Here is a 128,600-nt window from a genome sequence, read left to right on the forward strand (position 1 = left end):
ACACGGCTGATTTCCAGGTCAGAAAAGACTACATGCGAAGACCTTGTCTTAAAACACAAACACAAAAATTAAAAGATTTTACTTTTTTTGTTCTATTTTCTGTTTTTGTTTGTTTTGAGACATGTCATACCTAGCTGTGCCGAGAATCTACTAAACAGCCCACACTTGTGGTAATCCTCCTGTTTCAGCTGCGAGCATGTTTAAAAAAAGGAAAAAAGGCACCTATTTTTGTAAACATCTTAGTTTTGGGGGTTTTTCTTTCTTTCTTTCTTTTTTTTCTGAGACAGGATTTTCTCTGTAGCCTTGATTGGTCCTGGACTCGCTTTGTAGACCAGGCTGGCCTTGAACTCTCAGTGATTCACTTGCCTCTCTATGTAAACACCTTTTTATCGTAGGTTGCTCTTTGCCCATTTGAATAGTTTAGCTGAATTTGTTGGTCCTCTTAGCTCAGCCTCTGGGATGCTAAGTTGAAGATGCAGCCACTGTGCTCAGCTCTCAGGCGTCATGTTTTGTATTCTGTCAGATACATAAAGAACTGTAGTGAGGGCTGGAGAGATGACTCAGAGGCCAAGAACGCTGTCTGTTCTTCCAACGGTCCTGAGTTCAATTCCCAGCAACCATATGGTGGCTCACAACCATCTATAATGAGATCTGGTGCCCTCCTGGCCTGTAGGCATACATGCAGGCAGAATACAAGTATAAATTATAAGTAAATAAATCTTAAAAAAGAAAGAACTGTAGTGATACCAGTTTATGCTCAAGCTGTAAGGCATACTATGGTGGGAAGTTATTCTTACAGCCCTTTCTCTTTGCAGGTGGGTCCTTCGTGTATGAGCTCAGCGCGGTCCTCATCCACAGAGGAGTGAGTGCTTATTCTGGCCACTACATTGCCCACGTGAAAGACCCTCAGTCCGGAGAATGGTATAAGTTCAATGATGAGGACATAGAGAAGATGGAAGGGAAGAAATTACAACTAGGGATTGAGGAAGATCTAGGTAAAACCTTTAAGTTGTGAGTGCCCTTTTAAAATATAAATTTTGTTGTTGTTGTTGTTGTTGTTGTTTCTGAGACGAGGTCTCACTATGTAGCCCTGGCTATCCTGGAACTCACTATGTAGAGACCAGGGTGGCCTTGAACTCAGAGATCTACCTGCCTCTGCCTCCTGAGTGATGGATTAAAAGCATGCACCAGCACGCCTGGCTTAAAATATAAATGTATTTACTGGCAATGTTTGATGCTCTCACGGCCTAGATTATTAGGGTTATTGAGGCTATTTAACACTCACAACTAGGCATCTTGCTGACAGTTCTTGGTTCAAGGATAACCAAACATTTTGCCACAGCGCTGGCTGTGCCAGGAAGGCACAATGGCAAAGGGGTTACTTTTAGTTACAGCCGTTTTTCCCTGGCGGAGAAGGAGAGTTGTCTGACAAGGATGGATATTGTTTCTTAGAGGAGGGTCCTCTTCCCGAAGTGAGGAGTTAATAGCTGTAGCAGAGAAACTGCTCTGACCCACGGTCTCATGCCAGCTCCCTCCCATCACCTCAGCTGTCACCCACCAGCTTTGTTCCCCGTGAGTGGCGAGGTCTTCTGAGAGAGCCAGTGATTTTCAACACTTCCCTACTCGGGGTTTGAACTGAGAGTTTCTGTGGTTTGGTGTTTTGAGGCAGGCCCAGGTTGTCCTTGAACTCTCCAGTGGTAATTCTTTTTTGGTTCCATGTTTTGATATGGCTGGATGGCATCTGTGCACCTCCAGCGGAGATGCCAGGTTGTCCAGTGGGGGAGGAGCACTGGGACTTGGGCTGAGTCTTTAAATCCCATTTCTTGTCAGTGCTACAATGCCTGACATACAAAGCTGGAGGGTGGAAAGCTGTAGAGAGGCAAATCTCATGGTTTCAGAGTGTTGTGGTCCTTCCTTCCTGTGGAGAAGGTGTGAATCACCAGCTCTGCTCTTGGGGCCTGGAGTTGTGTGTGGTACCCAGCCAAGGTGAACCATGCAGCAGAGCTCACTAGTAGTGAGGACCAGTCCTAGTGACACTGCCTCCACTAGTCAGCCCTCCATGCCAACTTTCCTTACCCATTGGGAAATAAGTCTTTTAAAACGGATCTGAGGTGGACATTTTATATCAGGCTTGGCTTGAGTTCCAGTTTGACTGTGGTGACCTTTGCCTTCCTAATTTTCACTGTAGTTTCCCTCCCTCCCCGCCTCCCAACAGTGGTTTTTAAAGACAGGGTTTCTCTGTGTAACAGCTCTGGCTCTCCTGGACTTGCTTTGTAGACCAGGCTGGCCCCTCAAACTAACAGAGAGATCCACCTGCCTCTGCTTCCCGAGTGCTGGAATCAAAGGCCTCCACCACCATGCCCCAGTTTTTACTTTTCTTAACATTAAACCTTAGGTGTAAATAATTGTGTTCATCTTGGTTTTTTTTTTTTTGGTTTTTTGAGACAGGGTTTCTCTGTGTAGCCTTGGCTGTCCTGGACTCACTTTGTAGACCAGACTGGCCTTGAACTCACAGCGATCCGCCTGCCTCTGCCTCCTGAGTGCTGGGATTAAAGGCATGCGCCACCACGCCCGGCCATCTTGGGTGTTTCTTACTGAAGTTTATTGCAGTTGTCTATAATGTAGCAGTAGAGTTGTAAGATTTAAAGTCTTTGTTACCCAGTTGTAGTGGCTTAGCTGTTAAGAGTGCTTGTTACTCTCCAAGAGGGTCAGAGTTTGGTTCTCAGCACCCACATCTAGGGGCTCCCTGACACCTGTAACCCAGCTGTGGGTAACTAGATGCTCTCTTAGGGCCTGTGCAGGCACCGCCACCTATACTTATGTTTACATATCTACACACACACACACACACACACACACACACACACACACACACACATAATTGAAAAATAATCTTTAAAAAGAAAGAATTATGGGATCTGCTGTCCATTTTATACATGGGGGTAGTCCTCAACTCTAAAAGAACTTAGAGAATCTGTATGCTTAGCAGTTTCCTATTTTGATATTTTAATAACTTTTTCATTTTGATTTTTGAGATGGTTTTATTATCTGACCCAGGCCGGCCTCAAACTTGTGACAGTCCTTACCTCAGCCTTCCAAGTTTTGATATTATAACTATGTACATATTTCTTTGTCTGCTTTTACCGTGTGGCTGGGGTGGTGCATCAAGATAGGGCTTCTTGTGGTTTAGATTGGCTTGAGACTCACTCTAAAAACAGAGCCCCTCTGTAAAATCTCTGTGCCTCAGGCTTCCTGAGTACATGAGTCACCCAGTTTTGGATTAAGTCTTATAATTTAAGGCTAACGTTTAAGGTCAGGCAAGGCTGCACACACTTTTGCTCCTAGTACTCTGAGAGATTGAGGCCAGGCTGGCTTACTTAGCAAGTTCTAGGCCTACCAATGACTATGTAGTGAGGCATTGTCTCAAGAAAAAAACCAGGGGTCGGGTGGTGACATAACAGGGCACTCAAATCACATGAGCAGGGGCACTGTTTGGTTTTACCCTGGCTGGACTGGGACTTATCTGTGTAGATCATGTTGGCTTCCAGCTTTTGTTAGTTTCCTATCTCAGCCCCTGAGTGTAGGAAGTGTGTGTGTGTGTGTTATTTTGAACATGGAGTGTTAAAGCTGGACATAGTGACACATACCTGTAATTCCAGCTTTCTAGAGGCTGAGGCAGAAGGGCCACAAGTTTTGAGACCAACCTTGGCTAATAGTGTGAGACTGTCTCAAAACATAAATGGAGTGTGACAAACCAGAACGGGCAGCTGTCTTCAAATCTGGGCCAGTGAGATGCCTCTGTAGGTAGAAGTGCCTGCTGCCACGCCTCATTGTCTGAGTTCTGTCCCTGGAACACATGGTAGCAGCTCCTAGAAGTTGTCCTGACTTCTACCAGTGCTCATGCATGCACAGATGCACAGAATAAACTAGTATGAGAAATTATCTAATGGCTGGGCAGTGGTGGCGCACGCCTTTAATCCCAGCATTTAGGAGGCAGAGGTAGGTGAATCGCTGTGAATTCAAGACCGGCATGGTCTACAGAACAAGCTCCAGGACAGCCCAGTCTATCCAGAGAAATCCTGTCTCGAAAAACCAACAAAAAAATAAAAAAGAAAGAAATTATCTAAGGACCTACTACATTTGTATCACTTTTAATGTTTTTGGTCTTGGGATATTTTAGACTGCTTTTGTTTTTTGAGACAGAATTTCTCTGTGTAGCTTTAGACACCTTTAGAAGATTTTTCCCCCCTTAGTGTGTGTGAGTGTTTTGCCTATTAGTGCATCATCTGCTCCCAGTGCCCATGGAGGCCAGAAGCCTGTCAGTGCAAGAGCATAGTTACATGTAGTTGGGAGCAGCCATTTAAGTGCTGGGAACTAAACATTCTGGTCCTTTGCAGCCAGTGCTCTTAACTGCTGAGCCAGTTCTCCAGCTCTTAGAGACCAGGGCCGCGTGCAGAAGTTAGAGGTCAATCTCAGGTCCCCTGGGCACTAACCATTTTGTTTTTCTGAGACAGGGTCTCCAAATAGCTTGGAGCTTGTCATTCAGGGCCAGATCTCTCCAGGGATCTGCCCATCTCTACTGCCTGAGTATAGAGATAGCAAGTATGTGCCACCAGGGCCAGCTTTTTGGTTTTTTGAGACAGAGTTTCTTTGTGTAACAGTTCTGGTTGTCCTGGAACTCTTTTTGTAGACCAGGCTAGCCTCAAACTCACAGAGATCCTCCTGCCTTATGCCCAAATGCTGGGCATTAAAGTCATGTACCACCATGTCTGGCCATGCCCAGCTTTTTAAATGTGGGTTCTGGGGATAGAACTGGGTCTTGTTTGTGCAGTGAGCTCTTTATTAACCAAGTCATATAAGTCATTTTTTATGTTTTCCCCTAGCCCACTAAACCCTGAAGTATAGACCTTCTAGTTAAGTTATCTTTTATTTCTTTTTCCCAGCAGAACCTTCTAAATCTCAGACCCGTAAACCCAAGTGTGGCAAAGGAACTCACTGCTCTCGAAATGCATACATGTTGGTTTATAGACTGCAAACCCAGGAAAAGAACCACACAATGGTTCAAGTCCCAGGTAATCACTTGTCCTGGATTGCTTCTGGGAATGCCTTAGAATTCTGTACTCCCGGGTTAATTAATGACCACCACCATATATATCACCCACCGTGACAGGTTCATTGTGGTAAATGTTAATGAGAGCAAGTGCTGCTCACAAACCTAGCAAGCAGTTACTGAGCTTTCAGAATGCCTGAGCCGTGGGACTGTTCTATTACCCCGACTCCAAAGAAAGGCGGAAGCAATTTTTGATAATGTTAAAGGATAACCCAGATTGATGTTTGGTTTCATTTTGTTTAACTTCTAGAGCAAAAGAAACTGGTGCCCTTGGTGGGTCCCACACACTGTAGTGTAGAACCGTTTGATGCTTATGTATAGTCTGGGTGGGGACCACCTGGCTTCTTTAATCCTGGCTTTAGTCTGGAAGTCTAGCAAAAGGTGAACTCCAATAGGTTTCCATTACTGTATTCACCCACCGTGGGATGATAATGTACACAGCAGTGTAGTCTTTGTCTTTGGAAAAGAGGCTAAGGTTGGTCTCTGTTTTTCTTTTTAATAGCCTTTCTTCAAGAGCTGGTAGATCGGGATAATTCCAAGTTTGAGGAGTGGTGTGTTGAAATGGCCGAGATGCGCAGGCAGAGTGTGGACAAAGGCAAAGCGAAGCACGAGGAGGTGAAGGAGCTGTACCAAAGGTTGCCTGCTGGAGCTGGTCTGTGAGATATTCCAGGACAACAGTATTGCGTTGAATGCCTGGGGCTTTGTTTTGTGTTTTTGTCTTTAAATGTTGCAAAAATGTATATGAAAAACTAGATTTTCTCCTTGAGGCCCACTTATAGATTCTAAAATCATTGTGCAGTAACTAGAGATGAGCATTTTTGTTTTTTCTTCTTATGTCACATTCTTTCCAAAGTGGGAGACTGTTGATGAAACCCTAGGTCAGCACTCTACAGTCATGACTTTCTGTGGGCTGGTGCTGCAGCTCGTGTGCTTGCTGCCAAATCTAACCACCTTGAGTTTGATTCCCAGCACACACATGGTAGGAGAGAAGGACCTCCTGCAGGCTGGTTTCTGACCTTTGCTTGTGTGCTTCCCCCCACCCCTGCCATGCACACACATAATTAATAAAAAGAATTTAAAGGATCTTTTTATTGTCAGGTGTAGTGGTGCATCCTTTTAATCTCAGCACTCGGTGGCAGAGGCTGGAGGATTCTGCCAGATACAGGCCAGCCTGGCTTACATAGCAAGTTCCAGGCTAGCCAAGGCCATGTAGTAGAACCTTGTTCACAATTTTTTTCCCTCTGTCTTCTAAAGCCAGATCTGGTTGGATTGCTATAACCTTCTGTTTTTTAGAAACGCCTGCTCCCTAAGAGTATCAGCTGACACACAGGTGTACAATTTTTAATATGAAATGTTAAGCCAGAATTGGAAATCTTTCTAGCTCATGCTGGCTTAGAATTATCCACACAACCTGCTTATCTTTTTATGTGTCCTTGTTTATCCAAATTTACCTTGTGCCTTCTGTGGCTGTGAATTGTCACATCACAAATACAAATCCCCCAGCCTCATTTCTGCATCTGAGAGAGAACATTGTGTCTGAACTTTTAAAAAAAAGTGTCCAAGCATGATTATGCTGCTGGTTTGCCTTTCTGTATGTATTCCCATTACTGGTGTAGTTTTAAATCAAAGGTAACGTAAGCCACAAAGTCTGTCTGTATGAAAAGCCTCTGGGAGTTCTCTGGTGACTGTAGGAGAGCTCAGGAGCAGCTTCTGCTCACACAGAACTGTGGTGAAGGCCAGAGGAGCCACCCACCTTCACTTAATAGGAAACTCAAGAGTCACGTCACTCTTTTCATGGGCCTCTGTTCAAAGGAGTTGGCCCTAGAAATCTGTTCTCCAAAAAAAAGACTTCTGCCCCAAGCAGAATGGCATGAGGCAGTGAGGGGTGAATCTCTCGGGGGAGGAACCTGTGCTTGGATCTGGAGAGACACTGGGTTATAAACCACTTCTCAAAACAAGTGGTGCCCTGATGTCTTCTAGACCTTGACCCACCAGTGGAAACTCGTTGTTCTAAAGTGACCACTATTTTATATTGCCTCGTTTGCAACTGTCAGCCTGTGAACAGTATTTTGAAAAGCTGCTTGCCCCAAAAATCTAAGTCTCACCAGAAACTCCAAGCCTGGCTGCTGTTATTTATAGTCAAAGATCGCTTGAATTCTAGATAAACGGCTATATTGTTCATGCTGTTATTATTCTGGACTCTTTGTTGTGTTCAAAATCTACTGCTGGTTTTGTTTGTTTGTTTTTCTGTTGTTGTGTTTGGTTTTTTTGTTTTTTTTTTTTAAACGTCATTTAAAACTCACTCATGATAATTGGCTTTTTTCAAAATGGTCTTCCTCTGTAGCTCAGGGTGGCCTCAAATTCATGGCAATGCTCCTGCCTCACCACCTTTGTGCTGGGATTATAGGAGCATTCCCACTGTGACTAGGTCACACAGTTCTTTCCTAGTCCTAGACACTGAAAGGCCTATTACCACCGCTAATGGCTCCTCTCCCAGGACCCTGACACACTAAAGCAAATGCTGGAAACTTGTTGGTGTAATGATAAGTAGTGTGTTAGATCAAAATTATGGGCACACCTTCTGCTTTTTCTTGCTGTTCTTAACTGTAAAGTCAGAAGGGGTCCCCACCCCCCAATTCTTTGGATCTTAGATTAATTTATAATCATTTCAAAGGTGTAAAAGAGCAAATTTCATTTGGGAGTTTTCTAGTAGAGGGTTAGCCAGTCTGCCTGACCCACCCACCTTTCAGTTCCAGCATGTGCCCGTTGTGTAGCTGTAGTCCTCCTAGGACCCCTCCTCAGAGGGTTAGGTTCTTTTTGTCTTTTGGGATAAGGTCTCATCCTAGCTCAAGCTGGTCTGCTGCTTTTCCAGCCTCAGTCCCCTGAGTACTGGGATTACAGATGAGAGCCACACTCCCAGCATCTTAATATGATGTTGTCCTCTCTGTTCAGCTCCTCCTGAGGGCTCGTAAAACATAACGCCTGGAGAATTAGTCCTTTAATGGGTCCCCGTCCCGACCCCTACTACCCACCACCACCTTGAAAAACTTAAATTACTCAAAACTTTTACTCTCAGACTTTGTATGGGAAAGCTCCTTGGAGGCTTATTTGTCTCAGATACGGGTCACCCCTGCATCCCAGTCTTTTGATACCATCCTAAACCTGATAAACAGCACAAAATAAAGGAAGCATTTTAACGTGGGGTACGTGGTGAGATTAGGACTGGGGACAGAACAAGGACAGCACACATTCAAAGCAGTCACTCTACCTCTGAGCTGTGTGCCTCATGAAAGGCACATGTGTGTTCTAATTTTGCTTTTTCATTTATTTACTGGTTGTGCTGGGGGTTTGGCCCAGGCTTCACCAGTGTTTGGCAAGTAGTCTACCATTCAACTACACCCCTAGTCCTTATTTTGCTGATACCTTGTAGGATGCCACGACCATTTTACCATTCTGTGTCTTAAGGTCTCCTCTTATATATATATATATTGTTTGGATGTATAATTAACTTTTCTATATCTCTTTTCTTCCAAAAAGCTCAAAATGCTTCACATATCTTATCTTTTACACTCAGCAACATCTCTGTGAGGTAGGTAGAAGGCAGGTATTATTAACTTCATTTTGCAAATTAAAGATCTGAAGCCTAGAGAGTTTGAGTGACTCGCTCACGCTGAGTTTCTTGAGGCAGGACATGGATTAGACTTCGGTCTCAACTGGCAGTTGTCACCTCCAATGATCAGAGGAGGCCCTTTGCTGCCCAGTTTCAGCACAAAAATGGACCTGACACTTCCAAATTTTGTTTTTGTCAAAACATTGAAATGTTTTACACTAAAATTGAGTGGGCGTTAGATTTCTGGATGTGTGACTCTGGGGAGTGTGAAACTGGTCAAAGCGAACTTTGCGTTAAGTGTCTGCCCCTCAGATCTCGCCAGAAGTAGCACACGGTACAAATACATGAATTCAACCTGTGTATGTTTTCTCCTATGTTTTATGCTGGGACTCACTGGAGACCTTTGTAAGTAATCAAAGCTGTCCCTTTTCTTTTAATTTTGCCTTTTGGGGAACTTTGGGACTCCCTTTCCCCAAATTAAAATTCATTTTGAAATGCCTAGTACTTTTGATTTTTGAACTTCAAAATAAATAATTCTGTTCTGGAGTACTGCATCCTAGAACCTAGCTTAAATATGTTATTTTCTTAAAATAGATAACAATGAGATGAATAGAGCATAAAGATTTTGGGAGAATCATAAATACTTTTTCTTAATCAACACCATTCTCATCTTGGATGCAGGAAAGTTGAGTGTTGAAACGAGCTTGTGAAGTGTGGTTGTAGCTGACAAGGTTCATTTGTAACTCAGAGCTCGATCCTAGCTATTCATTTTAATTCTCAGATGTCTATCACATACTTGTGAAAAGTAAAGAATGTGATGGTGATTTTTCCATCCAGCACGCAGATGTCCTCATGGAAGCTCTGTTCTGCTCTCAAGCAAGGCACATCTCTGTGGGTGCTTCTTGTAGAATGTGGCTAATAATACCCGCCGATCCCAAAGGGCTCTGTGCACACGTGTTTCCATGCACAAATCGAGCTCACAGGAGTGCTAGCTAACTGGAAGTTATAGTCACACATCAGACACTTCCCAGCCATTCTTCTGATCCTGCTGACTTTGGACAAAGTTTGCACTGTCTTTTGAGGAATATGACTTGTATCACTTAGTCCAAAAACTGTAAAAATACATAGTTTTCCCCCATTTCTTTCTTTCTCAGAGCCCTATGAATTTGTCTCTCTTGAATGGCTGCAAAAGTGGTTGGATGAATCAACACCCACCAAACCTATTGATAATCACGCTTGCCTGTGTTCCCATGACAAGCTTCATCCAGATAAAATATCAATAATGAAGAGAATATCTGAATATGCAGCTGACATTTTCTACAGTCGATATGGAGGTGGTCCAAGACTGACTGGTGGGTCTGGTGTCTTCTCTCCTTGCTCAAGAGTAATGCCTGGAGTTTCACTCTGATCTTTTGATATCACTAGAAGTGAACTGATAGAGTAGACTTGCCAAGGATCGCAGAAGTGAAGCTAGGCACCCAACTGATGGAGTGTAGACAAAATAGGTTCCCTTTAAGGAGTGTCGTCTATAGTAGCTTGCCAGCTTGTACAGTACTCTGAGAAGCCTTGACTTTGTTTGGTTCATGCTGGTCTTGTTTCCGTAGGTTCGGGAGATTCTTTCTTAGTTTATAAACATGCTTAATCGTCCCTTGAATATACAGAGCTGTATATACCACAGAGAGCCAGCCTCTCTGGTTCTGCCTCTTTCTTCTCAAGAGGTGTCCTATTCATTTATATTTAAAGTTTTCTGTTTATTTGCTTAATGTGTCTGGCTGTGTGCCATACATGCCCTGCAGTTTTCTTTTTAAAGAGTAACTAGCAACACAGATCCCTTTCTGATCTCCAATGAGGCTAAGGGAATTGAATGACCTCCAGTTCCCCTTTCCCGAAGTTAACGTTATTTTTGGTTATGCTCAGCAATTAATAATATGCTTGTAGGCCTTTCTGTATATGCAGGATTTTGCATTCTAAATTACTCATCATTCAGAATTAATAAACCATACAATGGGAGGCTCTTTTTTTTTTTTTTTTTTAATCTTAGGTTTATGAGTGTTTTGGCTGCATATATGTCTGTGTACCTTGTATGTGCCTGGTGCCAAGGAGGTCAGAAGAAGGCATCAGGTCCTCTGGAACTCAATTTATGGATGTGAGCCACCAGGGGGTGTTGGGAATTGAACCTGGGTCTTTTTCAAGAACATGTGCCCTTAACCACTGAGCCATCTCTTCAGCTCCTGCAAGCTCTTTCAAAGAATCACATTTCAGGACCAGTAAGATGGCTCAGAAAGTGAAAGCACTTGCCTGTTGACCTGAGCAATTCCTGGGACCCCCAGGATGGTAGAAAACTGACTCCATATGGTCCCGAGGTGTGCACATGCACATTGTGACACATGCACTCGCATATGCACTATATACTCACAGTAATAATAAGTGAAATTTAAACACAAAAATGAATTACATTGTGATTCCTAGAGTATCTATGCTCTTGTGTCATGTCCACATAAAGATTATTACATGCGTACAGCTCAGAGGGGCCTACTCTCCCTGCTGCAGTCAGACTCGTTTGATTAACTTTGTCTCAGCTTTGTGGTTCATTCTGCTTTATGCTATAGTTTTTCGAGACAGGGTTTCTCTGTGTATCCTTGGCTGTCCTGGACTCACTTTGTAGACCAGGTTGGCCTTGAACTCACAGACATCTGCCTGCCTAGATTAAAAATTCTTGTGTCGTTTGTACTGAAAACGTTCTCCTTATAGGAAGTCAGTATGAAAATGATGTTTATTTCCAGTGTCTTTCTTGTCTCTAGTGAAAGCCCTGTGTAAGGACTGTGTTGTAGAACGCTGTCGTGTATTGCGTCTGAAGAGCCAATTGAACGAAGATTACAAAGCAGTAAACAATTTGCTGAAAGCAACAATGAAGGGGTATGTTACACAGTGCGTTGTTTCTGAGAGCTTCCAGTGCTGCCAGGCAGTAATCAGGCGGCTGCTTACTCAATCACAGAAAAGAGTTAGCTGTTAGGAAATGAAAGGTGCAAAGAAGACTCAGGGACAGCCTGGGCTACATGAGTGAGTGTCCTTTATACTTTTTTAAACATTTATTTATGTGTGTCTGTGTGTGTGGATGTATACACATCTGTCATGCAGCATGTGTAGACATGAAAGAGGACAGCTCTCAGACGTTGCTCCTCTGCTTCCACCATGGGATTGGACTCAGGTGCCTGCCTGCCATGCTTGGCAGCAAGTGCTTTACTGCAGAGCTCTTTTAACCAAAGAAAGGTGTTTTCTGTGGCAGAGGAGATAGATAGCCTGTGGATAAGGGGCTTGCCTTGCTGACGTGAAGATAAGTTCAGATCCTTAATACTACATGCAAAGTTATGGTAATTCCAGGAGGCAGAGAGGAGCAGGAGCTGCTAAGCTCTAGTTAAAGAGACACTTGCTGAGGAAGACCCGGACTTCAGCTCTGTACCTTCAAGCACACATGGCCACATGTATCTACCCTGTACCCCACTCCACCCCTAGTTACACACATCACATACACACCTTTTTAAAGCTAAATTTAATATTTTAAAATGTAGGTTATGTGTATGTGAAGTGTATTCTGTGCATCACATCAAGCCTGTTGCCCACAAAACAAAACAAAAGACAAGGCAGGTACAGCCTTCACTCTGTTTGTTAGCGTGGAAGAAGAAAGGTCTCGGCCTGACTAGGTGAGTCCCACTTAGGCTTAGAGGTACAGAAAGCTTGTGTGGAGAAAGCATTTAGCAGGCCTGGAAAGGCAGTGTCACCTTCAGCAAGGATGAAGTGATGTTGAGAAGGGGAACTCAGTGGGATGTCCTTAAGAAAAACGTAGAGTGTTAGAGGCACGCCGAACCCCACTCCAGAGCACCTGTCACTCAACCAGATCTAAGCTTGGTCTTCCTTTGGGGCCATTCTGCAAGACCTCCTGTGTGGCTCAAGTGTATATGTGTGTGTGACCTCGATAAGGGTGTGCATACACAAGTGTCTTTGCCTAGGTACACCCTAGCTGGGTGTGCTGTGAGTGTATATGTATGTGTGACCTCGATAAGGGTGTGCATACACAAGTGTCTTTGTGCCTAGGGACACCCTAGCTGGGTGTGCTGTGAGTGTATATGTATGTGTGACCTCGATAAGGGTGTGCATACACAAGTGTCTTGTGCCTAGGTACACCCTAGCTGGGTGTGCTGTGAGTGTATATGTGTGTGTGACCTCCATAAGGGTGTGCACACACAAGTGTCTTTGTGCCTAGGTACACCCTAGCTGGCCTTGAATTCACATCGATCCGCCTGCCTCTGCCTCCCGAGTGCTTTGATTAAAGGCGTGCGCCACCACACCCTTCTTGGATTTTAATTTGATGTATGAGAAAGAGGGCAAGATGTAGAATGGAAACAAAGCAATAGACACCTGCAGTTCAGTAGCGAGGCGTGAAATGGCTCACACCAGGGTGAAATGGCTCACACCCGGAACTGGCATAAAAACAGTTGTGTGCACAGTAGTTGATTTGAATGCTTGTGATTTATTTTAGTTGTGGACTTCGGGAGACCGAAGAAAAGAAGGGAACTCTGGCAATCACCCACTAGGATTTAGCATTCTCTCTTTTCCACAGAAATGATGGCTTTTGGGTGGGAAAATCTTCCTTGCGCAGCTGGCGCCAGCTGGCTCTTGAACAACTAGATGAGCAAGATGGTGAGGCGGAGCAAAGCAACGGGAAGATGAATGGGAGCCCCTTCAGCAAAGGTGACCAGAGCTAGAACCGTGGCGGTGTGGGGGTGTGTGTGGGGGTGTCTTTGTCCACAGATTCCCTCCTGCCACTTTAACTGCTCCTGCTTTTGCTCCTCAGATTTATGTCCCTAGTCTTTTCTGGAACATGGAGATTCATGTCTGCTTGGAGAGTTAGAGGGTCTCTGTGGCAAAGCTGCACTGTGGTCCCCTTCCCCCTAGGCCCTTACCAATTTGGGGTACCTAGTATAAGCCTGCAGCAGCTGCATTGTGCTTAGCTTGCTTGTGTTCTAGGTGGGAAACACTAGACCATCACCCTTCAGTCTTCATTTTCAGTAAAATCGCTTTAATAAAAATTTATGCCCATGTATGTTTAAATTTTTTTTATTAAATCTCAAGGTCTCAGAAACAGCTATGGGCAAAAAGTTCAAGCTTTTGAAATTCCACTCAGACTCAGCAGAGCCCTGAGGTGGCTCCTTTATGGCAGTGAGCTCTGGGCTTAAGTGCTACCTTGTTAGTCACGTGCAAAGTTCATGTCAGTTCTGTTCCAGCCTCAAGGGAGGGCAGCTGGCTGCAAAAGGCTCTGAGGCTGGTGAGCTCCACAGTCTCGCTTTAGGATAGCAGCCATCCAGCTCTGATCTCTGCACCCTGCCTCGAGGAGGGCAGGATTTGGACAGCTTCTCGCTTGCCCATTCTTTACTGAGCCCTGCTTTCAGACAGGAAATCATGTTATATTAAGCCTTCCAATAAACAGATACCAAAGGAAATTAAGGCATTTAGAATGACTGTAGGTCTCAAATGGAGATTACTAATGGTGAGGTTAGTAGTGCTCAGTAGTACCATGTAGTAGTGACTTGTGAACAGTCATGTTCACCCGATTTCCTCCCTTAACCCCTCTTTTCTTTATTTTGTTATTTTATGGTACTGGTCCTGGAACCCAGGGCCTCACACGAGCTAGGCAAGTGCACCATCCCTGTATTAACCCACAGTTCTGTTGACTTTCTTTCAAACATTGACGTTTACATACTTATATGTTTTGGTTTCATGTATGTTTGTGTGAGGGTGTCAGATCTCCTGGAACAGGAGTTACAGACAGCTATGAGCTGCCATGTGGGTGTTGGAATTGAACCTGGGTCCTTTGGAAGAGTAGCCAATGCTATTAACCACCGGGCCATCTCTCCAGCCCCTTTTATTCAACTTTTTAAAGCTTTGTTGAAATTATGTATTTCTACACTTAAAAGGTGGGGGAAGAGGGAGCTGGAGAGATGGCTCAGAGGTTAAGAACACTTATCTGCTCTTCCAAAGGTCCCCAGTTCCCAGCAACCACATGGTGGCTCACAGCCATCTGTAATTAGATCCAGTGCCTTCTTGTGGCATGCAGGCATACATGAGTGCAGAATATTGTATAAACAATAAATAAAAAATTTAAAAAAGAAAAACCAACAGATTAAAGTCTTATGTAGCCATTGCTGCTCTCAAAACTATATAGCTGAGGATGACCTTTAACTTTTGATCTTTCCCGTCTTCCACCTCCTACCTCCCTAGTGCTGGGATTATAGATTTGTCCCACCACACCTAGCTTCATGTGTTAGTCCCAGTCCTGGCTTTTTTGAGGCAGGGTGTCTCACTCATATGGTACAGGCTAGCCTGCCTCACTCTGCTCCTTCAGTTACAAATGTGTGCCATGCCTGCCTAAGTATTACAGCTTGCGTGGCTCTCGTACTTTAACATGGCTTCCTATTCCCATAACATTTCCCCATTTTAGGGTGGGGAGCCACATAGCCCAGGCTGACACTGAACTCCCAGGCTTCCTGCCTCTACCTCCCACATACTGGGGTTATAGGTGTGTGCCACCACACTTAACAAAATGTGTTTATGTAGATTGAGCATGTTAGGACTTCCTTAATCTACAGAGTCCTTAAATAACTAGTCTCGAATGTTCAAGATTTCTTCCTTTGATCTATTTCCAGCATCTAGAACTACATATAGTGACAGTGCAGACAAGCAAGAATGGGACGGTATTGACTGTAACACAGACTTCCTAAACATTACATGTCTATTCCATGTAAGGTTTCTGTTCAACCCTTGTAAGAGCAGGGTGATGAAAATGATGTGTCACCTAGATGACACTTGACTACAGCCGATAGGATATGTAAATTAAGTCAGATCTACTTGCCTCTGTATGTCTCCTCTCACAAGTGCCTTCCCCCATGCTGCCACCACTTTATCATCATCATCATCATCACCATCATCATCATCATCATCATCATCATCATCAAAGACAATGTCTCACAGACGCCGTAAACTCTTGCTCTTCTGCCTTGGTTGTCCCCAGTGCTGGGATTACAGTGTAGGCCACTCACTCCCACAGCAGGCTTATTGTATAACTCTTCAAAACATCAGATGCCACTGAAGTTTTCCCCTTTCTCTTAAGGGAAAGGAAATGCAGCCCTTCTCTGCACAGCTGTAAGGTCTGGTTTTCAGAATTACTTCAGGTTTTCTTTCCCTAAAGTTGTGCTGCTTTGAACTTTGAACTACAACAGCCAGAGCTGTAATTGTCTGTTTCTTTTGAATAGATGAATCAAAGGAAGAGAAAAAAGAAGAGGAGGAGGAACTAAATTTTAATGAAGACATCCTGTGTCCTCATGGTAAGCTGGAAGCTTAAGTCCGTTGTCAGTTTGGCACCAGCTCCTCATGGTTTGTCCTACATTTTCCCTGAGCTTGTCACCCTAAAGGTTTGTCAGGTTGGTTATCAACTCAGAAGTCTTCTGTTTGTACCTCCCAAATGCTGGGAATACAGGTATGTGTCAGGCACCTTTCTGAGAATTATTTATCGGATATTTGAGAGCTTATACTAGCTTTCAGAATGCCACTCCCAGGTCCAAATGCACCTTTTGTCAGGTAGCCTTTATCCCGTCAGTTTTCAGAAGTCAGCATGTGACTATGGGCAGTGTCCCTCAGTCCTCTTGCATTGATGTTCCTGACTCACTGGCAGTGCTTATGCTCTGGACATTAAGCACACTTGCAGGGACTTGGGACTGCTGCCCTGCTCCTTTTTTCCTTGTTTGGACAGTGCAGACCAGTTTCCACTGCTATGGGACTGCATGCAGGAAGAGGGCTCCGCACACCTGTGTTCAGTGTGGAACATACCTGCTCGTCTCTGCTCCATATCAACCTTGTGACTTTGGTTTTCTGTGTGGTTAGAGGGGACAATGTTATAGGACAGAGGCTAAGAACTAACCATTTCTTAGATTAATGATGGTATGTAGTTTTCTGCTCATTTATTTATGAAAAAGGTTCATTCTTTGTAGTCTAAGCTTATATTGAACTTGGAGCATCTGTATCACGGTTTACAGAGCTGCATTTCGGGTGTGGTAGATGGGCTTACACAGGGTGGGGATGCTGTCTTTTGCTGAGTGTGGTGGAGCACCTCTTTAATCCCAGCACTCAGGTAGCAGAGGTAGGTGATCTCTTGTTAGATGTAGACCATCCTGGTCTACATAGCAATTTCTAAGCCAACCAAGGCAGTACCATAGGTTTTTAATTCGATTCTTGATTTTTATTATTTATTTATATTTTATTTTATTTATTCTATATTTTTGAGAAAACTCAATACTTCTGCCTAGATTCAAACTGAAATTAATCCCCTGTCTCGGGCTTCTTAGTGCTGAGATATGAGTGTGCTACACCAGGATAGATTGAGATTTTAAATCCCATCGTAACCTCTTTTGTCTATTACCAATCTGTGGAGGCAGTTCTGTAGTAAAGTATATCTGGTTGCATTTTATTTATCAAGTTAGTTAGTTTTTGTTTGTTTTGTTTTGTTTGAGACAAGGTTTCTCTGTGTATCCTTGGCTGTCCTGGACTCACTTTGTAGACCAGGCTGGCCTCGAACCCACAGCGATCCACCTGCCTCTGCCTCCCTAGTGCTGAGATTAAAGGCGTGCACCACCACCGCCCAGCCCTGGTAGTTAATTTTTAACATACGTCTTTGTATGTGTGAATGAGTGCAGGTGTCTGCCGAGGCTAGAGGCATTGGAGCCCCCGGAACTGCAGTTACTGGTGGTTAAGCTGCCTGATAGGCATGCTGGAAATCAAACTCCAGTCCTCTGCAAGAACATTATGTTTTTGTTTTTAAGATTTATTTATTTATTATTTATACAGTATGCCAAAAGAAGTCACCAGATCTCATTGTAGATGGTTGTGAGCCACCATGCAGTTGCTGGTAACTGAACTCAGGACCTTTGGAAGAACAGACAGTGCTCCTAACCTCTGGGCCATCTCCCCAGCCCAAACATTATGCTCTTAAGCTATTTCTCCAGTTCCTGGTTACTTATAGTATGTTATACATGCTTCTGTGCAAGTGTGAACTCAGAAGGCAGTTTTGTAGAGTTGTTTCTCTCCTTCAGCCTTTGCAGGATTCACACGGATCAAAGTCAGGTTGGCAGGCTTGCACCACAGGTGTCCCCTCTGCTGGGCCATCTTGCTTGTCTCTCTGGTTACTTCTTGATTTTTCCCAACTTAATGTAATTCTTCTTCTGTTGCATATATCCAGTGTATATGTGAGTACATGTGTGATTTTGTGTCTATAAACGGGTCCACATGTAATGAGAACCAGAGGACAACCATAGTCCGTTGTCCCCCGTCCGTTCCCCCGGCTGTCCAGACTCACTTTACAGGCCAGGCTGGCCTTGCTTGAACTCTCCGAAATCCACCTGCCTCTGCCTCTGCCTCATGGGATTAAAGAAGTGCAGCTTTCTTTTTCTTTTTGAAGAGTCTTGGATGCTAGAGAGATGGCTCTGCAGTGTAAGAGGGTTTTTGTTTGTTTGTTTTTAAGATTTATTTATTATTATGCATGTACACCTGCACACCAGAAGAGGGCATGAGATTTCATTATAGATGGTTGTGAGCCACCATGTGGTTGCTGGGAATTGAACTCAGGACCTTTGGAAGAGCAGGCAGTGTTCTTAACCTCTGAGCTATCTCTCCAGTCCAGTTTAAGAGCATTTGCTTTTGCAGAAAGACCCAAGTTTGGTTCCAACCATCCACATGGTTGTTTACAGCTATCTCTAAGTCCTTTTAGAGGACCCAGTGATCTCTTCTGGCTTTCATGGCCACTAAACACACATGTAGTACACATACCTACATGCAGGCAAAACACCTATGCACACAAAATAAGTCTGTCTTAAAAATAGAGTTCTTTTCTCTTTTTAGAAAGGAAGAGTCTAGTGGTGTGCTAGGCTATGTGGCTAGCTAGCTCAAGCAGATTTCTGCCTCTGCCTCCCTGTGCAGGGATTACAGGTGTGTGACATCACACCCAGTCTCTTTGGACATAGGCTCTGGGGATCCATAGGCTCTGGGGATCAGGCTGAGGGCCTTAGGCTAATAAGGCAAACACATGACCAACTGAGCTTTTTTCCTAGCCCCTTTTAAGCTTTACATTTTTTCTGTAGATGTCAATTCTTTGTAGTCTTCATACAGAGAGTTTCAGGTCAGTCAGGGTTACATAATGAGACCCTGTCTCAAAAATTAAGAAGAAAAAATGATGTTGCTTGACCACTGAAAGTGAGTGTAGCTTGAGCTCAGTGGGAGAGGAGCCTCTCAACACGTTGTGCTGTGTGCTGCTGAGCTAGCAGTGATCCCAGCTCTGTTGGAAGTGTTTGGTTAGAATTACCCTTCTTAGTTTTTATTAAGTAGTGTGCTTTGTTTGTCTGTTTAATGTGTATGAATGCTTTGCCTGCATGTATGTCTGCTCACTACATGTGACATCGGTGCCTGCAGAGACTAGAAGGGGACATTGGATGCCCTGGAATTAGTTACAGATGGTTGTGAGCTGCCTTGCGGGTGGTGGGAACTGAACCTGGGTCCTCTGCAAGAGCAGCAAAGGTTCTTATCCATTGATCTATCCCATTGACTTATCCTTTATGGCAGAATTTTTGTTTTTCCAATACTCCATGTATATTTGACTTGTAACTAGTCACTGTTGTGCACTTGAGCTTTGTTTGAGATGTTCTCTTTCATCCTGTATTTTTGGTAAGTGACTACCTTCCTGGTGTCAGTGTTTCAGGGGACAAAAGCAAGAGGCATACCTCCCCATTGTCCCTGAAGAACTGTAGAGTTCTAGACTTGTAAGGACATCAACTCAGGCCAGAATTTTAGGGCTAGTTGGTTTATGAAGCAGAGTTGAGCCTTGTATGTGTTTTTTCTCTATGTATGCATACGTACCCTGTATATACTGGTGCCATGGAGGCCACAAGATGGCTTGCATCCTCTGGTACTGGAGTTGCAGATGACTTTGAGCACTCATGTTGATGCTGGGAACTGGACCCTGCCTTTATATTTAAATTTTTTTCATCAAATATTGTAATGGGTGCACCTGCTTTGGTGGTGGGGGAATGGGGGGCGGGAGGAGGCAATTCATATGCGACAAATCAAAGAATACCTCTGAGGATGTGGTTCTTTCCTGTGTTTACCTGGGTCCCAGATTGAATTTAGGTGTCAATCTAGTATAGCAAATGCCTTATTATCCAAGCCATTTCATCAGCTCTGTAAATGTTCACATTGTGGCCTGATTTCTCTGGTCATAAGTTTATTGAAGCCGATACAGTTGTTTTTGGGATGTGGTCATTGAGCTGCCACTCCACGCAGCATGTGAACGTGCCGTCCTTCTGCCTGAGTCTCCAGAACAGCCAGGCTGAAGTCCATCTCTGCTTACGCATTGTTCTCTACGCGTAAAAGATGTTTTTCTGTTTGTCCCTGTGTCTGACTGTTCTCTGAACCTTTCCCGAGGTCGTCTTGTTCCTGGCGCTCTCAGGTACAGGGGCGGGTGCTTCAGGCTCTGAGGCGGGCACAAGGGAGAAGACTGAGCTAAAGGAGGGTGGACGGCACTTTTCCTCCCGACAGCCCTGCTTTGTACAGCAGGCTGGCTGGAGTTTCCAACCTCCTCAGGCTCCAGCTGCCAGAGCATTCATTCCCCACTACACTGGTTTAAGCTAGCCTTTCCTTAAGATTATCAAAGGACTGGAAGAATTGATAAGTAATATCAACTCAAGAAGATGATATTTTGTGCTATTAGAATTTAGTGGTTATGACAAAGTGTTGGTGAATATTAATAGTTAATATTCAGTCATTATATTTAGCAAAACCTTATTTATTCATTAACCAGTAATTTCCCCAGATAACCACACATTGAGACTATGTCCTTCAAATTAAGCACCAAGATGAACATATCCACTATCAACTTATCTTCCTCTCATCCAAGGACCCAAGTACTTTAGTTATTATCTTCTCTAGAATCCATCCATTTCCTCCTCTCTTGCGTTTTTCTTCTCTTCGTCCCTTGACTTCTGGCCTCCTAACCTCAAAACTCCACCCCCTTCTCTTCTGCCAACATTTTCTTCGTGGGGGTGGGGTGGGATTTTGAGACAGGGTTTCTCTGTGTAGCCTTGGCTGTCCTGTCTCAAACTCACATTAATCCGCCTGTCTCTGCCTCCTGAGAGCTGGGATTAAAGGTGTGCGCCACCACGCCCAGCTCTTCTGCCAACTCTTAAGCTTCAGCATTTTTTATTTTTATTTTTTTAAATTAACCAATCAACTGGGCCTGGAGAGATGGCTCAGTGGTTAAGAGTACTGTCTGCTCTTCCAAAGGACATGGGCTCAATTCCAAGCACCCATATGGCAGCTCACAACTGTTTGTAACTCCATTTCCAAGACATCTGATACCTGAATACCAATGCATATAAAATAAAACTAAATAAAAAATTATTTTAAAAATTAACCAGTCAACTTTAAATTAGGTGGAACAAGGTTTATACAACAAGGACACACATATGTGAGAATGTGCTCTGTCTGAGCAGGGCCCAGATCTTCGGTGTAGGGGTGGTAATTAGCATTAAAGTACATAGCACCAGACCAACCCGCAACAGTAAAGACAGTGATGCTCCATAGGTGCTGTGCTGGCTCTGGTATATTCATTCACCTTTTCACTGTGTGAAAGATGGCTGTGTTGCTTGTTAACACATCTGCAGGTACCTGTCCAGGGGGCACAGAGACAACCTACATCAGTCAGCCTGGTTCCCTCAGGGTTTCCTTTGGACTGTCTGAAGATTTGAACATAACCAGAAACCAGGCAAGGGATGTCCCTGACAAGCTAGCTATGGTTTAACAGTAATCTGAGGTTGCTGTGGTTCTGACCATAGTCCACCTGACATTGGAAACATGACAGAGCAGCCTTGACCAGCATTCTTCTCTTGTCTTATTTCAGGCTGGGTGTGGCGGCCCACACCTGTTTTCCCACACAGGAGGTTACAGGGCCATCCTGAGTTACATGGATATATCCTGCTTCAAGAAAGCCAAGACGAGCTGGAGAGGTGGCTCAGTGTGTACGATTGTTCTTCCAGGGACCACATGCCTCCTTCTGACCTCTGTGGTCAGCAGGCACCTATGTGGTACACAGATAGGCAGACAGGCAAAGCATCCACACACATAAAATAACATGTTTTGTTTTGTTTTTTTTTTAAAGAAAAAAAGAAGCTCAGTGTGATGGCACACGCCTTTAATCCCAGCACTCTGGAGGCAGAGGCAGGCAGATCCTTGTGAGTTCGAGGCCAGCCCAGTCTACAAAGCTAGTCTTGGAAAGCCCAGGCTACACAGAAAAACCCGGTCTTGAAAAATAAGGCAAACAAACAAAACAAAAAACAAAAAGAAGAAGAAAACCAAAACCAATTGCTAATAGGGAACAAATTTGGAGGTTGAATGGCATTGCTTTATTGCTTAAATGGTGATTTAAAGAGAGCCGACTGAGGTCCACACAGTCTTGAATATACTGCTTTATTGCCAGATGCTTTTAGGCGGCGTCAAGCAAAGTCTTTTGGGGGAATTGGGAGTTTTGCGTGTGGGTGAAGACAAAATGCTCTTAACCCCTGCCTGGGCTCAGATCCCCAAAGTACAGTGAAATTAAACATTTAGCATGTGTGGCGACCTCTGTGTGTGCTCATGCTGGCACCCACAAATGAACCAAAGAGGTTCCTGAACAACTGGAAAAGAAAGAACACCTATAGACTCAGTGTCAGGATAGGGACTAGGGACCAATGATGTGGCTCTGGGTAAAAGAGCTTGTGGTTGAACCCCACCCTTCTGAGATTGCTCCCCAGGGTCCACATGGTGCAAGGAAAGAGCTCACTGCATGCATGTTGTCCTCTGACCTGCACACGGGTACCTTGGCATGTATACAGCCACACATACACACATGAATAAATACGTATTTTTTACTCAGGGCCTCTGGAAGAGCAGCCAGTACTCTTAACCTCTGAGCTATCTCTCTAGTCCTAAATACATATTTTTAAAAAAACTTTTAGGAAATAGCTGTTGACTTTTTTAATCCTTGTTTTTAAGTAAATTTTTTTTCTCTTATTTAGGAGGGTTAAGCATATCTGAAAACGAAAGAAGGCTTGTTTCTCAAGAGGCTTGGAGAAAACTGCAGCAGTACTTTCCAAAGGCTCCTGAGTTCCCAAGTTACAAAGAGTGCTGCTCTCAGTGCAAGGTGCACAGCTCCTGATGTTTGTGGGAATGGCATGCCCCTCCTTGGGGACAGGTGTGGGGGCAACACACATGTTATCAGTGAGAGGCAGCTGACTGCTTCAATCTTTTTCAGATACTAGAACGAGAAGGTGAAGAAAATGAAGCCTTGCATAAAATGATTGCAAACGAGCAGAAGACCTCACTTCCGAATTTGTTCCAGGACAAAAACAGACCATGTCTCAGTAATTGGCCAGAGGTACTGTGATTGCCTCAGAGAGGCTTCAGCCAAAGTTCTGTCAGATCAGCCTGGACCTATTCTCATTCTCATCCACTTTGCTTCCTTGTTGGGAGATACACCAGCTCACCATTTCCATCTTATTGCACAACTTGAATGGGGGAAACAAGGGGTTTGTGTTGAAAATAGTGTGGTTCACAGTAGGTAACTCACATCTGCAACCCCAGTTCATAGTGGATATGGTGGCTCACATCCCTGACCCCAATTCACAGTGGATATGGTGGCTCACATCTGTGACCCCGGTTCACAGTGGATATGGTGGCTCACATCTGTGACCCCAATTCACAGTGGATATGGTGACTCACATCCATGACCCCAGCTCACAGTGGATATGGTGGCTCACATCTGTGACCCCAGTTCACAGTGGATATGGTGGCTCACATCTGCGACCCTGGTTCACAGTGGTATGGTGGCTCACATCTGTGACCCCTAGCAGGTGTGGGAGGCTGCAAGAGGATTATGAGTGTGAGGACAACCTGGGTTACATCGTGAGTTCTAAAGTAACTTGAACTTGAAAGAGAAAATAACCTTGAAAATTTAAAGAGGGGTAGTGGGGAAACGAAGCTGACACATTCTGTTTGTGCTTTTTGTTTCCAGGATACGGACGCTCTCTATATTGTGTCACACTTCTTTTTAGAGGAATGGCGGAAATTTGTTAGGTAGGAATTAGAAATTTCTTTACTTACTCTGGGTTGACTGTGTGTTTTTTTGTTATTGTTTTTTAAGTCATGGATTCCCTTAATGGTGCATTCCTAGTTACTTTTCCTTATATACACAGAAGATTTTTTTTTCCTTTTTAAGATCTTATTTTAACTAACTTATACAACTAAACCCAAAACATAAATTAATTAATAATATCTATTTATGTTTATCTCTAGCTTAAAATTATTTAAAGAAAATGTTGTGCAGCCAGGTGTGGTGGTGCATGCTTTTAATCCCAGCTCTCAGGAAACAGAAGCAAGCAGATCTCTGAGAGTTAAAAGACCGTCTGGTCTACACAGCCAGGGCCACACACACAGTAAGACCTTGTATAAAAAACCCAAATAAATAAAATGTTGTGGATTGTGGAGATAGACAGTGTGAGCTTCTGGGTCCTCAGAACCAATGCTAATGGGACCACCTGTACTCAGTACTCAGAACCCATGCTAATGGGGCCACCTGTACTCAGTACTCAGAACCCATGCTAATGGGGCCACCTGGACTCAGTACTTAGAACCCATGCTAATGGGCCCACCTGTACTCAGTACTCAGAACCTATGCTAATGGAGCCTACCTGTACTCATTACTCAGAAAGCAGAGCCTGGTGCTCCAAACCAGCTTACTAGTTGACTGGCTTATATAGGTGGGCTATGGGGTCAATCAAGCGAGAGGCCAGAGGGGAAAATGATGAAGGTTCCTGATACCAACCTGGAGGTCTCACACACGTGTGCCTACACACATGAACATGCATAAATAAACCCCCACACACATATAAAAGCAAACAAACACAAGTAAACATATCTATTCAGGTTTAGTGGCAAACAAATCCCAGTACCTTGGAGACAGGTAGGCAAATCTATGATTTCCAGGCTAGCCAAAATTACATTGTGATACCGTCTCAAAAACAAACACCAAAGTAAGTGAATAAATACAATAGATAGGTAGGTAGGTAGATAGATTTAAAAAAAAGAACACCTCTTCATGCAGCAGTGAGCATTTATTTATCTTGTCTTGTTTGAATAGAAAGCCTGCAAGGTCTACTCCTGTGTCATCAGTCGGAAATGCTGCCCTTCTGTGTCCACACGGAGGACTCATGTTTACATTTCCTTCCCTCACCAAAGAAGACTCAAAACTGTGAGTTTCTTCTCTTCGTGTGTCTGTCCCCAGCAATCAAGTATCATTAGGGGATTCCTTGTCTAGCATGAAACTCCATTAGGAATGGCTGAACAACCTCATTGCATTCTTTCTTCATTCAATGACTGTGGACACTTGTCTTTAAAAAGAGGTGGGTTAGCCAGGTGTGGTGGCACACGCCTTTAATCCCAGCACTCGGGAGGCAGAGGCAGGCGGATCACTGAGTTCGAGGCCAGCCTGGTCTACAAAGCAAGTCCAGGACAGCCAAGGCTACACAGAGAAAAAAAACAGAGGGAGGGGGGAAGAGTTGGTTTAGCTGCTTCTTCAGGCAAAATAAGCAGCCACCCAGGGAAATAGCTGTTTCTTCTCCCACTGTCAACCACTTTCTTTTGCTGGTGTCCATTCTCTAGGTACCAATCACATAGTCAGTGTTGTCTTGGTTACATTAGGTTTGTGCAAAAGGAATTGTAGTTTCAGACTGAATTTTAAATCATAACTATGCTCAAATATCATCATTAATCAAAATAGGAACCATTACAAATAACATTTTGCAAATGAGAAATAAGTTTATTCCTGTAGTTTAAAGCTCTGTGCTATAGGATTAAACATTCTCTGCAATCTCCTGGTAGTGGAAGCCTTTTTTCTGCTATAAAAGTCAAGGTGCTTAAGGAGTGGTAGTTGATTAGCAAAAAGTCAGCCAAAGGTGGTGGATGAGGTAAAGCTTCATAGCCCTGTCCACTCAGCTTCTGTAGTGTTGGCTGTGTGCTTGGGCGTTATTATAGAGAACTGGGCCCTTGCCTGACCCTAGTCCAGTGTTGGAGGATTGCGGGCATCTCATCCATTCGCTGAGGGTTTCTCAGGGGGAAGGGGTCTGTGGGCACTTCAAGGCTGCGGTGGATCAGACCAGCAGCAGATGCAAAGCAATGGCCAGATTCTTTATTGCAGGCTTGGCTTTGGAGTGTCTCAGGCCAGCCACTGAGCTGGTTGTTACAAATTGACAAATATAGTCCATGTTTCATTAGGTATCACAATTGGATTGAGAAAGATTCTTTGTTGCATAAAATAAATAGGACAATAGTTCAAAATCTCTCACACACACTTACCTCACAAGGCACCCAGTTACCCAGCCTTTCCACCTTTCCAATTTGCTTCAAGCAGAATAACAGTCCATACCAAGCAAGTTCATTGGCAACTTTTGACTACTCACATAAGAGGGTCAGCATCAGTGGCAGCTCTTAGGGAGTCACTTACTGTCAACCTCTGATGACCAGCTACTGTACTCTTCCTCTTCAGGGCTCTCATCTCCTTCACAAAGCCTTTTGAACTTCCATTGAACTGCACATTCTTAGCAGTTCCTAGAGCAAATGCTGTGTTTATTGCGAGTTGTCTTTGCTGCTTACTCACAAAAAGAAAATTGCTTGAATTTGGTTTTTGTATAACATCGTTTCCATAGTATAAAATTGATAACAACTATAAAGTGATTGGCAAGAAACAAAATGAGAAATCTGCATTAATTTAGAATATTTTCTCAGTCAGGCTCAGTGGCGCACACCTGTAATCCCAGCACTCAGGGTGCAGAGGCAGGTGGATCCCTGTGAGTTTGAGGCCAGCCTGGTCTACAAGGATAGCCATACCCTAACCCCCAGTCCCATCCCCCACCAAGAATGTCTCCTCATAACATGGCACTTTCAGCAATGCAAAGACTGCAGCTGCTTTTGCACGCGCCTAATAGTTGTCTTTTTCTACAGCTGTCAACCTTTAGAGAGAAGAGGAGGCTGGCCCACTGCAGCACATAATAAGTAAATATAAGAAATTGAAAAATCCTTTGGGATGAAGATGGACTATAGTTTACTTACATTTTAATGTTTTTAGGTCGATTAAAGAAACTCAGTGTAAATAGACCTATTTCCTTCTAGACTTCTCAGTCCTTCCATTCCTGTGTTGCCATTGTGACCATTAGACACTTAGAAACAGTGTGTCTGAGAGCTGGGGACGCAGCTGAGTCACTAGAGAGCTAGCTGATACCCAGCACCATGTCATCCAGGCATGGTGGTGCACGACTGCGCTCCCAGTAGTCAGTCAACTGAAGTACTGTTGAGGGCCTCAAAGTACTTTACTTCTTTCTTATTTCCATTTTCCTTTCTCTCTGTGTCTTGCAGTAACTACTGTCTAAGAATTTGAGTCACCTGTCACAGAAAGTCATCATTTTAAAAGATGCATATTGAAATGTAGGCAGGACAGTCACAAGTTCTGGGTCAACCTCAGCCACATGTTGCCGTGGCTTAAAATCCAAAGCAGAATTAAGATGTACATACAGTTGACTATCTTCTACTTCGACGTTGTGTGGTATAGCTAATATGTTCTCTATAAATGGCCTTATCGATTGCATGTCCTCCTGTTGGCTTACTTTACTGAGCTATGCATTGATTGACATCAGACTTGTTCATAAAGTTTCACTGCTGCTTTGGTTTCATATCTGATGAGTCGTTCTCTTTCCCTTTGCATTAAATTGTTGTTGGTGTTGATTTTGTTGTAGGATGTTGGCTCTTGATCTCCACGTGTCTTAAGGCATGTTTTTTTGTTGTTGTTTGTTTTTTGTTTTTTTGCACAGTATAGCTCTCATATGGCCCAGCGAATGGCAAATGATTCAAAAGCTCTTTGTTGTGGATAAAGTAATTAAAATCACAAGAATTGAAGTGGGAGACGTAAACCCTACTGAAACACAGTATATTTCTGAGCCTAGTAAGTTTTCATACTGCTTTCGGTTTCTTTCATTAAAAGTTAACTGTTAGAGGGGGAAGACAAGGGCCCGTCAGTACTGCTTTGTTTCTGCATAGTGTTAAAGATCAGGGAGCAGTTCAAATCCTTCTGGCAGTCCTATGAGCCGCCATCATCTGAGCATTCAGTTAGAGGGTACACTGAGCGCGCTGTAGCAGGCAATGCAGGGCCTGCAGTGGTTCTTCAGTTGCTTCTGTTCCTGTTTTCTAGATCTCTGTCCAGATTGTAGAGAAGGTCTACTGTGCCAACAGCAGAGGGACCTGCGAGAGTACACCCAAGCTACCATCTACGTCCACAAAGTTGTAGATAACAAAAAGGTACCAATGCTGCTTGTGTGTGGCCATGGATAGGAGAGGTAGGCCATCACATCTGACCAGTAAGAGTTGAACTTGGGCGATTGGAAAAGAGCAGGAGAATTTCTAGTGTTGCCTGACTTCTGGTTTAAAATTTTGCCCTGCTTATTGGGTTTAGACTTGGTGGGAACATAGCAGGATGGGAAAGCCAGGCTGGACCTCAACTTTGATCAGAAGGGTGGGTGAACTAGGAAACTGAATTCTGAGTGACCTTTCTGTTTTTTCTTTTTTTTATTTCTTTCTTTCTTTCTTTTTTCTTTTAGTTTGGTTGGTTTGGTTTTTCTATGTAGTCTTGGCTGTCCTGGACTCATTATGTAGACCAGGCTGGCTTTGAATTCACAGAGATACACCTGCCTCTGCCTCCCAAGTGCTGGGATTATAGTCACGTGCCACTGTGACTTGCCAGAGTGACCTTTCTATTATTAGTATTGTCTTTGGGAGTTAATCTTGTTCTCTGAACCTCTATCAGTTAGATTTCAGAGTGGAGAATTAAAGACAGCTTTTATTGTTTGATGCTAGTTACTAAATACATTGTTTTAGAATGTTACTTTCTCTGCAAAGTGAGTCCAGGACAGTCAAGGCTACACAGAGAAACCCTGTCTCAAAAAACTTAAAAAAAAGTTATTTTCCAAATTATGCATTTCAGATGAAGAATTCTACTTCACAGATTAAAATAAAGGCCTTTATTTCCAAACTTGGTAAGAAAAGGAACATAATATAACCATCTCCACTTCCCCCAGGATTTGACCATTTTACTTTCTCTTGTTAACCTTTAGCCTACTTACTTAGTAGAATGAGTAAAACCCTCAGCCATTGTTGGTTAATTTGAGTTTAGTAGCATTTCCTGTCTCGATATCTGTGTCAAAGGAGTTATAACTTGTAACTCCAGTCCTACGGAATTAGATGTTTTTGGCATCTGAGGCACCTGAGTTCATGTGTGCATATACACCCACATATAGACACAGAATTAAAAATAAAATAGAGCTAAACTGGGCATGGTGACACACTCCTTTACTCCCAGCAGAGGCAGGAACTAAATCCCTTATGAATTCAGAGCCAGCCTGGTCTATATAGTGAGTTTCAGGCCAGTGAGAGCTACAAGAGTCAGGTCTCCTCCCTCCTTCCCCCATAAAAGTAAATAACAAACAAGCTATGGGGTTAGACTACAAAAAGTTAAAAAGAGCAAAGGAGGCGGTCATGGTTCCTGATGCATTGTATCTCACAGGGTCCCAGCCCATGTCCTCTCCTAGGGCCTGACTCACATTTCTCTGTTCTCCTGGTGCTGTCAGGTGATGAAGGACTCAGCTCCAGAGTTGAATGTAAGTAGTTCTGAGACAGAAGAGGACAAGGAAGAAGCTAAGCCAGATGGAGAAAAAGATCCTGACTTTAATCAAGTAAGTATTGGGGCTCTTTCCTTTGTTATGCAATGCCTTCTTCCACAGCAGGCACCTGGCAGGATAGTCTGGGTCCTCTCTCTACTTGTCCAGTTTCTATTCTTTAGTTTTTGTAGCATGTTGTAGCTAATTTCTACCCCCCCCCCCAAAAAAAAGGACTACATATCTTCCAAAGTGAATCTCTTTTAAGGAAGGAAAGTCACTACGGTGTTGCAGCACAAATGGTGCAAGTGGGTATCTGTGGGTCTGAGGCCAGCCTAGTTACCTAGAGAATTCCAGGACAGCCTTGTCTACATAGTGAGACCCTGTCCACAAACAAACAAGCAAACAGTGCTAACTGTGACATCTCATGCCTAAGACTGTTGGGGAAGCTGAGGCAGAATTGTCTACCCACAAGTTTGAGGCCAACTTGGGCCAGACTAAGACTGTCTAGAGAAAATAAGAAAAGAAAGGGAGGCTGTAAAGGTAGGTCGGGTGTCACAAGCACAGCTCTGCTCTCCTGAACTGGAGGCAGGAGGATTAAGCATTTACAGCCACCCTGTCCTACTTAGTAGAATGGTTACTACTCTTACAGAAGACCCGGGTTTGGTCCCCAGCTCCCACATCAGACAGTTTAGAATTGCCTGTAACTCCAGCTCCTGGGGTAAAGGTGGTGCCAGGCAGATCTGATGACCTAAGTTCATTCCCTGGGACTCATTGTAGAGGGAGAGATCCAACTCCTACGAGTTGTCTTCTGAACTACAAATATTGCGCGTACAAAATAAATTTTAAAAATATATAAGTAAGATGTTTGGGTATGGGTTAGTATGTGCACATGAGTTTAGGTGCCTCAGAAGCCTTGCTTATCCCTTCTGTGCACCATCCAATGTTGTTCCTGGGAACTGAAACTGAACCTCTGCAAGCGCTACTCGTCCTTAAATACTAATTAATTTATCTCACTAGCCCCTTTACCTATTTTAAGCATTTAAATTAGAACAGAAGAGATGACCCAAGGATGTGCAGAGAAACCAAGGTGAGTTTCTGTGCAAATCTGACCTGTGAGTCCAGTTGAAGCCTCAGCCTTGTGAGAAGCAAGACTTGCAGCACAATTAGCATAAAGGCCTTGCTTCATTTCTGGCTTTGAACCTATAACTTTCTAGGAATATCACCAAAATTCCATTTATAGTAAACGATTCACTGACCCTCTTGTGCAACTTGGAGGCTCTTGTTTTCATTTTATCCGATTATGACCCCACCTAAGGCACCTCCAGAGTCACCCTATAACTCAGCACTTGGGAGGCAGAGGAAGGCGGATCGCTGTGAGTTTGAGGTCAGCCTGGTCCTCTAAGTCTAGGACACCCAAGGATACACAGAGAAACCTTGTCTGAAAAACTAATCAATCAATCAATGTATATATATAAAAAGGTAAAATATCATTTTAAGCTAGAAAAGAATACTAAAACAAGGTACATGTGTATCTTGGTATGTTCCTTAGTCGTGGGATTTTTAATTATGAAAATATCAGCTCTGAATTCCCCCGTTGTAAGAAACTGGAAGTCTTTTCGAAAAGACACTTCTGGGGCTGGAGAGATGGCCCAGAGGTTAAGAGCACTGACTGCTCTTCCAAAGGTCATGAGTTCAATTCCCAGCAACCACATGGTGGCTCACAACGATCTGTAACAAGATTTGGTGCAGAATGCTGTATACATAATAAATAAATCTTTAAAAAATAAAAAATAAAAAGACACTTCTTCTGTATTGCCATGTCTATCCTGGAACTTACACTGTAGACCAGGCTGGTCTGGAACTCAGAGATTCACCTGCCTCAGTCTCCTGAGAGCTAGTATGAATACTGTGTACCACCATCATCCGGCCTGCAAATTGAGAGTTGTAACAAATGGAGTAAGATGAACTAACTGGTGCAGCCAGGCATGGTGGCACACACCTTTAATCCCAGCACCCGGAAGGCAGAAGTAGGTGGATCACTGCCTGCAAAGTGAGTCCAGGACAGCCAAGGCTACACAGAGGAAACCCTGTTGCGGTGGGGGGGTGGGGGGAAGGAAGACGAACTGATGCATTACTATCCTTCCATTCTCCACTATAATCAAATTTCTATTAAGATTGACTCAGGGGCTAGAGAAGATGGTTCAGTCGTTAGGAGCACTGCATCTTGCAGAAGGCCTGAATCTGAAACCCGCCCCTACACTGGGATGCTCATAATTGACTGTGTCTTCAGCTCTAGGGAGATGCAGTGCCTGATCTCTGACCTCCAGGGGCACCTGACACGCACAGGTGTGCTTGTGTATGCACACATACACAATTTCAAAAAGATAGGATGTGGTAGCATATGTCAGTCCTCTGAAGCTGAGGCAAGAAGATCCTGAGCATGAGTTTGAGCCTAGCCCCCACTACGGTACCAAGACTGTCTTAAAACAAAAACCAAGGAATGATTTCCTCTTCTTCTGTGGAAAAAGTTATTCTAATAGGAAGTATAGGGATGCACTTAATACATGGATATGTAGACAAGCTTCAGCTTCTTGGAAAACAGAGAGACCACTGTTCTGTGCATATTCATAGATCACTTAATACATTTTAAGGCTTAAAAAAAAAGATGTATGTGTCTAAGTGTGTGTATACTGGAACTGGAGTTAGAAATGAACGTGAGCGTCTTGGTAATATGCTGGGGAACCAAATTTGGGTGCTCTGGAAGAGCAGTAAGTGCTCTTTTGTTTTGTTTTTGTTTTTTGAGACAAGGTAAGGCTCCTTGGCTATCCTGGATCTCCTTCTGTAGACCAGGCTGGCCTCAAACTCAAGAGATCCATCTGCCTCTGCTTTCTGAGTGCTGGGATTAAAGGTGTGCGCCACCACCACCATGCTGCAGTAAGTGCTCTTTAACCCTGGAATCATCTCTCAGCTGCCACAGCTCATCTCCAACCCCATACCTTCCACCTCCCTTTTTTAAAAAATAAGGTTTCACCATGTAGCTCTGGCTTAAATGTACTGAGCTGCCTCTGTCTGCCCCCTCCTCCTCCTCTGTCTCTGTGTGTGCTCTCACGTCCAGTATTGCTGATTCTTTGACAACCATGGGAATTCTACTTGGTGTTTTGCTCTAAAAGCTGAAATATCTTTACCCTATGGTAGTTAAATTATGCTTAGCTTCTCCCTGAGTGGTCCTCTGCATCATCCAGTACAGAGCCCAGCCTCTGAACATGTTGCGCTGTCAGTGCAAACTGGCATTGCTGTGGTTCTTGTTTTTGTTGTTGTTGAGTGTTGTTGCTGCTGGAGACAGGGTTTCTCTGTGTAGCTCTGGCTGTCTTGAAAATCTGGATCAGGCTAACCTCAAGCTCAGAGATAGACCTGCCTCTGCCCCAAGAGTGATGGAGTGCTGGAATTAAAGGTGTCTGCCGCTATCTCCTGACTTCTGCTCTTTTTTGGGGGGTGGTGTTCAAGACATGGTTTCTCTGTATAGCCTGGACTCTCTTTGTAGACCAGGCTGGCCTCTGATTTACAGAGAGCTCCTCCTGCCGTTGCCTCCCCAAATACTTGAACTATAAGCAAGTTCCACCGAGTCTGGCTTGCTGCTCTATTTATACTGTCAATTAAGAAAGTCTTAAATTCCCAGATGTGGTGGGCACACCCTTAGTCCCCACACATGTTTAGTTTGGCTGATCCTCCCATCTCTCCCTACACTTGTCTACCACAGCTAGTCTCTCTTGTACTCCCATATCACATGTTTTATTACCCTTCCTACCCCTCTCTCTGAAAGCCGCTTTCCCCAATGGACTCCCTTCTACATTTGCACATAAATGCACATATATTTTTAAAAAATCGTAGCTGGCAGCTACATATGGTGGCCTGTACCTTAAATTTTAGCAATCAGGAAGCAGAGGCAGGCAGATCTCTAAATTCAAGGCCAGCCTGGGTTCCACAACCAGTGGGCTGGTCCAGGCATTCTTTGCCAGAGGAACAGAGGAACCTCAGCATTCAAAGGTTCCATTTCTCTCAAGAAAGATTAGTGTACTTAGGATGGAGTAGGCAAAGCTCCAGAGGCTCTAGTTCTCAGAGAGGTAGAAATGAGTTTTCCACTGGTGTTACAGTTAGCTCTTTTAAAATGAGATTGCTGATACCAGGCAGCATACCGAAAGTCTGTGATGAGACCTCAGTGTTACAGCTCTTTGGTTAAGCTCTATGGCAGGGGTGCAGGCAAAAACCCAAAACTAACTGTAAGGCAGGCCCAATGAAATGCAGTTCTGTAGGGGGATGGGCCAGGCTTCAGTGGTTGCCTGAACACTGGTGAACTTCGGAAGCTCTTGGCTGCCAAACAGGAGGCTGTTTAATTGGCAGCCAAGCTTGGGAGCCCAGAAGCTCAAGGCGGTCTTCAGGGAGAAGGGAAACCCTTCCTTCCCCAAAATAAATTGAGTCTCAGGCGGTGATGGTGGAGGAATGGAGTGAGAGAGAAAGCATTTATTTTATCCTTTATAAGGACATTATAAACCTTGGGCAGTGGGAGGAGTTTCAAGGGTGAATGTGTTTGATTCCCTGGGGATAGGGGTGTCAGGGATACTTGATTTACATGTAACAAAATAGCCCAATCATAAGAGGGAAGAAAGCAGTACCTAATTATCCTTTGGGGGTGGGGGTGGAGGATGGAGAATTCCAGATACAGTTAAAAAGGTCACTGGTTGGAAACTAAGACACCAAGACATCTCATTAGCATGGCAAGGTACACACCAATCAGGAAAGGATTGGGCTTATAATTTCCTTGAGGGCAATGTGACTCTTGTTAGAGGTTCTGGTGTCCCTGAGATCAGGCTGAGAGGGAACCCTATTGAGAAAGAGTGTCTGTCCTCTTATACCAAGTTCAGAGGCCATCCAGAAATGCCAGACTTCGACCTTATTAACCAGGACCTACCAGTTTTATGCCCTGCCCCTTGACAGTGGGCAGGCAGATTTATTTTCCTTGGTTAAGTATGGTGGGTCCTGCCTTTGGTGCATTCTCTGCACTCTCTGGTGATGCAGGGTTTTCTAACCAAGGTGCCCTATTGCCCTGTTCATTTGTTTGTGCCTGCTGTTTGACTCTTGACATCATGGAGTCAAGTTTTCCTTGTTGTCTCCTTTTTCCTTTTTAAGGCATAGGTTTCCTGGCCCTGCATGTGCCACATGACCCAGGTTGGCTTGATCCCATAATCTTTTTGGCTTTTAGAGTTCTGGGCTTGCTGGTGCTCACACTCCCTTGGCTGTAACATGGTCTCTCTAGGAGTTTGCAGATGTGTTTGTCATCGGTCTGTTTCCAGCTTTGCCTTTTAGCCCAAGAATTGTTTAGCAAATTCTATATTTTCATGTGATTCAGACTTTGAAAGGCTGACTATTTCTCTAAACATCCAGTTTTATTCACTGTGGTCATGACCACAGCAATGTTTTCAGGTGGATGTGGGATTCCTGTCCTCAGTTGTGGATGGCAACAAATTTCACATATACAAATACGATGCAGACTGTTGGAGAACATTGCTTTTTACGCCATAATCATTTTGTACATGTTATAATTTTCCTCTGTCTCCTTTGTCCATGTTTGGATGTTGTAATATTCTAAAATGTTTTAAATACTTTTGGTTTGGGGCAGGGCGGGGATCTCAATTCTAACCCTCTGTTTAGAGCATAGTAACTAGTTAGGCCCTGGGGACACCTAGTGTCTTCAGAATGTCACCCTCCTCTCTACTTTCTTTGTTCCAGAACGTGGGTAGTTTGTTGCACTGTAGTAAATCCAATCCACGCCATGAAGCAAGGCATTAGTGCTCCTTAATGGAGTTGAGCAAATCCCCTTCCCTCCTCTCTAAGCCAGATCAACCCAGTTCCTTCCGTGTTATCTACAATTCAGGTTAATGATACACTCAGTGGGTATCACTTAGGCAATTGGAAGCCCTTTAAAACGGGTGGCTGGAAAAAAGACAACAGTGTACTGGTTTTAGTGGGTTGAGATGGGTTAGAGAAAAATAATTCCAGGAAAAGCTTTTAGACCTTTTAAAAATCCATTTGAAAAGATTTTCCTTGATACCTAGGACCTTTTGGGTGGGGCATAAGCTGAAGTGTACCTTCTGTCTGTAGACAACAGTTTAATAAAGAGCTCAACTTGCATGTTGTTTCTGTGCCTCCTAAGTTGACGTTTGCCCCACCCCCCACCCCCACAGGGTTTCTCTGTGTAGCCTTGGCTGTCCTGGACTCACTTTGTAGACCAGGCCGGCCTCGAACTCACAGCCATCTGCCTGCCTCTGCCTCCCAAGTGCTGGGACTAAAGGCATGCGCCACCACCGCCTGGCTTACTAAATTGACTTTTTCTTATGAATCTTAGAGTCACATGCGTGGGCTTGGAAAGCCGTGGCTAGATTGGGTAGAGCCTTGCCGATGGCCAGAGCCCTGATAACTAGGCTCTTTCTGAGGCTGTGCCCTGCTAGCTGCTTTGGGAATTGCAAAAACACATTAATAATACGAATGGGATACATGTGACCACAGGGACTTCTGTACCCCCTGTCACCTCAACTCAGTGACAGCTGGGAAATGAGAGAAGATGGTGCATTTATTTTATCTAGCTATAATTAGTCTAGAGGGAAAATCCCACTTTGGTTCCCTGGCCTGGGTAACAGGAGAATCTTGACTTGTTAGCCTCACGCTGAGAGGTTTGTAAGTAGAGAGCCACGCACACATTAATCCCAGCATACTGGGAAGGCAGGATCACCCACTGCCTAGAGTACATAGCAAGTTCAAGGCAGACCTACATAATGAGGCACTTTCAAAACAGACCAAAAGATGTTCTGGAACATTTGGCACCCTTTTTTCTCTTTTTCTAAAGACTAGTACAGCCTGTCTCATATACCTATATATAGTTGCTGCTTTCTTGCTGAGCGCTTAGGTCAGTGAAGTGATCATGATGTTCTAAAGACTTGATCCCGTGTATCCCAGGAGTAAACACAGCCCGGGCAGTGCTTACTGTGTGCTTGAGGGAAGTCGCAGGCATGATTGTTGTCACCAGGTCCTTCTCAAACCCAGCTGGTGTGGTCTGCGTAGCTCTGAGTGGTTCCCAGGTAGACGGGGCCCTGGAGAGCACCTCCACCATTGTGGTCTGCACTGTATGTTGACACTTCTGCAAATTGCAAGTTGGACCTTAGCATTCACTTATGTTTATATTTTAACAGTTTTTACACCATAGGACAAAAAGCAGTGTCTCATTTTTAATAAAACTATGTTTGATTTCTTCAGTAAAGTCTAACCTTTCATTTTACAATAGGTATCATTCTCAAAAGGAGTCAAGGCCAGAGGTATGGCTTGGTTGGTGGAGTGCTTGCCTAGCATGCACCATAACCTGACAGGATTACACACTGTGGAGGTGTAGGATTAAAAGTCCAAGGTCAAGGTCATCCAGTGAGACATAAGGAGTTGGAGACCTTCCTGTGGTACATGAACTCTCCACCTCCAAGAAGAAAATGTATAAAACAAGCAAATTAGAATTTATTTATGTTCTGTAATCTTGAAATTTCAATTTATTGCCTTCTGTTTTTAAAATTAACTTTAATGTATCTGGTGTGTGTGTGTGTGTATACAATGGAGATCAGAAGTTCACAGGAGTTGGTCCTCACCTTGCACTGTGTGGTTTCTGGTGAACAAAATTAGGTTGTCAGGCTTAGCAGCAAGAGCTGTCTATCTCAAGAGCCCTGGGCACTGTTGTACAGCACAGGGCTGATCTTGAATTCAGAATCCCTGCCTTACCTCTCAAGTGCTAGGATTAGAAAGCCACCACAACTGGTATTTTGCTGTTACTAGTTGAAGGTGAAACTTGCTTTTCTTTTAAATTTTTCTTATACCAAACATTTAGATTATGTACATTCAGTTACAGGTTCATTTTTATTCTCCTCCCCTCCCCCCACTATGTGAGCCTACTGATCTCTGTAGAAGGTTGGGCTCATTGTGTTGGATTCACAGGGTTTCGAGAGCAGTTTTATCCAGCTTCTGTTTGCCTGAAGAACCTCCCGAACAGTGTAACTCAGAGCCTTCTATTTTCCTTCTTGTTTAAGAGCAATGGAGGCACCAAGCGGCAGAAGACGTCCCAACAGGGTTATGTTGCCTACCAGAAGCAGGTCATCCGGCGGAGTACGCGGCACAGGAAGGTGCGAGGAGAGAAGGCGCTGCTGGTGTCTGCTAACCAGACACTAAAAGAACTGAAGATTCAGGTGAGGGAAACTAATGTCTGCTCGTGTCTGCCTGGACTGTCAGGGCCTCTATGGATTCCTCTCTGTTGTATATATATGGCTGTCCATTCCTGAAGCTGAGCTTTTACTAGTCTGCCTGTTCATGATAGTAAGCTAATAGGAAAGGGCTTTGAGGCGGGAGGGTAGTGCGTGTAGGACCCTCAGTTAAAATCACACACTTGGGCTGGAGAGATGGCTCAGAAGTTAAGAGCATTGCCTGCCCTTCCAAAGGTCCTGAGTTCAATTCCCAGTAATCATATGGTGGCTCACAACCATCTGTAATTAGATCTAGTGCCCTCTTCTGGCAGACAAGCATACACGTATACACAATAAATAAAAATAAAATAAAATCACACGCTCCCATTAAAGTTTTTTGTTTTGTTTTATTTCTTGAGGCAGGGTTTCTCTGTTTTAGCCCTGGCTATCCTGGAATCGCTTTGTAGACCAGGCTGCCCTAAAACTCACAGCAATCTGGCTGCCTCTGCCTCCTGAGCACTGGAATTAAAGGTGTGGGCCACCACTGACCGGCTTCCATTTAAGTTTTTATTTATGTGGTTTGTTTATTTGCTTTTTCTTTTTTTATAGGGTTTGTGGCCCTAGTTTTCCAGGAACTCCCCCTGTAGACCAGGCTGGCCTCAGACTCAGACCCACCTGCCTCTGCCTCTGCCTCTGCCTCCCAAGTGCTGGGATTCAAAGCGTGCGCCACTGTACCAGGCTATTCATGTGAATTGTTTAAGAAGAGCATCCAATGGCGAGAATATTTAGCTGTGTACACACATGCTTACCTTCAAGTAAGAGGCGGCAAGAGAGCTGGTTAATCTCTTGAAGCAATCTGGTTTGTTCCAGGATAATTGTCCTCTCACTTCATGGCTGGCATGTTGTTTTTGACCACTTAATAGGTCTGTGAGTCTTTTGCCAGGATCTGCTGTGAAATGTGAGGGAGAAACACAGCATTGGGAGAAACTCACTTAGGATGAGTCAGAAGCTCCCACCCACTTAAGTTTTGTTGTTTTGTTTTGTTTTCTGCTTGGTTTTCATGTGTGCGTGTCCCTATGAGTGTGTGTGTATACACTCGTGCATGTGGAGACCAGAAGTCAGGAACTAGCTACCTTGGGCTCCTCCCATGTCTTATTTTAAATTTTTATTATAACATTTTTAGATTAATTTATTATGAGTGTTTGGCTTGCGTGTGGACCACATGGATGCCTGGTGCCTGTAGAAGAGAAAACCAAGTTTGCAGTTCCCTGCAGACAGATGGCAGCGGATAGCCGTGTGGGTGCTAGGAATTGGTCCTGGGTCTTCTGCAAGAACATCGAGCTCTCTTAGTCTCTGAGCTTTCTTTCTAGCCCCTAAAACTGGCAATTTGCACACAGCTCATGTGGAGATTAGAAGACATTTTTACATGGGTTCCAGTTGGGCTTCTTGGGTTTGATTTGTGTTTGTTTTGTTTTTGAGGCAGTGAGTCACTACCTTGCTCTGGCTGGCCTAGAGCTTATAGTGCAGACCAGACTAGCCTCAGACTCTCTAAGATCTGCCTGCCTCCACCTCCTGAAAGCTAGGACTGAACAAGCAAATGTCTTTAGCTACTGAGCCATCTCACTGGCCTACCTTGATTTTTGAGACAGAGTCTCCTTCCTATTCTTGGAGCTTGCCAAGTAAGGCATGGCCAGCAACCCAGCATCCTGTCTCTGCTTCCTCAGCACCAGGATTGCAAGTACACTCTGCCATACCTAGTTTTTAAAATATGTTTTAATTTGTGTGTGAGAGAGACCAGGGTGGGGGCGGGAAAGGGAACATATATATATATACATTTGAGTATATATATGTAGAGTCCAGAAGATGCAGTCATGAGCTGCCTGACATAGGTGCTGGGTACCAAACTCACGTCCTTTGCAAGAGCAGCACATACTATTAACTGCTAAGGCTTTTGTCTCATTGCTATTTATTTCTATTTATTTTATATAAAGTCTTAAATATATATGCCTGTCTAAATGTGTTTATGTACACTGAGTACATGCAAGAACCCATTGAAGTGAGAGAGCATTGGATCCCTAGAGCTGGAGTTGCTGGCAGTTGTGAGCCACTGTGGGCCCTGGGGATTCGAGGCCAGCCTAGTCTACAAAGTGAGTCCAGGGCAGCTAGGGCTACACAGAGAAGCCTTGTCTCAAACAAACAAACAAACAAACAAAAACCAGAGGCCATGAAGGGCTGGTTGTTCTCCGAGCCTTGCTCAGCCTACTTTCTTATAGCACCCAGGACTACCAGCCCAGTAATGACTCCACACCCATAATGGGCTGGGCCTCCCTCATGACTAAGAAAGCGCCTTGCTACCAGGTCTTGTGGGGGCATTTTCTCATTTGAGGTTACCTCTTTTCTGATGATTCTAGCTTGTGTCAACTTGATATAAAACTGGCCGGCACACCAGCTTCAATTAAATGTCTTCTATTATTTGCGTGCATATCTACTGTGCCTAAGAAAATCGAGAGGTGTGGGATCCCTCAGAGCTGGATTGAAAGGCGTCTGTGAGCCTCTGCAAGAACTGTGCTCTCTTAACCACTGAGCTGCCCCTCCAGCTCCTACTCTTTGTTTTGTTTTGTTTTGTTTGTTTTTGAGACAGCCTTGCTGTTTGCTCCTGACTTGGAACTAACTGATCGCCAGACTGACTGAAATCAACTTAGAACAGTGTTCTGCCTCTACTTCTCATTTTGTAGTATTTTTGGTGACATTTGCTAGAATACTTTTACACTTGTCTATTTACTTACTTGTCTTATGCATTTGTATGCTTATTTTGTAGTTGGATATGTGTATGGGGCATGTGTGCTATGGTGCACTGTGGCAGTCAAAGGACAACTGATAAGATTTGGTTCTCTCCTACCATGTGTATCTCGGATCAAATTTAGGTCATCAGGCTTGGCAGAAGTTGCCTTCAACTACTAGCCCCCATTTGCTATGCTCTAAAGTCATCTTTACCTCGTATACAGTAGTCTTTCAAATAGTTGATTAATGCCCCCCCAAAAAAAACCCCACTTGCATATCAATACGGTGATTGTAACACAGGCAATTACCCCAGTGCTTTGATGGTATCAGTAAAAGCTCTATACATGTGTGTTCCAATGGCATGTCTCTAAACCTTGGCAGCAAGAGCTGATAAACTCAAGATGTCCATGAAAAGCAATCTCGCCCCTGCGGTTTGAGTCACTGTTGGATCTCCAAAAGCTAACCATGCTTCCCTGTTTACTGCCTTTATGTGGCGGCGCTCACTGGCTATGCATTTTTCTTGTTGGTGATATTTATCATTGTAATTGAGGCAAAAGTACAGGCTTCCTTTGAGGGTGTTATGTATTCCAGATTGTCCTGAGAACAGCATTTCCTTGGTTGAACCCACGGCTCCGAAAATAAATGTGTTGGCATAATATCTTCCCTCTGTTGTTATGCCCTTTACATCTGAGAAGGCTTGTTTCCATCACCGGCTTTCTGCCTGTCAGTGGTAAACCTCGAGCATTCAAAACCTTTAAATTACAAGAAGAGCCCCTGTGGACAAGGACGTTTCTAAAAGCCTGTGCTGTTCTTATTATGGATCACTGTTTTTTGAAGAATAAATCAGAAGACAGCAGAAATAACCTCTCTACCCGGGAGCATGTTACCTGCACGGCTGAACTGCTTCACAGCAACAGCTGTTGAAATGAAACCCTCATACATGCTTTTCTTGGGTGAATTTCCCCCCGGTGTGTTTCCTCTCATCTCCCACTCTTGCTTCAAAGAGTATTGTGAATCAAACAGGACTGAAAGAAAGGGCGGTAGGATGGAATTTCCCCTCGCTGCTCAGTGGCTTTAAGAGTATCAGCTAGCCGTGACCCTTTTCAGCTGCAGCTGTGTGGGCATCCATGCGATTCTTGGTGCTTTTTTAAAGGGCTGTACTTCCTTTTCTAGTGTAGGATGGAACCTTTTCTTTGGGCACACTTCTCTACTGGGTGAATAGGGTAACACCCTGTGCCACAATGTAGCCATATACTATTGCTCAGGACCTTACAGTTGCTTTGAGGCTGGAGAGATGGCTAAGTAAATCTTAAAAACAAATTTTTAAAGAAGAAAATTGTTTTGCATAGTTGTTAGTTCATCCAGTAATCCAGTAATACTTCTGTTGGTTTGGTTTCACACGTCCACATGCCATCTTTAGTCCCAAGTGTTGTTTCCCCAGAGTTGTGTGTTGTTGGCTCCTCAGAAAGGGTAGCGTTCCGACACAGGGTGAAGTGGCTGAAGCCCCTGAGTTTCCTTGCCTCAGTTCTGGTGTGCTGACATTCGGGCCCTGTGCTGGCCACACAGCTGGGGAGTTAGTGTGCGTGGACCCCTGTCCTGATTTGTCTCTCTTCTCCCAGCACCTCCTCTGTGACACCTTGTCTCAGCTCCTGTTGTCCTCTGTGTTCTAGGAAATGCTGCACCATCTGCCCTGCAGGCTTTGTGGCGGGCTTATTCTAGTGTACATTCCCAATATCTAGCCAGTACTTGTCATGTGCTGACTTAATGAATGCCACATTCACTGTTGAACACACTTACATGTCTTTGTCTGTACCAGGAGCACAGTGTGTCAGCCCCTCAGAGTGGTACTGCTGTCCCAAGGGATTTGGTTCTTGTCCTATCTCGTGGTGTGAGTATTTCAAGGGTGAAAAAGTAGTCCTATCTCAAGGGGAGTGATTGTGACCTTCCCTGTGTCCAGTCAGCATTATTCATCTCCATCAAAGCATCTGCTCCATGTTGGTGTGCTGGTCTGGGGTTGGCAGAACCAGCCTTGTCAGTTCCTCCTGCACAGTAAGAAGTGTAGGAAAGAGACTTACTGCCTCAGGAAGATCACTGGCAGTGTTGAGTCCTTGGCACCACTGGTCACAGGCCTCTGTTTAGTCAGCCCCTGTTCTATCTCTGGGTGTCCGTGTCTTTCTGAGAAGTCCAGGTAGCATTCTTGCCTGGCCAACGTTCTTACTGTAGGCCACATTAAGATCACTGCTGTGCTAAGCATCTCTCCAGCCCTTACATAGGTAGCTGAGGACTGATTCCTACACCCAGCCTGTCTTTCTGCTTCCGAGGAGAAGAAAGCATGAAATGTGGATGACTCCTTTAGCATCAGGGATAACGGTGTAAGATTGGGTGCTTCAGAATACATTGGAAGAGCGTGTTGTGGCTGAGTGTAGTAAATGCATACCTTTCCTCACAACAGAGGTTGGGCAGATCTCTGACAGTTGGAGGCCAACATATCTACTAAGTAGTAATTTCTGGGACACCCACTGCTACATAGTAAGCCCTTATGTCAAACTAAATGATTTGATTAAGTAAAAAAAATTTTGTTGTTGTTGTTGTTGTTTCGTTTTCGAGACAGGGTCTCTCTGTGTAGCCTTGACTGTCCTGAACTCTCTTTGTAGACCAGGCTGGCCAAGAACTCACAGTGATCTGCCTGCCTCTGCTTCCTGAGTGCTGGGATTAAAGGCGTGCGCCACCACGTCTGGCTTAAGTAAAAAAATTTTTAAGTAACTATCATTAAATTTATCTTTTCTATTAAGAATAGAAAAGTGAGCTGGGTGTGGTGGCGCACACCTTTAATCCCAGCACTCAGGAGGCAGAGGCAGGCGGATCGCTGTGAGTTCAAGGCCAGCCTGGTCTACAAAGTGAGTCCAAGACAGCCAAGGCTACACAGAGAAACCCTGTCTCAAAAAAAAAAAAGAAAGAAAGAAAGGAAGGAAGGAAAACTGCCGCTGTTGGTACCTTTTCAGGGTCACCCTCTGATGTAATCACTATCCAGAAATGCTTGAAATCATTATTGTTGTTGCTGCCACCACCTGTTTCATGATCCCAAGCACTGAGCCCAGGGCCTTGTGCATACTAGATGGACTACCACAGACAGCATCTCACTAAGTTACACTACCTGGTCTTCACCTTGATCCTCCTGCCTCAGCCTCACAAGTGGTTGGGGATACAGGTCCACTCCACCAAGCCTGGCTTAGATTTTTTTTTTAACTTTTTGAATATGAAAAGACTTTGAAGGAATTATGCATCACAATGTTTTGGAATGCCAGCCTTGGAGTAAGGTGTGCGGCCCTTCTCCTAAAGTCACACGCCAGACACTCTGCACTATGTCTAAGAGTATATGAGGATTCTGAGGTCTGAACAACACAGCCCAGGCTGTTTGCTAAAGAGGAAAAATGTCCAGAAAAAAGTCCAAATGTCTGTTAATTCAAACATAGTTGTTTTGTGTCTGTATCTACGTGTGTCTTGTTGTTTTCTGAGTTTTGAGGGGTGGGGGCTCAGCCCAGCCTGGAATTCCTAGATTCAGGGAGTCCTCGTGCTTAACGCCCCACAGGTGGGACTGTAGGTACAGACAACTCAAGCAAAAGTGGTTTTGAATGAGATTGTGTACTTGCTTATGGAAAGACATGGGGCACTCTAGGAATGGGGTGGTCTTGATGGACTAACTGTAGGGGCTAAGCAACACGCTTGAACACCACATGATAGACTCAGACAAGCAGCAGGACACTGAGAGCGCCAACCTGAGCTCCTGAGCTTCAGCCTCCTAGGACACTCTCTAGCAACATAGCAGTGGGCTGGCTGCTTTTGTGCTGGAGCCTTTTGCCTTTTTTTTTTTTTAAATCTGTTTTATGTTTTCAAGAGAATGTAGGTCTCAGTGTTTTCCTTGGTGTAGACTTTGTTTCTTTTATATTGCCACAGATCATGCATGCATTTTCAGTCGCTCCCTTTGACCAGAATTTGTCAATTGATGGAAAAATTTTAAATGATGACGGTGCCACCCTTGGTACCCTCGGCGTTGTTCCTGAATCTGTCATTTTACTAAAGGTGAGTTGTAGCTGTTCATCTGTGGTCTCTAGGTTTCAGTGCTGCACCTCTGGCTAAAGGATGCACAGTGATGGTCTAGGTGCATGGGTCCCTGAAGGGCAGGGGTTCCCAGTGGGTGGGAGCTTTTGCTCCCTCTTGGTTATATCCAGCTCTATTAAGAGACTGAGAGGAGGCCATTATACCACTGGGTCTGATGGCAGAATATCAACCACTGCCTGTGCCCTACAAAGACAAAAAGAGACACCTCCTTTTGGTTCTCTCTGAGTTTTTATGTGGCTCCATGTGTGAGCTATAGACAGGATAAATAGCACTGCCAAGAAAATCCCCATCTCCACCTGATTTCTCCTGGTTGATATTCCCCCCTGACAAGGGGTCAGCTAGCTGCTCCAGACCGTAGATCTGTCTCTCATTCTATTCAGAGAGGGGGGCCAGGCTCCTTGGTCAGCACCCAAGATTTAACCACCAGCCCAGGAGCCACCACCTGGCTTCACCTCAGTGCCCTGGTTTTAGTTTCTGTGTTAATGTCTCCTCCTCTTCTCTCATTTTCATTTTTGCTTGCTGTGTGTGCATGCGCTAGGATTACAGCCTTGCACACTGTGCCTGGGTTGTTTTGTTTGGGACTAGCTGGAAAGTCTACCCTTTAAAACAAAACTAACCTGGGTACAGATACGTGGCTTTTCTGCAATGAAAGAGCAGAGGACAGCTGTAAAGGAATTGCTGCCTCTGTTGATACTCAAAATGTATATCTATAATTTTAATAAAATGTCCTAGTTAGGATTTTATTGCAAAGGCAGCCTGTGAAGAAAGGTTGTTTCAGCTTACAGTTGGCGCAGAACAGTGGCTTGGCCTCCACTTCTGGTATTGCTTCATGGTACCTGCTGAAGCTCCCCTGTCTGAAATGCGCAGGGCCAGAGGGCTGGAGTCTTGAAATATTTGCGTATGTGTAATGAGATGTATTTCATATATGCCCCATATTACAGCTTGGAGGCAATTTCATACAGTATTTTTAGTGTTGTAACTGTGACCCATCAAAGGAGTTTGGATATGGAAATTTTGTACTTCAGATAATCCTATTAGAAATTCAGAAAGAAAATTAAACATTTTGGATTTAGTGATACCGGGCACCTGCTGTTAAGGAAGGAAGGAGGCTTAAGACGTGATTCAGACAGGCAAAACCCCAATGGAATAAGAAGACTCTTGGCCAGAATGGAAATTGGCTTTGGGTTTAGCAGGTGTTCGGTGTATTTTAGAGAGAAGAGTCTTCTAAGAGCTTACTTTGTGGCTTCCCTCCTTCTTTCCTTTGTTTGTTTCTTTTTTTCTAGAAAAGGCTCTTTCTAGAAGGACCCTGCTGTGCCAAACAATAGTGAATTGTGCAGTAGAATAATTCCAAAGCTGTCTGACCTGCGGTAGCCATGTATTTCCAACTCATTCCCCCAGTTTTGATTCAGTGAGCCAAGATGGCACAACAAAGCAGGCACATGCCTGTGTCTAGTGTGCCCGGCCCTCCCAGAACTGTAGTCTGCAGAATGAGCTAGGCTCTACACTGGTCACCAACTGCTTTTTCTTTGCAGATATCTCCCCTTAAACAAGGCTACTGCACACCTTTCCCATTTAAAGATGTTTTTAGGAGGAAGAAAGCAGGGCTCTGCCATATACAGCATGCCCTTTCTTTGTGTTAAGGAGTTGGCAGGGCATCTGCTAAGTCTGAACAAGGCCCTTGTCCAGTACCAGCTGTTTCTACAAAGCTAGGCTGCACTGAACGGATGAGGCACCTTGTTTCTCAGCCACCTGTAAATCAGACTCCTGCTGATGGAGCAGCCCCAGCTGCTGGCCCTGAGGGACTGTTCAAAACAGGTCTCTCTTTTCCAACTAGAAAACCTTTTGTAGACTGGGAGTGCCGCTGCTACCCCGAGGCTAGGACTTAGGAGGAGGTAAACTGATCAGGCGTTGTAGGCAGTGCTAGTATTGGAACCACAGGTCAGGCTTCTGGATGATGTGTAACTAGCCTGCTCATCCCTCAGCCTCTCCTTCATGTGCTCTGAATCATCTCCATTTGTTTTCTAGGCTGATGAACCAATTGCAGACTACGCTGCAATGGATGATGTCATGCAAGGTAAAGACCAGTTTGGTTTCAGGGCCTGGTGATGAAATTAGGATATGGAGTAGTAGATGGAAGCCGAAATGCCCTGGGCTTTACTTTTAACCTTTATAAAATACTACTGCATGTTCTTAAGGTAGAACCTCCCATTATTAGTCACAGTGTGGGGTCAAGATTTAGGAAGTAGGAAGCAGGGAGAACAGTCATTGTTTATTAACATGAGGAAATGAGAAGAAGGTAAGCCTGGGGGTGAAAGGTCAAAAGGAAGTGTGACCTACACAGGAACAGGAAGCTCTACAGCGCCGAGGGCGAGCACACTTCATCCCTGTTCATGGAGGCCTTCGAGACCCAGTCAGACACCTGTGTCAGTCAGCACTTGTCCACTGGCTACCTCAGGGTAGCTGTAGTTGGTATTTCAGCACTTGGAAAGAACTACGGGAAGAGTGCCTGCCCCCTTGGCCCTCCGCTTACTCCACTGCCAGGGGAATCCCTTTCCAGGGAAACAGGCCAACACGAGAGTAAGGCACTGCTGGGAAGAAGCCAGTTCAAGGCTGATGTGACCCCACAGGTGCCCAGTGACAAGCTCTAAGAAGCTTTGTGGTAGTTTTATACTTCATAGGATCAATAGGCAGCCAGAGTCATAACGACAGTTCAGGACCAAACTGAGAACATGAAAACAGGGGATGTCTTGAAAAAATTAAGGAATATTGTAGGAAGGACCAAAAAGCTTAAAAATGGCCTACAAATAACTGGGTGTAGTAGCCCTTGCCTGCAGCCCCAGCACGTGGAAAGAGAAGGCGGGAGGATTGTGAGCTCAAAGCCAGTCCAAGCTATATATATATAACCAGCCTTTTCCTATAAAACTAAACAAAATGACAGAGAAGCTAGATACATGACAGTCAGGCCAGATATAAAAGGGACATTTCTAGGAATAAAAGAAAAATTTATAGAAATAAAAACTGACTTGGGCGGGGGAGCTGCATACACCTTTAATCTCAGCAGCACTCGGGAGGCAGGCAAAATGATGTGAGTTCAAGGCCAGCCTGGTCTCCAAAGTGAGTCCAAAACAGCCAAGGCTACACAGAAACTCTGTCTCGAAAAACAAAAAAACTGACTCGGGGTACACCACAGTCAGTGAAGAAGTAGGGATGCTCTCTTAGGACAGAAGTGAGAGGTGCAGGTGACAGACACCCTTAGGTAGTGAGGGTTCGGTCCTCACTTCCAGAGACCGATTCTGCTCACATGTCTGATGGCTGTTAAGCCCATAGAGAGCCTCCAGAGTTACCAGCCAGCATGCTGTGTAGGGGTGCACTCTTAAACAAAGGGTTGATAGATGGAGAAGGAAGTTATTGGTGACATGATTAGGAAGGGTCCAGCATGGGGCTGGAAGTGCTAGGAGATGGGGAGGGGCGTTTCATAGGCTGGGCTGTGTGGCAAACAGTGTAGACACTGCCCAGGTTTGGAGTTGGATGTGGGCTGTAGGACTAGCTTTTTGCACAGGATGACAACAGCATCCTTGAACAGGTTACTAGAGCTAGATGCAGAAGAGACAAAAGCACACGGTTATTGCAGGAGTTGCTGCGCTCCTGCAAAAAGAGCACATGAGCAGTGGAACTGGAAGCACCAGTGGCAGCTTGGGCGCAGGCTTGGTTGGTATTGGCAAGGTGGGGCAGATGGAAGTTAATCAGAGGCTAAGGTATGGAAAGCAATAGAAACAGTTTATTTAGAACGAATACAAAGCCAGGTGTGGTGGCTCATGCCTCTCTAATTTAGCTCTTGTACATCTGAGACAGGAGAATTGCCCAAGCTCTAGGCCAGCCTGGCTTACATAGTGTGAGATCCTTTCTCAAAAGTAAAATGTAGGACAGCCAGGGCTACACAGAGAAGCCCTGTCTCAAGGGGGGGGGGGGCGGCACAATTAAAATAGAGCCAGAGAGCTGGTTAAGAGCACTTGGGTTTTTGGTAGGGGATCCAGGCTGCTTTCCAGCACAGCATTCTTGTTCCCAACCATGTGTAGCTCCAGTTCAAGGGGCCTGACTCCCTCTTGACTTATGCAGGCACCGGGCATGAATGAGGGTCACAAAATACAAGCAGAGAAAACACTCAAACACATAAAAATTAAATCTTCAAAAAATAAAGAAACTCAGAAGAGACTGCTGCAGAGCCTCATGGTGGCTTCTATCATGTGGGGGTGGCAGTTAGACCCAGGTCAGTCACGAGGTCTTCTCCAGGTGCTCGACAAGCCTTTCTAAATGGTATATGTGTGCTTTGAGGAGAAAAAAGCTCACCAGCAGTTGATTGCTACCATAGGTTCAGAAGGAGCCAGCTAGGTGACTAAGGCAATTAAAAGTTATTTTCAACTTCTCATCTTGAAATGTTGACATGCTCCCGCTAACTGACAGGCTGTCTTTCACTCTGGAATTTTTTCTTTCTGCAGTTTGTATGCCGGAAGAGGGCTTTAAAGGTAAGGCATTTGTCATCCTTTCTCCATGCCAGAGCCACACTGTGCCTGTTACAGTGAAGGCTGCAATTTCATTTTACAGTTTAATCCAATCATAGTCCCATGATTGAAATTAATTTCAGCTGAAAGCATTTTTATTCCAGCTTCTCTGTATCATTTTCAGCACTCAGGCCTCAGATTCTTCCTCACTTTCATTTCAGGGAGGTTGGGATTTAGTGAGTGGCACTACTGGATCCATATCTAACCTTCTGCCCTGTGTCCTGTCAGCTCCGTCTCAGCGGGCAGCTAGTGCGTAGCTGGTAAGGATTAGTGGAGGAGGGCTGCTGGAGACAGCGCTGCCCTGACTCCTCAGCCCCTGCGCCTATGTAGACCTTGACACGTGCAGGTGCAGGAGCAAGAGGTGCGGTGGTGACTCTTTATACCACTCGAGGTCTGTGGTGAGTTGTGATTCTGCCCCAGTGAAATTGAGTCAAAGGCCAGCATTTCCTCATTGGGCAGTGACAAAGCCGCTGGCCTAAGTACCACCTTCCTCCCTGTGTGGCTCTGTGAGAGAGCCACACAGGAACTCCTGGCAGGATCTAAACAAAATAAAGCAAGAAATTGCTTTATGGGTGTGGCTGTGAAATGACAGCATCTGTCAACCCTGGTTAACTTGTGTGAATTGCATAGGAAACATGGCTGTCAACCAAATGGGATGTCACTAAGAGCTTTGAGTCTTCTGGATCTTCAGTGCCAAGGGTCCCTGTGTTCGTTTACTATGTGGATATTCTCTGTTAATGCCTTCTTTCCAAACGATACACAGACTCATAATTTTCCCATCCTCCACTTGTGCTCTATTTCAGGTACGGGTCTGCTTGGACATTAGTCTTTGACCACTTGCTGACTGCCAAGGAATGACCAGAAAGGAAGAGGAATTTGACATGTTAGGGCATTAAAGAAAATGTGGATTTAAGAATTAAACTATTACCTGGCTCTTCCAAAAGACAAATATCCATTCAAAAGAGACTGTCCCAATTGCCTTATGTCAAATAAAGCAGATTGCACTGATGGACATCAGACTTGAAGGAAATGTTTCAGATTTTCTATTTAAGCAGTGGTGGGAGGGAGAGGGCGAGTAAGGACCGAGCAAGCAGAGTAGCAGTAAGAGTAAATCATGTTTACACACGATTTAGAGCCACAGGAGGGGACAAAGTCCTGGTCAGTAGTGGATTTGTATTGCAATACATGAGATAGCATCCTGCTCCAAACACCATGTGACTGTAGAGGTGCGACCTGTTAACCAATACCTGTCCTTGACCCATGCTCATCTTTCAATTAAGCACGAAAGTGAAGAACTTGCCAACATGGAACGTGTCTTCAGAGCTCCACTCCTGCAGGTGGGCCACAGCCCTGCCACCTGCTTGCTGTCTGTCAGTGCTGGATAGAAGGCACCTGTATGTTTTCCTTGCCAAGCTAGGGACTGTCTCAGTTTTCCTCCATCATTTCAGAGATGGTGGGAAATGTTCAGTGTGTCATGGCAGCAAAGCAAGTATTCCCTGAACATCTGAAGAACAGGACGGAAGAGTGCAAGCTGGACCGAAACTGTAGGACAACACGGGGTTTTATAGACTCGGCCATTTCATCCTCCAGCTCCACTCGGACCTTGCTTCTCTTTCTGAAAACCGTTCTTATGACACACCCTAGGGGGGCATTTTGGAAAGAGAGGCAGAAGAGTTTCCAGGGTGTGCTGTCTCCTCCAACTCAGGACTACTGTGGGTAATAGTCTAAGCAGCATCTGTATCTGCAGAAACAGAAGGGTTTTAATGAGCATGGGGTTGGGTTGGGTTGGGTTGGTTGGCTTTTTGTGTTTTCTCTATTGAGTGGATATGTTTGTGGCCCAGATGCTGACACAGGCCTTTTTGATACCTTTTTTTTTTTTCTTTTTTCTTTTTAAATCTCTAGTTTGTTCACATTCTTTTAACTAATGTATAAGAGCTGATCTCAACATTAGTAGCATCTTTTGACAGCTTTCTGCCAGTGCTTATGGCTGCTGGGTAAAACTCCCAACGTGGTGTTTGTATTTGCAATGAGGAGTGTTCCAGAGGAGGTGAAAAACCTGGGGCAGAGCCAGGAGAGTGCACACCTCCCTGGAAGACTACCCTAGGAGCTCCTGCCTTGGGGACACAGAGACTCAAGTGACCCTGTTTTCCACAGCTGTCCTTTCGAGCATCACAGAAGTGGGACCAAGCCTCGCCCGAAAGAGCTCACTCTTTCCCAAGGCCAAGACAATTAAAAGGTCACCAAGTATTTGACAAGTGACCTTTACTGTCAGTTCAAAGAAGCCTAGAGCTTGTGGCGTGTGGCAAAGCACTGGCAGAGCCTCAGCACCCCCAAAAGTGCTGGGATTTGATGTGTACAAGCCAGTAGTTCTAACACTTGTAAGGTTTGTCACATAGGCATCCTTTGTTTATTTTACATAATGTTAACAAAGTAATAGCCATTAACTCTAGACAGACAGGTGCGGGTGGGGCAGACCCAGTTTCAGCGTGCTGGAATGTGCTGCTTCTGCCCCAGCAACCTGCGCCCCTCCGCAGCTCAGGGCCCAGACCCACTGAACAAGACCACTCCTGAGAAGCTTGGGATCCCTGAGCTGCAGCTTCTTCACAGCTTGAAGTAGACAAATTTCAGAGAATGCGCACTTGTATTCAACCGCTGCCGTGATCCTGCTTACTAGTACATGCTGTTCGGTTGTCTTCTGGGCTGGGATGGCCTTAAACACAGGCTGGCTGTTGTACTGGGTTCCAAGGCTGTGCTCAGAAACGGCAGTAAACCAGATGACTCTCCAGGTCTCTCCTTTGTTTCCTCCTCTCCCAATCAGGATCTCCTGTAACCAGAGCTGGCCTTGGAGCCACTCCATAACCAGGACAACCTTAACTTCTGATCTTCCTGCTTCCTCCTCCCAGGTGCTGGGATTGCAGGCATGTGGCCACTGTGACGGGTTTCATGTGGTGTGCTGGGGCCCAAGCTCCGGGCTTCATCATACTAGACAAGCATTCTGCGTACTGACCTACGTCCCCAGCTCTGTATATTTCTAATCATTCTTAATCCCAAGCACATGTGTAGAGTCTCCTATGCTGAAATGGTTATTGCCATTACCAGACGTGTAGGCTATCATTTGATGTCGTTATTCCCTGAGAGAAAACCTTTTCTGTATTTATGAACTTTATTGTTGAGAATCACTGTTAACCTTTCTGCCAAATTAAAGACACCTGTGTCTCTGTTTCCACCAACCTTTAGTCCAGAGTGAGTTCTTTGTCTTTTTGCCTGTTAGGTGGTGTTCTGTCCCAGGTCTGATCAGATCCTGGTCAACAGCAGGCACAGACTGCTTGCATAGCCCGTTTTTTTTGATACCTAGGGGATGGTTTTTGTCTGTACAGAGCAGGGAAGCCTGTCTTTCCTGTTGAGACTAGCCGAGCAGGTCACCAAGTACCTCGGGGTGCAGGGCAGTAGGACGAAATGCAGCTGTGTGAAGAGTATTGGCCAGGTATCACATTGTACATTAAGTTCCAGACCCCTAGCATGAGAGTAGACAACACTCTGAACAGCCGTTCGTTCTTAGTGGCGGAGGTGGTTCCTACCCGATGTGACTGGTGCTAGCGTGTAGTTTCAGCCTTTACTTTGCTAACATGGAAAGCTGCTGTGTGTGGCCTTGCCTTCCTTCTCAATCCCTACTGCCATTTTCACCCCAGCATCCGTAGGGTTGGGTGTTCCTCCATAGCGTTGGGAACTTTGACTTGTCTGAAAGTACAGAGGCATCCAGAAGCCTCCCAGCTGAGCTGCTGCTCAGGCTTCGTGCAGAACTTCAGTATGCCTGTGCCAGGAGCCCTGTAGGCTGCAGTGATGACTGGGCAGCTGTTCTGTTGGCCTTTTTCGTAGATCTTCCCCTTTCTGCCCATAAGTATCACCAGAGCCCATGGCTATGCAAGGCGCTGCTTGAAAGACATTTCAAAACATGGCTAGACTAGGAAATTATGCATTTCTGATGGACAGTTCTTGCCCCAGAAGGGCAGCTTCAGTTGTTCTGATTACTGTTGCCAAGAACATCAAAATACGCATGTCTGGGACAACAGGCAAGGTGTGCAGGCGCCAGGATGCCTGTTGATGCCTCATGGGTACTCAACCAGCCTGAGAGTGGAGTGTTTTTCTTTGTGAATTGTTGGAGGAGTCCTCAAGAGTTGAGGACTGGAAACCGGTTTTCTTGTGTTACTCAACACAATCCAAAACCATTTGTGCTGAGCCAGTTACTTCTTGAGACTCGCTGGGTTGTAGGAGTAAGAGAGATGGAGTCATTCTTATTTCTGGGAGTGACACTGGTCTGCCTTCAGGATTGAGGCCTGTGCCAGCTTGTCACTGGCTGACCCTTTGCTGTATCCTGTCCAGGTGAAGCAAGATCAAGGTTGATCCTCAAGTGGGTACTTACGCAGGAGAGCTAGTTGAGCATAGCTTTTGGATTTTTGAGACACTTTCTCTGTGTATCCCTGGCTGTCCTGGCTCTGTAGACTAGGCCTTCCCCTGGAGATCTGCCTGCCTATGCCTTTTTGAGTCCTGCCATTAAAGTGAGGCACCACTCCCGGCCTTTGTTTTTATTTTTATTTTTTTTAAGATTTATTATGTATACAATGTTCTGCCTACATGTGTGCATGCCAGAAGAGGGCACCAGATCTCATTATAGATGGCTGTGAGCCACCATGTGGTTGCTGGGAATTGAACTCAGGACCTTTGGAAGAACATCCAGTGCTCTTAACCTCTGAGCCATCTCTCCAACCCTCCTGTTCGTTTTGTTTTTAACACAGGCTACTAGGTAGCCTAGCCTAGCCTAGTCTTGGAAGTTGTGACCAAGGTTTCCAGTCTCCACAGTGTTGGGACTATGTTTTTTGTTTTTGCAGGGGTGGGGGGAGGTTGAGACAGGGTTTCTCTGTGTAGCACTGGCTGTCTTGGACTCACTTTGTAAACCAGGCTGGCCTTGAACTCACAGAGATCCACCTGCCTCTGTCTCCCAAGTGCTGAGATTAAAGGCGTGAGCCACCACGGCCCGCTTGAGACATGATCTTATATAGCCTATGCTGACCTAAAACTTCTGATCTTCCTGCCTGAAGGAGTCCAGGTATTGCATCAGGCCAGCACTCTAACCACTGACCTGCATGTATCCCTTAGAACGCCATCTGCTATCCACTCCCCCATCATGTACGGTGAAAGAAACTTCCTGCCCCTTAGGCAGCCAGGGCCTGTCATTGAAATTGCCGTTGGACACAGAGGATCCAGCCCTGTAGCAGCTTCTATTATGGCTGCTGGGTTCTAGATCTAGGCTAGTGCTGCCAGACCACAGGAAATGGGGACATATTCCAGGGAAGCCACTGCCTGGGTTGGACCATGGCCGGCTGGCATACTGGCCTCTGCACACTGTGTATCTGGGTGTTCCTGCCCCTGCCATTCCTGTTTTGTAACCAAGGGCAACCAAGCTCCTTTTATGATCCTGGACAAGTGTGTTCCTGGTTGAACATCCAGAAGTTTGCTGTGTAGATTTTTGTTAAACATGCTCCCTGCTGGGTGGAAGGAGAAAGTGGAGCCTCCTGGCAGATACAGCCCTGTTCCCACACTCACTCACTCCCTGGAGGATGTTCCAGGTGTGTGTTTAAAAGTTGCCAAATAGCTGCCTCTGAGGACCAGTCAAATCAACCAGAGCCTGTCACTGCTTCTTCAGATGAAAGGGTGTCAAGTTGTGCTGGGTTGCCAGGTTCTGGAGCTAGAGTGTGCTATTTCTTTAACTGGGAGCCAGAGTTCAGCCGAAATGTGCATATGTAACACCATCAGAGGGAAAGCATCCTGGTTAGTTCTTGTCTGACCTACATCCCTGCCACCAGAGCCTGGTCACCTTAATTGCCAGCCCTTGGCCATAGCGTTCTTAGGGTCCACCAGAGGTTCTCCAATGAGCACATCTGAGAAGAAAGCTCTTGGGTTGGGCCAACATTCCCTTTCTTAAGACTCTTGTAACTTTGGCCCTAGGCTTCTTTGCACAGCATGCCTCTTTTTTAGATGCAGGCCCTGTGGGAAGTCCCTGCCTTGCTTTTCTTCCCTTTGTCAGAACTGGTGGAGCTAAGTGTCTTTCCCAAGGGGCATCATTCTGTCTTGGGACACGCAACTGCGCATGCCATATATGTTTCCATTCTCCAGCCTTAGATGTCAAGGCATTTGATTTAAAGCCAGCTTTTTTTTTTTTTAAGTGATTGTGAGGGCAAGGTGGTGGCTGGGTTGGAACATATTAAGGAGCGAAGGGGAAAAAAAAAAAGCCTGTGCCTAGAGGCAGTCATGCGTGAGTGGTCAGTGCTGAGTGGTTTGGATTGAAATAGGCCAGAGAAAGCAAAGCTCCAGGGCCTTTGTCCAACCTTCCCTCCATCCCATGCCAGGCTGTGCACCCAGCCCCCTTCATAGGCACACATTGCCTCCTCCCCAGGGACTCTGGCCGGCTAAGAATGGCGCCCTCCAGGACCCACAAGAGATTATAAACCTCTCATCGAAGAGGCTTTCTACAAAGAGGAAAAGGCTGTAATTGAAAAGCTCCTTGGTTCTAAAGAAGAAACAGACCTGGAACAGAGAAGCCTTCGTTCTTTACTCAGCCAGCGTCAGGCATGTTCAGTTCCCACATGCAAATAAGCCCCACTCCCTCCCTCCAGGAGCTTTGGCTCTATGGGTCCAGAGCGCGGAAGGACAAAGGCCCAAGACAGTACAGCTGGGCCTTTTGAGACAGGCTCTCCATATATGCCCGAGGGATGACCTTGAGTCATACCTCCTGAGTGCTGGCATCACAGGCCTGCACTGCCGTAACTGGTGTATGCGGTGATGGGGGTTGAACGTAAAGTCTTATGATGCGAGGCAAGAACTCTACCAACGGAGGCATACCCTCGCCTAATGATTATTTGTTCATTGTGTAAGAAAGGCTAAGCCGGGGCCTGGAGAGATGGCTCAGAGGTTAAGAGCACTGTGCTTCCAGAGGTCCTGAGTTCAATTCCCAGCAACCACATGGTGGCTCACAACCATCTGTAATGTGATATGATGCCCTCTTCTGCCTACACCTGCAGGTAAAGCACCGTATACATAATAATAAACAAATAAAATCTTTAAAAAGAAAGAAAGGCTAAACCCCAGACCTTTTGCACACTAGACAAGCACTCTACCATCAACTACATTTTAGGTCCTGGTTGGTTGGTTGGTTGGTTCGTTGGTTGGTTGGTTGGTTGGTTTTGTTTTGTCTTTAAGCTAGGCACAGTGGTTCATACATTTAATCCCAGCCCTAAAGAGACAGATGGGATATCTCTTGAGTTCAAAACCAGCCTGGTCTACACAGAGGATTCCAGGACAGCCCTGTCCAAAAAAGAAGGGGAGGGGGCACGGGGAGTCTTGCTGAGTTGTCCAGGGAATTCTTGAATTCCGAGTAGCTCAGGCAGGCTTTGAACTTGGGATCTCTCTATCTACCAGGGAGCTAGGATTACAGGTCTGAGTCTTCAGATCCAATTCCTCTGTGTATTTCTACTTTCTTCCTCTTTCTTCCTCTCCCTTGGGACCAGAGGGGACATTTCAGTCTAATAAGAGCGGCCTGGAGCAGGCTGTTGTCCGTCTGTCTGCAGGCCCTCTTGTCAAACGACCTATCACGTCACATAGCTAGGAGGGAAGACCCCTCTGCTGGGAGAGGAGGGAGAGGCACTGGGGTTGTGCTTGGAACTGAATTCAAGGTTCTGCCCTGCTGTGTACAAAAAGCCAAAGGATGCCTAGTTGAACCCTGGCCATCACACACTGGCCAGAAGATAGGTTTGGGCATTTGGTTGGCATTTCCCAGTTAGGACTGGTCCCACCAAGCATCGCCAAGATCCAAGGTTCTGCAGATCATCCCTGCCAGAGACCATTGCCACCACACCACAGGGTCCCCAGCCTTATGATCCCCCAAAAGAGCCTTGGACAACCTTACTCAATTTCCTCTTTCTACAGTTCTGACTCCTGGAGTGTTCGTCTGTGGCAGAATGTCAAGAGTATTCTCCAGCAGCCTCCTAAGTGCCTCAGCCAGCTTCGGCGTGCACAGTGCATTGGCCAGGGCCACCACATCAGCAGCACTGACTGACAGAACAGCTGGCGCTCAGGCTCCAGGTGTGCTTCGGTGGTTCCATTCTTGTGTGTTTCTGGCCTGTGGCCTCTACCCGACCCACCCTGCCAGGAGAGCTTGCTAGGGGAGAGCATGCCCCACTGCTCAGCCTTTTCCCATGAGTGGGGCGGGGGTGGGTGGGTGGGGGTAGCATGAAGGATTTTTTTCTCTCTCTAATCTCCCTTGAGGTGAGTGGTGGTCCCTGGGGGGTCTGAAATCTGGCCAAGTCCTGCGCAAGCAGCTGGTATAAGGGTTGCCAAAGACCCAGATCATTTCCTTAATGGAATGCAGTCCCTGTGGCTCAGGAAATCAGAGTGGGAGTGGAGTGTGCTCAGAAAACATTAAATTCATGAATTGAGTTGTTTCTCCTAAGTCCTACCTTGACCTTGGACAGCCCCAAATAGACTGGGAGGAAACGTTCCAGCTACTGCTCTTGCAGCCCTAGTTTCCCCAGTTAAAACAATGAGTGAGACCCAGAGACAGTAAAGGTCTACTCTGATGTTCTGTGGCTCGGGGGCAGGATCTGGTACCTCCCAGGAAGGCCCTGGCACAGGTCTGCACCTATGCAGGCAGCTCCTGTCCCTGGCCTCAGGAACAGCGGTGTGTGGGAGCCTTGCATTCTGTTGGCAATCAGTAGTGGGAATCGGTGGGCCCAAGAGCCCATGCTGCCAGTTTGCTAGGTGACCTTGGGCAGGTGTCTTCTCTTCCAGGGTCCTCCGAGGAGGTCACTCTAACTAGATGTGGGCTTCGCTCTTGATCCTCTTGCTGATTTCCTCTCACTCCTGTAGCCTAGGGCGGGGCAGGGAAGAACCTAAAGAGAAGCAAGGAGCCACTAACTAGGAGGCCTTTCCCAGTTCCCGCCCCAGTGCCCCCCACAACTCTCCAGGAGCCCCACTCGCCCCAGAAGTTGTCCTCCACAGCCTAGGCTGTCGGCTAGAGCCCTCAGCACTGCCACTGTCGGCCTGTGCAGTCCTGAGTGAGTCCCTACGTTTCTCTGTGCCTTAGTTTCCCTACCTGTTAGATAGGGGTTTGTGGCAGGGGTGGCTTCCTTGCCGTTCCGCGCCTGGGGCTCAGGCTCCGCAGTGAGGGGGGGAGCGGCGGCGGCGCCGGGAAGGAGCGCTAGGCGGTCACGTGACGTCCCCCTCCCCGAACTGCGGCGGCGGTGGCGGCGGCGGCGGTGAGCGAGTCCCGGCAGAGCTGCAGTAGCAGCCGGCGGGCACCGGAGTGCCAAGCCCAGGACGCCCCAGCCCAGGCCCGCGGTGAGTGCCGGCTCCATGCAGGGGTTCCGGGCGGGGAGGGGCGCGGCCAGACTAGATGGCGGCGCAGCGGGGCGGGGGACTCCTGCAGGCACCAGCCACGCCGCTGGGCAGGCTCGGGTTCCACCCTTAGGTGCCCTGAGTCCTAGGCTCCGTCACCCTTGTCATCCTCCGGAGGGGACTGCGTAGAAGTGGTCGCGTTGGGGAGAGGGCAGCCTGGCATCCCCCAAGGGGAGGCACTCCGCTCCTCTGAGCAAGGAAGTGGGAGTCCTCTGGCCATCGCCCTGAGCCGCGATGCGAGGGCCTTGATGTCCTCTCATCTCCAGGTACAGAATGCATCCCTGCCTGTCCCAAGCCACCGCAGAGCCGGACACTGGCGTCATGCAGTCCTTGTGGCCACCCCTGGCTCTGCTGGATCTCAGGGTTGGTGGCAAAATCACCACTATGCCCTGCAGGCCTTTTGGGAGCCTTGCTGATGTGCCAGCTTGGTGAAGAAACCTTGCTCCCCGTGCCCCACCCCGTGCGTGTGTGTGTGTGTGCGTGTGTGCGTGTGTGCGTGTGTGTGTGTGTGTGTGTGTGCGCGCGCGCGTGCGTGCCCATCTCTTGTATCCATCCTTCTCCAATGTTTGACCTTGTAGGTGGCTGTCACAGCACAGGCCTGAGATGGGGTTAGGACAGGCATCCTACCCTATCCTCACACGGTATATTGGCATTTGTCCCTGTCCTTCAGTTCCCTCCCTGCCAAAGGCAGAGGACCAGACACCTAGTGGCTGCAGGAAAGATAGAAAGACAAATCCTGCCAGGTATGAAGCAGAAGAAAAGCCAAGAGGAGATGGGGGGTGAGGTGATAGACCTCTTTCTCTCCAAGGGAGCCAACTGGATGTGGGGTGCCCCGCCAATGCAGGACCTTACCTCTTTTTCCTAAGGTTGTTTTGAGGTTGTTCTGAGCGCCTAGATAAGCTCGGCCGGCCGAGGGCAGCAGGACTAGGTAGTGTTCAGACCCCTGCTCCGTGGGGTTCCCTTGTGGGACCTCAGCCTGACTGCAGAGCTCCCTGGCTGTGGAAAGATCTGGGCAATGAGTGGGTGTGCCTTTTGGCCTTCAGGAAGATTCCAGGGCCATGCTTAAGCGGCAGAGAGAACACCTTTCCTAGCCACAGCTTAGGTGCCTGCCCTGAGGCCTGACACAGGTAAGGAAACTGAGGCCTGGCCAGGATAAATAGATTGTGTGTGACCCTGAGTTACTCTGGTGCTGGGGCTACAATCGGGTTTGTTTTTGTTTTTTGTTTTTTCTTTTTTTCTGAGGTAATATCTCACTATGTAGTCTCAGACGGCCTAGAACTTGATACGCTAGGGCAGAGATCTGTCTAGTTCCGTCTCCTTTACACTAGTAGCAAAAGTGTCCTCTAGCCGGGCGTGGTGGCGCACACCTTTAATCCCAGCACTCGGGAAGCACAGGCAGTCGGATCTCTGTGAGTTCAAGGCCAACCTGGTCTACAAAGCAAGTTCAGGACAGCCAGGACTACAAGAGAAACCCTGTCTCAAAAAGCCCTCTGCGCCATCCCCCCCCTCAAAAAAGCATGCACTAACACACCAGACTACAGTCAGAATTCTCCTGATCCAAAGCGGAGATTTTGCCAGGTGAAGGGTTTAATCGTGGACTCTGGCCATTTGCTACCCCTGGGGGGACAGGGGGTGGAGAGGTGCCTCTGGGTGGAGATAGGTGAGGTGGTGAGAGTCTTGAGTCTATATTTGCAGTGACGCCCTTTCTTATGGCTGTGATGTTCCTCCACCCAAGGCTTTTGCCAGCTTTTTAACTTCATTTGAGTAAAGCACCCCATACCCCTTCTCCCCAAGATATTTGCCTGGCCTGGTCTCAGGAGGCCCTTTGCTGCTCTAACCATCCAGAACAGGTCATAACAGGGTCTTTTCTCTGGCCTGTTTTGGGGGGGGGGGAGCAACAGGACTCCTCTTTGCCTTGACTTTCTCTTCTTGGACCTCAGGGAACACCCCAACCTCCACAGCAGGGTCTATCTACAAAGGTAGAAGGTGAGGGAGGCCTGAGCGCCTTTGCCCACTGCTCCCACACCCGCTGTGCTGTCATGTTTCAGATCAGAAAGCCTTTCCAAGGACTCCCGGGGCAGGTCTGTCTTCCGTGCCACCTGTCTGTCTTCAGGGCCTTTGTTCCAGCTGTCAGAGACTGCTGAGCAGCCACGCTAGGCAAACAACTGCGACCCCTGCACAGCCAGACACAAACACAAACATGCCTTGACTCACAAGTACTGAGACCCAGACTCAGGACCGCTCAGGGATTCTGTACCCTGTCTGACCCCACCCCACAAGAGATATGGTGCCCCAACAGATGCCTCTGTGGCTGAAAGGAAGGGCTTGAAGCCTTCATGCTGGGGGGGAGGGGGAGGGGGGCGGCTTCTCTACCTCAGTGGCCTCCAGTGTGCTGGCAGAATACACAAACAGGCAGAGAACACGTGGAGGCCCCATGTCCTTAAAAATGAACCTGGCAGACATGCTCAAGCGCCCACATGGATACACGCTTCCACGCGTGCCTGGCATCAGCTTCCTGCGCGTGGGATTTAACTGCCTTGTCACCCTTTGGGGGTGACAGAGTTCCCTCTGAACCCCCCCCACCTTCCCCAGCAAACTCGTTCCTTATTCCCTCTTTCTGCTGCTTCCTAACATCCCAGCTAGGACTGAAACAGCAGCGTTTGAAACAGCCTCGACTTTCTCCCTTCATCTCCTGCTCCTGCTCCTAGCTAACACTCACCCAAAGGGCTATTTCAGAGCCTTTCCCCACTCCTGACACCACAAAGGACCTAGCGCGGCCTTCCCTTTCCTCAGCTGCCTTGTCAGGAGCTGACCAAGTTGTGTTTTCTGTTTTACCCTCCCAGCAGGGCTGGGGCCAGCTGCTGTCAATGCAGGAGGATCCTTGGAGATCTCTGCTTGCTTTCCCCAAGGTAGAGCTGGTGCCAGGCTGGGCCCTGGCACCCTGGCTGTGCCTCTGAGAGGTTGACATCCCTGCAAAGCTGCATCCTGATGGTGTTTGGGTAGGCTGTGGAAGGCCTCTTGGGAGGCCCCCTGGCCAGGTTGGGGGCAGTAAGGGGGCTCTGGGTTCCAGTCTGCTCATTTGGGCCCCCACCCTAGACAGCTTGAGAGTGCCGATCCTCAGCCCAAGGTTGGCCCTTCCTCTGGCTGGGTGTGCAACCAGGCAAATCAGTTTTCCTCTCTGGGCCCAGCTGGGTGGTGAGGAGGGTCAGAGATGTGAAGAGGTTAGCCCCTTGCCAATGAGAAAGGGAAGTTTGGCTCAGCTTAGCAGTGTGATCATAAGAGGGCCCAGGCTGGGGACTTTCTATAGGCTAGAAGCTCTAGGTATAGCCTAGGCTACCATTGGCTATCCTAGACTAGCCAGGGGTTTCAGGCTGTGGACTTTCAGAGACAGCCCACCTGGGAGCAGCCCAAGGAAGAGGGGGATCCGTGGGTAGGAGGCTGCGGTTGTAGTGTCCGTTTGTAGCGTGGATGTTCTTAGCTTTCAAGACCGGCTCGGCTAATTTTAGGGCTGAAGACTGACACTTGGCAAGCAGGTGATTCAGAAAACAAAAAGAAAGAAAGAAAGAAAGAAAGAAAGAAAGAAAGAAAGAAAGAAAGAAGAAAAAAAAAAGACAAAGAAAGGAATCTGAGAGATACTGGTAAGGAGGCACCCCAAAACAGAAAGGATCCCAGCTGTTTACATTGGAAAACAGGAATCAGGGCATCCAGTGTGCCTACTGTGTGCCAGCACAGGGTAGAAAGCCCTGCTACGACCTCAGCAAGCGCTCAGTAAGCATCTAGTATACACGGACTGGCAGGACTGGGGACAGAGGTGAGCTTGGTGTGGCGGTTGCTGTGATATATGTTACTAAGATCACCTGCAAAGAGGTGAGGATCAGAGTGCCTTGACTGCTCTGCCAATACGAGGCCACCCTCCTGTCAGGGTGAGCAGACCTGAGTTTGCACTTTGACCAGTTGCATGGTTGAGCCCACGTTCTTTCATCTTCCCGAGGCTCCATTTCTTTAACTGTATGGCAGGGACTGTGGATTTTTTTTGTTTGTTTTGTGTTTTACTTATTAAAAAGATTAACATAGGAACACATATTTAATCCCTGCACTTTGGAAGCAGAGGCAGGCAAATCTCCATGATTTTGAGGCTAGCCTGGTCTACAAAGCAAGTTCTGGTACACACACGGAAACCTTGTCTTGAAAAAACAGAGGGGGAAGAAGATTAACATAGGGGACTGGAGAGGTGGCCCAGTAGTTAAGAGCACTGGCTGATCTTCCAGAGGACCTGGGTTCAATTCCCAGTACCCACATGGTAGCTGTAACCATCCGTAACTTCTGTTCCAGGGGATCTGACACCCTCACACAGACATACATGCAGTCAAAACACCAATACACATAAATGAAAATAAATAATTATTTTTATTTATATATTTATTTATTTTTTTCGAGACAGGGTTTCTCTGTGGAGCTTTGGCTGTCCTGGACTCACTTTGTAGACCAGGCCGGCCTCGAACTCACAGTGATCCACCTGCCTCTGCCTCCCGAGTGCTGGGATTAAAGGCGTGCGCCACCACACCCGGCCTTAAATAATTATTTTTAAAAAGATTAACATAGGTGTTGTTGTGCACCTTTAATACCAGCACTTGAAAAACCAAGAAAGGTGGATTTCTGGGAGTTCAAGGCCAGCCAGAACTTTGTAGAGAGACCATATCCAAAAAACAAAACCCAAATAAGTAAGTAAGTAAATAAATAAAGACACAAGATAGGAGTTTATCAAGAATCTAAATCCAATATAAGCTGGCATGGTAGCAAACATGGTAGCTAAGTCAGGAGGGTCTTGAGTCAAGGCCAATCTGGGCTACATGTGGAGACCATACCTAAAATAATTAAATGAAGAAAAACTCTGGACCTGGTGGAACAACGAAGGTTCAAGACCTGTCTGGGGTACAGAATGAATTAAAGGGCAGGCTGGGCAACTTAGTGAGACCCTGTCTCAAAATAAAAAGCAAGAAGGCTGGATGGTGGCTCAGTGGTAGAGCATGTGCCTAGCAGAGCTCAGCCCCGCAGCTGAGAGACCATCACAAACCACAGCATGCAAGTCTGACCTCTGCTGTGTGACTCTGGACCTTTCTTGGCTCAGAGTTGTCCACAGAGCAGGTGTGCTGGGCGTCTCCTATCTTTTCTCCTCTTGGGCAGTGTAAGGATGGAGGCACACTCACGGGGAGCTGCTTTGGATGAATAGGGCTGGGGTCCGAGGAAAATGCACAAGTACAGAGGATTGGTAAACACCGGGGAAGCCTGGAGAAAAGTCTGTTTTGAAAACTTTGCAGTATTGGCAGGCAATGGTGGCACATGCACGCCTTTATCCCAGCACTTGGGAGGCAGATGCAAGTGGATCTCTGTGAGTTTGGGGCCAGCCTGGTCTACAAGGTGAGTCCAGGACAGCCAAGGCTACACAGAGAAACCCTGTCTCAAAAAAATCAAAATAAAATAAAATAAAATAAAATAAATAAGCCGGGTGGTGGTGATGCACACCTTTAATGCCAGAAGCAGAGGCAGATGGATCTCTGTAAGTTTGAGGCCAGACTGATCTACAGAGTGATTTTTAGGACAGCCAGGGGTACATACAGAGACCCTGTCTTGGCAACCAAAACCCCTCGGGAAAACCAACCAACTAACCAAACAAACAAAAACCAAAAGCAAACAACCACTTTGGTGTGTTTACTTTCCTCTCCTGCCTTATCCCCTCTTTCCTATTTAAAAAGATTTGTATTTATTATCGTGTGTGTGTGTGTGTGTGTGTGTGTGTGTGTGTGTGTGTGTGTGCACGCGTGCGCTTGTGCATGATACAGCATACATGTGGAGATAAGAGTCAGTTACCTCCATCTACCATGTGGGTCCCAGGAATCGAACTCAGATTGCCAGTCTTGGCAGCAAGCACCTTTACCCTCTGAGCCATCTCACCTACCCCTTTATCTTTTTTTTTTTTCAAGTTCTCACTATGTAGCCCAGGCTGGCCTTGAGGTCATGGTAACCCTCCTCTCACAGTTTCTCAAGTGCAAGGGATTTCAGACATGTATCACCACACCTAGCCTAAACTTTACAGTTTAAAACCAAAAACCAAAAAACAACAAAAAAGCTTCCCTTCGGTGTTTGGGAGTAGCAATATTTTTTTTTTCCTCCCATGACATCACATTGTCAAGACAATTGGGCAATTTTCTCTCCTGAGGAGTCAGAGCCAGGCACATAGTAGGTGTTAGTGCGTGATAACGTGGGTGTCCGCAGAATCCTGAGTTGCACGGTTAGAGGGGTGAAGGCAGTCCTGGTGGTGTACCAGCTACATCGTCGGCCCATTTGGGCCACTTTGGCTTCTGGGAAGGGTGATGAGATTAAACTGGTTATCAATGGCTTGAATGCCAGCTTGACGACTCTGCAGTACCACAGAGTCACTAAGGAGCCCACGGGCTTTCTGCACACAGCCTCTGGTTACACGGCCAGACTCAGTAGCCAAGGAAGAGAACGCCACCTGGCCCAGGTGCACTTCTCTGCCTGGCTGTGTGCTGGGGTGAGTGCTGCCCAGTGCCTTTCTCCCCGGATTCTCATCTCCCTTGAGCGTGCAGACGAAAGGCCACTGTGTTTTCCATCTCTGGAACAGGTGAGGAGATCAAGACAGCAGCCTGCCAGAGAGCTGGGTAGCCAAGAGTGCAGGAAACCAGACTGTCATCCACACAGGAGGTCAGCACTTTGTCCCCTGGCTCTGCCTTGTCATCCGGGGGCCAGTGGGGTAGGTCCTGAACAGCCTGTGACTGTTGCTAGGCTTCCGGGAGTTGATGTGCTGTGTGAGCCCCAGCAGGGCTACTCTCTCAGGGAGTGGAGGTGTTTCTGTAACTGCCTGTTCTTCAGGCACCCCTGGGAATTTGGGGCTGTTGGCAAGATGCACAGGGGACAGCGGGTGAAGATCAGACACCTGTGCCACCTCCTCCTCCAGCCAATAGGAGCCACACACTTGCAGAGAGAAAAGTGGAGGCCAGACTGTGGCGTTCAGCCCTGTGCCTGGCTCCTGAGATCCGACTTGAGTCTCTGAGACACAGATGCTCTTGTCCATGGCCCCTTCCATGAGTCGGGACTCCAGGGGCAGGTGAAAGTAGCTACTGGAAAGTTGACCTTGGGAGTGTCCCTGCCTGGCCACATGGGACATCTCTGACTTCTCATTCTCTAAGTGGGCCAAACGACTGACCCCGGAGGGTGCTGCTACCCTTTCTGTGACCTTGGAAATGAAAAGAGAGGCCACGCACCCTCTGGTAGGCTACTGCAGGCCCTGTGCCAGCCTTGGTTGAAGACTAACGAAGTCACACTTTCTATAGCTGGGTATGAGTGGGCCTTGTCCTTGTCCACTCACAATACCTCCCACCTTGTAGCCTGTCACTGAGCTCTAAGTACCACTGGGAACAAAACTGGGCAGATCTCTAGGGCTGAAGCCTCACCCATGCCTGCCACCAGGCTTCCACTAGAAAGGCGTAGAAAGTTATGGTCCCTAAGGTAGAGATGCCTGGAACTTGACTGCCCCATTGCCCCAAATGGGAACTGCCCAGCTGCCTTTGGGATTCTGGGAGAATAAGCCAAATGTGAGCTGAGTGGCAGAACCAGGGCACGGGGGTGGGGGGTGGGGGGTGGGGGGAGGCATTAATTGAGCACTTACAGTATACTTAGTCCCATGCTAAGTGCTTTCCACAGACCCATCTCATTGACTTCTCGGCAACTGTTATCAGCCATAAGGGCCTCAGAGAGGTTAAATGGCCTCTGGAGCTCACTCAGTGGGGTTGAGATTTTAATTAGGACTGTGTTAGCCTCTGTTAACCACTGAGGTGTGCGGAGTAAGATGGGTAGGGAGAGGCTGCTATTGAGAGAGGGCTGGGCTAGTCCTCAGCAGCTCTAGGAAGTTGGCTCTGGCTACGGAGGCAAGGCTGCCTCCAGGTCAGGGCCTTTTCCTATCAGTTCTAACCATCAATCAGCCTGCCCGTGCCAACATGGAGAAAGTAGATGTCTCACGACAGGGAGGAAGGCAGGCCTCACTGGCTGCCTAAGAGCCTTCCCTCATTCTTGCCCTGTGTCATGTGGGCCTCTCAGAACCGAGCCTGTGCCAGCGCAGGATGCCTTGTTGCGGGATGCGACCCGGTGTGTTCAGGGAAACCAATGGACCCAGATGTGAGGGCTGTGTGCACACTCCCGAGGTCCCTCTCTCGCCTCTCTGAATCTCGCTTTCAACATGAGGTGAAATAGTAAATGTCACACGAGTCAAGCTGCCTCTCAGGGAATGGGGGGCAGGGGGAAAGAGGGCCAGGGAGACCCAGATGTGAAGCCCTGGGTGACTCACCCCTACTTAAGGAGATCCATCATCGTCATCTGTGAAATGAGGCATTTGGACCAGCTCATCACGGCCTTCTCTCTAGCTCTTAGGCTGAGGACATTTTTGGATTCCAGGCTAGAGGGTCCTACAGAGAGAGAGGGGCTAGGGTAGCCAGAGAGCACCCCTCACTCCCTGCTCCATTCTATCCTGAGGCACTGAGCCTCAGAGGTACTAGACGCTAGAGGGGTCTAGGGGCTTCAGGGCCAGGTCCTGTGGGTGGAGAAGAGAGTCCCTAGAGTCGGAGCCTCGCCTCTGTCCCTGCCCAAGAGGCGTCACTACCTGCCTTGCCCATGGGGATGGGCTGCCTTGGAAACCAGAGTGAGAAGAGCCCTTGGAGAGCCCTTGTTACAGACAGAGGGAGGGTCCCAGAGCGGGGACGGGACCTGTCCCAAGTTACTGTGTGCTAATGTGGAGCCTGGCTCAAGACCTGGGTCTCTTGGGTTCATGGCTGTCCCAGGACATGTCCAGTAGCCATCGCAAACACCCACCTCACTTTTGCTTACTTGGCCTTTTGTGTTTAAAGGGTCTCACGTTGACTGAGGTGGTCTCACACTCATGGCAAGTCTCTTGTCTCGGCCTCTCAAGTGCTGAGGTTACATGCATTAGACACACACTTATGCTTCGGGGTTTGTTGTTGTTGTTGTTGTTGTGTTGTGTTTTGTTTGTTTTTGAGGCAGAATCTTGCTATATAGCCCAAGCTGGGCTGGAATTTATAATCCTCCTGCCTCAGCTCCCTCAGTGCTGGGATTATAGGCATGTATACCACGCCTGGCTATGAGTCCCTATTATTGGTGCCTCCCGGGTTGGGGTTGAGAGCTTTTGAGTTCTAAAAACGACCCTATGAGGAGATAAGTACAGTTGCCATCATCCTCATTACCTGTTTTTAAAACATCATGAAAAAGGACCCAAAGTCACCAGCCAGGAAGAGAGGAGCAGAAGATTCAAACATAGGCTCGACCGATTCCAAGCTCATGCCAGCACTAGACCATGTGGCCTCTCCTTTCTTTCTGTTCCTAACTGGCCTCGGACATCATTTATGCATCCTTTGAACACCTCTCAAGGGCTTAGTATGGCGAGGCTGAGCCAGAGACTAGGTGGTGAGGTGCGGGATCTCCAGACACCCCTCCACCCTCTACCTCGTCCATGATGGCTGCCTCTCTCCTGTTCTCAGTCAGCTACCGACAGCTTATACCCTATTCAATGCCCATGGTGTACCTGACCTCCTCTTGAGAGAAATGGGGCAAGACCCAGCGGGTGCACCTGCTGCTATTGGTAAAAATATATTACTTGGTGCAAGCCCTGTGTGAGGGCCAAGCATCACCTCCACTCAGTACCGCCCTCCAGACATGGGGCCCTGCTCCTGTGCCTTTAAAAAAAAAAGTTTTATTTATTTATTTTGCATATAGTGCTCTGTCTGCATGTACACCTGCAGGCCAGAAGAGGGCATCATATCACATTACAGATGGTTGTGAGCCACCATGTGGTTGCTGGGAATTGAACTCAGGACCTTTGGAAGAGCAGCCAGTGCTCTTAACCTCTGAGTCATCTCTCCAGCTCCTCCTCTCCCCCGCCCCCCTATTTTTGTTGTTGTTGTTGTTGTTTTTGTTTTTGTGTTTTTGGAGACAGGGTTTTCTCTAGGTAACAGCCCTGGACTCACTTGGTAGACCAGGCTGGCCTCGAACTCACAGCGATCCGCCTGCCTCTGCCTCCCAAGTGCTGGGATTAAAGGTGTGCGCCACCACGCCCGGCTCATGTGCTTCTTGTGTTCTGTACTCCTACCCACAGTGGACTTTGCCCTGCCCTGTGTCCAGGGTTTGTGCCCTGGCTGTGTGGCTGTGCTTAGAGAACTCTGTCTGGAAAGTGGGGTGTCTACCAGGCAGCATGCATCTATTAAGCACTTACTGTGTGTCCTGCAAGGCTAAAGTTTGGCCAAATGGCGAGACCATGTTCCTTGTGAAGGATGTGGGGCTCCAGCCCCATCCACTCCAGCTTGTGAGTACCGGAGCCAAATGGCTGCTTTCTTTTTGGAAGGCAGAATGAATGAATGCCTCATGGGGTGTTTACAGCCATTTCCACGCCCCAACCATAGGTAGGCCCTTCAGGCCCTGGGTTTCCTGGCCTGTGGCATGGGGACAGCAATCTGACCTAGTTTATGGGATGGCAGGAGATGTGCTTGACACAGGGCCTCGGTAGTGGGTAGCTACGGCTATTCTGGGCTGGAGCATGAGTGACGGGGACTGAAGTCTTGAGGAACCCTTGGGAGAGTCGTCGCCAGCCTCAGTTTCCCCATCAGTTATGGCAGATACACAGTTCTTGCATGATCTAGCTCCCGGGGCTGTTTTGAGGATCACAGAGGCTCCAGGGTGCGTAGGTGCAGCTCAGCAATCCTCTCAGAGGAATGAAAAGCAGAAGGAACAAGGTAGGCGGCGAAGCAGGTGCCGCCATTGTGGCGCGCAGGTGTGCCATTGTGGCCTGGAGAGGCACAGCTTAGAAGGAAGGGCGAGCACAGGCTGTGGGGCCGCCTCCGCATCGGGGAAGTAGGGAGTGTAGCACAGCGGGGTCTGGGGCGCTTTCTCTGGAGACTCAGGGTCTTCACCCTGCTGGTGAGCCGCTGGGGGGGCTGGGGCTGGGGCGCTGTCCCTGGTCCTGGAGAGCTGCCTGCTCTATCCTGCAGTTCCATCGACTGCCAGATGAGGGCGCCAGGGACCGCCTCTGACTCCCTAGCTTCGTTCAGAAGAGCAGTATTCATTTCCAGATTTAACATTCCTAGATAATAGGCCTGCTCGGCTCATTTCAAAAGCCAATGACATATCACCATAAGGGGACCAGACAGTGCTCCACTTGCCTGGGTGAATGCCCTGGCATGACCACCCGTAAGAATCACAGAAGTAACCAAACCCTTGATATTTATGACAGAGACACTTTGCCATTTAACAGTGGAAAATCTTACTGCTGCACCTGACCTCTAGCTCAGGATGTCTCCAGTAATTGAACCTCAGAGAAATTCATTATGGATTAAAGCCACATCAAAAAGACACTCACAGGGTTAGGGCTGTGGCTCAGTGGTAGACCCGTTGCCTGGCTTGCTCAAGGGCATGGGTTCCATCCAGCCACAGCCCCGCAACAAAACACAACAAAACGGAAAAAAAAAAAGCACAGAAAAATACTGATGTGTAAAGCACTTAGGGGCTAGGCTGCCTTACCAGGCTGTGCCCACATGCGAGGCGGGGCACCATGTGTGCAAGAGTCTGCCTTGAGTGGGACTCTCCCTAAATAGCCTCTCTGGCTGCCACACTCTCAATGGCTGTGGTGAGTCTCAGTAATTGCTAAATTAGAACCACCCTCCTGTATTTCCCTAATGCTTCTCGGGGGGTGGAGTTCTCCTCATTGAGAACCACAACCAAGGTGGGAGCTCTGCTGGAGCTCACTGGGCCCCAGACTGGCTGGCTAACGGTTAGGAGCCTGGCGTGGTGGCACACCCTTTTAATCCCAGCACTCGGGAGGCAGAGGCAGATGGGTCACTGTGATTTCGAGGCCAACCTGGTCTATAAAGTGAGTCCAGAACAGCCAAGGCTACACAGAGAAACCCTGTCTCGGGAGGAAAAAACCCACCAAAAAGAGAGAAAGAAAGAAATGGTAAGGCACCAGGAAAGGACTTGTCCTGGGTAACAACAGGTGATTCACAGACCTGGGGAGCCAGATCCAGATCTCCTGACCCAGAGAACAGGGCTCAGTCAGCCTGCTGCCGTGTGGCAGGTGCTGTGGGTATCTGTCTGAGTTTGACCAGCTGCCCTGAAAATGAAAAGTGCCTGCCCAGAAAGGCCAGGCACTTAGCAGAGATGGTAGGATGGAGGCTGACTGGGTCCCTGCTGTGCCACAGGACAGTGGCCTTGACCTCTCTCTCCTCTGTCTTCTCCTCAGGGGTGCCATGGTTGGTTTCCCACATCTCTGACCCACAACACCTCACTCCTTCCCAACAGTTGCCTGGGTACCACGTAAGATGCGCATGTGTGTGTATATACCCGTCTGTATGCACGCCGTATAAATGTAGGACAATCGTAGTTAGAAGGTGTGGTTTCTGTGCACAGATGTGTGGCCTTGTGTGTCTTGTGGGCGTGTAAACCTAGCCACGGTGGGAGTAGGTGAGCACACTTAAATCTGGGACCCAGGCACGTAAACTTCATCTGACTTTTGCACGTGTGTGTGCAGGTGAGCCGACAGCATGGTAGGGGGGTGGGGTGGGGCTGACTTTTACGGCAGTGTCCAGGCACAAGGTAGACATCTGCATGTGTGCTCTGTACAAGTTCAAGTGTGTGTGTGGACTTGGGAAAGCTTGTGTACAGGTGTTCTCAGGTCCTCTGGGGAATATAGCGTGTCAATACCGTGCCACCAGAACCTGGAAAGCAGATGCCTCTCAGGCAGCTGCTCCGGGAGGGTGTGAGGTGAGCCAGGCCTCCTTCCCCAGGCCCTAGGTTAGGGGATACCCACCCCCAACATATACCCAGGACACCTTAGAGCTTAGAATCAGCTGCTCCTGGGACCGGATGCATGTAGCTGGGCTACAAAGACGTAAGTGCTTCCGTGGCTGGTGGAATTCTTTCTAGGCAAGTGTTCTTTGCCAGGCTTGGGCCTTTAGCCTCGAGAGAAAGAGATCAGTGTGCAGTGTGTGAGGGAGATTGATTAACACATGAGCAAACCTAAGCCGAGGGAGGAAACAGATTCCAGCCGAGCCACGCCGGAGCTGCCAAGGCCAGGGCAGGAAGCCCAGGCCTGCCATGTCTCCTGCCCAGGAGCTCTTGAGCATAATATCCCTGCATGGGAATAACTTGTTGGGGACCCTGGCATGACCCCACGAATAACATGAGGGGCCCAGCCTGGGATCTCCCCAGGCCTTGCCCTTCCTTCTCCAGTTTCTTGCTGGGAAAGGAACTCTACCGGCAGGTGAGGAAGACACCCAGAGTTCAGCCTGGGGTGAGGCTGGGGAAGGAACCGCTCCCTACCCCTGCACCTTGCCTTCTTCACCAGGTCTGCCGTGCAGTCAGTTAACTTGGGCCCAGGTTCAGGAGGCCTAGAAGAGGAGGGTTCTTCCCAGAAGCGGGGCTAACCCTGAGGAGCAGCCTGGCTCCGTTTTCCTTTTGAGAAAGGGCCACGGATTGCTGAGGATGGACCTTGAATTTCTGATTCTCTTGCCTCCATCTCACTCTGGCACTGAATTTAGAGCTGTGCACCACCATGCCTGCCTCTATTATTTTATTATTTTATTTGTTTATTAAGACAGGGTCTGCCGGGCGTGGTGGCGCACGCCTTTCATCCCAGCACTCTAGAGGCAGAGGCAGACAGATCGATGTGAGTTCGAGGCCAGCCTGGTCTACAAAGTGAGTCCAGGACAGCCAAGGCTAATACAGAGAGACCCTGTCTTGAAACAAAACAAAACAAAACAAAACAAAACAAAACCACACAGGGTCTATCTATGTAGTGTTGGTTAGCCTGGAATTGACCATGTAGACAAGGCTGGCCTCAAACTGATGGAAACCTGCTTGCCTCTGGCTCTTGAGTACTGGGACTAAAGGTGTAGGCCACATGTATGCCTTATTCCTGGTTTTATTCTGTACAGGAGATTTATTTATTTATTTATTTATTTATTTATTTATTTTTGAGACAGGGTTTCTTTGTATAGCCCTGGCTGTCCCAGACTCAATTTGTAGATCAGGCTGGCCTTGAACTCGTAGAGATCCTCCTGCCTCTGCCTCCCTATTGCTGGGATTAAATGCATGTGCCACCACACCTGGCTACCTGTACAGGAAATTGAACCCAGGGTTTCGTGTATGCTAGGCAAGCACTCTGCCAGCGGAGCCCCGCCTCCTCCAGCCTGTGGCTTCATTTTTATTTTTTATTTTTTTAGATGAGAGACCAAAAAGAGGGGACTCCTACAAGTGTGGCCAGGATTCTCCGTTGCCAGCTCGCAAGCGCCCACTTTGTGCTGACTGGGGGTAGTGAGGTCCCTGTCACAGTGGTCTGTGGCAGCCTGCCCCGGGATGGGTTCCTCCTCATGCCGCCGTTCTATATGTCTGGCTTGGACTCTATTCTGTGTGCTCACACAGATCTGCCTCATTCCTTCTTCAACATTATTTTAAGGTGTGTGAGTATTTTGCCTGCGTGTATGTATGTATGTATGTATGTATGTATGTATACATGCACATGTACTATATGCATCCTGGTACCCAAGAAGGCCAGAGGAGGGCTTTGTATCCCCTGGAACTGGAGTTATAAATGGTTGTGAGCCACCATGTGGGGCCTGGGAACAGAACCAAGGCCCTCTGCAAGAGCAGCCTGTGCTCTAACCGCTGATCAATTTCTCCAGCAGCACCCCTCCCCCTTTTTTTTAAAGACACATGGAAGTGTGCACCACCAAGCCTGGTTCTATTCTTTTATTTATCTATTTATTTATTGAGACAGAGTCTCACTATGTAGTGTTGGCTGGCCTGGAACTGATTATGTAGACCAGGCTAACCTCGGACTCACAGAGATCCGCCTCCCTCTGCCTCCTGAATGCTAGGTTTACAGGCATGGCTAACACACCCGGCCCGTTCTTTCTCATAGCTGTGTGGCCCTGCGTCTTCGTCTGGGTGTCCAGTTAATCTGTTTACTTAGTAAATCTTTGCTACCCGTGTAAAATGGCAAACTCATCTAGCTAAGTCTCCTCCAAATGATGCTTCAGTGAAGGTCTTGCTTAACACGCACACACACACACACACACACACACACACACACACACACACACACTGTGCTGGCCAGGATCCCCGGTGCTTTATGATGGGCAGCTTAATTATTGTGCAGTTAAACCGTTTGAATAATTAGCACCTTCATTACCAGCTCCATTTTGCAGATGAAAAAAACCTGAGGCACAGAAAGGTTAAGCGCCTTGCCCTAGGTCACACAGCTGACAGATGAGAGAGCTGGGTTGGAGCCCTAGGAGAGCCCGCAGGCCGTAGTGCAGGCCTCTCCATCCCTCGTCCTCAGCCCTTCGTCTTCAGCATCCATTCTATGAGGTAGAGTGATGCTTATAGGTGGCCTTGCCGGCTAAGAGGGCGCATTTAATAGTCGCTGGCCATAGAGTGTCGGCCACATGTGTGGCTGAGAGAACATGACCTCGCTGCCTGTCCCACCCCCATCTCTTGCCAGCCAGGCAGCTGCAGTTGGGCAGAGCGCAGAGGCTGGAGCCCACACTAGGCTCTTTGTCCTTGGTGGGAACCCTGCAGCCCCCGTGGCCCGTCTCAAGGGCCCTCTGTCCCAGCACCCAGGGGGCGGGGGGAGCTCCTTGGGGCCAGGCCCAGCTGGGAAACTTGGCATGTTGGCGGGTCCTTGGCTACCCTGCCAACTGGGCATTCAGGACCCACTCAGGAGCTGAGAGAGCCTGAGGCCCATGCTTCAGGGGCTAATACAGTCCACATAGGCCTGCTGTCCTGAGTGAGTCCATGGCTGGGCAGCCCCTACCACACATGTTGTCCAGGCCGGATCCAGGTTCCTCTTTCCTTCTCCTGCTCCTCCTGGGAACCTCTGCTGCTGCACAGAACAGGGAGGACCTTGTCTGCTCCTCCGCGGATGACTGTGGTGCTCCCAGACTCACCCCCCCCCCCCCCCGGGGATCTAGCCCCACCTGACCGCCCTATACACAGTGGGCTTTTAACATTGCCCTGCAGTGGAGGCCCCCTCCTCGGGGCGGGGTGTGTGTGTGTTTGTGTGTCAGCAACTGGCATCCAGTGCAGTCACATCAACCCCCAAGCCCATTCTGAGCGCCCTGCCAAGAGGTCAACAAGGAACCAGAGCCTCCCCCAAAGCTGAAAACCAAGGTGGGAGTTCTCAGTGACCTCAAACCAGCTCTGAACCCCTACAGGGCCCTCCATAGGGCTCCTCAACTCATCGGAGCAAAGGGGCCGGGGTGGAGTGGGGCTGAGGAGCAGCAGCTGGCTCAACAACGGCTGTGAGCCCTGCCCAGCCCTGTCTGAGGGAAGCAAATTGGAGTCTAGACCCTTGTCAGTCGTAGCAGACATTTCCCAAGAGATGAAGGCGCTAACCTCACCCCTACCTCATTATAAAAAACAAAACAAAACAACAACAACAAAAAAAACCCAACCAACCAAACAAACAACAAAACAAAACAAAAAAAAACTTTTGAGAATCCTTGCCACCTGGCCTCGGTCTCTTGATGGGCCCTCCTACCTCTTCCCTCACAGCCTGTCCCTAAGTTCCCCTAAGCAGAAGGCTCCATAAAATGCTCAAAGCTTCTGGGGCTCCCTAGACAGTGGTGAGGGGGTCAGGCGGCAAGTCCTGAGAACTGGGACTATGTCCCACTGTCAGCTGGTATCTCTAGACGCTTCAGAACGGTGCTCTAGGCCAGCTGGGCGTACAGGGCAGAGCTACTGTGTCGAGTGAATGTGTAACAGGGTTTTAGGGTTCAACCCTGTTTATCTCCAAAGGTGATTGCGTGAGGGATCCTGGGCTAGATGTATTTCCAGACCTCCCTTCTCTTTGCTGCTCCTCACACGGGAGTTGTGGAGGGAATTGAGGGGGGTCTCAGCAGGGACAACAGTAGGGTCCCCCCATTTTCTGGCCGGCCTGCAGAACAGTGTTGGCTGGGACGCAGGGTAATCAGCTCCGAGGCTGAGTTGTGCATGTCTCCGCATTAACTCAGCTTCTCACCGCCCTGGAGGCCCGGCGATCCAACTTTCCCTGTGGGACACCCTTGGCGTCTCTCCCTGGGGAGGGCTGGAGGTGGCTCTGTGCATGGGTCTGGGTAGCGACGTGGGGGTGGCGCTCTCAGAAAGCCCCGCAGGAGCCGGAGCGAACAAGCGGCCCTTTCTGCGCCTCAGCTGGCTAGCAGCCCGGGGCGCACACGGGTCCGGGCTGGGGCGGCGTTGCCAAGGTGACCCCGGGCTGGGCAGGCAGCGGGCAGCGGCGACGAGACCATGAGCGGCCGGAAGCGCAGCTTCACCTTCGGCGCCTATGGAGGGTAGGTGCGCCCCTCATGTGCGAGTGCATGTGCGCACCAGGGGTCTTGCTTGGGTGCGGTGGCCCCATGTGGTGGGGAGGGGTGCGGAGGCTGTGAGGCAAGCATTCACCCAAGTCATGCTCCAGACTCGTGAGCTCCCTAGTGCTCTCTTGGATGTTCACGTGCACATGTGGGGGTGACAGTAAGTGTGGATGGCAGTGTCTATGAACATGTGCGTGAGAGTGGAGGATGCCTGGACGTGAGGGAGAGAGAGAGACAGAGAGAGACAGAGACAGACAGAGAGACAGAGAGAGGGGAGAGAGAGAGAGGGAGAGAGAGAGAGAGAGCGCAACTGTGGTGGGGTAGACAGTCTCAGAAGGCCCTTGGGACCTCCACTCTGCCCCTCTCATCCCTTAGAGCCATCAATAGCCGCCCTCCTACCCGACACTCTGACCAACCTCACCTTATGGAAGCGCACTACTCTTCCTGCTTGGGGCCGAGTGGTAGCTGGTCCATCTTAGGGTGGCTCACCTCCTTGACCATAAGCACCCCTCCCCGAGGGATGTGGAGATGGGATGGGATTGTTGCCAGTAGCAGAGATTTGGCAAACCAGAGGGAGATGAGCTACAAAGACTGGGGCCAGCAGCCTTTCCTGGGCCAGCCAGGGGCCCTGTGACCTTCACCTATGTGGCCTCATAACTGTCAGAGGAACACAGTTTGGGCTTGGTGTGGTGCTCTGGGGGAACAGCCGGTCCCCGTGAGCTGTGTAGGGGAGGTCTTCTCCGGGGTGCCCTCTGCTTCTCTTCTGCCTGTTCACCCTCAGAGGAGACCCACGGAGGGACAGGGTAGGCATATACAGAAGCACCTTTTGGGGGTAAGGTCCTGGTTGTCAAGTGAAGCCAGGAGCCTAGGCTGGGTGGGGGTTCTTGGTCACGACATCCAGGGGGCAGCCCAGAAGGTGAGAGCAGGGTTCGCTTTGTGACCCTGGGTGAGTCTTGGCCTTCTCAGTCTCATTTTCTCCCCAGCAGTTTCCGCCATGCACCCCAGCTCGTGCCCCCTCCCCCCTCTGCCCCTCTCCCCCTCCCCCTTCCCCTCCTCTTCCCACCATTGCAGCCCAGCCTTTTCCTTGCTCTATGCTCCCTGCTTGCCTCAGGCAAAAAGGCAAGAGTTGTTTGTTTTCCCAACAGCTGCCCAGTTCTGTGGTCCCTTACTAGGAAGGGGGGGGGGGGTTGCTCCCTCACCCCAAGGTGCCCTCTCAGAGAACAGGGCGAGAAGCCAGGCAGGGCCCTGCCCACCCACTCTCTTCTAGGCTGGGCCTACAGGGCGTGGGGAATGCAGTCTGGGGGCGCCCATAAACTCAGGGAAGGTCAGGGATGTGTGCTGGGGTGAGGGTAGGATCACCCAGGTCTCCAGGCGATTGGCTCCTGGGTGGATATGAGCTGGAACAGGCTGTGCGAGTTGGAAAGGGGATGGGATTCCGTCATAAGCCGTAGGCACCGAACACATCTTCTGTACACCTGTCTGTACGCCTATAGCTTTGCTCTGACCCTAAATATAGTCACACTGTCCTCTGCTTGGCTCAGAACTGCTTCTGACTCTACCCCTGCCAACATCCGTATTTCCTGCTTCCCCAAGCCCCAGGCCCCCAGTCTTACTTTATCCCAGCCTCAGCCCATCTTCTCAGGTGTCTAAACTAACCCTAGGGCCTGGTCACCCGTGGGATTTTGAGGCCATCAGGCCCCTTTATACGCAGGCCACAAAGGGCAGGATGAAACAGAATGGGTCTTACAGTGCCATGTGTTAAGGCCATAATGGAAGTCCCCCCTCATGGGCTGTCCACTTGCTGTGTTTCAGGGTGGACAAATCCTTCTCCCTTCGACAGAGTGTGTGGTGAGTACCGAGGACCTTCAGGGGCATCTGGGCTGCCTTGGCTGCTCCCTGGGGGCCACCCCTAGCCGAGTCCCACCCTCTACATGACAAATCAGACCTGCAGCCCCCTCTAGGAACCCCCTCCACAGGTCTTTCTGGGCCTCAGCCTCGGAGTCAGATCTCAGCTCATGGCGGGTGGGTGATCATCAACTCTTTGGCGTTTCTCTGAACCTCAGGGTTTTTTTTTTTTTCATCTGGGAAACGGGGCTATAGATGGCCTAGTTAGTGTGGGACTGAGGAAGCCAGGCGTGCACACCTGGCCTAGTGTCTGAGAGGCCCTCATCCAAATATTTTCTTCCTTTCCCGTTCTTCAGTTGTTGCCCTAGTGTGCTTCCCAGCTGGGTAGGCGGTATCTTGCCTTCTCACTGACCGCTCCCCAACCCCCACCCAAACCTTCTCGGCCCATTCATACCCAGCCCTGAAGCTGTTTCCTGTGTCTGAAGCCGCCCTCTCTTTGGAGGAGGTGACATCAGCAGCTTCCCCAACACCAAGAGGTGCCAGGCGGTGGGTGGAGGTGTAGCCTCACCTCGAGATTCACACAGCACTGGGCACCTGATGCCCCACAGGCGGGCGCAACGCCCCCCCCCCCAGCCCCGGCTTCCCTGGCACCAGCATCACATGGCCCCACCGGCTGTTCCTGCAGTTGCCTCACCTCCTGTGGGAGGGAGCTCCCCTGGTGGCTCCAGCGCCCCGTTCTAGGTTCCTGCTCCTGCTGGGGGGCTTCCTGGAGTCTCCGTACCCCACAGTGCTCCAGCTGCTCCACGATTCCCAACCAGCACCAATGGGCTCAGGGCAGGAGGCACACACGTGTCCAGGCTGAGCCCCAGGACCTCTTTCTCTCTTCCTTTTGTTGTTCGCTGTGCAGTTGGGGGCCAGTGACTCTCCATTTCTGGGCCTCACTTTTTTTAAAGATTATATATATATATATATATATATATATATATATATATATATATATATATATATACATACACACACACACACAAATACACACACACACACACACACACACACACACACACACATATATATATATACAATGTTCTGCCTGCATGTGTGCCTGCCTGTCAGAAGAGGGCACCAGATCTCATTACAGATGGTTGTGAGCCACCATGTGGTTGCTGGGTGTTGAACTCAGGACCTTTGGAAGAGCAGACAGTGCTCTTAACCTCTGAGCCATCTCTCCAGCCCCTGAGCTTTACTTTCAATGCCATATTGATCAGACTGGTTCACTGTGCCCAGAGCAGGGGAGGGGTGGGGAGGTGCAAACAGAGGTGAGGAGGGCGTCTCTCTTGCAAGGCTTCAGTCACCAATAACTGCCATTAGTCAGGTAGCTGCTGTGTCTGTCATGCATTTGGTATGTATTAACTGGAGTCACCCCTGATTTTAGGACTGTTATCTCTAATTATGTGTGGATGAGACATAGAGGGGACAAGCGACTTGCCCAGGGTCACACAGAGTTGGGATTTGAACTTTGACCTGATGCAGAGCCCACATGGGGACCTGGTGGGAACCAGCAGCTGCCTCCAGGCCCAGATCTGCCTCCAGCTCTGAGCAGGCATCTCCAGGCCCCAGGGAGGTTCTCACAGGGGCAGGTGTGCAAAGTTGACACAGACAAGCAGGTATACAAGGCTGTCACAGACAAGTGCTCTGGACCAAGACCTAGAGACAGGGTCTCATGGCTGAGAGAAAGTGACCAGTTGTGTGATTTTGACCCTTTCTGGGATGCACTCCTTACCCACAATTCCTTGCCCTCCTCACGCCGCCCCCCCCCTCAGGTGCTTAAGCTGCTCTCCAAGGTGCTAAGTCCCGCCATCAACCCTGTCCTAGCCTACACCTGGTACATGACAGCCTTCCCACAAGTCATGATCTCCTGGTACCTGTGGCCTGTCTCTGCTTTCCTCTCTAACAGGAGTTTATTTCTCAGAGGGCCTGAATCTCTGGTCAACAGGTGCACTTAGTTAGAACCACCGTGATGTTTTGCTTATGTGTCTCCCTTGCCATCCCAGCACGCTTTCCTTCAGACGCCTTGCCTTCCTGAGCTGCTAGGCGGCGGGGGAGTTCTTTTCTGATCCCACATCACGCCTTCCTCTCCCTAGAACGCCTTGCCTGTTTATCTCACACACGTTACTGATTGTTCCCCGGGGTAGCGGAAAGAGCAAGGATTGGGAAGGCTGACAGGTGTGGGAGGAATCCGCCTCTGCCATGTTCTAGTTGGGGGACCTTGGGCAGGTCAGTCCCCTCTCAGAACCTTGCATGAAGCTCAACACATTTGTGGAGTTGGAAGTTGCTGCAAAGCAACGGCTGTGGCGTTGGATGCATCCATGTGACTCTGAAGCATGAGGCAGGCCCTGCGCTCCTCCAAGTGGGTTTGCCAAAGTCCCTCTAGGGCTTGACTTCATGTACTTGTGAGTTCCAGAGCAGCAGGGTTCTGTCCCCCCAACAGAGCTACTGCACCCAGCCAAGTGCCTGGGTGGATTTCATGGAGTGGAGGCGTGGTTCCACCTCTGCAGCCCCCAAGGACCCACTATCCTGGTGTAGGGGGTTGGGCATTTAACGTGGGTCCAGACAGAGGCAGGAGGACAAGAGGTAAGGGGGCAGCTGGTGGGCTTGCTCAAGGCAGGGGCTTTGGCAAAGAACTGTGGGAAAAGCAGTTGACTTGGTAGGAAAACTAGGGGCCTCCGAGGCAGAGGCAGAAGGCCAGCCAGCAGGGTGCCTTCATTAGGCATGAAGCCAGGCTTGAGCGTAGACCCTCCGTTTCGCAGGCTACAGTTTAGCCAAAGGATGGTAAAGGTCCTGCAGCTGGTGGGGGCTGGATTTCAGTCTGGCTTGCTGGAAAGGGGACCTTGGTCAAGCATGGAAGCTATAGAAACGGGAGTAGCTAGGTACCTCCCGAATGGGAGTCAGTGACTAGTGTCCCACAGGATTGACTGACCTGCCTCCAAGATGTGTCCCCTTGACAGTGTGGCCAAGCCTTGTGCCAGGTGTTTCACTTTGATGATGGTGATGATGATGATGATGATGACGACGACGACAATGATAAAGATGATAGATTTTTCAAGACAGGATTTCTCTGTGTAGCCTTGGCTGTCTTGGACTTACTTTGTAGACCAGGCTGGTCTCAAACTCACAGAGATCTACCTGCCTCTGCCTCCTGAGTGCTGGGATTACAGGCGTGCACCTGTAATCCCTTGGATTATTTTATTCCACAGTAGACTTCCATTCCCACGCTATAGATCAGGAAACAGATTCAGAGAGCAAGGCAGGTAGTGATTGGTGATTGGGGCCTGCCAGCTCCATTAGCCTTCCAGATGCAACAGCGGAAAGGTGGGCTTAGGTAGTGGCCCCTGTCCTCAGTGGCTCCTCTCAGCCGTCACTCAGCCAGAGGTCTTCGGGCCTGGCACTGCTGTAGGGGAGGCACAGGGCTGGCCTCATTAGCGGTTCTGAAATGCCAAGCAGGCACAGCCCGCTGGGCCACCTCATCCATTATGCATCTGGCGGGTAGGCCCCTGGCGGGCAGCTGGCAGAGCTCAGGCCAGGAGCCAGCAGCTGCCTCCTGAGTCCACACCTGCTCCCAGCTCTGGGCAGGGACCTGGTGGGGCAAACACCAAGGCTAGGCTGGCCAAGGCAGTGCCACTGTCTCTTCTAGCTCAGCTAGAGTGAGGGCACAAGGGTGAAAAAACACTCCAGTAGCCACTTCTGAGAGGACCTAAGTTCCTATCCCTAGACAGACAGAGGTGGCTGACATAGTGTGAGGTACACACACACACACACACACACACACACACACACACACACACACACACACAAGAGGAGTGGAGCTGGGGGTCATTATTTGCCACGTATCCACTTGGCCTCAAGCAACTATTGTGCATCAACTGTGTGTGGACAGGTTTCTAAGAACTGAGAATCAGCAGCAACCATTGGCCACCTACTATGTGTGAGGAGTTTGCAATGACTACTAAGTACCTACTACGTGCAGGCAGGGTTCCAGGTACTGGAATCAGCAAAACATGAGGCAGGTCGGCCCCTCTTTTGACACATCTCTGTTTGGCCAGGACTGGCTGTACTTCTCCGGGCCTTATGAAAGGGAAGAGAGATTATAAGCTGACAGAACTTCCGCCTCTGCCTCGCACTGAACTCACAAGCAGGCTTACAAGTAAAGGAGGAGGCTAACTGCTCTGGGCTGTGCCCCGCTGCCCTTCACACAGATAGACGAACTGTTTTGCCCCAGTGACTCAGTGAGCCAAGTATTGTTCCTGGCCCAGGAGGAAGCTGAGGCGGGGAAGTCCTGAAAGAAGATCTAGTGTTTAGACTTGAGGAAAGGGTGGAGCCTGCCCCCTGAGAAGAGCTGAGGTATCCAGAGAGTTGTAGGTACAAAGGTCCTGAGGCAGGAATAAGCTCAACACATCCTGTGAACAGTGAGGAGCCAGGCAGCTGGAGGGCTGAGGGAGCGCGAGGGTGGGGTCTGAGGTTTGGGGGGTGGGGGTGGGTAAGACAGAGTGTGGGTTCTGCAGGGAAGATAGGGGGGTTCGGGGACGGCAATTCTAACCCGTGCAGGCACCGAGTCTCAGCTGTCTGGCTTTGCGGCATCTTCGAGGCTCCAGACCTCCTGGAGTCTTCTGAGGTGGAAGAGCCTTCGAGGACCTCTTGTAGCCTCGCACTCGGCCAGGAACCGCTTCATTTACTCGTGACCCCTTTGGGTGCTAGAAGCTTTGCGGGGCCTCGTGAGAAAAGCACGCCTCTACTCTCGGGGACTTGGTGGACCTTTTGAGCCCCTTGGTTCTCAGCTGAACAACCACCTCTTCTTCTTTTTTTATTTTTTTATTTTTATTTTTTTGAGACAGGGTTTCTCTGTGTAGCCTTGGCTGTCCTGGACTCGCTTTGTAGACCAGGCTGGCCTCGAACTCACAGCGATCCGCCTGCCTCTGCCTCCCGAGTGCTGGGATTAAAGGCGTGCGCCACCACGCCCGGCTCACCTCTTCTTTTTAAAAAAAATTTTTAAAAAATCATATTTATTTATTTATTTGAGTGAGGGCAAGATACAAAGTGCCTGCGTGCAGAAGTCAGAGGGCAACTTTCAGAAAGCGGTTCTGCCCTCCCACCAGATGGGTCCTGGGCACGGAACTCAGGTTGCCATCCTGGCCACCAGGCACCCTTAACTGCTGAGCGATCTCATTGGCCCACCCATCACACCTTCTTCTTGCACCTTCCCAGTGACAGGAATGTCACTCTCTGCTCTTGAAGTGGCCCCTTGCATTGTTAAGCATCTTAGGTGGGTTTCAGACAGTCATCTGTTCTGAGCTCCCTGAGCCTGTGTGTGTTCCTGGATTTGTTTGTTTGGTTGGTTTTTTGAGACAAGGTCTCTCTGTGTAGCCTTGGCTGTCCTGGACTCATTTTGTAGACCAGGCTGGCCTCGAACTCACCAGTGATCCACCTGCCTCTGCCTCCCAAGTGCTGGGATTAAAGGCGTGCGCCACCACGCCCGGCTGTGTTCCTGGGCCTTACGCCCGGCTGTGTTCCTGGGCCTTACCCCCAACAAACAGACAGCCCTTCAAGTGAAAAAAGGGAGCTCGCTGAGGCCCCACCTCCTGAACAGTGTTGTATGTTTGCATCCCAGCTCCCCATTTACCCTCCAGGACTGCCACCCACAGTAAGTGGCTCTTCCCGACCATCTTACTACAGTGACCTAACACGGAAGTGGACTGCATGGCAATTGTGCATGTGTGCGGCAGAAGGGTAGGGAGACAGGGTGTGGGGAGTGTGTCTGGTGGGGAGTGAGCCATCCCCAGTCCCCCTGTGTGAATGACCACATTGCTGACTGGTGCCCTGGCACTGGCCCACACACGGCTTAGCTGTCTCAGCTGATGACCTTGCAGAGTCCCTCACCTGAGTCCTGCTGTCCTCCTCTGTGTTGTAGAATAGTAGATGGATGTATGGGATTCCCCATTTCAGGGCCAGTGAGGTGGGGAGCACATGCTGGACGGATGTGCCTGCCTGGTAATCCAAGGGACCCGCAGATAACCCCTTCTCAGAGACTCTTTCTGTTTGTTTGTTTGTTTATTTGTTTGTTTGTTGAGACAGGATTTCTCTGTGTACCCTGGCTGTCCTGGACTCTCTGTGTAGACCGGGCTGGCCTCGAACTCATAGAGCTCTGCCTGCCTTTTTCTCCCGAGTGCTGGGATTACAGGCCCGGCTCTCAGGGGTTCTTTTTCCCTTCTTACAACAAAGGTCATCCTGATAGATTCTTGGGCACTGAGGTGACGGCAGGGCTAGCCTGTTTGCTGTGTGAGTTGGGGCCAGAGGCGTGCCTTGTCTGAGCCTGTATATGCCCATAAATAGAGAACTAGGAATTCAGTCATCACATAGGGAATCCTTCAAGGCTTTCCTTTCGTTTCCTTTCTTTCTTTCATTCCATTGCTGCTGTTGTTGTTTTGGTTGTTTTGAGACAGGGTCTCTCTATTTAGCTCTGGCTGTCGTAGGACTCTATTAAGACCTGTCACAGAAATCCTCCTGCTTCTGTCTCCTGAGTGCTGGGATTAAAGCCCTGTAAGGCTTTTCACTAGTCATTTGTTTATTTAGCAAATACTGCCCCAGGTTCATATCCCAGGCCAGCCAGTTGTTCATCTGACCTGCAGGGAGTTGGACAAATAAGGTCCTTGACCTCGAACAGTCTTCCTTCCAGGTGAGGAAACAGACGTAAGAGGAGCTGATGGGCCAATGAGGTGATTTCAAATGAGTAGCGTGGCCTATAGCAGGCATACAAAGGAGCCTTCGCCTTGGAAGGATGCTGGGGTGGTTCCAAGGACTGATGGGAAAGTCTGTTGTGGCAAGGGTGGTCCAGGCGGCAGACAATCTGTCTTAGGAGTGTGTTTTCGTCTCTTACCTCAGCCAGCTTGGTGACAGTCCTCTCCTTCCCCCAGCCAGCTGCTTGCCAGGCCAGAGGTCCTTTGAGGCCTCTTACGTGGGTGCCCATGTACGTGGGTGCCCATGTGCCCATGCAGCCCCAAGTTCACCGTCAGAGGCTGGTCTAGCAGACAGCTGCATGGTGAACATAGGATCACATGAATATATCCCTTTAACTGAGCTGTAGGGCTACGCCCTAACAAGCTGGGCATCCAGTGGGTTACACTATACACTGAGCAAATCCCGGCAATAAGGCTCTGTGGGCCTGGCCCGGGCTTTTTGAGACAGACTGGTCATTGGGGCACATCTCCTGGTTTGGTAGAGGTTGAAGAAGAGCAGAGCATGCTACTGTGAGGGCAGGGACAGGGTGTGTGCAAAGGCCTGGAGTTGTCAAGTGTCCCAGGGGCTTGGGAGCTTCAGGGGCTGGGGAAGGAGGCCCAGACTGGAGGGAAGATGGGGGCCACGTGAGGCTCCATTTCTTCATCCTCACACGGAGCAGAGCCATTAGGCAGGTGGGTAGCACAATCTCATCTGAGCACACTGGCACGCAAACCCACGCACGCCCCAGACACAAGAGCTTTCTCTGCCACCCCCACTTCCTGTCATGTATACCTGCCGCACACTCCCCGCCCCCCCACTCCCCGCCTTGCTCTGCTGCAAGGAACCCAGAGCTCAGAAGGAACAGACACGCCCACTGCAAACAGCCTGGTTCCTGGGGCCCAGCCCCTTGCTTGAGGTGGCTGGCTGCCTGAGAATTTTCCCATGAACCTGCAAGGTGGAGCTGCTACCACCCCTGCACAGTGAAGGAAAACCGAGGCTCAGAGGCACAGGTGACACATACAGAACTTGACACATCCATGAACTAAACTCAGGGCCCCCAGACCTCCAGTTCTGTTCTCAACCCTCTGGGGGCCCTCTGACTCTGGCACATGCAGGTATGGCTGGCCTGCCATTCTCCCTGAGACAGGGACAGGTAACCTTCAAGGCCAAAGTCTTCCACAAACAAGTTGATTGACACAAAGTTATTCAGAGCTCAGCGAGGGAGGGAGGCTGGGCCAGCCAGTACCCACCTGCCAGGTGATCAGGAGGACCCACCTGGGGCGGGTCTAGGGTACAGTCTGGCAAACCTGCAGCTGGTAGCCATCTGGGAACAGGGCCTGTGTTTGCATTTACAAATCAGATAGGCAGTGTTGTCTTCCTGGACACTGGTGTGACACCAGGTATATCCTTCAGCCCTCAGGGAAAGAGTCTAGAGTGCCAGGGAGGCAAGTACCTGGCTCTTCTCTCCTGGCTCTGGGCTCTGATCTCCCTGGGCCAGCTTCTCCCTCTCCACATGACTGGAGAAAGCAAAGGTACTAACGGTCTAGTTGTGTGTTTCATTTCACTTTGTCTTTATTAATTTATTTTTATTATTTGCCGAACACTTTCTTCACATCTTTTTTATCTGCAGTGTAATAATCTGCAGTTTCCTGTGGACTCATTAACTCTTCCACATCTGTATCTGCAATTCCAATCCCACATCTGTCTTTTGAGGCTGTGATAACCTCTCCTCGGTCCAAACAGTGTAAGCCCAGGTCTTGTCAATTTACTGATCCTTTTCTGGGGGGTCAATCGTGTCCCAGAATTTCAAGAATACAGAGGCTGAGCCTTGATTCTGTCGAACATCAGAGCCTGTGCATTGATACAGTGCGCACGTGGGATCTGCATGAGGATCAAAACTCACTGCAGGGGGCTAGAGAGATGGCTCAGAGGTTAAGGCCACTGACTGCTCTTCCAGAGGACCTGGGTTCAAATTCTAGCACATGGCAGCTCATGGCTGTTGGTAACTCCAAGATGTGACATACATGCAGGCAAAACACCAAGGCACAGAAAATAAAGGTAAATAAATTTGAAAAAGAAAAAAAGAACCTCGCTGAATAGCCTCGGGCCTTACCCATCCCTAGAGGTGCAAGGTGGTGCTTAGAGCCTGGGCCAGCTAGCATGGGAACCCCAGGCTGGGGGGTGGGGTGGACACAAAGGACACAAAGGACTGGAGTCAGCAAGGCTGTTGGAGCCCTGGAGATGGCTCACTGGTGAAGGTGTCTGCCCCCAGGCTGATGACCTAAGGTTGAACCCTAGTACCCGCACGGTGGAAGGAGAGAACCAAATCCTACCAGTTATCCTCTGACTGCCACAAATGCATGGTGGCACGTGCTCCCTCACGTAAACAATGGTGCTGGGTGATGCGTCTTTAATTCCAGCACTTGGGAGGCAGAAGCAGGTGGATCCTTGCGAGGTCCAGGCCAGCCAGGTTGTCGTGTGAAACCCTGTCAATCAGTATAAAAAGGCGGGGTCTAACTGCCTCCCAGCCAGTGAAGAACTGCACTGATCAGCCTCCCAAAGAGCTGAGGCTACATATGGGCTGTCAAGGTTTTCTATTTAAAAAAAAAAAGTTTTTTTGTTTTTTTGTTTTGTTCTTTTTTTTTTTGAGACAGTTTCACACGGCCCAGGCTGGCCTTGAATTCACTATGGAGTCAACAATGAGTCTGAACTTTCAATCCTCCTGCTTCTACCTCTCAAGTGCTGGGATTGTGCACACCCCTATTCCCGATTTGTCTCCTTTTTAAAAAAGAAAATCACAACACGAAGTCCTCACAAAGGGCTGAGGCTATTGCTCAGCGAGAGAGTGGTTTTCTAGCATGTGCAAACCTGCATGGAGGTTCATCCTTACAGCACACATGGCTCTCATCAACACTGAAAGTGCACAGACGTGTCACAGAAAAAGGTGACGCTTCTGCCATCCTGCTTCTTAGACACGAGCTGTGGAGACGTTCACACGTAGTTCTCTCTCTCTCTCTCTCTCTCTCTCTCTCTCTCTCTCTCTCTCTCTCTCTCTCATCTATGTAGTCCTTGAACTCACTATATAAACCAACTTGGCCTTGCACTTGGCCTCCCAAGTACTGGGATTTAAAGGTGTATACCATCATGGTGGAGCCAGCTTGCTTTATTTACTTAATGTGTCCCAAACCACTGGGACTAGTGGCTTCCCTTATACTTGCTGCCTAGAGTCTCACATTTTCTATGTACCTTGAAATATTTTCCAGTGTTTATTTTATTATAGTGGGGAGGACCAAACCCAAAGCCGTGTATGTTCTAAGCAAGTACTCTATCGCTGAGCTATATCCTGGCCCTTATACATTTATTTTTGTTTGCTTGGTTGGTTTGGGGTTTTCAATACAGGCTTTCTCTGTGTAGCCTTGGCTGTCCTGGACTCACTTTGTAGACCAGGTGGGCCTCGAACTCACAGCGATCTGCCTGCCTCGGCCTCCTGAGCATTGGGATCACAGGCGTTGCTACCACACCCAGCGCCTTTTCACATTTATTTGGGGGACATTGTCTCACTAAGTTGCCCAGGCTAGCCCAAAACTTTCTATCCTGTCTCAGCCTTTAGAATGTTGGCTATAGGCCTGGGCCATCACAGCTGGCAACGGTGTTAGCTTTTGCATTGCTGTGGGTGACCTTAAAGTCATCTCAGTGGGCCTCCCTTAATGGGCACTGAGGAACCTTCCAGAATTCAGCTTCTGCAAACACTGCTGCCCTCGAGTTGCCTGATCTCTGTGCATCCTTGCATGTGTTCACAGAGGAGAGAGTAGAAATGTGGTCTTCAGGCAAAAGCATGTTCTGTTTGCTCTCGACTGGGGCATGGACACCAGTGCCTAAAATACCGTGGTGCCCTGGTGTATCTGGAAAATCCTGGAAGTCATGGGAATTTATCCCAGCCCTCCTGGGGGGTCCTAGTGTGTGTGTGTGTGTGTGTGTGTGTGTGTGTGTGTGTGTGTGTGTGTGTGTGTGTGTTAGGCATCCTAAAAGCCCCGCCCAGGCTTCTGTCTCAGCTCCTCTGGTCTCCAGCTGCAGTCCAGTGCTATCCTGCCTTGGTTTCCAGGGGACCAATCCTCCTCACAGCTGGCTGTCTCACTGCTCATGTCTATCTTCTGGAACAGATCCCGGCCTGTTGACAGCAAAGAAGGAAGACTGGCAGAGAAGGGGGAGGTTTGAGGTTAGCGTTTATTACCACAAATATTCTGTGTGTAAACTTACAAGTCCTCATAGGAGAACATGCTATCTCTTCTTATAAATCTGTGTGTGTGTGTGTGTGTGTGTGTATGTGTCCAGAAGTCCATAACTTATAAAGCACCTACTGTATACTCAGTTCTAGGCTAGTCAGGGATATACATATGGTACCTAATTTAGCACATGGAGCAACCTTGCCAAGTAGGTGTTTATTATCCCATTTTGCAGACAAAAATAAATACACGCAAAGCAAGCAAACAAACAAACAAACAAACACCCTGAGGCCTGGAGCAAAGAAGAACCTCTGATGGGTTTAAGGTCTCTCCTCAGGGAAAGGTTTTTTCCCAGGCTTTGGTTCCAGACGATCCTCGGCTAACCTCCCTGCTCCTGTCCTTGTCCTCCCCTTCACTTTCTGTGGGATCTCACAGATGAACTTCAGAATTGTCCAGCCTGAGACCCAATGCCCAATGTCAAAGCCGAGGCCTGGAGAGATGGGAGTTACACACCTACATACAGAATCAGGGCTTGCCGGGCAGTAATGGCACGCACCTTTAATCCCAGCACACAGGAGGCAGAGGCAGGTGAATTGTTGTGAGTTTGAGGCTAGCCTGGTCTACAAAGTGAGTCCAGGACAGCCAAGGCTACACAGAGAAACCCTGTCTTGAAAAACCAAGGGAAACAACAACAACAAAACAAAAACAAAAAACCAGGGCTTGCCCTTGTCATCTTCAGTCAGGAGATGGTGACCTTGTCCTAGGGTTTCTGTCCCAGCTTGGTGCTCTCAAGGTGATAAATCAGATAACTAGTAAGGCTGGTGCAGGCCTGGGAGGGGTCATGGAGGTTTGAGCATCTTGCTGATAAGATTGGAGAATCTTGAGCACAGCTAGAGAATCTGGGGATCACTGGGGATCTGTTTGTTGGGGTGGCTCACTCACCTTCAACCTCCGTCAACATCCAGCACCATGGTCTGGCTCAGGGAAGGTGGCAAAACATGTGCTATGGATAAATGACCAGGCATAGGAATGAAGGGTGTGTGTGGGGGAGGGTGGGCACTGATGGAGTGAGTGAGCACAGGAATGCTAGGAGCTTGGAAGGGGGACCCCCTGGGCTGCAGAGGCTGGCTAGGACAATAGGTCAAGGGTAGGGTGGGGTGACACACACAGAGGCTGTAGGCAACTATGGAACTCCATGGCCTGTGGGTGCTGGAAAGGGCACCCTGGCCACCCTTGTTCTGTGTCTAGCGTGGGGGCGGCAGGCCATCTGAGAGAGCTGGCACATAGTACTCTGCCCTCTGGCAGTGTGGGGGAGAAATATAAGGTATGAGCTTCGGATGTCACTGTGGGCAAGTCCCTGTCTATCTGTTGGGGCTGCGGTTTTTCTTCCAGGTACAGCGAGGGTTGTGTTACCTGCTGGTGGATTTCTGGGTAGCTGCTACAGAGGACCTTGGGGAAGGCTGGTGGTGTGTGGATTGGAAGGTGCCGAGCTGCATTAGCAGATGTTGTCCCCAGCAGGAAAAGGTCCCCATGCCCTGGCCCTCTCACATGTCTCTTTCTTCCTATTCTGTGAGGGCCAGAGACCAGGTCTCAGGACCAGAGGAGCTGGGAGGGTCAGGTCACCTGAGCTGGGCAGGCTAGCACCCCAGGTTGGGGCCAGCCCATGACCTCCTCTCTGGCCTGCCAACCTGTTGTTTGCTCAGGAGGCCGCTGCCTGGCCCAGCTCCGGGATCCGGGTATCTGGGCTCTCAGCCAGGACATGGTGAGGGCCCCATGTGCCACCTTCCTGCCCACTGCTGACCCCAGCCTGGAGTGCAAGGCTGCTCATCTGCAAGCTCTGTGGGGGCCCTGGCTGTAGCCCCAAGCCTATCTTAAGACTTTTGGGGGAGGGACCCTGAGCTTATCTCAGAAATGGGTGGTGGCCACAGCAGCCTCTTCAGGGGTGTTGTTTTAAGGATAAAAAGACATCACAGTCAACAATGTCTCTTAGCTCACCAGATCCCCAGCCTCATGTTCCCTTCCAGTTGCCATGAGGTCAGAGGTACCTAAGGAGGGCACCCAGGAGTGGACTAACTCAGGCCTCTGTCTGGCTGCCTAGGCTCCTGCTTCTGTCTGGACGGAAGCCCCCTACCTCCACCCCCTCCCAAACACACCTTGCTTTAAAACCTGTTCACCTGGCTGTGCCTAGCCACATTTTCTGGCACCTGGGCATAGGCAGGGATGGGCAGGCAGGGCATGGGGCACAGAGGAGGAGGGCTGTGCCAGATGGCTGAGCCTTGAAAACAATGGGCCTCTGTACCCCCTGGGTGGGGGCAGCTCTCGGGCAGCCATTCGGCTTCCGTTTTGTGACAGATTCCTCTTAGACCCAAAGCCTCAGGTCTGTGCTGGGCGACTGGGGCTCTAGAAGGCAGGTTCCTCCCCCCCCCCCCCGCAAAACCTGTTTCTTAGTGGGAAATCTGTGCCCCTTTCCCACCCACCAAGTAGAGAGAAGCACTTGGCTAGCCACCCCCAGTCTCTGCTGCCAGGCACCCCTTGGGCCTCTGTCCCTGCCTAGCTCTGTCTGCCCAAGCCTTCATTAGCTGGCCAGTTCTCCAGATGACTGTATCTGGTTGCCTGTGTGACAGGTGGGGTGTCCTTGGGATAGGATGAGGAGACGGGCATCAGCCGTGGAGGCTGGCAGGGAGAGTCAGCAGGGCCCAGACGCACTGGGGCCTCCATGTTTGGAACACCTGGATCAGCTTGGTTACCCTTCTGGTGCCTGGCATCAGTGCTTGCCTCAGGCTTCCAGGCAGCCCTTCGCAGATGGTCTCTCAGCTCTCACTTTGTAGATTCAAGAAAAGGCAGGGCTTTCCCATCACCCTCGTTTTGGGTCACGGGGAGGTGAGCCATCGCTTGTCCTCAGCCTGCCCTGGTATTTCCAGCACCGGTCATGTCCAAACCTGGCTCGGACTCTGCTGTTTGGCAAGGCAAGACCTCCCAAGGTCCTCCTACCCTCACGGGGCATCCAGAGTCCTGAGGGGGTGTGTTGTTGAAGAGCTTGAGTTTTCATCTCCGATCTGCTGTCAAATGCTGGGCCACTGTCTTGACCTCCCCAAGCCTCAGTTTGCTGTTCTGGGCTTGAGGAGCCTAGACCGGGTACCTTATCTGCCAGCTCAGTTGCTCCGTTCCAGTGAGAGTCCTAGGAGAACCGATAAATCAAAGGATAAGAAAAGAAGCTTTTGAAAAGCTCAGAGGCTGCCTCCCATACCCTCCCCCCCCCACAGGTGTGATTACTATTGTTGCTTTGATGCGATGATAAAGCGAGAGGCTGAACAGTTGCCAAGAAACCGGGAGCTTTCTGCAGCATCTTCTAGCTGGCCCACTCAGGAACTGGGCCCGGTCCCCTAGACCCCCCCCCTGCCTTACTCTCTTTCTTAAGGAAAGATAGACACCACCAAGAGGTAAGGCAACTGAGCCAACTGGCTGGCAACCAGTTATCCACAGGAGCTGAAGGTCACTCTAGCATGTGCCTGGCCAAGACTTCAGGTTGGCTTTCCCTGTGACATTGGACAAGCCACCTCCTCTGTGGCTGCAACCTGTTCATGTGTCCGAGGATGTGCCCAGTGCAGACAAGACAAGACTGGAGACAGGGAAAGCCATGACTATGTCCGTAGGGGCCCGGGCCTGGGCTAGACAGTCGCATGGGCAGAAAGCTAGTTGACAGGAGGAGGGAGAGACCTGTGTGGTGGGCAGCCGGGACATCTGTAACAGTCAGACCCCAGCCTTGTCCTTTCCCTGATGGGTGATGTTGGACTGTTAGAGAAAGTCTTGGTGCTTCTGTTTTTTTGTTTTTTGTTTTTGTTTTTTGTTTTGTTTTGTTTTTTGTTTTTTCACCTGGATGAGAGTTTAATAGGGTCACATCTCAAAAAGCCATTGTTGGAGGCCCATCAAGACAGCTCAGGAGGTAAAGGCACTTGTCACCAAGTCTGACTACCTGAGTTTGATTCCCAGACCCACATGGTGAAGGAGGAAACCAAGTCTTGTGAATTGTCCCCCTGCATACACTGTAGCACAACAATGCCCATGCACACATATCCACGTAGTACCGGAAGGAGACTGCCTGCGCGAACTGAAGGAGCCCAGTGGGGTATCTGGCAGCGCAGGGCCCCTTACCTCTGCTGCTGGTATTGAAAGAATGGGAGATATTTTAGCTGAATTAGGCCTGAGGGGCAGGAAGAGTTTTGGAAAAGTGGGAAGGGGAGAAGATTTAGGGGACTTCCCCCCATGTAAACAGAATGACAGAGACAAGGGTGGGATCGATGAGACAGGAGGGACCTAGACAGTCAACCTCCTGAAGATGGCGGGGAGGCGTGTAGATGCTGGAGGGTGCAGGGAATGCAGACTAGAGACAGGGAGCAGGAATGTCTGAGCAGAAGGCAGAATCCAGGGGAGGAGGCGGAGGGGGAGGAGCTAAGGAGAGGGAGAAGAGGCTAAGTCTGTTCTTTGCTTCAAAGTGTTCAGTGAGCAGCTACTATTCACTAAGAGGCTCTGTCATGTGCAGTCAAAGGAATAACTCCTATACCCAGCCTGTCACGAGTTTCATGGCCTTGGACTCACTGAATATGACCTTGGGCAAACCACTCAATCTTGTGGTGTTTTAGTTTCTTCTCTTAAAAAAAATAAATAAATAAAAATAAGGACCCCAGCGTTTCAGATGGCCCAGTGGATAAACCATCTTGCCACCAAGCCTGAGGACCCGAGTTTGGTCCCGGGGACCGTGGCGGAGGGAGAAAAACCCACTTCCTACAAATTGAGTCGTCCTCTTATCTTCTTCGTTCACGTGCGGTCGGCCCTGCTCCTGGTGCTGACACCTCTCCAGCTGTTGACAGGGTGGAGTGAGCGACGGACGCTCAGCCCCTCAGGCTCGGAAGGCTCTGTCAGCCTTGGGCCCTCGGGATTGGCCACACAGTACAGAGCTCGGATCTTGCCTTCGGAAATTACAAACTTGGGTTCAGTTCCCCGTTCTGCAGGTGGGTGTCCTTTCTGAGCCTCAGTTTCCCTGTGTAGGAAGTAGGTGGTTTGGGAGCACTACCTTCTAAGGCGGTAAGGGTTTCATTAGGTTGTCCTTCTATCCAGAATGTCCTCTACCCTAGTCCCACCTCTCCCTTCCCCAGCCCTTAGGACCCAGTGGTGGCCTATTAGACTAGTTGCTAAGGCAGATGAGGGAGGGACAGGACTCTGGCCAGTAGAGAGGACAGAGCCTAGAGCAGGGAGGTGAGAGGTGGAGGTGGGGACTAAGTAGAGGAAGGGTAAGCTGGAGTATCCCCGCACCCACAGTGAAAGGTCCCATTCCCGCTGGATGCTGGGTGGCTGGGTGGGGTGGGGTAATCTGGGAAGCAGGCTAAGAGGAGTTGTTTTACTAGGGGTTGCCACCAAACTGACCTGCAGCAGGGGGGGGGCCAAGAAGTGGGGTCAGCAGAGGGTGCCACTTACTGAGCCTGGCTGTGGAAATGATCCTCACATGCAGCCAGGGGGTCCCAGGACAGTGGTCCTCATTAAGAACACCCAGCTTTGCTCCAGTCTCAACAGTGCTTTCTGACCACGAAGCACGTTCTTCTTTACAGTTTGTGGGTACCAGCCATGCTTGGCCAACGCTATGAACTTTGGAGTCCAGCTGTCACACACTTGCTGGGGCCTTAGTTCCTTCCTCTGCAAAATATGGGGTCGGCAGGGGGCCTGGGAGCTTGCTCAGTAGGTGAGGAGCTTGCAGTGCAAGTATGAGGACCTGAGTTCAAATCCCCAGGACCCAGGTAAAAAAGCTGGCACAATGGCACGGGTCTTTAACCCAAGTTCTGAGGAGATAAAGACAAGAGGATGCCTGCGCCTTGCTGGCCAACCAGGATAGCCAAGTCAGTGAGCTCAGGGTCACAAACAAACAAACAAACAAAAACAAAACAACAACAAAACCTCCAAGATGGAAATCAATTAAGGAAGACACATGGCATTGACCTCTGGCTTCCAGTGCATGCACAGCTACACACACACACACACACAATGCACAAACACACACACACACACACAGTAAGAATAAGGTAACTCTGAACTTCAATACAGTTAAGGCAGAGTGATCTTCACAGAATCTACCTGAACTTCTTCGGACCTTTGCCTAATCTTCTACCCTAATCTGTCACCTCCCTTCCCCACTGTCAGTGCCTCTTGTGTCAACAGAAGCTGTGCTTAGCACATTCCCTCACTCGCCAAGGTTCCATGGTTTCCTACTGCCCCCCTTCAGTCAGGCAATCAGTCAGCAAGTACTCTATGAGGCCCGACTTGGGAGACAGTTGGTAGCGTAATACCTATGACTGCCTAGTCATGGTGATGACTTGGAGACTGAGGCTACTGTGACCTAGACCCGAGCTATATTAGCCAATGGTTATCTGATGCTATGGCCTTAAAAGGCTGCTACCACCAAGTCTCTGTCCTTTTGAATCAACCAATGCCAGGGTATAAACCTTGTAAGAAGTTGATACTCCAGGGGCATAGGGTAGGGACCACCTCTGCTAAGCAGGGTTGACATTCCTGGGGCCTAGGGGGCGACCTCCCTGTGCTAAGCAGGGCTGAGATTGGTTCCTCTGACCCAGGGAGAGGCAAAGGAGCTTAGGACTTGCCAGGGTCTGCTTCTGGGCCAGGATTCTTTGGGTCCTCCCTTTCCTGGGTGTGTCTGAGTAGCTCTGCCTGACTCAAGCCTGCCACAGGCCACTGGAGCTCCTCTGAAAGGTGACTCACCCTCTCTGGACCAGCCTGCCGTTGGTGGAACTGGGGCAGGAGTGCAGCCATGTCAGGTTGGCCCCGGGGCAGCGACAGAAGCCAGGCCTGCTTCACCAAGCCAAGGGGTTCCCCGGATCTGGGAACCACTGGGCACGTCTTCTCCTTGACCTGGGAGGTGGACTCAGCAGGCTTGTGTGGGAGACAGGCGCTGACTTCACTCTCCTTAGACCTGTTCCCTGTCCATGAAGGGCTGTGGGTGGTGACATCGTCTAGGCTTAGCGTCAGATGGATCATGAACAGAGGCCTCTTGTGGGATGGCCGTGTGACCTCTGTGTACATTCTGGTCCATGTCCTGATGTGGAATTGAGGAGTCGTGCCTGCAAGGCCTGGAGAGAGAGAGAGGCTCACACAGGCCTGGCCACAGTGTGCCCACTGTATGACACTTACAGGCATCAGTAATAGCCATCCTAAGGCTGCTGCCCTCTAAAGACTCTGGGAGGAACCCAAAGAGCAAGGGTCCCTAATACCTCTCGCTTCTACAACCCTTGCTGTGCCTAGCCCAGCTCTTCCATGTTTAGAATGGGCTGGAGAAGTGGTAAAGAAATTGAGGCTCTGACCAGGAGGAAGAGAAGCCTGCTTGACAGTCCTGCTCAGGCGGCCCCTCCCCCCTTTACTCTAGAGAGTTCAGAGCCCTTCTTCCTACTGCCTCGCTCACTCCCCCAGCTCTCAAAAGGACTCCTCTTCCCCCCCCCCCAAGATCCCAAACCTCCCAACTCCAGGCTCTCTCTGACCTCATACTCTTTCTTCTCTTTCAGGAGGAGTGATGGAGCCAAGCAGAACTTCCCTCACGCACTAGACCTGTTACTAGTGGACTCAGTTCCCTCATACCCTGCTTCACCCTACCCTAAGGTAAGTACCCCCAACCTATGGCCCTGGTCTGCACCCCACTTTACCAGGGCCAGGAGATGCCTAAACATGACTATAGGGAAGGTGTAAAATGTTCAGGTCACATCCAATGGGGCTTAGCGATACTCCCAAAAAAGGACACCACTCCTGACCATTGGTTGGTTGGCCTGTGTGGTCTGCAGAGGTGGAACCAGGCTCTGCAGAGGTGGAACCAGGCTCTGCAGAGGTTGAGCCAGGCTCTGCAGAGGTGCTAGGCGTGGGGCTTAGAGATTAAATTATTGATGCAGATGGTTACTTTGTTTCTTCTTCTCCACTATCACCATGGTCACAGCTGTCCGCACTATAGGCCAGATGTGATAGCCCCTGCTTCCGGGAACACACGCACTAGGATTGGATGAAAGGTGTCTCTCCAGCAGCTAAGGTTTGCCTGGTGCCTGCTTAGTGCCAAGCATAAAGGTTCCTGGCATACCAGGACGCAGACTCTCTCCCCAGAATCCCTGCTCTGGCCTCTGCAGAATGTCAGGGGCTAGGGGGAGCTGGTGTTTCAGGAGGTTTGGTTGGTACTCCATAGTACGTAGTGTCTTGCCTGTAGGGTTGCTCACTCTGTCCCTCGGTGAGTCACTCTGTGCTGTGGCCACCATCAGACATGATGTTATTTGCCCAAAGGGCTGCAGACTGGATGCTGGGGGGTGGGGCCAGGACTGGCTGATGCTTTCTGATGAGAGTGTGGCTCATGGACTCTCCAATGCAGGGGACTGAACCCTTGCAGGATGTCGTGCAGTGACCAAAGCCCACCCACAGCCACCTTGCCACTCGGCCCTTTCATCAACCACAAGCAGGAAGCCATGCTCCCAATTAGGATCCAAATGCACAGACAGGCAAAGAGGTCTCCCTCAGGGTCGCACAGGCAAGAGGGGTCTGCCTGGCATCTCCTCCAGAGTTCTGGATAAGGATTGGCCCCCCCTTTCCTAGCCTGGAGGACAAAGGACCAGGGAGATTTATCTATGTGTGGAATACCTCTCTCCATTGCAGTCCCAAACAGGGGTAACTACCAGTAGCACATGGGCCTCCTGAGACCCTCTCCTGCCTTCCCGGGTGGGCAGCAGGCCCAAACAGGGCCACAGTGGTCCTCAGGAAACAGCAGCTCAATGGCAGCCACGTGCTTGAGCAGCTGGCTTTGAGAGCGAAGTCTTCCCCTGGGCATAGGACTGCTGGTTGTCCTGCCTCAGCCTTGGCGTTTCCATGGAGGAAGGAAGGCTAACGTACCATATCCTTGGAACCTTGCACCTCAGACAGCTCCAGGTGGGCTCTTCTATTACCACTGAGCCAGTTTCCCTTCAGCCTCCTTCTTGGCCTCTACCCAGTTGGGCGGCCACTTTCCAATTGTGCTAACAATGCCCAGACAATGAGCTTCAGATCACCGCATGCCCACAGTTCACCCCTTCTCCATATTAAGACCCAGAAACTAGCTCCCAGAGGGGTTCATCTGGGGTTTCCAGCAGACTATTGGAGGGCTGAGGGAACCTGCCTAGGATGCTCTCCAGTTTTCCTCAGCACCATATATTGATATATATTTATAATGATACTGGAACCAGTTTGAGGGGAATGTGACCTACCTGTGGCCAAGTCCCACCTATAACACAGAGCGGGCAGTGTCTTTGTCTTCTTCTTCTTCTTCTTCTTCTTCTTCTTCTTCTTCTTCTTCTTCTTCTTCTTCTTCTTCTTCTTGAGACAGGGTTTCTCTGTGTAACCTTGGCTGCCCCGGAACTTGTTCTGTAGACCAGGCTGGCCTCGAATTCACAGAGATCCACCTACCTTTGCCTCCCAAGGCACGTACCACCACCACTTGGCTGGCAGTGTCTTCTCTATTGACCTTGCCAGCTTGCCACTGGGCAATGCTTGCGGACGTGCTTTGGGAATAATCAGTCTTACTGTGTTCCCAGGGTTGGGAAGGGGTGTTTTCTTCTCTTTGGGGAGCCACATTTAAATAGACACTGAGCTACCCTCTGCAGGACCCAGGAACTGTAAACTCTGCACACATGTGCATGCTTGGCCTACCTATACCCAGATACTGTCAGCCAGGCCACAGACAGACAGACAGACAGACAGACTGACTGACTGACAGACACAAGCATAGATCTATAGTGTATTCAGACTTGCACACGAACACATGAAGGAGAAGGAAAGTAAACACCCCAACCCACTCCACATTTCTATGCTACAGAAACGCAGCCCATCACGTACAGCCGCAGCCAGCCTCGGGAGTCGCACACGTACACAGATAAGGACCTACACACGCGCACAGCATCCACTCTACCTGGCCTACATATCGCTGGTGATATGAGCAGGCTCGGCCTCCCCCAGGGCCGGTGTGGGAAAGGATGTTCCTCTGGCTGCATTGTGATGGGTACCCGGAAGTATGCAGGCCTGGAAGTGGTTGTGTAAATCAATATTTGCTGCTGTTAATTATTAAAGCCAAAGCTACTTGGTGTCTGGAATGCACATCTCTGGTGTTCCCGCTGGCTCTCTGGGCCAGGTCTGGGAGGGAAGGGAAAAGTGTTGCTTGCCTTTCTTTCGGGAGCTTCCCGGCCCTGGGGACGGAGGGTAGTGGGCAGCGCTTCTGGGAAGCTGCAGCAGGAAGTCTGGCCCTGAGCTGGAGGACAGCCCTTAGCCCTGTAGCATCCATATTTCTCCAGCATTTGTCTGGGGGGGGGTCTGTCCCCGCTGCACCAGGCAGGCCAAGACACAAGGCTAGCAGTGTCAAGTGGGAGGACTTGTAATTTACAGATGGCGAATTGGGCCAAGAGAGGCGCTAGAGGCTCTGCAAGTTTTAGCAAGGCCAGAACTAGACGCTGAACCATCTAGACCATAGAACATGTGTCCTAAAACCCATGTGTGCCTTTCTGCACACCAAGCTGCAAGACAGTGGGGCTTTCCCCCAGGGTTGGGTGGGGCAAATACAGGTCTTTGGGCACTGTGGAGAAGTGAGGGCGAGGCAGCTCCAGGCTCTTCCAGGGACCCCTGGTTTTCCTAGCAGTGTGGTCTCAGATACACTTTTGCACTTCTTAGTACATGGTTTTCTTATCTGTCTAGTAAGGACATTTGTACCTCCTTGGTTATGGTGAGACACTGAGGCACGCGAAGGGTCCAGCTAAGGACTTGCTCAAGTAAAACACTATCTCCAGGGCTAGTGCAGACCCTGGGCACAGCTGTCCCGAGAACCTTGTCCTTGAAGCCCCCAGGCAGGGTCTTCAGTCCAGTAAGACACAGCTGCTAACCTAAGTGCCTAATGCTTCCTGCGCGCAGGCGCACAGTCCCGGGCCGCTAGCCCGGCCGCCCCACGAGGGGGCGCGGCCTAGACATCCCGCCCTCCTCCCGCTCCTCCCGCACCTGGCGCCCCGCCCCCTCGGGCCCGACTGCTGGGTGAGCCCAGTGAAGGTTGAGCCGCGGCGGGACCGGAGTGCGGAGCTCGGGCTACGGGGCCCCGGGCCGGGCCGCCTTACAGCGCCGCCGGGGCTGGGGCTCGGGATGGCGCAGCCGCGGCCCCCAGCGCCCCAAGGCCGTCCACGGAGGGGCTCGCTGCCGGCTGGGGCCGGCTGGCAGGTGAGGACCATGGCAAGGGCGGCCTGGCCGAACTGGGGACCCAGGGCCACCACTCAGCCTCACTATCCGGAGTCCAGCAGACTATTCCAGAGACCCATCACTGTGGGTGTGTGCCTTTTAGGGCTGATACCCGGACTACACGGATCACCCCAGTTCTATGGGGCAGTTTTTCACAGTGCCCGTGGGACAGACTTGGGGACACTGTGGCCGTGGGCTTCAGTGACACTGATGTTAGAGGGTGACTTTGTGGTGGCTCTTCTCAGGTGGGATGCCCAGCTTCTGGCCACACCACTCCCAGCCTTCCTGTGCCATGTGTCAGGGCGTCTGCTGCCGCCTGTGGGGCTGTAACTGTGGGTGTTACTTGTTGCCTTGTGTGCACACTCTGGGTGACAGTACCATGTGTCAGTGTTTATGTGGTTGCGATCCTAGTGTAGCAGTGTGTGGTGGCTCATTGTGCCTGGCTGTGTGGTCACCTCCAGTGAGACTCCTCTCCCCACTCAGCCCATTGCTAGGTCTATTTAGAAGGGGTAGGTCGGAGGCTGTCTGGCTGACCCTGAACAGATGGCGGCAGTGTGATAACATTGTGTCAAGTTGACAGGTGTGTTTGTCTTCCAGGACTATTAGGTGTACGTCTGTGTTATCTGCCAAACTGCCAGTGGGCTCTGCTCTTCCAGACTCAGAGGTGTTTGGGTGTGGCCACAGGTGACCATGGCTCAGGGACTCCCGGGTACTGCTGAAGTAGACTTTATAGGCTGGGTCTTGCTCTGTAGGTAGGTAGGCTTTAGAGTGTGCACACGAAGGCTTAGGTCCTGTGACCTTCGTGCTGTGTGGTGGTTATACTCAGGACTCCATGGGGTTTAACAACCCTGGCAGTTGTCTGATTTCTCTTGCTTTGCTCAGAACTCTTGTGTTCAATGTAAGACGCTGTCTTGGGTCTGTTGTACAGCATGCCTTAATCCTGGCAGTGATGCCTCGAGTCTGTGTCTGTTTCCCTGAGCGCATGGCTGATCCTGCCCGTGCCAGTGTGTCTCCTGGTTTCAGCCAGGAGATTGACTGCGTGTGCGGTTACTGCACTGGTGTGGGTTTGCATATGTGTGAACTCAGGTAGGTGGACCTGAGAATGTGTTGTGTGTAACTCCAACATGTGTAACACCAACATGTGTGTGTGTGTGTGTGTGTGTGTTTGTGTCTTGATACACAAAAAGTGTGCCTGGTGCAGTGAAACTGTTTAAATCATGGTGTGTAGGCCTGTGTTTGTGTCCCACAGATGGAAAGTGTGTGTTTCCTGGTATACAACCTTAGCTCATGTGTGTGAGCTCAGCTGGCTCCTCCTGGACATCAGGCACCACCTGAATTAAACCGTGGAAGGGTTGGGGGAAAGGCTATCCTAGAGACTCTGGGGGCTTCCCAAGCCCAGCCCCCAATCTGCCAGCTTCCATCCGGTAGGGACACTGCTGCCTTCCAGGAAGACTCAGGAGGGAGTTGACGATGGAGAGGCCTATGCTGCCAAGCAGCTGCCAGACGCTGCATTAACCCTGTGTGTGACCTGATTTGCCTTGGACAGGCTGGTTTGTGCATGTGGGGGTGCATGAGGACTCATGCACAAGTGAGGGGACAATGGAGGTCCAGCATCTCTCCCCAAGGAGTCGGTAGTCCACAGTGCTTATGAGGAGGTCTGTCTAGCCTGGGTATCAGTGGACTAGCCCTCTTCTTGGGTGATGGTGGGACCACAGACTACCCCTCCCCCCATTCCTGGTGGAGCTTGGCTCTAAGACTTGGTCCTGGGGGTTCTCAGGGGTACATACGCCAGTCCCAGAACTGACATCTTTGCACTGGCAGAGGGGAAGGTAGCTATTCCCCTTAGACTAACAACTGCCTCCTCCCTCAGGAAAGCAAACTGAGTGGGGCCGGAGATCCAGGACCCGGATTCTCGGCTCACCTCACTAGGCAACTGGCCAAACTCTGGAGGGTCAGTTGTACAAAGCCCCTCCCACAAAGTCCTGGTTGCTCCCTCGTGATACCCCATGAGAGGTCCAGGCAAGCTGGGCTGGTTAGAGACTGTTCCAGGCTTGTCGGTATCAGCCGGGCTTTCTTCAGGACTGACCTCTCTGTTCTCCCATCTCTGTTGCAGAACACAGATCTGTTTGAGATGATTGAAAAGATGCAGGTAAGGATGAGCAGGGGAGCCCCAGAGCTGGCTGGCCTAAAGGTAGGGGGCCTTCTCTGCAGTAGCCTGAAGGACAAGTGTTAGGTCCTGACTGTGAATTCTGGGTCCCAGCTCCCATCCCTCCCTCGGGGGTCCCCAGCAGGGCACCCTCACATGTACATACCAGGCCAGCTCATTGAGTCCTGGCAGGCTCCCCTGCAGTCACCCCCTCCCCCCACCACAGAGGGGATAGATGCAGGTGGGGAGGCATTAATGAACCAGGCAGCCTAGGGTACAGTCCTGTTCCATCAACCCTTCCCAACCTCCACCTCCCAGCCCTGGTCCATTTGTGGCATATGAGTGAGTGTCTGGAGTGAGGGGCGGGTTAATGGGGGGGGTGGGGTAGGGTGGGAGGTGGCTTAAGGAAGCTCAAGAGCTTCTCTCCTGTCAACTCTCTGGCTTGGCTCCCATCCCTCCAGTCCCTTTGCTTCTCAGCCTTCCCTCTCCATCTCCTTCCCCTCCATGTATCTCTTGATGCACTAGCCACCCCCCACCCCCATCCCCCGCTCCACACATCACATGCCTGCACACACCACCCTGCCCCCACTCCCAGCAGCACGTGCATTCCTGCACAGAGCCCCCAGCTCCTCCCTCAGCACATTACAGCGGGGTGGGGGTGGGGGTGGGGGTGGGGATGCCAGAAGCCTGGGGACCGATCTGGCTAGCACCCTGCTCTGCAAGTGCCCCTACATACATGAGCATCTCTCTCAGGGCTTTCCCCCCTCAAGCCAGGGAGGGCTCCTGGTGGCAGGCACGGCAGAAAGGGGGCTAGCTTACCTTCTCTTGCAGGGCAGCAGGATGGACGAACAGCGATGCTCCTTCCCGCCACCCCTCAAAGTAAGTGGGCCACCCCTCAAAGTAAGTGGGCCAGCCTAGACTCTGGGACAGACACCCTAGCTGGGCTGGGTAGGGTCTAGGAAGGGTGTCCCAGTTGCCACTGCGTGCCAGGATCGGGCCCTGAGTGAACAGGGCAACTGGCTCTGGGAATTTAGCAGCATGAAGATTGTTTGCCCTGACCCTGGCTAGAGCCTTCGAAGCTAGCTCTTGCTACCTTTCTGCACCACTCCAGGCACCTGCCCCTCCAGGCCACCTCATGCTAAAGTTGAAGCCCTTGTGGCTGCAAAGCTGACTGTCATCACACGGTTGTGTTCACTCACGCACAGGCTCTCATTGATTCCACTCAGCTCTTGTCTGAGGCAAGGATGCGCACAGGTCCTCAGACAGGCAGGCATGCACTTCCGGTGAATTGGGATTTCCCCCTAGAAGGTGTGGCTGGGCCGGCCCAGGGGAAGGTCCCAGGGCTGCAAGGGAGATGCTTGGCTATGAGCCTGAAGCTTCATTCAAGGCTGGGGGTCCCAGAGCGGTCCTCAGACTGATGTCACCCAGGAGCTCGGTAGGAACATCAGTTGTGAGGTCCTACCTGGTCTACTGCCTCTGTGCTTTCCTCTGAGGAGGCAGGAGCCTCTCTTGTCCCTGGCAGACAGCTTCTGAAGATAGATATCAGATGCCGGGAGCCTCAGGGCAAACTATGTGTGTGTGAGTGTATGTGTGTGCTTGTGCTTGTGTGTGTGTGTGTGTGTGTGTGCACATGACAAGCATATCTGTGTGTGTGTGTGTGTGTGTGTGTGTGTGTGTGTGTAAGCCCTACCTCAGCTGGCCCTTGGCTTGTTTGTATTTTGCAGACGGAGGAGGACTACATTCCCTACCCAAGTGTTCATGAGGTACCGGCCTCAGCCCCACACCGCCCACCCTTACCACGACCCATGACCCTGGGATACCCTCACGCAAGGCTGTCCCATTGGAGACCCACTTTCTGATTCTGAGAGCTCCAAGGAGGTTATCTTACTCTGAGGCCTTTGGGCCACACTCTCTTCCACCCCTCCCCCAACCTTTGCATGGTGCTGAGAGGTAAGGAGCCAAGCAGGTTCCCCAGAGAGGTGGAAGACAGTCTAGGGTCTCACAGCCCTGGCCTGCTCCATAGTACCTGGTACTACGGCTCTGAGTTGGGAGGCTGGTCTGGGGCCCTTAGTGGGTACTGTGTGGAGTAGCTCTCAGCTGAGTTCCCCTCCAGGTTTTGGGGCGAGAAGGGCCTTTCCCCCTCATCCTACTGCCCCAGTTTGGGGGCTACTGGATTGAAGGCACCAACCATGAAATCACCAGCATCCCTGAGACAGAGCCGCTGCAGTCTCCCACCACCAAGGTCAAGCTGGAGTGCAACCCCACAGCCCGGATCTACCGGAAACACTTTCTTGGCAAGGTGAGTAGGAGGCTGGGCCCCAGGAGAGGGGAAGTGGCATTAAGGTGAAGTTAAGTTAGCGGCCCAGAATTCTGAGTGCCAGGGAGCATTTGGACTCGTTTATTCACTCGACAAACTTTGCAAAAGGTGGCCGGGCATGGTTGTCAAGAGAAGAGACCCCCACCGTGGTTTGCACCTTAGTTAGATTACCTATTATGTGCCTCCGTTTCCCCATCTCTAAAGATGGCGGTTTTGACATCCATCTTATGTGGTTTCTGGGAAGCTTTTAATGAGAAGATGCTAGTAGGCGGTTTGAGTGGCCTCAGAACCCGAGTGCTTTTTGGCAGGAGCAAATAATGAGCTCCAGCTGGATGCCTGGTCTCGCTCTGGCCACCAGCTATGGAGCAGAAAACAAAATGGATCCAGATCTGGCCCTCAGAAGCCAGGGTAGGCTGGGAAGACGCGGGGTGCCATGGTTTGACCAGGCCTGGTGTCACCATGGCCTCAGAGCAGGGGCTCTGCCCAATAACTGCTCAGTAGTCCGACACCCACGGTGACACTCTGTTGAATGGTTACAACGCAAAGTGATAGCTCTCCAAAGTTATCAGGTGTGAGCTGTAGTCGCAGCACTTGGGAATCTGAGGCAGGAGGATCACCAGAAGTTCAAGGCTTACCAAGAGGATAGAAACAAAATGTCTCACAGAAACAAAATGAAGGAAGTTACTGGGTGGGAGTTGAGGGAAACCCCGTGCTGGGACCCCAGATAGGCTAGGTTCTACCCCGGGGTGCTGCCAGTGCGCTGTGAAAACAGGAGAGTTACACTGTGGGCACTACAGCCTCAGGGCCTGGGTGCCAATGGTGGCTCCGCCTTCTATTGATTTGGTCATGTTGCCGTGGGCGTTTTATTTAACCTTCTTGAGCTGTTTCCTTATCTGTAAAAATAAGAGCAAGACAAGTGCACGTGAGACATAAAATGAACATATGGTTGATGGCAGCTGCCACCACACCTGCCTGCTTGTCCCGTGAGAGCAAGGCTGTCCTGTTCTTACGGAAGAGGAAACTGAAACTACGGTGAGGTGACTTGGTCAAGATCCATTGTTGAGCCTGGTATTGAACCCACTCTCACTGACCTTCCACTAAGATGCACCAGAAGATGGGATGGAGGGGGTAATGTGTGTGTGTGTGTGTGTGTGTGTGTGTGTGTGTGTGTGTGTGTGTACAGGAGCATATAATGGAAGAAGGGGTGCCTTTGTAGAATCGGGAGGCTATGTGGCCTCAGAGTAGATCCAGGATACTGGCATGCCTCTAGGAAATGCTGGTGCTGTCTGGGTTGGAGGTGGGTGGGGCAGTTCACTGTGCTGGTGACTAACCCAGCAGACCCAAGCTCTAGTCTTTGCCTTGGATTCTACATCCTGCCTGAGCCTGTGGTGGAGAAGGGAGACCTTCCCCCATCTGCTCACTGTCCAGTGCCCTCAGCTGTGTCTAGGATTGGGGACTTGTAAGCCTGGTACATGGTTGGCACTCTTTTTTTTTTAATTTATTTACCTTTATTTTATGTGCATTGGTGTTTTGCCAGTATGTATGTCTATGAGAGAGTGTCAGAATCTTGGAGTTACTGACAGTTGTGAGCTGCCATGTAGGTGCTGGGATTTGAACCTGGGTCCATCTGGAAGAGAAGTCAGTGCCCTTAACCACCGAGCTATTTCTCCGGCCCCCATAGTTGGCACTCTTAAGCTTACTAAAGGAGTTTTGGTGCTAGGTGGAGGTGGGGCTCTTCGGCACAATAGATACCAAGGTACAGGTGGGGGAGGTGGGGGTTGAGAGAGCGTGTAGTGACCAGGGACAGAGGAGAGGAGGTGGGGTGGCTGGGAAGGAAACAGGGACCACATGGTGGCAGTAAGAGGCAAAGCAGGTGACCTTAAGTACAGATTTCCTGTGAGCCTGGGCCCACCTTCCACTGTACCCCTGGGGCTCTGCTGGCCTTGTGGGGAAGTCTCAGCCCCTGGACTTCCTAGCCAAGTACCTGCCACAATGGACAGTGTCAGGTGTTTGGGGTTTTTCTTTATCCTGTGCCCAGGCAAGGGCCCAGGGGGCTCTGGTCTAGGTCCCCTATTGGCCCCTGAACTGCAGATTTGAGGGCAACCCCCCCCCCAGCCCCACCTCTTTTTTCACCCAGCCTCCAAACGCAGTGTTCATGTTTAAACAAGGTTCATTTCCAGGATGACTCTCAAGATGGGTGTGGCTAAACACCTCCATACCCAGGCCTGGGCCAGCAGGGGGAGCCCAGGGCCAGGCTGCGGCTGGGGTTCCTCACTTGTGGATTTAGGGATTCCCCCCCCCTCCCGCCACACCCACCAAAGGTGCTGGGCCTGGGTTCCCATAGAGGGGATGCCATTGGCATCCCTTGTGCCCTCTGGGCTGTCTTCCCAGCCTTGTACCCTCTTCTGTAGGTGAGGCAGGATGGCAGGAACCTGCCTGGTCAGTTGAGATGCTTCACTTCCTGTTTCTCACGGGCCCTGGCTTCAGGGGCCACTGAGCCACAGATTGGGCAATCTACCATTCGGCTTCTTTTCCTTTTAGCTGGCTGGCCTCTCCTTTCCCTTCCCTCTCCACTCTGTGGAGGGCAGAACACTGGGTCCCCTGACCCTAGAGTTCCAGGCAGTTGTGGGTCACCCGACACCGCACGGGTGGGTGCCGGAAACAGAATTCAGGTCCTCTACGAGAGAACAATGCATACTTTAACCTGCTGAAGCATCCAGCCCCATCCTACTGTTCTTTTTCTTTAAGGCAGTGTCTCGCTGTGTAGCTCAGGCTGGCCTTGAACTCACGTTCACCTGCCTTAGCCTCCCTAGGCCGGAATGCCAGGCGTTCACCACCTCATCTGGCTAGTTAGCTTTTCTTATTGATCACTGGCTGGGTACTCAGGGATGAAGACATATGTATGTATGTACATACACACATGCATACATACATACATACATACATACATACATACATACATACACGACAGAGAGGTATGCAGATATGCTTGCGGCTCTGACTTTGATAAGGAGCCAGAGGCAAGGGTCCAGCAGGCATGCTTGAACACGGTGCCAGGTACTTTAACCTCACTCACCTGCTCCATCCAGGTAGGTGTCCACCCCTCCCCTCTAATAGACTAGGAAAGTGAGGCATGGAGAAACAGACTGCCCAGCTGGGAAGGGGCGGGTTGATCTGATGCAGAGTTGGCTGTTCCTCACGGCTTGGTGAGGGATGTCAGTTGGGACCGAGGTGGCTTTCTGATTTCCAGAAGCCCAAACGTCATCTTCGCGCTTCCTCTGCCCCTCTCACCACAGGAACACTTCAATTACTATTCACTGGACACTGCGCTTGGCCACCTGGTCTTCTCCCTCAAGTATGATGTCATCGGGGATCAGGAGCACCTGCGGCTGCTGCTTAGGTAAGGGCAGTGGGGGGGGGGGGGGCGGAGCCCCAAGACAGTAGGGAGGACTGAGGTCTAGAATTCAAGTGCCTGGCTCATGGTGCCTGCCTACCTGATGGAGGCCCAGAGGGGAGGCAGAATTTGCCTGAAGTCACACGGCAAGGTTGTGCCTTAGCCAGGCTTGGTGCTCCATGGTCACCTTTGGTCTCCCTGCGGTCTTTCCACTGTTCAGTCTCTCACCTGTATTGCTTTCTCCTCCCAGGACCAAGTGTCGGACCTACCATGATGTCATCCCCATCTCCTGCCTCACCGAGTTCCCCAACGTGGTCCAGATGGCAAAGGTAATACCATGAGCTTCCTGGGTCTGGTGCTTCCAGGAGTCCTGCACCTGTGAAGGGCAGCTGCTTCTGTGGGCAGCCTTCTGTGGCAACCTGGTCCCACCATGTGTGCGTGCTGCCCTGTGTGTGTGCTGCCCTGCGTGGTCCTGGGTGCCGGCTCCCTTTACAGCACCCACAGATCCCGGGTAGCCCCAGTTCTCTGAGTCCCATTCTGAGCAGTAGCAAGGGATCTTCGTCTCTCTCGAACCTCTGCTGCTTCCAGCACAGCCTGTGCCCCTGCCTCCTTTCTGCTGCTGCCTTCCCTAGACTTGCCCACCAAGACGCAGGACATCTCTCCCTTTCTCTCTGACCCCAACTCACGCCCCTCCCTGTCATCTCTTGCAGTTGGTATGTGAAGATGTCAACGTGGATCGATTCTACCCTGTGCTCTACCCCAAGGTACCTGACCTGGCTTATTTTCCAAGGGTGGGTGACGGATGGAGAAGGAGCACCACCTTAGGGCTCTGACATCTTAGGGCTCGGCATCTCCCGCAGGTCCTCTTGCCTGCCCCTGACAACCCTGTCACCCAAAGGAGGGTTTTGTGTTTACCTAAGGATGCACAGCAGATCGGGGGCGGGGGGCGGGGGCTGCCGGGAGCCTTGCTCATGCCTGGAATGTCTCAGGGCTATCTGGGAGAGCTTGCTAGGATGCTCTGTGCTCTGGATTTCCTTTCCATGGCCCTTGCCTTCTAGGGGGTGCAGGGAGACAGAACAACACCAACAGCCCCATAAGTGTCTCCTCCATAGCATAATGTACTTATAGCCCATCCTCCTGACTCCATGGCTGTGGTGCTGCTGGCAAAGTACAGTGGCTTCTTTCTTCCTTGAATGATCCTGGCGGTGGGGGGAGGGAGGTCCTGCCTGGATTTTTGATCAGCCTTAGGTCCTGAAAGGTGAAGGAAGAGAGCCTCAGAAGTCAAGCCCCGCATGTTGGTTTCAGTGGGAGACATAGGCTCAAAGTGTGAGGAGGGGTACCTGTTCAAGGCCCCACTGCAAGCTGGTTGGACTTGGGGTGTCTAGGGGCATGAGGAGGTTTACTGAAGGGTCGAGGAGTAAGGCTGGGCATCTCAGAGTAGATTGAGGTGGCCTTGGCCATAATAGGCAAGGCTGCGGTAGAACCTGGAAATCAAACAGAATCAGAGCCAAGTTCCAGGCCGGCACAGGCCCGCAGGCTGCTGACCTAAGGCAAATGGCTGAAGCTCTCTGAAAGCAAGGGGTAGTGGTAGGGGAAAGATGGGGTCTCTCCTCCTGACCGTGTTCTGAGTATGGCGTGTGGTGCCTGGCACAGGGAGGGGGGCACTGTGATGCTCCCAGCAAACACTGCTCCCCGCTCTCCACAGGCCTCCAGGCTCATCGTCACCTTTGATGAACATGTTATCAGCAATAACTTCAAGTTTGGAGTCATTTATCAGAAGCTAGGGCAGGTGTGTTTACCCTCCTCCTCCCCTAGCTTAGCCTTGCGGGCCCACCCCACCTCACCCTCAACTGTCACCTGCCAGGGCCACTCAGTTTCCCAGGAGCTTGGGGACTCGCTCATGGCCACCTGGGAGGCAGTAGGGCTGAGGGAGGGCCACTCAGGAGCTGCAGCTTTATGTCCTTGCTCCTCTGTGTGGTCTCCAGACGTCTGAGGAAGAACTCTTCAGCACCAATGAGGAGAGTCCTGCCTTCGTGGAGTTCCTTGAGTTTCTGGGCCAGAAAGTCAAATTGCAGGACTTCAAGGGGTAAGCCCCAGATGAACGGAGATGGTATGACCGTGCCCCTGAGCAGGGAGGGAGCCCCATCCTGGCCCCATGGAGGCCTGACGGGAGCTGGAGACTGAGGCATGGCCTTGGCCTGGGGACAGGTTCCGAGGAGGCCTGGACGTGACTCACGGGCAGACGGGGACCGAGTCCGTATACTGCAACTTCCGCAACAAGGAGATCATGTTTCACGTGTCCACCAAGCTGCCATACACAGAAGGGGACGCCCAGCAGGTAGCCTGGGCACCCATCTACCTGTCTCCTACAGTCACCCGTCCACTCGTCTGTTTAGCATCCATCACACCAGGCTCAATGCTGGCCCCGTGGCGCAGATGCGGGATGACCCGTTCCCCCGCAAGGCGGGCTGTCGGTGGAACAGGGGAGGTGGGAGAGACCTGGTGTCTGCCTCTGTGAAGCGATGATAATGACATCTACAGGGTAGATGACTTAAGAGAGAGGGAACGTGACTAGGGTAGATTATACACAGCAGGGGCCCTGCCAGGGTAAGCTTGGTTTTTTTTTTTTTTTAAGTGGGGGAGCAAGAGACATGGTGGGGTCATGTGGGGGTCCTGAGACTTAGCCGGGCCAGGAGTTAGGAAGCGCTTTTAAGATGAAATGACAGGCTGTCACGTTGCAAAGAGAAGGAAGTGCGGAGTCGCACGCACGCACGCACGCACGCACGCAGAAAGAGGGCGTTCAGGCATGTTCTTAGGCCTGAACTCACAATTTGGTTCCCCTCGCCTGGAGATCTCTCATCAGGCCATCTGCTTGACTCCACTCCCCGCCCCCCCCCCCAGCCTAGGGTGCTAAAAAGGTACTATAACAGATGATGAAAATGTATTATTCTTCTTGGCTTTTTCCTTTGATTTTTTTCCTTTTAGCAACAGTAACCTCATTGTTCAGTGATGGTCTGTGGTTTGGGGGAGCTGAGATAGGGCTGAGATAGGGGAAAGGCTGAGAGGTGGGACCTGGGTTCAAGTCCCTAAGGGCATCAGGAGACCTTGGAATCACACTTCTCTTAGCTTCCATTTTCTCTTCTGCCAGAGGCTTCTAAGGAAATTGGGGGGGGCAGTAATTTTAAGACAAGTTTTGCCATTTTGGGGGGTGGGCAGGGAACACACATCCCTAGATGTGCTCTCTGCCTGCTCCATCCCCACCTCCAGCCCCACACCTTCTGGGCACCCCTGCCCCTGCTCCCTGCATGGCCAGGCTGTGAAGGCCTGTGGCCCTGTGCTCAGTTGCAGCGGAAGAGACATATTGGGAACGACATCGTTGCTGTGGTCTTCCAGGACGAAAACACGCCCTTCGTGCCAGACATGATTGCCTCCAACTTCCTGCATGCCTATGTGGTGGTGCAGGCAGAGGGGGGTGGCCCCGATGGCCCCCTGTACAAGGTGGGTGAATTTGGGAGGGAGGGCTCCTTGGGGGGGGGGCCTTACCTCCTGTTCTGGTCTCATCTTACACTCCCTCCTCAGCCTTCCCCTACGAGCCTGCAAACTCAGGGCAGTGGCTGGAGGAGCCTGCGTTAAGCAGCAGCCCCAAAGCCTCCCCAACCCCCCCCCTGCAGGGCATAGGAGCTGATTTAGGGGTTTCTGACCCCAAGACACAGCTTTTTCTCCTTCCAGGTCTCCGTCACCGCGAGAGACGATGTGCCCTTCTTTGGGCCTCCCCTCCCGGACCCTGCTGTGTTCAGGAAGGTTAGAAGCGGACCCTGCTCCTCCATCACCAGGGCAGGACTAAAGTGGGAGGGGGCTGAGGGGGCCACCATCTTGCCCCAGGAAGACTGACTCCACCATGTGCTGGCGAACTAGGCTCCCCTTCACCCTTCAGCTGTGCGGCCTCTCTTCGTCTTGATAAACAAAAGCTGTGACTTATTCTACAAGGTCTCGGAGTACACTACAGGGCTGGTTTACATTTTTGTTTAGCTGGCTGTAGCCTTTTATTTCTTCTCTCTTTGACAGTCTTTCCTCTAAAATGTTTGGGGTTGGGTGGAGGGCGGCACATGTCCCTGTCAACCTCTCAGTAGATGAATGCCAAACCCTGGTCTGATCCCTCCCTCTGCTTGCATCTTCTGCTGGGCCCTCCTGAGTTAGGGGGTCTCCATCAGGAGTACAGGGTCCTCAACAGGTTGCCTGGCTAGAGAGATGAGGCTAAGGAGACGAGGCTCCCTCTGGGAGCGAAGAGGGTGACCCCAGGCCACAGAACGGCGCAGCTCGCAGCTCGCACAGTCCGGGAGCTCCTGTTGACTCACCTAGCTCAACCCCTTCCTCTAGTGTTCATGTGATCCTCTTCTCGTTTCCTCCACTCTGGGGGCTCCCAGGGGCCCGAGTTCCAGGAATTTCTGCTGACAAAGTTGATCAACGCCGAGTACGCTTGCTACAAAGCAGAGAAATTTGCCAAACTGGAGGTAAGCGTGGACTGGAGGGATCGACACCCTCCCTGGAGGGGAAAAAGGCATGTTCAAGTCCTTGGCTTTTGGGGGATGGCGTGGCGGGGGGTTGGGGGGGTGTCGGGCGTGGCGGGTTAATGCAGAGGATAGAGCTATAGGTCAAGCGACCGGCATCAGAGGGCAGCGTCCAGCATGGGGTGGGAGGTGAAGATGCCACGCAGGAGCAGGCAGCTAGAGAACCGGGCAAGCCAGTGCAGGTACCTAAGGACGCCCCCAATGCTTCGCACAGGGTAGGTGAAGCCAGGATTGGAATTGCCAGGCCAGGGGTTGATCTCTGGGGTCTCTCGTGGCTGGCCCACAGGAGCGGACACGTGCTGCCCTTCTGGAGACACTCTATGAAGAACTCCACATCCATAGCCAGTCCATGATGGGCCTGGGTGGCGACGATGATAAGATGGAGAACGGCAGCGGTGGGGGCGGCTTCTTTGAGTCTTTCAAGGTGAAGGACCCCTGGGCTCTACCCTGGCAAGATGGGGCTCGGGTAACAGAGGAGGAGTGGGGTAGGATAGTTAGAGGGAGCTCAGTTGTGGGTGGGGCCTGGGGAGGGGGGGGTCTGATGTGGGGCTTGTGGTTCTGTGAGCGGTGTGTGGCTTGAGGGGTGGGGTCCAGTTGAGGGCTCGTGTCTCTGCTTGGAAGTGGACTTAGCTTGGTGGACCTAAGCTTTCTGATGCATTGTGATTTGGAGATGTGCTCTGTGCCTTGCGTAGTCTGGGCCAGAGAGAAGAGTATAAGCTGGGATTTGGTTTTAGGATGGAGTTAATGGCTGCAGGGGCTCAGGCGAGGCTCTGTGTGGGAGTCCTCCAGACCAGCAAGGAGCCACTCGTGCCCTGGGCTGCGGCTGCCAGGGCTGAGGGGAGGAGGTCTGTCTTGTCTGGGTGATGTCCCATGGTACTTTGTGGTTTATCTAAGAGCACAGATTCCCTGGGGTTTACCTCTCAGTTCTGCCGCTTATCAGCCTGGGCATCCTCCAAACCTCGGTTTATCTGTTGAGTAAGGAAATGGGGTTCATACACGCTGTCTGGCTCCAGAGGACGCACGTGGTTGGTTCAGCATGATGTGGACCCTAAGAGGCTCCTGGAGGGCTCCTGGTGAGCACAACCAGCCATGTACACACTCAGGATTGCCTGCCATCCTTGTGACGTCCACATGACTGGCACTCCGTGTGCCAGTGACACAGCCAAAGCCTACTGACCTCCTTTTTTTTTTTGGTTTTTCGAGACAGGGTTTCTCTGTATAGCCTTGGCTGTCCTAGACTCACTTTGTAGACCAGGCTGGCCTCGAACTCACAGTGATCCACCTGCCTCTGCCTCCCGAGTGCTGGGATTTAAAGGTGTGCGTCACCACACCCAGCCATGCCTATGGACTCTTAAGCTCTCTGTATGCCTGCCTCTTGTGTGGCATACAGGGAAACTGATGCTTCACCAAGGGGTGGGGCTCCCTGGGGTCACCCAGAGTGGCATTGGTTGGGAGGGACTAGATGCCTGTGTCCCTGAGGTTTCCCAAGGGTAAGGGGCTCCAGGAAGCCCATGCCTCCTGATGCCCATCCCTGCTCCCACAGAGAGTCATCCGGAGCCGCAGCCAGTCCATGGATGCCATGGGACTGACCAACAAGAAGGCCAACACCGTGACTACTAGCCACAGTGGGAGCTTCACCCCCAACAACCCTGACCTGGCCAAGGCAGCTGGAATAGTGAGTGTCCCCCAACTTTGCCTGAACACCCCACCCCACCCCACCCCCAGGGCCCTTGGTGCTCCCTGCCTCCTGAGGCCTGGCCTTGCCTCTTTCTACTGCCCTACTGTTTATGTGCCCCTCCCTGGGCACTGGACTTGGTGTAAATGCTGTACCCCATGGCCAAGTGCCTCAATCAGGGCACTGGGACACTGTCCCCAACCCCCTGGCCTTCTTCTCCTGGCCCTTTGTTTATTTGGGTGTGACTTTCTGTAGCCTCTGTGTCCCAGTCCTTAATGAACACCTGCTGTCTGTTGTGAGCTGGGAACTGGGCTGCTTTGTGGGCATCTACTGTCAAGCCTTAGGTCTCTAGAAGCACCTCTGTAAGTCAGGCTGTGGGCATCCACTGTGTGTCAGGACCTGGGCTGCTATGTGGACATGTACTTTGTGAGCACCTACTGTGAGCCCAGCCCTGAGTTCTTGTGAACACCTACTTTGTGCCCCACCATGAGCTGCTGTTCAGGCACCTACTGTGTGTTGGGAAGTGGGCTGCTATGTGGGCATCATCTCTGTAAGCACCTACTGTGTGCCCTGACCCTAAGTTGCTGTGTGAGCACCGTCCGTCAGGACGTACGCTGCTGTATGGGTGTTTCTTGTGTGGCACTGTGTCTGCAGCAGCCAGGGCGTCAATGGCTGTGACCGCCTTTTGTGTGTCTGAAACTGGGCTACCATGTGAGCTTGCCTATGTGAACCCCTTCACTATGATTACTGTCTGCCTGGCTCTGTGGGAATCTGCCTCCACCCCTCAGTGAATTCAACAAATCAACACCATGACTTAGCTGCTTCGCGCCACCTGGTGGCCACCTCAGACACTGCACCCATTGCCCTGCCCGCCCCCATTTGCCCCTTTCCGCATCCACCCACTAACCTACCCACACATCCATCTACCCATCCATCTATCCATTCATCTGCCCACCCAACTATCCATTCACCCATTGTGCCCACCTGTTCCACCTGTCCAACCATCCATCCACACACTGCACATGCACACCCACCCATTCTCCCGGCTTCTCTTCTGTCCGCCTACCCAGCTGCCCCGTCTTCCTCTTACTGTCTGCTGCATGCCCGAGCCCTGTGCTTTTGCACTGTGAGGCTGTGCCATGTGGCGGGAGTCCCCTCCCCCTCCCATCTCCCACGTGGTCTGGTCTGGCCAGGGGGTGGGGAGCAAGGTGAGGCCTCTGCCTGCCCAGTGGTCACCAAGTCCACTGTCATCTGGGAACTGGCCCAACTTCTCCCCAGCCCAGGATCTCAGCCCCTCTTCCCTTCCTGCCTGTGGAGTGGCCTGGCCTCCTCTCTGTGGGTGGCTGTGGAGGGGCCCCGGGGTTCGGGTCAGGCCAGCAGCACCCACCATGGCAGTAACCAGACCCATTTCTGTTTTTGTTTTTTGCACAACTCCTCCCTCTCTTCGTGTGGTTTCCTTTTCTTACTCTTCCTCTTTGCTCATCTTTTTCTCCCGTGACCATCTGTCCTTCCTCCTCTTACCCTGTCCGCTTGCGCCCCTCTTCCAACGCCCCCTTTCTTTCACCTATCTTTGTCCCCCTGTGTCCATCTGTGTCCCACTGTCCCTCCCTACCGGTTTGTTTCTCTCTTCCCCGTGCCTTGTACTCTTGCCCTGCCCACCTGCCGCTGCCTCTTGTGTCTTTCTCTCCTTCCCTTCCTGCTCTCTTCCTCTCCACCACTGCCACTCTGTACCTCTCTGCCCCACCCTCCGCCCCTCGCCAGTCATTGCTTATTCCCGGGAAAAGCGCGAGTAGATTCGGACGCCGGGGCAGCGCCTTAGGCATAGGAGCCGTGGAAGAGGTTGTCATCCATCCAGGGGCCGCGGCTCCGGGAGCTGCCTGCACGCGCTGTTCTCAGCTCGCTCTCAGGACGGAGGCCATATTGGGGACGTTGCCCCCTTCCCGGGACAGGCCCAAGGGCGTGCGGGGCAGAGTGCCACGGCTCTGGTGATACTGGGACCTGGGCCGGAGTCCCCAGGCCCTCACTAGGAGACTCTGGCCCTGGCTTGGTCCCTAGAACCCTGACTAGGTCCTTCCTGGGATCTGGTACTCAAAGACCCTCTGCCCAGCTGCACGTCTCCCAATATTGCCGGTTCTGCATGAAGCATCATCCCTTCCTATTCCCTGTGTCCCCTCCTTATCATGAGCTGCTTGCAGATCCCGTCCCTCCCTTCATGCCTCCAGGGGCCCACTTCCTACCTACCCACGCTTCTAACGCCGGGCATCCCACCATAGTGTCTGTAATAGGGGATGTCCCCCCTGCTGGGGGCACAGAGGCTCCCCAAGTAGTCTGAAGTCTGAGGGTGGAGACGCCCCCCCCAGCAAGGGCTGCGGTTGCACCACTGCTTTCTCGCTACTACTTTTAGGCTGCAGTTCCCATGAGGCCCAGGGGCAAGAGGCGAGGCCGTCTCAGGATTTGTCCTCCGGTCCTCCTGAGCCCAGTGGCTGCCCTCTGCCCTTTTCGGACTAAGGACTAAGGTCCGGCACAGCCTTGCTGTGTGTTCTCCGGAGCAGCAGTGGCCCTCTCTGGGTCTGCCCGTCTCTCAGGCAGCCCTCTGGAAAGCACATTTTCTCTCCTTTCTTGCTCTTAACCTTTTGGCTTCAGGGCGCGGTGGCAGGGCCCCAGTGGGAGGCGGGGCCACTGGCATTCCAAGGCAGGTAGGCACTGAGTCGGAAGTCTCTCCCCGCAGTCCCTGATTGTCCCTGGGAAGAGCCCCACAAGGAAGAAGTCTGGTCCTTTTGGCTCACGCCGCAGCAGTGCCATCGGCATCGAGAACATCCAGGAGGTGCAGGAGAAGAGGTGGGTGAACCGGGGCCTGACCCACTACACTAGGTCGCCTGGAGCGCTTCCCACCTTGGCCTGCAGGGGGCGCCAGCGCACCTCCCACCTTGACCCTGAAGGGGCGCCAGCCCGTCGTCCTCCCTGACCCGCCAAGATGCCCAGCCCCCGCGGGTGCATCCTGACCCGTACCTGCCCTCTGCCTCATACCCCTTCAGTGACAGCTATCACTCAGGAGGAAATGCTTCCATCTGACACTCAGCCGTCCCATCGGATCCCTGGGGCCAGCACCTTACAGATCAAGAAACAGCTTGCCCAGTTCATACTCCCCCGGCAAGGGCAGAGCAGGGAGAGGGGCTGGCGACATCCGTGAATGCTTTTGGGGTCCCTACGCTATTGCAGCCAAGGGCACGCCACTGTACTTCTCTTAGATTCATCTCCGCAATGTGAAAAGTGAGACTGGAAAACAGCCAACTGCTTGGGGCTGTGCAGGTTCCTTATCATGAACACAAAGCAGCGGCCATTAGACTCTCACCCCACCTGCACTCAGAATATAAGTCCTGGGTTCAAGCCCGGGTGTAACTAAGTCCTGGCTGGGCATTCTTTAAGATAAGAGACTGTTTTGGCTCAGAGGTTAAGAGCCCTGGCTGCTTTTCCAAAGGTCCCGAGTTCAATTCCCAGCATCCACGTGGTGGCTTACAACCATCTACAATGAGATCTGGTGCCCTCTTCTTGGCCTGCAGTAGTTACATGCAGATAGAGCATTGTATATATAATGAATAATAAATCTTTTTTTTAAGAGACTATTTTTTTTAAAAGATTTATTTATTTATGATGTATACAATGCTCTGTCTGCGTGTAACTACTTCAGGCCAGAAGAGGGTACCAGATCTCATTGTAGATGGTTGTGAGCCACCATGTGGTTGCTGGGAATTGAACTCAGGACCTCTGGAAGAGCAGACAGGTGCTCTTAACCGCTGAGCCATCTCTCCAGCCCCAAAAGAGACTATTATATATAGAGGAAGGGCCAGCTAGCTAAAAAGCACATGGGGACTGTGCCAGGGTTGGCCTCTAAAGCGTCACCGTGCCCATGCCCACCCCCTCAAAGCCTGGCTGCCAGGCTGGTACTGAGTCTCTGACCACTTCCTCCATGTGCCCTGCAGGGAGAGCCCACCAGCTGGCCAGAAGACCCCAGACAGTGGGCACGTCTCACAGGAGCCCAAGTCAGAGAACTCTTCCACACAGAGCTCTCCGGAGATGCCCACGACCAAGAACAGGTAGGGCTTTGGGTGTGCTGGCCTTCAGGGGAAGGGCCCCTCCTTCATTTTGTTCCCTGATGTACCATTGAGGACTTTGTGCATGCCGTGCCCTGCCCGCCCCTCCCCACCCCAGCCCCCCCACTCTGCGCTCTGGAGCGCAGCTGCACACTGTGTGCACGTCAGCCAGGGTGCGGCTGGCCTGGATGATATACCTAACAAACCACAGCTGCTAAGAGCAGAGGGCGCTAGCAGGGGTGCAAGAGAGAATGAGGCATCCTTAGTGGGTCTTCAGGGAGGACAGAAAGCTGAGAGCGGAACCAACCCTGATAGGCCTGAGGAGGGTACTGGGGAGGAGTCAGCAAGTGCAAAGGCCCTGAGGCACGGATGGATGGAAAGAAAGACCACAGGCGGTTGGAGCAGTGTGAGGGGCTGGGCCCATTGGGTGATGGTGGGCACGAGGTCAGAGAGGCGGGCAGAGAGACCTGCTCATAGCTTTGGAGGCTATGTGAGAGCTCGGAGTTTAATCTTAAACGGAATTAAAAAAAAAAAAAGAATTAGGAAAAGAGCAATGTTTTTAAACATGCTTCTAAGAGAGGTGGGCAGTGGGCGGGGCCAGAGGCAGGGAGGTCTGAGGAGGCTGCTTATTCTGTTGGGCTGGTCTTGGCCAGGATGGTGGGGTGGGGCCAAGAGGACTCATTATGAGTTGGACTGCTGAACGGAGACAGGAAAGTGTGACAGGGATAAACTTGGCTGTGGAGTTTTTGGAATAGGCGAGACTTTGGGCAGGTGGCACGAAGGCCCTGGGTGCGAGGGTTCCAATCCCTGTTCTACCTTGAGCTAAGTGACCTGAGTCTGAGTGCCACCTTCCTTAGGCTTCTATGCCAGTGAGGTGGGTCCCCCAAGAATAAGAGAATATCTCAGGGGACCTATAAATGCCGACTAGATGAAGCCGTTAAGTATCACAGTTACTGAGTACCAAGAAAAAGCGGTCAGACTTCCCCTGGGGGCAGCGAGGAGCCCCGAGAGGGTGTTAAGCACAGAGAGACCTACCTAGCTCCACAGAATAGTCCACAGAGGCCGAGAGAGCTGCAGTGGCCACCGTGGGGTGCTTGGTTGGTTCCAGGCTGAGCCGCCCTGGGGTGGGGGTGGGGCTGGGAGCGGGGGGGGGGGGGGGGGCGGACAAGGGAGAGAGGCGCAGCGCCGGTTGCTGCTGGCTGACTGGCACTGTGTGGCAGAGTGGAGACGGCCGCTCAGAGAGCAGAAGCGCTGCAGGGCTTCTCCAGGTCCTCGTCCAGCGCCAGCAGCTTCGCCAGCGTGGTGGAGGAGACGGAGGGCGTAGACGGGGATGACACAGGCCTGGTGAGATGCCTGAGGGGTTAGGGCCCTGCACTGGGTGGGATGGGGGGGGGGTCTCTTAGGCCTCTGGAGGTGCTTTTTGGGCAGAGGAATAAGCCTGGCTGTGGTTGAGATGAGCGAGGGTGTCCCAGCTCCTAGGAGATGGAGACAAACCTTACCCTTCCATGGCTCTCCAGTGCTGTCCACAGACCACCCCTGAGGGCCCAGGTGCTCCTTGTGCCCCCCCCCATCTCTTACCTCTTCAGACATTCATTCTAAGGTTCTCTGCAGTCCACAGTCCCTGTCTGTCACTGAGCTGGCCCCACCCTGACACCTTTGCACCTGCTGTTCTGCATCTTCCTACCTTCTCCTTCCCCCTTCGCCAGGCCGACTCATACCCTGCTGCCCATCCCCCACCCCCACCCCCACCCCCCAGCCTGGGCCTCCTCTTCAGCACCTTGGCCATTTTTCTTCAAACATACTTCCAACGGGCACCTGCCGCTGGCCTGGCCTGTGTGCCCTGACGGACACAGGCCCCGCCCGCTGGCCTTCTAGAGAGGAGTTACAGGGCTTTTCACAGCCCGTTGGCCTCTGAGACTTCAAGCTCCCTGAGGTCAGGGACCAGGTCTGTTCCATCCCTGAGACCCAGACCAGGAGAGTGAGCAAGGGATGGGGGTGGGGTGGGGCTGTGGGTGGGGCTGACCTTCCCCCCCTCCCCAGGAGAGCGTGTCGTCCTCAGGAACTCCCCATAAGCGGGACTCCTTCCTCTACAGCACATGGCTGGACGACAGCGTGAGCACTACGAGCGGGGGCAGCTCCCCAGGTACCAGGCTGTGCTGGGTGGGAGGGGGCAGGGCAGAGCATGGGGACGCAATGTGACAGCCACTCATATGGGCCCTTAGTCCAGGCTGGTGGACTGGTCTCAGAGGACAATACAAGGTAGCTGGGAGGTGATTTAAGGGTGAGGGTCCCTAATGGAGGAACCTGGCAGGGTTGGGGAAGCCCAGTGCCAAAGCATCCGTCCATGCCTGCATCTCCTTGGTGCCTCCTCTTGGCCAGTGAGGTGGCTCCCTCCTGCCCCCCTTCCCAGGCCTCACACGGTCACCCCACCCAGACGCCGGCAAGTCGGGGGACCCTGCGTGTCCAGAGATCAAGATCCAACTGGAAACATCTGAGCAGCACACACCCCAGATGGTATGAGGGGACCCCTCCTGGGAGAAGGTAGAGCTAGTGGGACACAGGGACCCAAGGACCCAATGGCTGGGACACCCCTCCAGGCCAGAAGGACTTGGGCTCATCCAATGACTTCTGCTTCCCTGTGTCTCCTGCCCCACCTCTGGCTGCATCTGTCCCCACAGGGCTGCTAGCTGCCACCTCATCAGAAGGCAGGACTGAGCAGGTCAGTCAGTACTTACCTGGATCCTGTGGGGGGGGAAGGGGAGGGGATGAGGGCCCTCAAGCTGGGTGGGAATCTAGTGCCTCAGTGCCTGGGGACCTGGGCTAGTCTTGGCACCCGTTGGCCTGTACAGTGGGGCACATAGTGCTGCCTCTGGGAGGGGTGGGGATGCCCGTGGGGTGGGAGGAGCCCCTGCCCTGCCTTCCCGAGAGTCTCTTAGCTCCCTTTCCCTGCAGATGAGGCCTCAGAAGCACAAGGAGAAGATGCTGCAACACATCCAGGCAGCTGGCCCTCTGCCCCACAGCCTCCTCAGCCCCTGGGAGCCCCTGCCTCCAAGCCCCGGGCCCACCTATCTGGGCTGTCTCTGCAGGGCGGAGCCATCCAGAGCTGGGAGTGGATGCTGCTGGCATCACCCTGCCCCCCCCCCCAAATCCAGGCTGGGGCTCTGGGTGTGGGCAGGCAGGCACTGTGGCCCTGGATTGTCCCCACCTGGGCCTCTTGTCACCCCTGGGTTCCCCCTCTGGAGCCATGGGGAACAGGGTAGGACAGGGAAAAGGAGCACTGCATACGCGCGCACCCCACCGGTGTACAGACTGAGCACTGGGCAACGGGTCCTGTGGGGCTTCTGCTGTGGGTCCTGGGCAAGGCACCCTCATTCTCTGGGCATCTCTGCTGCAAGTGGACAAGATTGTATTCAGAGGTCACTAAAGACTGATCCGTGCACATGCCCCAGAAGAGGGGGGAGGGGGGGAGTCATTGTCCTGGGGATCTCCTATCACACTGACTGCTTCCTGAGGCCCCAGGTGGGCTAAGGGGCCCGGGGCCGCTGTACCCATCACCCTACCTGAGCCCCCCCCCAGCTTTGCCACAGACCTGCCGATGCCCTTTCACTGCCTCCATGACGGTCAAGTATCCCCTGTTGGGGATAGGGTCCTCCCTGGCTCCTCATCCAGCACCCAGCTTAATTCTGCCACCCCACACTCCTGGGCGTTCTGGGCTGAGGGGAGGGGGTGTCTCAGCTGGTCTGGAGTCCAGGCCTCACAATCCCCTGCCCACCATTGCTGTGGAGGGGGCTGCCAGGCACAGCTGCTGTGAGCCATGTCTTCGTGTGTATCTGTTCACTCTTAGGAGCCACGCCCAAGGCGAGGCTTCCAGCCCCAACACCCACTTTGGAAGCCCTGTGGCCACATGTATGTCAGTAACGGTTGTACAAAATAAATTCTATTTATCGCTATTGTACCCAGAGTCCGGCATAGCTTTGCATAAACCTAGACACACTCCAGAGGACCCAAAGTGGAGGGAATAAACCTGTCCCCCTTGATGCTTCCGAGTCTAGGGGTACCTCCAAGGCCAGCAAGCCACAGGGTCCATGCATACCAGCCGAGGCCTCCTCTACATGGCCCCACTCTTCCCACACCGTGAACCCTTCTCCATGGAGGAAGTGTGGCTTTGGAGTCTGCCCTGGTACCGCCTCTCCTTAGCTTGCTGGTGAGGAAGTCAGTGTCCTCTCACAGGAACAGGAAGAGCCTGTGACCTCCTCCTCGGGGGCCTGTCTTTGAGCATCCAGTGAGTTGGTGTACACACACAGTCACCAGACAGAGTGGCCCAGTGCTCGACTGGGATTGTCTGCTTTCCTAGCTCATGTCCTGCAAATCCCAAGGGTTTCCCATACGTGGCCACTAGGGGGCACCAAAGGATCACCAGCAGGGACAGAGAGAGCAGAGGTCAAAAGTCCTCACCTCAGGAGCTGCCGGCCATACCACCGGCTAAAGGGTAGAGTGCTGGAATGAGTGGGCCGAAGCGGTGGAGGAGGAAGAGGGTCCCAGGGCGAGGGACCTGTGTGTGTAGAGGGTGAGGAGGGGGCCCAAAGTGAGGGCATCCATAGAGGGGACAGGGAGATAGGCTGGGGTGAGGGCAGAGACCGCACAGTCTTGAATGCCAAGCCCAGGGCCTGGACTTCATGCAGATAACAGTGGAGAGGCTGCTTAGAGCTGTGGTGGCTGCTACTGGAGTTTTGGTGGGCCTGGCTGGCTGGAGCAGTCATGGAGGCTGGGTTCCTTTAGGGACAGAGCCACAGGAGATGCATGGGTGGGACAACGGCCTTGGGGCTGGATATCCAGTTGAGCTCTGAGGTAGAAGCCACATTTAGCTTCCCTAGAATCTTGGGACCCCCTACCTCACTCTCACCTTCCCAGGAAGATGCTGGGGGGCACACTGAGGTTCTCTCTGATGCACCATGCCTTTCTTGACAGGGCCCTTCTATGACCCTCAGATACTTCTTCAGGCCACCCAAGAACCGTGACTCATGCCCAAACTCCAGGCCTGACCAGCAGGGTTTGGCTCCAAGCTGCCAGGGCTCAGTGGTTCCCCTCCCAAGTCACTCCATCTCCCACCGGCTCAGCTCTGCCGCACATTCTGACCCAGCCTAAGGCCTGCAGCCATGGCATCCAACGCAGAGCTTCCTGGACACTGGCTGACTTCATTCTCCTAGTGATCTTGGCCCTCTGGCCCTCCACTCTGTCTTCTGTGGTCCCTGGTATGAGGCTCAGTGAATGAGGCCTCATCATGGTGGTCTTGGTATAGCTGGAGCAATGGGAGTCCAGCTAATAGTGTAGGGGGGGGTTGGGGGGACAGGAACAGATATGACATGGGCGTGGGACAAAAATAACCATTGGGCATCCTTCCTGCTGAGCCTTCAGATGGTGCAGTCAAGTCTGCATCCAGAAGACATTGTCCCAGGGGCTGGCTCCACACAGAAGTGTAGCTCAAGCGGGGTGGTGGCGGCCCATGGTCTTTAATCCTAGCACTTGGGAGGCAGAGTCAGGATCTCTGTGAGTTCGAGGCCAGCCTGGTCTACAGAGTAAGTTCCAAGGCTATACAGAGAAACCCTGTCTCAAAAAAAAATTTAAATTAAAAGAGGATAACGGTGATGGAGATGATGATGAGGATGATGATGATGATTAGGAGGAGGAGGAGGAGTTGAGAGCCTTTGGGAATGCTTCCCTTGGTCTCAGTACCATAGGCATTGGGGCTGATCATCTATCCCTTCATGGGGATCCAGTTAATTGTGTAGCCATTCCTCTGGATCTATCCCAGGGCTGAGCTGGAGCAGCAGAGCACTAGAACAAAACCAGTGAGTAGTTAGGAGAGCAAGCCCTGGCCAGCCCCTCTCAAAACACACACACACACACACACACACACACACACACACACACACACACACACACGCCTGCACCAGCCTTGCTGCAGGAAGAAGCCTCCAGGCCGCAGCACAGCCCCAAGCCATTTACTCTCAAGCTCCAAGGTGGGGCTCAGGGAGGATGGGGACGCATCTGGCTTCTGGGATCAAAGTGGACAGTGCTGTTTCTCTTGTCCCCATGCCAGTTCTGTGCCTACCCGGGGTTCTGAGGTGGGGAGGGCAAGCCAGGACACCAACCCGAGGCTGGAATTAGGGCTAGGGCGGGGGGCACCAACTCCGGGAAGCAACTGGCTCTGTTAGAAATAACCCAGGTTCTGGAAACAGCAACACTTCTCCAAGAGACAGTGGGGGCACCTCACACCCCTGGCATCCCCAGCTCCCTGTGAGCAAGACTCTCCAAGTGTCACCTTGACACAGGACAAACCTACCTATGATCCCAGATACTGTTGTACCTCTAAGGAGCCATGCATGAAGCCTGGCACAGAATCCATGTCCAAAATTAGGGTCCTCCCATACCAGCCCCTCATCCCCATAGCAAAGGTGTCCCTGGACATCTATGGGCAACTTTGGGACAACTTTGCCAAAGAGGTGGCTGCAGGCCCAAGCTGGTGCCAAGGGACCAGGACTTGGATGTTATGAGGCACAAGGCACGCAGCCAGGGACCCTGAGATATAGAGGTCTGCCCTTCCCCCTTCCCTCTCTCCCTGAGCCTGCCTCACTGAGGGGACAGCCCAGGACGGAGCCTCCTGAAATAACTGGATCTGGTGAGTGAGGCTAATTTTAAAAGCCACTCTGGCTACCCCATGGGCCCTTCTGGGAAGCCATGAATGTTCCTATGTGTGCCCCTGGGAGGGGCTCCTATTCCACACCCCATGTGGCCTGTGAACGCAGGCCTGATCCTGGGGTTCAGAGGTCCAGGCTCCCCTCTGCCTGTAGACCCTCCCTGATTGCAGCACTGCATCTTCAGTTTTCTGTCCTGGTCCCTGGACTGTCCATCCTCCACACACTCCCCATTCCCCACTCCTCACCCCGTCTTCTCCTTCCAGGTCTCATGAGCCTCCATCCCTGTGTCTCTTCTGCCTTTTACCCCTGCTCTATTCTCTACAGCTGTGACTCCATGCTTTCCCAGGCCCATGCCCAGGAAGCCGGATGCAGCACACCTGACAGTCCACAGCCTGTTCTGTCTGTGCACGCTGGTGGAGGAGGGTATCCACCTGGGATTGAGGACAGGAGTCCTAGGGCTGACAAAAACTAGGACCGGCATGCAGAGGCCAAGTCCAGACACGACCTGGACCATCTGGCCAGGACAGGTGCCAGCAGAGGGTGGGGTGGGGGGTTGGGGGGGGTGAGCTTCAGGCTGGCAGGCGGCACACATGCGGTGCCCAGTTAAATTTGAATGTCAGATAAACACAGACTCACTCATTTTTAGCCTAAGTATACCTCATACAATATTTGGGACATACTTATAGCAAAAAAAAAAAAAAAAGATTCCTGTTTACCTGACATCCACAGTGAACTAGGCGCCCAGTGTTTTATCTGGCAGTCCTTGCCTGGTGGCCCTAGGATTGAGAGGAGGCCTCTCAGGGACAGCCAGTTCTGCACACTGGTTTGAGGGTAGAGGCACAGTTCCTGCCCAAGAGGGAGGGCTCAGTTTCCAAATGGGGTGAGAACTTGGAGGGGACGCGTGACACACAACCACAGCACCGGATAGCAGAAGAGAGGGTCCTGTGTGCTCTGCTGAGCCCCAGGAACAGGCACACAGTGGGGCCTCCATAAACTCTGAGTGAGTAAGACTCCTTGTAACACTTCCTGGCCAGGAGAGGGCTCTAGCACTTTGCTCCTGAGGTCCTGGGAGCCAGTGCAGGGTATGCTGGCTCCTGCCCCAGGCTCTCCAGAGGCAGCCGCAGCGTGGGAAGAGACAGTAGGCTTGAGGGTTCCTCTTTCCCCAGCCCACTCTGCTCTAGGCCAGTACTGGAGCTCAGCTCTGGTCACTGATGCAGGAGAGGAACGTGAAGCAGGGGAACTCTGCCTTCTAAAGTGAAGAAACGGACCTGAGCAGACCTGAGCACTGTTTGTGTTCCCCAGGGGAGCACAGCCATGGGGCACCTAAGACCCAGAATACTGGAGATCCTTGTGCCTGGGCAGGGGTGGTGGTGATGGTTTAACCATGATACCATAGTCCATTTATCTCAGGGGTCTCCCTGGAAGAGGCAACTGGGGGAAAGTCTGTGTCCCTCTTATACCTCTCAAGACAGAGCCTCTTAATCAGCTTATCTATCCACCTATCCACTGGTCCATCCATTCACCCATCTGTTCATATACAAACCCATCCACCCACTCAACTATCCATCCCTCTACCCACACACCTCCCCACATATGCTCCCACCCATTCAACCAGACATTCACCCACCCATCCATCCACCCACCCACTCATCCACAAATCCATCCACCCATCCATCCATCCACAAACCCATCCACCCACCCATCCATCCACAAACCCATCCACCCACCCATCCATCCACCCACCCACCCACTCATCCACAAATCCATCCACCCATCCATCCATCCACAAACCCATCCACCCATCCATCCATCCACAAACCCATCCATCCATCCATCCATCCACTCATCCACCTACCCACTCACCCATCCGTCCATCCATCTATCCACCCATCCACTCATACACAAATCTATACATACATACATACATACATACATACATACATACACTCATCCACCCATCTACTCATCCACAAATCTATCCAGCCAGCCACTACCCACCCACCCATCCATTCATCCACCCATCCACCCATCCACTCACCCACGAATCCATCCATCCACTTATCCACAAAGCCACTCACCCATCCATTCATCCATCCATCTATCCACCCCTCCACCCATCTATGCATCCATTTACACATCCACCCATCCTCCTGTCTATCCACCTACACACCTATCTACTCGGATGTTTGTCCATCCACCCACCCACCCACCTACATATCCATCCATCTGCCCACTCATCTATATCTATGCATCTTACCCATTTATCTACCTTCTCCCCTCCCGCCCACCCACCTATCTATTCCCCCATCTGTCCATTCACCTATCCCTGCCTACCTGCCTAGCTATCCATTTAGACATCCGCCCCTCCATCCATCCACTCACCTACCCATGTCCCTGTCTCCTACTCATCAGCCCGTCCTTCTAACTGCTCATCCATCCTCCCACCACACTTCCACCCTTGCTGGCTTGCTCACCAACTCCACTCACTGAGATGACTCCTCCCTCGAGCCCCCTGCCCAGGCCTCCTGCTGAAGGGGTTCAGAACAATTTGTCCAACTCTCCCAGGGACACCTGTGTTGTGTCACAGCCTCGATCTGCTCTCTGGCCCCAAGTCTGACCATGGACAAGTCACTGGAGACTCAGAACCTCAATGTTCCCTTCCCTAGAATGAGGGTCACACTAGCAGCTTCCTCCTAGGGTCTGTGAAGATGATGAGGCTCGCAGGTGTCTGTCGAGCATCTGGTGAATGGTCCAGACGAGAACTGCTGCCACAAGCAGGGCAGTGGTGGCACATGCCTTTAATCCCAGCACTCGGGAGGCAGAGGCAGGTGGATCGCCAGCCTGGTCTACAAAGCGAGTCCAGGACAGCCAAGGCTACACAGAGAAACCCTGTCTCAAAAAAAAAAAAAAAGAAAGAAAAAGAAAAAAAAAGAAAAAGAAAAGAAAGAAAGAAAGAAAGAAAGAAAGAAAGAAAAACAAACAAACAAAAAACAAAACAAAACAACAAACAAAAGAACTGCTGCCACTGCTCATTTTGATGATTGGGTGGGTCCCTGGGAGTTGATCGTGAGGAAGCCCCTGGTTTTATGGAGGCTATCAGTGCCTCCCAAGATGCCCCTTTCCTTGCGGGGGGGCTGGGGGGAGGCACTGCAGTTGCCCCTCATCATCATCCAGATGCCATAGTAAGTCTTTCCGAGAAATTAGGAGTTGGAGGGAGTATAGGATGTCACCCCCTTCTCCTGCAACGGGAGTGGGGTAAGAGGGGGCACTGGAGCCTGGCCCCCTCCTGCACTGAAGGCCTCTGTTTCCCCAGAGGGTAGAAAGGGGGCTGGGCTAGACACCCCTGTGGCCTGGCCTGGCCCTTTGTGTCATCCTGTTTGTAACACTTTGGCTCTGAGGCTGTAATCACACCTGTCCTGGGAGAACCAGGCCAGGCCAGCATTTCTTTAAATTG

General features: G+C 50.4%; 2 protein-coding genes across 21 annotated transcripts in view; both read left to right on the top strand.

Moving 5' to 3' along the window:
- Positions 1-50,293, top strand: part of USP48 (ubiquitin specific peptidase 48) — an 80,144-nt gene extending 29,851 nt beyond the window's left edge. Inside the window, exons 10-29 of one of the 4 annotated variants that reach the window (XM_084787909.1) lie at positions 816-995; positions 4,944-5,072; positions 5,613-5,762; positions 9,875-10,072; positions 11,522-11,636; positions 13,339-13,469; positions 16,028-16,099; positions 22,868-22,992; positions 23,104-23,226; positions 23,863-23,924; positions 24,988-25,098; positions 26,847-26,897; positions 27,710-27,840; positions 28,087-28,193; positions 29,519-29,623; positions 37,666-37,821; positions 44,551-44,676; positions 46,741-46,789; positions 49,212-49,238; positions 50,078-50,293. In XM_084787909.1, coding sequence (XP_084644035.1) covers positions 816-995; positions 4,944-5,072; positions 5,613-5,762; positions 9,875-10,072; positions 11,522-11,636; positions 13,339-13,469; positions 16,028-16,099; positions 22,868-22,992; positions 23,104-23,226; positions 23,863-23,924; positions 24,988-25,098; positions 26,847-26,897; positions 27,710-27,840; positions 28,087-28,193; positions 29,519-29,623; positions 37,666-37,821; positions 44,551-44,676; positions 46,741-46,789; positions 49,212-49,238; positions 50,078-50,100 — 2,171 coding nt within the window. In that variant the 3' untranslated portion in view covers positions 50,101-50,293. The remainder of the gene's footprint in view (positions 1-815; positions 996-4,943; positions 5,073-5,612; positions 5,763-9,874; positions 10,073-11,521; positions 11,637-13,338; positions 13,470-16,027; positions 16,100-22,867; positions 22,993-23,103; positions 23,227-23,862; positions 23,925-24,987; positions 25,099-26,846; positions 26,898-27,709; positions 27,841-28,086; positions 28,194-29,518; positions 29,624-37,665; positions 37,822-44,550; positions 44,677-46,740; positions 46,790-49,211; positions 49,239-50,077) is intronic. The other 3 variants (XM_084787910.1, XM_084787911.1, XM_084787912.1) reach the window with 3 other exon arrangements.
- Positions 50,294-58,547: 8,254 nt separating this feature from the next.
- RAP1GAP (RAP1 GTPase activating protein) lies at positions 58,548-121,684 on the top strand. Of its 17 annotated transcripts, none has more exons than XM_084787914.1 (26): positions 75,883-76,126; positions 77,960-77,995; positions 96,546-96,639; positions 102,371-102,406; positions 103,235-103,282; positions 104,128-104,166; positions 104,517-104,702; positions 108,017-108,120; positions 108,365-108,443; positions 108,825-108,878; positions 109,820-109,903; positions 110,100-110,200; positions 110,323-110,452; positions 111,457-111,612; positions 111,844-111,915; positions 112,539-112,625; positions 112,969-113,106; positions 114,226-114,357; positions 116,119-116,196; positions 117,086-117,195; positions 118,338-118,451; positions 119,669-119,792; positions 120,542-120,591; positions 120,828-120,962; positions 121,127-121,167; positions 121,401-121,684. In XM_084787914.1, the coding sequence occupies exons 1-25, from the start codon at positions 76,083-76,085 to the stop codon at positions 121,161-121,163; spliced, it is 2,268 nt and encodes a 755-aa protein (XP_084644040.1). In that variant the 5' UTR covers positions 75,883-76,082; the 3' UTR covers positions 121,164-121,167; positions 121,401-121,684. The 17 variants fall into 17 exon arrangements, 13 of the variants coding, with proteins under 13 accessions (XP_084644047.1, XP_084644040.1, XP_084644050.1 ...); XR_014780373.1 differs by having other exon boundaries at positions 75,886-76,126; positions 120,883-120,962; XR_014780374.1 differs by having other exon boundaries at positions 75,887-76,126; positions 120,859-120,962.
- The last annotated feature ends 6,916 nt before the right edge of the window (positions 121,685-128,600 follow it).

Source organism: Acomys minous (genome assembly GCF_964271855.1).
Source record: "Acomys minous genome assembly, chromosome: 6".
Lineage (NCBI taxonomy): Eukaryota > Metazoa > Chordata > Mammalia > Rodentia > Muridae > Acomys > Acomys minous.

Coding starts and splice junctions, on each gene's coding strand:
- RAP1GAP (XM_084787914.1), top strand. CDS start 76,083: ATGAGCGGCCGGAAGCGCAGCTTCACCTTCGGCGCCTATGGAGG. Junction 110,201..110,322: donor AAATTGCAGGACTTCAAGGG/GTAAGCCCCAGA, acceptor GCCTGGGGACAG/GTTCCGAGGAGGCCTGGACG. Junction 113,107..114,225: donor GCTTCTTTGAGTCTTTCAAG/GTGAAGGACCCC, acceptor CTGCTCCCACAG/AGAGTCATCCGGAGCCGCAG.